General features: G+C 33.2%; 15 protein-coding genes across 20 annotated transcripts; 8 read left to right on the forward strand and 7 right to left on the reverse strand.

The window, feature by feature from the left end:
• Nucleotides 1-772: 772 nt before the first annotated feature.
• Nucleotides 773-4,178, reverse strand: LOC133034670 (fructose-1,6-bisphosphatase, chloroplastic). The gene is made up of 3 exons (XM_061109961.1): nt 3,614-4,178; nt 2,467-2,863; nt 773-1,408 (listed from the first exon to the last, which is right to left on the reverse strand). Exons 1-3 carry the CDS (start codon nt 4,043-4,045, stop codon nt 1,008-1,010), a joined length of 1,230 nt encoding a protein of 409 aa, XP_060965944.1. The 5' UTR covers nt 4,046-4,178; the 3' UTR covers nt 773-1,007.
• A 3,997-nt stretch (nt 4,179-8,175) lies between these two features.
• On the forward strand, nt 8,176-10,379 carry LOC133034671 (N-alpha-acetyltransferase MAK3). Its single transcript, XM_061109962.1, has 4 exons — nt 8,176-8,472; nt 8,553-8,673; nt 8,984-9,039; nt 9,945-10,379. Exons 1-4 carry the CDS (start codon nt 8,227-8,229, stop codon nt 10,182-10,184), a joined length of 663 nt encoding a protein of 220 aa, XP_060965945.1. The 5' UTR covers nt 8,176-8,226; the 3' UTR covers nt 10,185-10,379.
• Nucleotides 10,380-14,647: 4,268 nt separating this feature from the next.
• Nucleotides 14,648-16,974, forward strand: LOC115718629 (nicotinamidase 1). The gene is made up of 5 exons (XM_030647443.2): nt 14,648-14,986; nt 15,213-15,396; nt 15,499-15,632; nt 16,235-16,423; nt 16,677-16,974. Exons 1-5 carry the CDS (start codon nt 14,843-14,845, stop codon nt 16,770-16,772), a joined length of 747 nt encoding a protein of 248 aa, XP_030503303.2. The 5' UTR covers nt 14,648-14,842; the 3' UTR covers nt 16,773-16,974.
• A 208-nt stretch (nt 16,975-17,182) lies between these two features.
• Nucleotides 17,183-23,643, reverse strand: LOC115718628 (protein EXECUTER 1, chloroplastic). The gene is made up of 12 exons (XM_030647442.2): nt 23,053-23,643; nt 22,689-22,805; nt 22,535-22,600; nt 21,919-22,025; nt 20,890-20,971; nt 19,251-19,970; nt 18,975-19,098; nt 18,726-18,895; nt 18,412-18,486; nt 18,233-18,325; nt 17,964-18,109; nt 17,183-17,631 (listed from the first exon to the last, which is right to left on the reverse strand). The coding sequence occupies exons 1-11, from the start codon at nt 23,488-23,490 to the stop codon at nt 18,017-18,019; spliced, it is 2,085 nt and encodes a 694-aa protein (XP_030503302.2). The 5' UTR covers nt 23,491-23,643; the 3' UTR covers nt 17,183-17,631; nt 17,964-18,016.
• A 5,807-nt stretch (nt 23,644-29,450) lies between these two features.
• Nucleotides 29,451-33,699, forward strand: LOC115720568 (beta-ureidopropionase). The gene is made up of 6 exons (XM_030649708.2): nt 29,451-29,779; nt 30,774-30,881; nt 31,430-31,618; nt 31,721-31,948; nt 32,039-32,263; nt 33,134-33,699. Exons 1-6 carry the CDS (start codon nt 29,642-29,644, stop codon nt 33,497-33,499), a joined length of 1,254 nt encoding a protein of 417 aa, XP_030505568.2. The 5' UTR covers nt 29,451-29,641; the 3' UTR covers nt 33,500-33,699.
• A 20,851-nt stretch (nt 33,700-54,550) lies between these two features.
• LOC115720951 (uncharacterized) lies at nt 54,551-57,952 on the forward strand. Of its 2 annotated transcripts, none has more exons than XM_061109963.1 (7): nt 54,551-54,898; nt 55,009-55,104; nt 55,768-55,808; nt 55,903-56,020; nt 56,275-56,355; nt 56,488-56,647; nt 57,788-57,952. In XM_061109963.1, exons 1-6 carry the CDS (start codon nt 54,695-54,697, stop codon nt 56,542-56,544), a joined length of 597 nt encoding a protein of 198 aa, XP_060965946.1. In that variant the 5' UTR covers nt 54,551-54,694; the 3' UTR covers nt 56,545-56,647; nt 57,788-57,952. The 2 variants fall into 2 exon arrangements, with proteins under 2 accessions (XP_060965946.1, XP_060965947.1); XM_061109964.1 differs by having other exon boundaries at nt 56,488-56,636; nt 57,776-57,952.
• On the reverse strand, nt 56,684-57,730 carry LOC133034079 (uncharacterized). The gene has a single exon (XM_061109096.1). It carries the CDS (start codon nt 57,728-57,730, stop codon nt 56,684-56,686), a length of 1,047 nt encoding a protein of 348 aa, XP_060965079.1.
• Nucleotides 57,953-61,409: 3,457 nt separating the features above from the next.
• Nucleotides 61,410-62,300, forward strand: LOC133033910 (uncharacterized). Its single transcript, XM_061108976.1, has 2 exons — nt 61,410-61,583; nt 61,671-62,300. Exons 1-2 carry the CDS (start codon nt 61,566-61,568, stop codon nt 62,124-62,126), a joined length of 474 nt encoding a protein of 157 aa, XP_060964959.1. The 5' UTR covers nt 61,410-61,565; the 3' UTR covers nt 62,127-62,300.
• A 1,060-nt stretch (nt 62,301-63,360) lies between these two features.
• LOC115719783 (uncharacterized) lies at nt 63,361-65,776 on the reverse strand. Of its 3 annotated transcripts, XM_061109967.1 has the most exons (6): nt 65,398-65,776; nt 65,208-65,300; nt 64,892-65,080; nt 64,117-64,786; nt 63,659-64,018; nt 63,361-63,565 (listed from the first exon to the last, which is right to left on the reverse strand). In XM_061109967.1, the coding sequence occupies exons 1-4, from the start codon at nt 65,773-65,775 to the stop codon at nt 64,442-64,444; spliced, it is 1,005 nt and encodes a 334-aa protein (XP_060965950.1). In that variant the 5' UTR covers nt 65,776; the 3' UTR covers nt 63,361-63,565; nt 63,659-64,018; nt 64,117-64,441. The 3 variants fall into 3 exon arrangements, with proteins under 3 accessions (XP_060965950.1, XP_060965951.1, XP_060965949.1); XM_061109968.1 differs by having other exon boundaries at nt 63,659-64,786; nt 64,892-64,969; XM_061109966.1 differs by having other exon boundaries at nt 63,659-64,786.
• An 89-nt stretch (nt 65,777-65,865) lies between these two features.
• On the reverse strand, nt 65,866-68,310 carry LOC133034672 (uncharacterized). Its single transcript, XM_061109965.1, has 2 exons — nt 67,533-68,310; nt 65,866-66,795 (listed from the first exon to the last, which is right to left on the reverse strand). Exons 1-2 carry the CDS (start codon nt 67,827-67,829, stop codon nt 65,866-65,868), a joined length of 1,227 nt encoding a protein of 408 aa, XP_060965948.1. The 5' UTR covers nt 67,830-68,310.
• A 14,758-nt stretch (nt 68,311-83,068) lies between these two features.
• Nucleotides 83,069-88,241, forward strand: LOC115721268 (linoleate 9S-lipoxygenase 6). The gene is made up of 9 exons (XM_030650533.2): nt 83,069-83,361; nt 84,782-85,059; nt 85,223-85,463; nt 85,578-85,943; nt 86,034-86,119; nt 86,254-86,361; nt 86,451-86,755; nt 86,847-87,110; nt 87,271-88,241. The coding sequence occupies exons 1-9, from the start codon at nt 83,136-83,138 to the stop codon at nt 88,022-88,024; spliced, it is 2,628 nt and encodes an 875-aa protein (XP_030506393.2). The 5' UTR covers nt 83,069-83,135; the 3' UTR covers nt 88,025-88,241.
• A 943-nt stretch (nt 88,242-89,184) lies between these two features.
• Nucleotides 89,185-92,708, forward strand: LOC115718639 (uncharacterized protein At4g38062). Its single transcript, XM_030647458.2, has 2 exons — nt 89,185-89,398; nt 89,827-92,708. Exon 2 carries the CDS (start codon nt 89,837-89,839, stop codon nt 92,405-92,407), a length of 2,571 nt encoding a protein of 856 aa, XP_030503318.2. The 5' UTR covers nt 89,185-89,398; nt 89,827-89,836; the 3' UTR covers nt 92,408-92,708.
• Nucleotides 92,709-95,673: 2,965 nt separating this feature from the next.
• On the forward strand, nt 95,674-101,264 carry LOC115719510 (UBP1-associated protein 2A). Of its 3 annotated transcripts, XR_009686068.1 has the most exons (3): nt 95,674-97,397; nt 100,053-100,465; nt 100,695-101,264. XR_009686068.1 is itself a non-coding variant. In XM_061109969.1 (2 exons), exon 1 carries the CDS (start codon nt 95,871-95,873, stop codon nt 97,395-97,397), a length of 1,527 nt encoding a protein of 508 aa, XP_060965952.1. In that variant the 5' UTR covers nt 95,674-95,870; the 3' UTR covers nt 100,053-101,264. The 3 variants fall into 3 exon arrangements, 2 of the variants coding, with proteins under 2 accessions (XP_060965952.1, XP_030504445.2); XM_061109969.1 differs by having other exon boundaries at nt 100,053-101,264; XM_030648585.2 differs by lacking the exons at nt 100,053-100,465; nt 100,695-101,264 and adding an exon at nt 99,636-99,980.
• A 1,839-nt stretch (nt 101,265-103,103) lies between these two features.
• LOC115719511 (uncharacterized) lies at nt 103,104-104,874 on the reverse strand. The gene is made up of 4 exons (XM_030648588.2): nt 104,702-104,874; nt 103,894-104,065; nt 103,531-103,647; nt 103,104-103,435 (listed from the first exon to the last, which is right to left on the reverse strand). Exons 1-4 carry the CDS (start codon nt 104,812-104,814, stop codon nt 103,259-103,261), a joined length of 579 nt encoding a protein of 192 aa, XP_030504448.1. The 5' UTR covers nt 104,815-104,874; the 3' UTR covers nt 103,104-103,258.
• Nucleotides 104,875-106,074: 1,200 nt separating this feature from the next.
• On the reverse strand, nt 106,075-117,403 carry LOC115719195 (probable ubiquitin-like-specific protease 2A). Its single transcript, XM_030648141.2, has 17 exons — nt 117,068-117,403; nt 115,635-115,694; nt 115,242-115,501; nt 114,967-115,057; nt 114,807-114,856; nt 113,581-113,778; nt 113,438-113,513; nt 112,791-112,899; nt 112,356-112,430; nt 111,675-111,806; nt 110,377-110,577; nt 110,223-110,278; nt 110,047-110,140; nt 109,779-109,869; nt 108,210-108,329; nt 107,407-107,763; nt 106,075-107,060 (listed from the first exon to the last, which is right to left on the reverse strand). Exons 1-17 carry the CDS (start codon nt 117,279-117,281, stop codon nt 106,401-106,403), a joined length of 2,844 nt encoding a protein of 947 aa, XP_030504001.2. The 5' UTR covers nt 117,282-117,403; the 3' UTR covers nt 106,075-106,400.
• Nucleotides 117,404-119,159: the final 1,756 nt, after the last annotated feature.

Raw genomic sequence — 119,159 nt, forward strand, 5'->3', positions numbered from 1 at the left:
GCCCCAACCATCTCCTCCTCGTCCAACCACCCACGCCGAAAGCCAACCCACGCCCATCCATACCCATCTCAACCGAACCATCATCGGCGATCCACCACGCACGCATGCCGGTCGAACACCACCGGAGATCAAAGGCAAACCCAGTCCGATGGATCTGGGTTGAAGGCGGTGGTGAATCTGTGATTTTTGGGTTGAAAATTGTATTTTCTGGGCAGGTCCGATGCAGGTCCGATGCAGGCCCGATGCATCATGATGAAAAAATTGAATCTGGGTTGAAGACAAAGGCCCGATATAGGGCCCGATGGGGCCCGATGGGCCCGATGGTCAGCCCGATGGCCAGCCCGATGGTCAGTCAATTTTTTTGGAAAAAGAGGAAGAGAGAGGGACGGTTGGGAAAAATGGGAGGGGTTTTTTGGGGTTTAGGAAAAAGTTATCCCATTTTACAAATTATACATATTATTAGTTTAAAAAACCAATTTATGAGTTTATTAAGCATGAAAATTCAAATTTCCCTTTTAGAAAATACAGAGTTCATTTTCATTTAACAAAACAAATAGTCCAATTAGTAGCTTTTATAAAACACAGGATCCAAAATAGTATTTACCCTTAAAAAAAAGACTATTTTTTTATTTTAGTACCAGCATATGTTATTTTATTTTTATACAATTTTAAGTTTTATTTATAATTTAAAATCAACTTATCTAATTTTTAAATGTGTAGGTATTTTAATTTGAGTAGTTTTAGTGTAGCTTAGGTAGTTTAGCATTTAAAATGTAACAAATCATAAAGTTTTTGAATAGTTTAGCCAAAGAATTTAACACATACCATTAATTACATAACAAGGCATCCTCTCATGCCTAACCTCTTCTCATCAAATCTTAACTACATACATTGAAATAGAAGATTCATATATATTATACAAAAAATTTAAACAATTATGTTACAATGACATGTTATGTTAGCAAGTAAAACCTCAGTGTGATTTTACTTATATTATAAATTTATGATTAAACTTCATAACCAGGATTCACTCTCTGCTGCACATCTCCATAACTCTCCAACTCTTCTATGTCTTCTGGGCTCCCCAAAAAGAGAGGCAGCCTCTGGTGTAGCTTCACCGGCTGAATCGAGAGGATCCGATGCTTACCATCGGATCCTCTGCCTCCAGCTTGCTCCACAAGGAAGCTAAGAGGGTTTGCTTCGTATACTAATCGAAGATGGTCTCTCGGGTTCATTGCAATTCCACCGTATAAGAGTGTCCTATGTAGATCGGCCACTAAAGAACAGATGTAACGAGCCGAGTACTTCTTAGGGTACTTGCCTTTCCCTTGCCTTACAGTGTCTATGTATTTTCTTAATCCTTCAGGCCAGTCAAAGTATCGAGCATCGTTTACCGAATATATTTGGCCTGAAGAGTAGAAGATTTGTCATGTCTAGCATTCTTATTGATAATCTTCTCACAAAATGAAAAGGAAATATTTTGGCAATCAAATAGCCTTATTTTTACTTGTTTGGAATCCAGGATTATGATAATGATAGTTTTAACTACTTCTTTTGATAATATACAAGATATTATCATACTGAGCAACTTAAATGCCTAGATGAGTCCTAATATATCAAAATGATCCCTGAAATTTACAAATTCTTAATTTTTATTCAAGTTTTATTTGTACAATAAATAAAGTTTCACATCTTTTGAAATTATAACTTTCAACTTCTTCTATCGTCTATATCACATCATATCGTCTATATCACATCATATCGCTACTGATAGAATTAAGTATCGATCAACTCTCAAAAAAATTAATTTAATAATTATTATTAAATATCGGTAGTCATTTACAAGGCATCACCTCATAGTGATGTGGTGCTACGTGTTATGTGCCTAACAACAATGTTCTTTGATAATGTACAAAATATTATCATACCGAACTAGAAGCAACTTAAATGCCCAGAAGAATCCTAATATATCAAATGATACCTAGAATTTGGATCTTCTTAATTTTTATTCAAGTTTTTTCTGTACAAGAACTAAAGTTTCACATCTTTAAGGTCTCCAACATCTTATCTTACAGATGATTCATGAGAGAAAATGTTTGAACAACACACTGTAATTGTGTTAGTATTAGTAGTTACTTACACCAAGACTTAGACATTCTAAATGAACCACAACCCATCAAGTACTAAATGATAATTTCGATAAGTAGAACAGTTTTACAGCAAAGTTTTATTAGAATAAATAACAGCAATTTTAACTTTTTATTACTCAAGTCATTTGGAGCAGATTGCAAATAATCATACAGTCACTGACTTAATAGGTTTTATTACTCAATGGATATAATTGTTTCTTCCCTTTAGATTTATCATTTGGTTGAAATAACTGCATAAAACTTCTCAAAAAATTCATACACATAATTCAGCACACAATGTTTGTTTAGATAAGTAGAAAAAGAATAAAAGGGTTACCTCGAGGAGGAATTTTAATGCTAGGATGTGTAAGAATGAAATCTCCAGTTGAATGATCCAGTGTGAATGCATGAGTTCCTGAACCGAAACTGGTGCAGAATATTGTGGCAGACGAATAGAGAACATAGCCAGAAGCCACTAGTCTACTTCCACTTTGAAGAGAATTCAGCATAGCCTTTTCCTCCCTGGGAATATGATCCAGTTCCACAAGGCGTTTATAGATCCCAAAGATGGTTCCAGTGGGAATGGAGGCGTCGATGTTTCGAGAACCATCTAGAGGATCCGTTACCACCACAAATGGTCCATCATCACTTATCCAAATGGGAGCATCATCTTCTTCAGAAGCCATGACCGCGACTTTCCCAGATTTTCTAAGCGATGACAGAATGATTTCATTCTGTGAACAAAGAGAATCAAGTAAGGAAAACCAATCTAAGATGTTCAAGATGGAATAAAAAAGTGTCACTACGCATCACAGCTCAGACTAAATATTATTCTGTTTACATGTATATTAGGCATTTGGTTAGGTAGTGAGTTAGTTGAGGTTAGTTATCTGTATTGGTTTAGTAAATCCTCTAAAGATCAACTACTTTAACTAACTCGGCCACAACAGAAAGTTAGTTAAAGACTGTTATTTGTAAAGACTTGATTTAGACAGAAAATGAGAGCTAGTGAGAGAGAGTGAAGTTCTTTGATAAGAACTTTGGTGTGTACTTGGGGTTTGGGGAAGTGAATTGAGATTGTTCCTCCTATGAGTGAGTTATGTGAGATTCGAGTGTTCTGTGCCATTGGCGATCGCACAAGTTCTGATTGTTCATAGTGAATTTCGAGATGATGATGCTCAGTTGGAATATGGCCAGGGATTGAATTGATCCTAAGGACTGGAACAGGAAAAAATTCTTGCGTTGTTCTTTTGTAAATTTCGGTTCTTAATTTCTTGCTGATTCAAATTAGTTTAAACTTTATTACTTTTGTTTTTGATTTATTTGTTAGATGAATCAGTTTCAAGTAGAATTACCACTTCGATCAAAATAGTATACTTACAATTTCAAAAAAACCCAAATCGATAACAATTGAAGGTCCCGAGTTGTTTGAGCCAATTTTGCAAGAGAAAATCTATAATCTATTTCATTAAATTCAAACTCACCGAAACGATATCGAGCGGCTTCGGCGCGTCTCTGTCGGAGCCACCGGCTGGAGCCGCCGGCGTGTTGAGGGTGGCGGCGAGACTAGAATTGAAAGGAGAAGCGACAAGAGCTGCAATTCTCTTACAAGCGTATTGGATATGGTGAATTAGTAGAACCAGATCATCTCCAGCATCGATTCCTCCCTTGCCCACATACTCAATCAGAGTAGAAACCCCATTTTCAGAGGCAGAAGAAGATACCGCTTTTGGTGGTAATGGAAGTGAAAGAGAGGACATTAGTGTTGTTGTTGTTGGGGTATAAGGTGGTAATGTTGGTCGCAGTGAAAAGAGGTTCTTTGGTTGGAAAATTCGAGGTTTGAGATGGAAAAACAGAGATGGGGATGAAGATGATGATGATGATGATGTTAGCTTTGTGTGGGTGTGCATATGCATAATGTATAGAAGGTGACCACTGACCAGAGTAGTGTGATAAAGTTAGTGTTTTTTTTTTCTCTTTTGCTAAAGAAGTGATAAAGTTTTATTGTTGATTCCAGTTTTGGATAAGAGCATGTATTAGCAAAACATAAAAGAATGTTATATTATTGGTGATAAAGAGCATTTTTAATGGTAAAAATTGAAAGGATGAGATAGAGTTATTAGTTGGTAAAATATTGAGATGTTATATTATTAGAGAGAAATGATACAATTTTAAAAATTTAGATGAATATTATAATAAGGTATATATTAAATAATAATGTATTAGATGATAATTATAATATTTTTGAAGAGTGATATATGATTGGAGTGTTTATAGAAGTAAGGGTGTCAAAAATGTGCATGATGTCATAGCTATAAACAAAGGAAGGGCCTTTTTCAACGAGCTGGGTGTGCTACTTGAGGATGTCATAGCTTTATTGTCTAAACTCCCGAGAGCAGTTTTGTCCCATGTGGCTCGGGATGCGAATTCTGTAGCACATGGTTTGGCAAAACATGCTCTTCGGTTAGACAATGAGCTATCTCGTTCGAGGAGATGCCGCCGCCGATTGTGGATTGCTGCTTTGTTAATCGTGTGTGATTTGGATCACCGCGTCAAAAAAAAAAATGTGCATGATGTGTAAATTTTTAGTATTCTTAGAGAATACTACTATTGGAAATGCTCTAAATAGGTGTTATCGTAGAAAATTGTGTTCGTTTCACTACATGACATTAATGCTATCTTTTTTTAAAAAAAAATAAAAGTAAATAATTAGTGCCATAATATTTATAATTAAAATAAATTATATATTAAATAATAATATGTGAGATTATAATTATAGCATTTTTGAAATATGTTATATCATTAGAGTGTTTTTAGAATTAAGTGTGTTAAAAATAATGTAGAAAAGAGATAAAATAAAATATTATACTTTTAGATGATATAGAGATTTTTAGTACCTTTAAAAAATGTTACTATTGGAGATGCTCTAAGAAGATTAAAAACATTGTTACTAGGCATATGAGTTGTAAGCATCTTTATATATAGGCTAATTGTGATTTTTTTCCATAAACTTTGACGTGTACCAAATCATGTTTTCTGAACTTTTAAGGTCATTAAAAATTTCACTATTGAGATTGATTTAAGAATTTTTATTCAATTTTAGTATGAAAAGTCTAGCAAAGATGAAAGTTCAAAAAACATAATTTAGTACATGTCAAAGTTCGAGGAACATGATTTGGAGATATCAAAATCTGGGGAGCATGATTTAGTATATGGACAATTACAGAACTAGTAAAATTAAATAAAATTGGACAAAAGTCTTTAAATTCAAGAATCTCAATAGTTCATAAGGAATTTTTAACAGCTAGAAAAGTTCAGGGAGCATAATTTGGTACATGTTAAAGTTTAAGGCAAAAATGTTAATTAGCCTTATATATTTTAGTTATTGTTACTTGCATTGTACGTATACTTAGTTATATTTTTAGTTTTTATTTTTGTTATGTGTATGTTAAAGTTCAGAGGCAAGGATGGAGTTTTCTGATGCTCTGTGCGGAGAAGCAATAGCGTACTATTTGGCTTTAGAAGTAGCTAAAGAGAAAGGTTGAAACTTTATTATTATAGAGAGTGATTCAAGGGTAATTATCGATTAGTTCAATGGAATGGATTCCCATTAGAAGACTGGAACTACTTTACTTTTTGTAATAGATCTCTCGGTACTTTGTTAGTTGTAAATTTTCTTTTGTTAGTAAAATTTGTAATTTTGTTGTCCATAATGTAGCAATGTGGGCATTTACTTACGATCGGTGTGGTTGCTTGTTTATTTCCTCCATTCCGAACTACATGTAATGACTATGAAGTTTAATTTCATACATGCACTTTTATTTCAAAAAAAGAATGCCCATAAAGTCATAACATCTCTCTATAAACCATCGACTTAGGGAGCGGATAGGTGGATTTGGACGAAAGAGAGTAATGGTCGATTCTCTTATAAATCTGCTTATTTAATCCAAGTGTGTGAAAGAATGCTGCATATTGACGTGGCTCCTGCTCTCTGGAACAAGATGTGGAATAGTAAAATTTTGGAGCGCCACAAAATGATGTGGTGGAGCATTCTTTCAAAGGCTATCCCAATTCGAGCTATTCTGGCCAAGCGGTTTCACATTGAGGATGTAACATGCCCTTTATGTGGGAGTAGTGAGGAAACACTAGAACACTTATTTCTTTCATGCAATTGGGCTTCTCACCTTTGGAGAGCTTCCCCGTGGGGATTAATTCCTAATTCTGACTCTGGATATCGCCTCTGGGACTGGGTAAAATTCATCTGGGGGCTTGACAAAATGGGTATTAATACAGATGAAGTTTTTCTCTATGCTTCAATTGTGGTTGACACCATCTGGAGGACGAGGAACGACAAGGTACATAATAAACGATTGTCCAATATGTCTCAGTGTGTTGACTATATTTACAACTCTTATGCAGATTACAGAGCTTCACTATTACCAGCTTTTTCCCCGTCTGATGTGGCTGTCTGGAATCCTCCCTCTCTTGGTTGGATTAAGCTTAATTGTGATGTTAAAGTCAGTCTGAATAGCATGTGTGTAGCTGTCGTGGCAAGGAACCATCTGGGAGTGGTGGGTAGAATTCAGACTAATAGATTGGACTTCTCTGATGCTCTATGTGGTGAGGCGGTTGCTTGTTGCTTGGCTTTGGAAGTGGCAAAAGAGGAAGGCTGGAAATATATCATTATAGAGAGCGATTCTAAAGTAGTCATCAATTCGATTAACGGGTTAGATGTCTGTTGGGGAATTGAAAACTACTCTAATTTTTATGTTAAACTCTCTCGACTATTTGATGGATCTAATTTTTATGTTAAACTCTCTCGACTATTTGATGGATGTAATTTTTTTTTTTGTTAGTAGATGTTGTAACTTTATGGCTCATAATGTGGCCAAAGGGGCGTTCATGAACTACCGGTTTGGTAGGTTGAGTGAATCGTCTATCCCGAACAATATTCTGTGTAACGACCGTGAGGTCTAATTTCCTATTTATAAACGTTTTCTTTCAAATAAAAAAAAAAGGTCTTGTGTTAGTCAATTTTCTTATAATTCTCGTGAGGAATAAAAATTCGAAATAGAAGTAACTCTATTACTATAAATTACTTGTATTTCTCTATTTATTACTTAAATTTATTTTTCTTCTTATCAATCTAACGAACGAATATTAGTTAAACCTTTACATCAACAACAACAACAACAACAACAATAATAATAAAAATTAGGGTAAATACCATTTGGACCCTGTGTTTTGTAAAAGTTACCGATTGGACCCTGTGTTTTGTTAAATGACAAAATGGACTATGTATTTTCCAAAATTGTAAAAATAGGACCCTGAGCTTAATTTTTGACAGCATTTTTTTTTTTTAATATAATCAACTTGAAAACAATTCCTAATACGAACAGATACAGAAAATGTTAACAATTTTATCATAACACTTTTAGATAGGATTATAATTAAATTTTATTTTGACAAAAAATCAATTTAGGATCCTATTTATACCATTTTAGAAAATACAAGGTCCATTTCGTCATTTAATAAAACAGAAGGTCCAATTAATAACTTTTACAAAACACATCGTCTAAAATAGTATTTACCTTAAAAATTATTAGATTAAATTGTAAAGATACTTAAACAAACAATTAAACAAAGAGGTTGCTAGGAACAATTGTTGTTGGGATAAATACTATTTTGGACCCTCTGTTTTACAAAAGTTACCAATTGGACCCTGTGTTTTGTTTAATGACAAAATGGACCCTGTATTTTCTAAAATAGTACAAATAGGACCCTGAATTGATTTTTTGTCAAAATAAAGTTTAATTATAATCCGATCTAAAAGTGCTATATGACAAAACTGTTTACATTTTTTGTATCTGTTCGTATTAAGCATTGTCTTCAAGTTGGTTGTATTAAAAAAAAAGTTATTAAATATTAAGCTCAGGGTCCTATTTTTACTATTTTAGAAAATACAGGGTCCATTTTGTCATTTAACAAAACACAGAGTTCAATCTGTAACTTTTGCAAAACACAAGGTCCAAAATGGTATTTACCCTTGTTGTTGCCTATAATCATTTCTTTTTCCCAAAATTATAGTGAAGAGTGAATGTCCACAAGTAACATCTTAACAGAGTTTTTCAATATGGAGGAGACCAATAAGAACACAGTAGAAAACCAAGAAGAGGAAGAAGAAAATCTCAAATTCCAGGCATCAGAGATCGACTACGTCAGTTATGGAGGAGAGCATCACTTACCCCTCATCATGGGACTCGTCGATTCTGAACTCAGCGAGCCCTACTCCATTTTCACCTATCGATACTTCGTCTATCTCTGGCCCCAGCTCTCTTTCTTGGTAATCTTTTATTCTTGGTAATCTTCGTCTATTGATTGAATGTGTGTTAATGGGTTTTCTTTATCTTCTTTTTCTTAAAGGCGTTTCATAGAGGAAAATGTGTGGGAACAGTGGTTTGCAAGATGGGGGAGCATCGAAATACGTTTAGAGGATACATTGCCATGCTTGTTGTCATCAAACCCTATAGAGGAAGAGGAATAGGTAAATTAATAACCCAATTTTTAAGTTAATTTGAACAAACCAAGATTGGATTTTTATGGTTTTGAGCTAATTCTAAAAAGTGGGGTACTTTTTTTGGGGGTGGTTTGTTTTTGTCATATGAAGATTTGTTGCAATGCTGATTCTAACCTTCAAGGATGATTGTACTATATGATGAACACATTTAGATGTTTTTACCTAAGTTGATATGTACTGAATACTGATGTGATCAAAGTTGTTCTTACAGGTTGGGAAATTTATGAGTTCTTAATCTTATATTTTTGTATATCTTTTTTTTTTTTATGAATGTCAGCTACAGAACTTGTTACCAGATCCATTCAAGTGATGATGGAATCAGGTTGTGAAGAGGTATGTCAGCCCTGACTTTACATGACATGGTTGATGATCTTTACAGTTTTACTTCACTTTTGCTCTTACCATCTTTTTTCTGCCTACATTCTTCTTAAACAAACCGAAATTGATTCGGTGCTGTTGTGATTTTCTCAATTTCATCTCTATTGTGCCCTCTCTAAATTAATCCTCCTTTCTATTGTCCATAGAGAGATTTAGTCATTAAGTTTTTCTTGCTTATGAAAGTTGTACCTATTCAATTGGACTCACCTTAAGTTTGTTGTAAATTTTAATGGTTCCCCTTACAGTGTTATCTTGGGATGGAGCCCTTTTAATATTTGTGCTTAGACTTTAAATATACAAAATTTTGTGATCTAGTTATTGATGAAGGCCATTATAGAGAGAAACAATCTGAATAATTCATAGTCATAGATAATCTGCCAAAGAATTAACCTCATAAGGCTTGATTTTATGTTGGTAAGTAACAAGTCCTAAATTGTTTAGGAAACTAATTATTTGAGGAATTTACAAGACACTAAACCTCTAGTTCCTAAAAATTGAGTCGAACCTAATAATACTCATCATAATTAAATCCTTATTATCTCTATCTTTAAGTTATGTATCATGACTGTTTATATCAGTGATTATTTGGATTTGGGAGTAAGTTGATTCCTGGATATCAAGTTCTTAGTGATGAAATCCAATCAAAACAATTGTACTGATAGTTTTGTTCTGCTTTAATGCTTTGTTAAATAGATACTTCCTTGCCTGAGGATATCTATGCCATTCTAATTCCCTTTTCCTTCTATACCCAATATACTTTATATATGTGTGGTAAATTTATAATCACCAATCAGTTTGAATCATCCGTTTTATTTTTATTCTTGGGGTTCATGTTTGTTATGTTTTCTTTCCGGAAAAAGGTGACATTAGAAGCAGAAGTCACGAATAAAGGAGCGCTGGCATTATACGGTGGGCTTGGTTTCGTAAGGGCAAAGCGGCTCTTCCGCTATTACTTGAACGGAGTTGATGCTTTCCGTCTGAAGTTGTTGTTCCCTAGTCCTCTGTTACATCCCTCCCTTTCAATGATGGCAGAAAGAGATGACAGCCATTGGCACAATAATGATCACATTCCGATCGAAGAATGTTCTGAAGTTCATTGAAACAAGTCACTGTCACAACTCGGTACTGGTACTGGTGCTGCATACAAGAGACCAACTGATGAGGTAAATTATAATATGTTGTTGTAATTAACAACGTTTCTTGTTGAGCTGAACAGTTTTTTGAAAAGCTTTAACATAAGTGCTACCATTTTTTTTGTATCTCTGAAGAGCTTTTAGTATAACAACTTTCAGAAATCACTTTCTTCCCATGAATAACCCTTTGTCAGTTATCAGCATCTGAGCATCATAAAAGGGGCATGAGACTTGTTTTGATGAATTAAATACATTTTATAACATTTCTCTTTTTCTCGTCTCACCATCTAAGCCATGAGACACAAACCAGAGTGGAAAAGATAATGAAAAAAAGAGTGTTGTAAGCCATGGATGGATCGAATTTACTAACTCTTGGTGGACTCTTTAGATGTTCAGATTCTTAGACTTTAGTATAGGTCAAACCAGTAGCAATCGAACATGCTCTATTGTTAAATTTATGTGAAGTTATTGACATTATTGATGGACCAAGTGGCTGTATATTGGGTATATGACACCCAAACCGCAAAAATTGAAGAACTTTAAAATATTTAGAAAAATCAAACTAAAAACACACTATATTAACTACATTAGATGTTCTAAATTATTTCATTTTGAAGCTAGTTTCCTTGAGCCAAAGAACCTCTAGAGCTCTTCTGTTTCTATGCTTTTAAAGATGAAAATGTTGATGAAAGCTACAAAGAAATTTCAGAAAAGCTTTCTCTTCAAGTGAGATAAATGTTGTTTAGAGGCAATAGGTAATGTAAAGTAGTTACATATGTAAAATTATAGCTAAGAGTAAAATAAAAAGTCAAAAAATACAATCAGATGAGCTAAAATAGTTTAAAAGTTTACCTTATGAATAGTGTTTAGTTAAATGTAGCTAAAAAAATTATTGGTTTTAGTGTTTAGCTATAATTTATTATTATTTTTATAATATATTTTGTTTATTTGCCAGTGTAAAATTAAATAAATATTATGTAATATATAATATTTTATTATTTTGTGTATTATAAATATATTTAAATGGTGTAAAGAAAAATATAAAGAAATTAATGTATGATGTAATGTAAATGTCACAACAACTTTTTTAAAATAGAAAGCTTTAAAAAATTTAAAGAACCATACTAAAAATATACTATAATAGATGGTCTAAATTCTTTCATTATAAAGTTTTTTTAAAATAAATTATTCATTAAGCTAGCTATAAAATAAAAATAATTAATTAAAAAATGAGAAAAAAAAACATAAAATATGTTAGCTTACCACTATTCATTAAGCTAGTTATATGTAGAGAATTTTTTAAAAAAGTTTGAGAAGCATCTGACCAGGGCCAGGAAAATTTATAATAGATTTGGAAAAATAGGCATTTATATCACACAAAACTATTTTTTTTATAAGGGTTCATATATATAAATGTTTTGGGTCCTAATCTGAGTTTGGATGGATTCTAAGTACGGGCCTAGTCTATTTTAGCCCAAGGCTGGACCTGCAGATAAGTCATAAATCTCTAAAAGTTTATGTTTGATGCAGATAAGTCTCCAACTTTTAAAATTGGCGGTAATAGTCTCCCAAGGTCTCGTTTCTCGTAAATCTGTTTGTCATCTTTCTAATTGATCCGTTAAATACTAAATATTATTTATTTTTTTCTTTTTTTCTTCTTTTAAATATTCGGTCACACTTTGATCCCCACCCCAACCACATCTCGATCGTCCAACATTCCCAGCCGACCCCAGCCACCCTAGCCACACCCACCCTAGCCCTGATGTTCCAATCGACCACCAAAAACCCACCTATTTTAAAAATAATTTTTTTAAAATAAAATAAAAATCTAAAATGGAAAACCCTAATTTTTACTTGTCGACGCTCTCTCTGCCTTCTCACATACGACGCCAGCTTAACATCTCCGATAACGGTGGTCCAAGCAGACTAAAATTCATAATCCTCGAGTCCAAAAACCCAAAAATCAGTTCTCCCTCCTATCCCCAATCTCTCTCTCTCTCTCTCTCTCTCTCTCTCTCTCTCTCTCTCTCTCTCTCTCTCTCTCTCTCTCTCTCGTCAAAAAACCACAACTAGCCCCGACGCCAACCATTCTCAATCCTCCAAGCTCAAAATGAGCCCTAGAAAACTCAAAACCTAAACCTCGACCTTCTACCCTCGAGCCCATTGGTTGTCTGTCTTTCTTCTTCTCTTCTTCTTGGTTGTGCACGACGGTCCCAGCTCCGGTCACCGTAGGTCAAAATGGAGGCCACTGATGACCTCTCCAAGTCCCGAGATCTCATGGTGGTGCTTCAGTGGAGGTGTCATGGTTGGGTGAAGAAGACGAACAAGAAAAAGAAAAGATAAAATAAAATAAAATAATTTTTTCAATTTTTTATTTTATTTTGAATTTTTATAATTAAAATTATAAATTTGGCCAATAAAAAAAAAAGGAGAATTACCCCATATACTGTCTTTTGAATTTTTTTTTTTTTTTTCAAATTTACGATTTGAGTTTCTAAAGTGGTTGTCGCGCTAGTTGCAATAGGAGTTTCTATACAATTTTTTGTTGCAATTTAGATTACAACGCTAGTTGCAATAGGGGTTCCTATGTAGAATTCCGAAAAAATATAAAAAAAAAAAATTGTTTCGAAGTGTAAAAACAAAAAAAATCCTATAAAAAAAAAATTAACATGTGATATTTTATTAATTTTTAACAAATCAATTAAAAAAAAGATTATTAAACTTACAGAGAAAACGTGACTTTAGGAAGTATTATCATTAATTTTTAAAGTTAAAGATTTACTTGCATTAAATATAAATTTTTTAGGACTTTTGCTGTAAATTCTTCTATTATTTATTATTATTTTTTATTTTTATTTTTTTTTAATCTTAATTAATAAATGGCTAATTAGGATTTTTGCCCCCTGAACTTTGACATATACTAAATTATGCTCCCTGAACTTTAAAGGTCGTTAAAAATGCCTCCTGAACTATTGAGATTGTTGGATTTAAGGACTTTTTTTCTAATTATAGTAAAAAAGTCTAACATGGATGAAAGTTCAAATGGTATAATTTAGTACATGTCAAAGTTCGATGGGCATGATTTGGTAGATATCAAAGTTTGGGAGTATGATTTAGTACATAAATGATCTTTGAAATAGTAAAATTGAATGAAATTTGACAAAAGTCCTTAAATCCAACAATTTCAATAGTTCATGGGTCATTTTTAACGATCTTAAAAGTTCAGGGGTATGATTTGGTACATGTCAAAGTTCAGGGTAAAAATTATAATTAATCTTAATAAATTATATGTAAAGATATAATATTTAAATGATTTAAAGAAATTAATGTAATAATCTAATGTAAATGTGTGAGGTTAAATAAAAAAAAAAAAATTAATAAGATAAATTAGGGAATATAGTGTAGATATGGTCACGGGAGTGCTCTTACTATAAGACTCCACTCCATTATTTTAATATATAAAATCAATGAGTTCAAGATGAGTCCAAATTTGCATGCACGACGTCGTATTCAATGTCATCTTTTTTGACTTTGAAATCTTATCACAAACATTTCAAAATATATTGATATTGTATTTGTTTGTCATCATCCTAAAACTTATAGATTTAAATATTTTGTTAGAGGAGTAATTATTTTTTTCATATGTTTAGTAAATCTTATCTTTTAGTTTTATAAATTATTTAATTTTTTAAAAAAATTACTAATAATCTTAAATATTTACAACATATAAAAAACAAAAAAAAAATGATTTTTTTTTTAAATGTTGAACGAGATACAGTGTAATGAAACTTTTACAAAATGTACCGAAACACTCTTTTAAAAGAGTGTACTACAAATTTTTCAATACTTATTTTCTAACTAACTTTTTCAATTAAAATAATTGTAATTTATGTTTTTAATAATATTTTTATAGTACTTTTTAAAATTATATATTTAATATTTTGGACTCCAATAATTTGATTAGATATGATCAAATTCGGTTTGGTTATAAGGATACAAAAATATAACTTAAAAATATTATTTTGCACTTTATATTTATAAAAAATACTAATTAGTTCTTTTAATTTTATTAACTGATAAATTAAATTCTGTATTTTTAAAATAATACAAAATAATACTCTAGTTCAATTTTTAATGATCTTTCTTTTAATATAACTTTAACTTAATTTTTAGCACGAACAAATATAAAAAAAAATATATATCCAATTTAGTTATGCTTACAACATCATCCGTGTAAATTTTTGAAAATTTTCGAATAGTTTACAGTGCCAAAAATACATTTGAAGTTTTTTGAACGCACGTGATAAATTGGAATATCAAGAACTCTGTTTTCGGTACTGTAGGAATTTTTCAAAAATTTACAGGGATGATACTGTAACTATAACGAATATCGCTATAAAAAAAATTGAAAAAAAATATTTCAACATGTGATTTCAGACGTAGAGATTGATTAAAAAATTATAATAGGAAGTTGTAATTAGCATTTCTGTTCTGTTGTCATATATCCCATTATAAAAATTCTAAATAAATAAGTGATTACTCATCATCCTCAAAAGTCACAACCACAAACCTTTTGTCATCATTTTGAAACTTGTCCAAAGTGAGTGAGTAATAGGTGGAGAAAAATGGTGCTTCAAACTACTATTGATCTTCTAAAGAGTGAGATTCCTCTTCACCAAGAAACTATTAATTTATCTGAAGATTCTGTCACTGGCCTTGTTCTTGTTGATATAATCAATGGATTTTGCACTGTTGGTGCTGGAAATCTGGTAAATCTCAAACACATCTCTTTTCATTTATTTCCTAAGTTTATATTAAAACATGCTTTTCCCATATATATTTTAGCTTTTTTTTCTCAATAATAATTAGTGTTATAAATGAATAGATCTATGAACAATTGAAAGAGTGCTCAAAAGGGTTTAAGAATTGTTTATTTATTTATTTTAATTATTAGAATTTAGCAATTTTGGGAATATTTTCTTGGTACTTTTTCAGGCACCAAGAGAGCCCAATACACAAATATGTGAGATGATAAATGAGTCAACAAGAGTAGCAAGACTTTTCTGTGAGAAAAAATTGCCAATTATGGTATTCTTGGATTCTCACCATCCAAACAAACCTGAAGACCCTTATCCACCTCACTGTATTGTTGGGACAGATGAATCAAATTTGGTACCTGGTGTGTATATACAATAATTAATTATATATATAAATAGATATTTTTTAATTTTTTTAAAAAAATAATATATTGATATTGTTTGGTATTATGTTTTTTTTGTAGCTTTGAGATGGTTAGAGGAAGAGGAAAATGTAACAATTAGAAGAAAGGATTGTTTTGATGGATATTTTGGTTCAATGGAGGCTGATGGGTCTAATGTTTTTGTGGATTGGGTGAAGCAAAATCATATCAAAACTGTGAGTATAAACACTACTAATTAAACTTGTGCTTTTAATACTAAATAATAATCTATATACATATAGCAACTTTTCTTGTGGTGAAGCTAATACATATAAAAATGTGAAATACTAAAATTTGCAAAATAACTTTCAACAGTGTAAATTTATAATCGTTTTACGACTATAATGATTTACCATAGTCAAATCAATGTTAAAACAGTTTGTTGTTTGTTGTATAGCATCTAATTTTTTATACTCGTGCAAAGGCTATTTTAAATTCTGATTTGGACACTGCAAATTATTCGGAATTTATCCAAAACTTGCATAGTGTTTGTTGACTACAATAATTAATGTCATAAACATTTTTTTTTTGGAATGAAAGATGATATTTATTCAAACACTTTCATCAAGTACAATAGACTTCAAAGCATCAAGCTCAGTAAAAGAACAATCTGACAAGAAATAAGACCCTCTAGCCATATAATGAGCAGTCTTGTTTGCAGACCGTTTAATAAAAATCCATACTGTAAAGTTAATTTTTTATGAGCACCATAATAAAAATCCCAATATATTTGTATATACAAATATATATGTTTGATTGTGGTATGGTGGGGGTGCAGTTAGTAGTTGGTGGAGTGTGCACAGATATATGTGTGCTAGACTTTGTTTGCTCAACAATATCAGCAAGGAACCGTGGTTTTCTTGGCCCTCTTCTTCAGGATGTGGTTGTTTATTCTACTGCTTGTGCTACCTTTCATATTCCTCCTCGTGTCACTACAAACACTAAACAGGTTTTACCTCATCCACAGGTAATAATAATAAAGCTAAATAGTGTTATAAATACCTAAAGTTTTAATTTTATACTAATTGCAAATACAAAATTTTGAGTTTATGCTGTAATTCTCCCTAATAATAATGTCTTGTTTTGGAGATGGTACAATTATCTATTTTATGACAATTGAACCCTCAAATTTATATACAACATATATGAAATTACATTGGTGTAGGTCCACTAGTGAGTTACAATGATTATTTTGGTCATTGAATGATTTTGGGTTGCAGGAGTTTATGCATCATGTAGGATTGTACATGGCCAAAGAAAGAGGAGCCAAGATAGCTAATGAATTGTCCTTCGTTGCAGCTGGAAAGGCAATATGAATAATGAACAAGTAGTTTATTACGATATGTAGTAGTATTTGCATGGCTATATAAATAACACCCAAACATGCTGAGAGTGAGTGGAAAGTACAACAATGGGATTGGTTAGTTTGAAACATTGAGTGATAATACTATCTAGTTTGTAATATTATAATAAACCAATATATTTATTTAGAAATAAAATCAGTGTTTGTTAAAAAAATACCTAATATAGTAAATCAGCCAATATATCCAGTTTACATATGATGTATCAACTCATTAAAATTTTGCAAATTTCACATGTAAAAGAAGAAAAGGTCGACTATTGCTGTAATTACACAATATAATACCACAATTTCATGATTGTTTTTTCATTATTAGAGAACTAAAGATCAACAAATTTAACAAATAGAAAGATACAAAGGCCATATAATATTTTAAGAACCCATATTATAGAAAGGCTATTTATTTACAGAGATAAGACTATCCAGTTCTCCTCCGGTAATTCACAAATTCCGTTCTTACCAATCGGAACAATGGAAGTGCTAAGAAGTTACAACCTATGAAAATAGGCTACTGCAAGTAAAATTTCAACTTCAAAAAGAAAAGAAAGTGGTGGTAATACATGAAAAAGTTGCATACATACATGTGTGTGATTAAAAAGGTAAATTGTAAAAGCCAAGTATGATTTGTGCATTCCAAAGCTTCCATTGGTTACTTACTACTACAACTCTCCTTGTTGTTGAGTCAACCAAGTGTGCCGCACCAGTCAGCTGAGCAAGCAAAGCAGAATTTCATTATACATAGCTCTACATTTCCAGATTTCTCCACTCCTTTAAATCGGGGAAATTGTGTTCTGGAAATAAACACATTTTATGTACTGCAAAACAAGAGAGGCACGGATTAGAAGACGCTTCGTTCAATTCTTTTCTGTCGATCACGGATAATAACCAACAGTAATAAAGAAAATTAAAAAAGATGTTTGTTTTCTTGTAGTTTCAGTTGTAAAAGTTCTCAGCTCCACACACTACCTCCATTATCCATATATACAAGTAATAGACTATAATCTTAAAATTATATCCATCAAGCACCTTTTCAAACTGAAAACAATTTCATGGCTGAGTTTTTGAAAAGTAGATGCATTGGCTCTCCACTCCAGTAAAGAGTAATATATCTTTCTTACTTTAGATATTTCAAAGAGAATGAACTTACCCTACTTTATTGAACCAAAACAATGACTTTGAATGTTATGTACAATGAGAAATCTACTCTTGAAGCCTCAGCCGATTAAAGAACACCAAGAAATGATACTCGGGGGCCCAATACACGAACCCTACAACAGGCCCACCTTTTATGTACTGCAAAGTTTGAAAAGGTGAAAAAATATAAATTTAAGTAGAATTTCAGAAATAAAATAAAATAAGATTAAAATAGTGCCTTAATAAATAAAAAATGGGACATGGTGGAAGTGTAGTGCAAACCTTTCCATCAAGAATAACAAGTTCACCATCAACCCATCGAGGATTACGAAATCCTGGTGCAGCAAGTCTTCCTTGTCCTTTGTATCGAGCAATCTAATTTGCCAAAAAAAAAGTCATAAAAGGAAATATATCTATAAATATAATTACAAATAAAGAAGAAGAAGAAGCTATTTTCATACCACTCCGAACTCTTCTGGAATAATCCCTTTATGAGGAAGTTGGTATCTTGTACCAATTTTTGCACGGAAGGCAACCTGCCACACCAATCAGTAATAAACAGTCCAGTTTTGTTATATTTATAAAAACTGATCAACACATAAAACAACAGCAAACCCAACAGCAGTATATATATATATATACAGTATTTACAAATTCAAAATGGATACAAAGAGATATCTCATTAAACTGAAACACTCAGTTGGGAAGACAAAGTCAATTATACCCCTTACTGGTCATCCACAATTAAATTGAATAAAATTTTTAAGGAAGTTACCTGACCGGCTGGTACATAAGGATCCCCAGTTATTTTTAAAGCTTCTACGTATTCATAGAACTCAAGATTTGAAGGCTCTGATTTCCCACTATCATCTTTCCATTGACCAAATTTTCGTTGCAGGTGAATAACTTCAGAGGTGTACAGCCCATGCGCACCAATGTAGAGTCCTGATAAACAATATATCAAGTTAGAGGGTCTGAGAAACAATATATGGAATATGGTTAGAAAGTTATCACTGAATGATACCATTTAGAGGATCTGAAGAATTTGGTAACTTAATGCGGTTGAAAGTTGTCGATTCCGACAGTGGTTGACGGTTTTGAGCTTGAGTCAGAGTGAGACTTATCAGCTCACCAACATCTTTGAGCACCTGATTAATATATATTTTTTTCCAGGAAAATAAAAAGTACACATAAGAAATTTTTATAAATTTTACTTAGTAAATAGATGCTAATTCCCAAATGAAAAATAGAAACTCACTCTACGAAAAGCATTCAAAGCGTGACTAGATGCTTAACATACCTTCAGTGGTATTTTCTCTTTACCAATAAACTTAGTTAGATCAAACATAACATTATCAATGTTAAGTCGACCTTTAAGTTTAGATTTTTTCTGCAACAGAGCCTGTTCCTTGTCATAAGAATCCTGATTGGTGTCTTTCTCTATAGAGAAAGAAAATGATGACCTTCCATTTTTCTCTAGCTTAGCAGGAACCCGTAGCATTTCTCTAGTAGACATGCCACTTGACATTTTTTGCATAAGACCGCCAACGACAACCTTAAATGCAATTTCACTCCGCTCTTCACTTTCAGTAATTCCAGGACTTGCCTCCAATTCAATCACATCTTTCTCTTCATCACTCTCACTCTGAAAGTCATCCTCTGCTTCTAAACTTTCCATATCATCATCCTTCTCTTCATCATCTTCTTCTATTATCTGTTCGATAACTTTAGAGATAAGATCCTTATCAACCTTCCCAGGTGCTGTGACTTTCAAAACCTTCACCTTGACACCAGGAATCATATCTTTCAAAATATCTTGAAAACCAGAAAATCCCTGGGCTGAATCAGAAAGATCATCCCTATCATTGTCGTCTTCATCTTCAACATCTTCATTAACAGAAACAAGCAGATCACTTTTGCCATCAGCTGAATCTAATGGATCCATGTTACTGATAGAATCTGATACTTTCGAAGAAAGTGAAATATCTTTATAAGAACCTCCTCGCTTTAGATACACAGCCTGAAAATCATGACATTGCCCTAAGATGATATAAACCATACTGTCATGAAAAATAAATTCTGAAATACATAGATATGGGGGAAAAACATACATACAAATCAAACATAAAGAAAGATGCCAATGAGCAAACATAGACCAATTTCTTAATGGATTCAAATATGCTGTCAAGTAATTGACTTAATTAGTGTATGAATGGTCATAATTAGTGTCATAACCAATTACAATCAGACATCTCATTAACAAATTTATTTTAATCCTATTTCCACACAAAGCTAACACCATCTCCAATGAAAGTACCAAATTTGAACAAAAAGTGACTAAATGTTATATTTGGCACAAAATTTAGTATTATGCTGCACAAATACTAAATGGAATTTTACTTAGAAGTATAAGTTAAAAGTCACTAATTTAATAAATGCACAATAAATTTTATTTTAACTAAATATGTGAAGTATATTATTAGAACTAATAAAGTGCCAAAAAAGTGATGCATTGCTATATTTTAACACATTTTAAAAGATATACCACTTCAGTGAGCAAAATTAGGCAACAATAAATTTCAAAGTAAATAAAAAGGTACAATTTAATGGTGTGCCAAGTACGGACATATTATATTTTGTGTCAAATTTGGCATGTGTCAGATTTGCACACTTTACAATACCATTGGAGTTATCGAATTAATTTGAAAGGCTCCCCTCCACCACAACAATTCCTCCAACCTCTCTCCCAATTTTCCTTTCCTACTCCTTTTAAAAACACTTTTAATTTCAGCTCATAACATTCTTAGGACCAGTCCATTCATTTGGCAATATATAGATATTTTCAACAATTTCTTTGTGGAATATAATAGCATAATATTATCAACTACAAGTTACATTCACACATTGAAGGAGACATTGACTAAGCTACCAAAAGATACCTGCTGTCTGTATTCGCCCCTCCTATTCACTGTTAAAAAAATTTCGAACAGGGGATTACCAGCTGCAGCGGTAGCAAGTTGCCTGCAAAAGAAAAGGAAGAGCAATGAAAGGTTAAAAACAAACTGATCTGCAGCACGCAGAAGGCCAAGATGCTAAGATCCACTAAAAAGTAATTACTAATTAGTATGTAAAAGAATAACTTAAAATGACAATAAAGCATTGCAGCATACACTTTTTCATATTTCCTCATGGATGCCTAGGAAGAGTTCCAAAATATAAAAAGCCAGAGACTTGGATCCAACAAGTTCCAGTAACTAATAGTAGTAGTATCCGTATTTTTCTGATATCCCTAAATATCAAACTAATGTGAATTTCCTATTAAAAATTGTAGTGAGATTGTCATTCACTTCAATACAGCAGCTGTTTCTTTATCTCACACATAATTCACAATATAAATCATATAGACACTTAGAAAACGATCCTAATGGCTACGTAGCAGCAATTCACAACAACTAAGAATAAATAATGACCTTAATGATATCTACTCACATAGATCACAATTCATAGGGCATATTTGCCTAGGATATATGGGTTTGCTAGGTAATTCATACTTAAATAGAAGACGATTAAGGATAATGTAAAAGATACTCCGTACACTATCTTAAATAGGATATTAAGGATAATGAATTGGGCAAATAATCCCGATTGATACGGCATAATTGCCCAGGTTATGTGGGTTTGCTAAGTAATTCATACCTAAATAGAAGAAGATTAAAGGATAACATAAAAGATACTCCTTACAGCGTATAAATCTTCCAGCAACATTTGTTTTTTCAGCTTACCATAAGCATATTTGTTCAAATTCACATAAACTCACTTGACTCTAATGGAAAATAATGATTTGGAAAAACAGGAGGAAAACATAGGCTAAAAGTCGATGGTTCTCACAAAGCTAAACAGCAAATACCACTATATTTAAATAGATAGTGCCAACCTGAAGTCCTTAATTATCAAGCAAAAGAACGTACCGAGGACTATAACTTCTTGCCACATATCTCCCATGCTCTGCAGTTATTCGAATGATTAGACCATGAGGATCATTGGTGTCTTTCGACATGCCAGCCCACCATCCAACCTGAAAGCCACAAGCCAGTATCATAAAACAGAGCAAATCAAAAGTGATAAAAGGACATATTATATCACAAACCAGATATTTAGACATATTAGACAGATTCAGGGACAGACATTACATTAAAAGTACTAGTACCAATTAAATGACTATTAGAATAATTTTTCAGCATAAAAATTCAACTGACATCCATAAAAAGTGGGATAGCTGTCTGAAGATTTTTTATTTTTTTTCAAAATAAAATATCTGTGACAAGAACTAAGCTCCACCAACTAAGAAATAATCAAATAGCATAAAAAAATATTGGCTTAAAATGATGTTTTTCATCTAAGAAAACCATATTAATAATAAATCAGTGTACCCATAATGAAAACACAGCATGAATTTTAGAGGGCAGTGATACATTAAAAATAAAAACGAACACAAGAACATTCCCATAAAATTATACAAATGATAAGCTTTTACTTCAAGATGATAATTATTTCTCTTCTAATAAACTATTTTGACCGACTCACCAATCCAGCACCAGCATTATCTCTTACAAAGGCCGCATCCCCGTACTGTTCTTCCTCTATAGCTCTCTGAGATAGCCATGGTTGTAGTTATTAGCCAAAATTAATATATCCTTTATAGAAACAACAAATTGAAAATGAAAGTGAAAACTCCTACATTCAGCTTATACATCACTCTGCCAACAACGTCGTTTGTTGCTGCTGCTGCAATTGCCACCTTGAGCCTCGCAGCACCTTCAAAATCTTCCATATGTATTGCTTGACCCAATTGAGACTGTTGAAACAGATACATAAAAATCATCATTTCCATAAACACATAAATTTATATATATATATATATGAACGAGCTAATGACAAAGGGTAAGGATAAATTATCGCGCATGCATAAATGACCTACAAAGAATCGTACAACACCCAAATTCATGTTTAGTTACTTTATGTTACGATCAAGTTACGTAATTGTATATTTACTAATTTCGATGAATATTCATATGTACGAATAAGAGAAAAAAAGCAAAAACCTTCAAGACGGAGACCAATCGTTCTTGCTCGTCGACCTCCCCAAAATGCTGACGCCACCGATCCCAATCCCACTCCGGTACTTGAGATTGATTCCGTGAACCATCAGAGTCAAAAACACCGGAAGAACCATCATCAGCTGAATTCGAATTAAAATAGGAATCGAATCGCTTAAGTGCGGTTCTGATGACATCAGCGAGAGCCGAATCCCATCTCCACTGCGAGTCAGAAGAAGAAGAAGACGAAGATGACGATGAGGAGGAGCTGTTACATCGGCAGAAGGCGGAATCAGGAACCCTAGAGAGAGAGTGGGAATGAGAATGAGAGGAAAATGGAGAAGAGTAGTAGTAGGAGGAGGAGGAAGGTTTTCTGAGAGGAGATGAGAAAATGGGGTTAGGGAAGGTGAGGTTATGATGAGTGGGAGCAGCCATGGAAGCCATGGATTGTGATTTCAGAGCTCGAGAGAGAGAGTGGATTTGAGGTGTTGGAGTTGTGTGGTGTGATGATGATGAGTCAGGTAAGAGAGAGAGAAAAAGAGAAAGAGAGAGAGATAAGGATTATGTTATACAATGCACGCACACTCAGGCTCATCAATGAAACCAAAACTCTGCGTTTTGATTCAAACAATTTTTGTGTCCAATTTCAATTACTGCAATTTTTATTTTTATTTTTTGAAAAATAAAGTGTTTATAAAATAGAAAGAGTTAGACCTCTCAGTCATTACAAAAGATAAAATTAGGTATAGAGAAGGACTCTACCATACTTGAAATATTTAAGTAAAAACCCACTTAGCTACATTATGGGCCGCAAAATTACAACATTTAGGAATAAACGAGAAATTACAACATATTAGAGAGTTGATTACAAATATTAATATAATTATCAATGCTCCAACTTGAATAGGTTCTTTTCAGCGCTTTGATAACCTTTTCTGAATCACTCTCAATCAAGACAAAACGGTGCTTCATCGAAACAGTCGAATCCAATGCTAAACGACACGTCGTAGCTTCGCCGATCAATAGATACGAGAAGATGAGCATGTTAGCTGCTACCCACAAAACTGTCCCCATGTGATCCCTAGCCAAAGCCGCCACGCACATGGACTCGCTACAAACCTTAACATCACAGTTTATTTTGATATAATATTTTGGAGGAGGGGACCAAGCGGGAGACACCACAGCCAATGCCGACGCAAAAAAGCAGGATGCATAATCTTAACATAAAGAGATAGAATTAATACCAAGTTTAATGTTACTCGGGGATGAGTTGTGAACCTTTTCGTTACGGGTCTTCCAAATTGTGTCCACTACTATTGTGGCATAAAGGAACAGTTTATTAAAGTCCACCCCTTTCGACTTCAAGTTCCAAATAAAAGTTACCCAATCCCAAACCCAGGCTCCTGAGTCACGAAACGGAAAGAGTCCTCAAGGGGAAGAACGCTAAAGATGGTATGCAAAGTTGCAATAGAGAAAAAGGTGCTCCATTGATACCTCATCAACCCCACAAAGAAGGCATAACACCTCTTCAATTCTAATTCTCTGAGCCAGTAGGGCGCGGACTAGTAGAGCATCAAACAAAATGCCCCACCAAAAGACCTTATGCCTCTCTAAAATGTTTGAGTTCTAGAGTTTGTTCCACAAGGCAGGAGCAACCAACACAGGTCGAGGCTCTTTCTAAAGCTTGTACTAGGTATGTAGACTTCTTTGTGAATAACATTCAGCTCTTTCATCCACACCCACCTGTCCCTCCCTAAACCATTGGGATATCCTCCTTTGATGATGTTACTAATTATTTTCAAATCAAACAGGGCCTGGAGTTTAGTAATGTCCCAAACCCCGTTCTACAGGAGTAACTCTACCACTTTCATCACCCCTTCATGTCTGGGGGTAATAGGCTTCAGATAGAAATTCTTTCCATGTAAAACCCAAGGATCAGTCCAGATATTAGTATTCTTCCCATCAACAATAAACTAACAAGCACATTTCTTCAGGATATCCTTAAATTTCACCATATTCTTCCAAAACCAAGAGTCTGAACTTCTATAAGAACCTTCCAAGAACGGTTTTCCTTTAAGATACTTAGCTCTTGACAGTTTACAACAGAACGATTGTTCATCATCGAGGAGGGCCCATTCCCACTTGGTCAGCAAAGCCTGATTCATTTATAGGGTTTTACGGAACCTAAGGCCACCCCTGGACTTTGGGAGGCATAAGCGGTCCCATGCCTTCAAGTAGATACCACGGTTTTATTGCTCGCAACCCCACCAGAACTCTCTGATCATACCATCAATTTTAAAGACAAGTTTCTTTGAAAGCTTGGTAGTTTGCATAGTGTAGACTAGCATAGCAAGCCCAACTGATTTGATTAATGCTGCACGATCGGCCTTTGAGAGAGTTTTCAATTTCCAACCATGAAGCTTCAAGATAAGGTTCTCAAGAATGAAATTAAAATCCGCATCCTTTTGCTTAGATCTAAATAACGGGAGCCCCAGGTAATTTATGTTGGAAGTGGTCATGTTAAGCCCAAGCTCCTGCATGAGACCACTTTTCATACCCTCACTAGTGTTATTACTGAAAAAAAAAAAGTTTTAAGCTTATTAACACGTTGCCCAGACCAGTCCAAAATTTCTCAAGGCAAAAGCCTTTGTCCTCTGCAATAGTCGCCCTTCCCACAAGGATACAGTCATCTGCAAAGAAAAGGTGAGAGAGCCTAGGACCATCTCTACTCATCTTGGTACCTCGAATAGAACCAGCATCGATGGCCTTCTCTAGAATATGAGAGAGGATGGCAGCGGCCCAAATAAAGAGATACAACGATAGTGGATCACCCTGTCTCAACCCACACACGGGAACTAAGTTGCTCACCTTTCCACCATTGAGGTGAATATTAAACAAAGTAGTAGAGATACATTGGCGAATCCAATTACAAAACTTAGCAGGGACCTTAAAACTGCTGAGAACATGGTCAATGAATTGTCAGCTGAATATATCATAAGCTTTCACCAGGTCAATCTTAATAGCAAACAAGCCCTCTTTACCTTTTTTGAGCTTAAAAGAGTGGATGATTTCTTGGACCAGCACATTATTATCATTGATACTCCGCCCCCGTAACAAAAGCCGCCTGAGTTGGACAAATCAATCTGGGGAGCACCGACCTAATTCTATTTGCAATGATTTTAAAAATAACCTTGTAAATTGTATTACAGAGCAAAATAAGTCTGAATTGAGATATTTTCTTTTGATTTGCCACCTTAAGAATGAGAGCTATATTCGTCTCATTAACGCCCTTATGCATAAGACCAGATTGGAAAAAGTCCACAACTAAAAAATTTGTCTCAACACTCTAGCCCCATGATTAATTAAGGTAATATTTTTATTTTAAAGAGTATGGCGCATCAAGTCCCTAAATAATTAAGGGCAAGCTATAAAAAATGAAAACATGAAATATTTAACCATTCTACTCTAAATAATTAGGGACAAGCCATAAAAATAAACACAAAAGCCTTGAAATGTAGCAATACCTACAAACTGTGGCGCATCAAGTCCTCACAAAGTATAATGTTTTCCATAAAACATGAAATAGAAAGTTTTGTGAAAAAACTTTCAATAACCAAGTTAGTGATAAAACAATACTCTTTAGTAAAAAAAACAAATCAACATTCATAAATAAAGAGTTTAAATGAATTACAAAAGCAAAAGGTTTATGAAAAAGAAATACACATATCATGAATTCACAATAGGAAGGCAAAAAAATTGACTTTTAACAAAAATTGTAAAAATTAAAAGGTGCATTTAAATACTTATAAATGGTATCAATATAATTACCCATTAATTACTCTTAAATATATAGGTATAAAATAATTACGAAATTACTTTTCCTTAAAATATTAATATAAGGTATAAAAATAATAATCCCATCAATCAAGAAAAAACCTTTAGTCTTCACCAAAACAAAAAACCTAAATTAATCATAAAAACAAATTAAAAAAAAACGACCAAAACTAAAATTGCACCATTAAAAAGGAAATAAATATCATAATAAAAATAATCAAAAAAACAAAATAAATAATCATAACAAAATCTTAAAAGATACGAAAAATTCAAAACAGTTCACCGCAAAAACGTGCTAGAAATAAAATTATAAAAGTAGTGAAAAGATCTCCATCGACAAAAAACGTGAATCTCAGCAAACCGAAAAAAATTGTAATGGAGGGAAGGAAGTCGTTGCCGATAAAGAAAAAAGTATTTTAAGATAAAAATAAAAATTAGAAAATTGTTCATAATTTACAATTACTGAACATCATAACGCAAGACTCAAATCAATAAAACATTCAAAAATATCCATACATAAAACCAAAAACGACCAGAGAAAATATTCAAACCCACCCTCAGAATAAAAACAAGAGTATAAAATCATATAAACCAAAAAATATACATATAATTGTTGAGAATATTTTACAGGATCTAGATTTACCAACAAGTATGTTGAATAAATATCCTAAATATGAATATCTCTAAAACAATGAAATTAAACACATAAGAGTTTAGAAAATATTACATTAGTTGCAGTGAAATATAATGACTCTTTCTCCTTAGATCTCTAACTCTTATTTATTTATATCGCAGAGTATTATCAAGATCTGAGCTTGAATCTCTTTCTCTCCTTCGAGTTTGGTTACCACCGTTTTACTCACTATGATTGAGTATTTAACTTGTTATGTGTGGGCATGACACTCTTTCACTAAGGGTTCGAATATGATGAAGAACAATAAAGTAGGTGAAATCATTATGGAATGAACTCTCTCATCTACTAGTTGTCTGACAGAGAAAATTAGATTTGATTTGGTTGAAGACAATAGTTAAATTGTCAAAAATGGATGAGATGAGAGCATCATGTTCCTTTTATAGTGTTTCAACTAGGGCTTAGAGTTGAATTATATGGCTTAAAAAATAATAAAATATTGGGCAAAAATAACAAGAGTGGTCAGCCACTAATAGGACCAATCTCTAGTTACAATTTTGCCATTTTATTTCAACTACTTATTCTTCTTTTAATAATACCATATTTTCCAATTCAATCCTATAAATGCCAAAACTATTTATTTAATAATTATAATTAATTATCAAATAAAATTGTCATTTATATTATTTATTAATTAGACCATACAAAGTATCTTAATTAACAAATAGACCCAAAAATCTCTTTTCTTCACAATCAAGCCCTTGCTTAGTGAAAATTCTTAAATAAGACATAGTCTAATTTTAGAATTATAATTGATTAATCAAAATCAATTGACTGAGTCTGCAAGCAGTATTATCTCAACTAGTGAGGGGGCCATGGGCCTATATAATCGAGCTTTCGATAAGTAGATATAGAATTTACCAAGTAAATTTCCTAACTTATTAATTCCGCCTTGCGCCACTATAGATTTGGAATTGAATAGTACTCTCAATTATATAAAACGCTCTATATGTACCACGATATAGATACATTATGATTATCCATTGTTACAATCCTAATAGTCAAAGATCCTCTATATATGATCTACACTGAATAAGGACAAATTTACCGTTATACTTTTCAATGTATTTTATCCTTAAAACACGTAACTATCTATAAACGATATTTCAGTAAACTAATATAATTACTGAAATTAGATCTCAATCATTTATCTCTATTCAGCCAAGCTCGAAGGAAATCATCGTTTCACTTCTAAATACTTATAGAAGCTATATATTTCATATCTATGATAAGCACTCCCACTCAATTGAACTATAGATACCATTTGTTAGCTTCCACAAACAACTTGAAGAACATAAATAATACAATTAAGCTGAACCTAACCATATCAAGATTAAGATCCATAGACCTAAGATCGACCAGTGATATTGACTTAGAAAGACGTAACAGTAAGTTTATGATATCTTATCTAAGATAAATATCGGTCCCTTCCAATGTATACTCCATACATATGATACTGGTAAACTTTGCCAATGTCCTAGAAATGACATAACACTTATCCAAGGTGTAAGTATACATTATCGCCGATTATCATGTCAGTCTAAATCCAATGAACTAACAAATCATGAAAATTAAACTTTTGAACATATAATAATATTCCACTGTGCTAAAGACACTATAATCATGAACAAATATATATATAAGTTATAGATTTAATAGAATTTATACATTAAATATAATCATGAAATAAATTATAAGTACCCAAAATTTTATGTTAGTTTCCAATGTTTATAAAACTGTTATTTTCATCTAGTTTCGTAAGTATGGATTCTGTTTTAAATTTATTAAAAAAACATTTTATAAATAACTTATATTAGATATTGTTTTACAAATATTGGTACTTATACCATTAAAAATAAACTTACATTAAAAATAAACTGAGACAAAAAAAATTTTGGTACTTATCACACGATTTAAGTATTAAGATAAAAATTTAACTAAATACAATATCGTCATTATCATCAACCTCGGTCGTCTCTCTCTCTGAATCGATTCATCAATCAATCATCATCATCATACACCAACTCCTCATCCAGTGGTTTCAGCAAGAGAGAAAAAGAGCAACCAAAAATGGAAAAAATATCAAAGGAAGACACTGAAACTGTAAATGGAGAAATTCAACAACCAACCTCCATTGACGGATCAATTTGTGGCTACGACTCACTTCACCATCTCCTTGCTGCCAATCTCAAACCCCATCTATTTCAGGTATCTCTCCCATTTTCCATTTTATCTATTTTTTTTGTAATTTCAATTTCGGATCCTCAATTAATGTGCTCGATTCGATTTATTCTTTTGACATTAGTCAACGAGGCGTAATTCTTCCTCAACTTTTCACTGTAGCAAATTTATATTTATAGAGAGGGAGAAAAGTATGGCGATTTATATTTTGAGTTTCCTGTGCATGGATGATTAAAGTGACACTGACAGTAATCTATATCTCATTATAATCTGCATATTTTCTCTACTTGTAATAATTAATATCTTTGAAATTTCCACTGAATTGGATGTGTTTGTTTTAGCCTAGGTTGTTAATTAACAAAATGAGTTTCAGCTTTTGCATACTTCTGAGGGCAATCTCTTTGATTTAGACATAATTATTGTGAATGGTAGCATCTAAGATGTAAATTAGTGATTTAAAGAGCTCACCTAGCAAAGAATGTACTGGAAATAACACAACATTTGTTATTTTTGTTATTTTATTAGTATATTTAGCTTTTAACCTTAAATGATTGACTAGTTATATTCTTTTTTGATTGTTTTACATCATAAAATTAATGATAAAGTTATTACTTTTTATATTAGTAAAAATATTAAATTTTGCATTAAGTTTTGTAATTGTGTATGGGACCACAATTATAAAAGTTGATGTAAATATATCACAAAGTCATTTTTTTGTGTCAAATATAGCACAATCGGGGATGGTCTAGCTATCTTTTTATTGAGTTGATTGGTTCTGTAGTTTGCAAATGATTTAATAGAGGTTTATTAGCTTATGTTGAGTTTTACAACAATAGTTGCAGCTTATAAACTTTACTCATCAATATAAATACACACATGTAATGATGACTGTCATTTTAAAGCAAAATGTGTGCTTAATTTAGTCCCCCATTCCATTCGAAAACACTTCTGCAAGTAACAGTTATTTTTCGATGTCTTCGTGGTAGTGAAGGTTGTTTATTCATGTAATGTACTTTTGCAGGAAGTTAGCCGATTGCTTTTGGGACTCAACTGTGCCAAGGCACTTGAAACTGCTGTGCTTCCAGAATCTGCCAAAGCTCTCTCTTCAGAACATAATTTTGATCTCCAGGTGTGCATCTCATTCTTATGAGTTATGGCAATCCAGTTACACCTTTTGTTTAAGTGGTACTAGTGCCTTATTTTGGTGTTTTTGAGGGGAGTTTATAAGGTTTGATTGTATTGCATAATGTAGTTCCATCTGGGTTTGAAACATAATAGTGATTTGAAAGTAATTTTGACTTTTTTCTGGGAAACCTTTACAGCTTTATATTGGGAAAGGTGTTAATGAAAGTTGATACTAGATTAACTCTGCAGTGAGTGTTTGTGTTTCTCAAATTTTTCTTTGCCAGCAATAAAATTGAAGTGTATTTGGATATCATCTACAATTATGTTTTTTTTTTGGATCATCCCTTCTAAAAGTATGTTTCTAGATTCAAGAACAATTATTGGGACCCTTTGGTTGAAGCAGATGATATTTTTAAAGGTTACTGAAAACTATTTTGACTTTGTTCTTTGGTCATTGTAAATTTATTCAAAGATTTTTATTTCTTTTCTATTGACAATTTTTAATTACCATGCCGGTACTGATATTCTGTGATTATCTGTAATTTCTTTCAGGCTTTCTGCTTCCATGCTGATAAAGAGTTAATAAGAGAACCTCGAGTAGTTAGGGTTGGTCTTATTCAAAACTCTATAGTTCTTCCGACTACTGCCTCATTTTTAGACCAAAAGAGAGCCATCTTTCAAAAGTTAAAGTTGATAATCGATGCTGCTGGTGCTTCTGGAGTAAACATATTATGCTTACAAGTAGGTCATACCATCATTTGACTTTGTAGTGAAAAAAATATTTTTTTTGATATTCTATATTATTCTAGAAAAAGTACATGAACTCCTATTAGCTTAATTCAGGAGGCTTGGATGATGCCCTTTGCCTTTTGTACACGGGAGAAGAGATGGTGTGAGTTTGCCGAACCTATTGATGGGGAATCAACCCAATTTCTTCAAGTTCTTGCCAGAAAATACAACATGGTTATTGTGAGTCCTATTCTTGAGAGAGATATTAATCATGGAGAGACTATTTGGAATACAGCTGTCATAATTGGCAATCATGGCAACATAATTGGCAAGCATAGGAAGGTAAACATAGTGAAGTTCATCTACGTTTGACTACTTTTAGGATTTTGCATTCTTTCATAGTTTAATCAATATCAAAATACCGTTGAACAGAACCACATACCAAGAGTTGGAGACTTCAATGAGAGCACATATTACATGGAAGGATCTACTGGACATCCTGTGTTTGAAACTGCTTATGGGAAGATTGCTGTAAATATATGCTATGGGAGGCACCATCCTTTGAATTGGTTATCTTTTGGCTTGAATGGTGCAGAGATTGTCTTCAATCCTTCAGCTACTGTTGGTGAACTAAGTGAACCGATGTGGCCCATTGAGGTTAATTTCCTTAACTAAATTTCTCTTTGTGTGGTATTTTCCCCTTATAAAACCAGGACCCAAAATTGTGGACGACAATGAGAACGGTTCTGTTCAAGAGTGATCGACTGGGAGACCTCCCAGTCGAACTGCCAGGGCCAAAAATTGGGAGGTCTCCCTTTGAGTCCAACTTTCAGTCTTAAACTAAATTTTATAGAAGTTGCAGGTGGCATATTGTGCCATTTGGAGAATTTCTGGATGTGGCTTCAATACTGATAGTGGCATTTTGTTAACTCAAGGGTCTGATTGTGTGATCTTTTGCTTTCTTTGTGATTTATTTTTAGTTCTTAGGTCATGGTAGGTGCTGAATTTTGCTGCCTATCTTTTTTCCTTTTTCTTTAGGTTTTGATAGCTTCTTCAATTGTTTTCCTTTCAAGTTTTCTCCATTTCCTAATAATCAAGCATTGTCAAATGTCTAGTACTATCACATTGGAGGACTACAAACCTTACAACTGTTATTTCTCAAACACTTCAAACCATTCATCAAGTCCAGATTAATTTCTTCTTAATATTTACTATAAAAATCTGAATGATTTTCTTTCATAATTTTGATGAGATAAAAACTGCAAATGAAATCATCTCATGCCTTATAATTCACATATCTACATTTGGACATGCATGTGTGTGGTTATCAATGAACCATATTAGTTATTTCCCAACACTAGAGTTGGACAGCTTTGATGTTGTCAAATTCACTGATTTTCTCTATGAGAAATTATTTTTTGTATTTCAATGTATATACTATGTTCAGTAGTTATCTATATCCCACTCTAGTTTTCCTTATTTATGTAACTTCACTATAGATTAATATGATATTTGATGATGTTATAGGCTCGTAATGCTGCAATAGCAAACAGTTACTTTGTTGGGTCAATCAACCGTGTTGGGACTGAAACATTCCCCAATCCGTTCACTTCGGGTGATGGGAAGCCACAACATGCTGACTTCGGGCACTTCTATGGTTCCAGTTATTTCTCAGCTCCAGATGCTTCATGCAGTCCATCTCTTTCACGCTGTAGAGACGGGTTATTAATCTCGGACATGGACCTGAACCTTTGCAGGCAACTGAAGGACAAGTGGGGATTTCGAATGACAGCTAGGTATGAGTTGTATGAAGAGATGCTCGATCATTATTTGAGCCCAGACTTTGAACCCCAGGTCATTTCTGATCCCTTGTTGCATAGAAACTCTTCATAAGCTGTTTATGAGATGCAACTGAAAATAAGATTATATGGACCGAATTCCCGATTAAGAAAATAAGCATGGTCCTTGTGTTTATATTTGTTTTAATGTTTTGATATTTGAAAAAGAAAAGAGAAAACAATCATAAACAAAATTGAACCAGCTTGGTTTGAAATTAAAAAATAACATGTATGAAAGTTGAATCCCTTCTTTTATCCTTGGGTAGCATTTTCATGATTCTTATACTTCTTGTTCTTTTCTTTGTAGTGTTTAATGGTTGTGACCATATTCATCATGAACATGTCTTTCATAGAAAAAATAATGGTTTTTGTTAATTACTATATGGTCATTGCACAAATTAATAGTTTTTTTGACAAAAATATTCTTATTAAATGCTTTTGTTAAAGACTGTAAAATAAAATAGTAGTGAAATAGTGATTTAATAAAGAGAATAGGTTAATTAGTATTTTTGCCCCCTAAACTTTAATGGGTAAATACCATTTTGGACCTTGTATTTTGTAAAAGTTACAGATTAGACCCTATGTTTTGTTAAATGACAAAATGAACCCTGTATTTTCTAAAATAGTAAAAATAGGACCCTGAGCTTAATTTTTGATAGCTTTTTTTTTAATACAACCAACTTGAAGACAATGCTTAATACGAACAGATACAAAAAATGTAAACAATTTTATCATATAGCACTTTTAGATCGGATTATAATTAAATTTTATTTTGATAAAAAATCAATTTAGGGTCCTATTTGTACTATTTTAGAAAATACAGGGTCTATTTTGTCATTTAACAAAACACATGGTCCAATTGGTAACTTTTGTAAAACAGAGGGTCCAAAATAGTATTTACCCAACTTTAATATGTACTAAATTATGCCCCTTAAACTTTTTTGGCCGTTAAAATTTTTTCCTGAACTATTGAGATTGTTAGATTTAAAGACTTTTGTCTAATTTCATTCAATTTTACTATTTCAGTGATTGTTTATGTATTAAACTATGATCTCCAAATTTTAATATCTACTAAATCATGTCCATCGAACTTTAACATGTACTAAATCATGCTCCTTGGTAAAATTGCATAAACTGTTATTTTTGGTAAAAATTTTATGTTTTTACATTCAATTTTCTTTTTAAAATTTTTTATGATATTCTATAAAAATACAAGAAAATTACATTAAAGTAACAAAAAAATAACAACAAAACAATATCAGAACAACGTAAAAAAATAATATGCAAATAACAAAAAATTAATAACAAAGTAACATGAGTACACCATAAAAAAAAAATTATACCAAAAGACTATTTTTTGTAAATAAAATTTTAAAAACTGTAAAAATATTTAAAATTTCGTACAATTATATTTTTATAATTTTTTTTATTATTATTTCTGTGTATTTATAAAATTATCTCTCTAATAAAGTTATAATGTTTATGTTGAACGATAAAAAAAAAAAGAGAGGAATAAATAAATTTATTATTATTTCATTATTGGTTTTCTAAAATAATAATAATAGAAAAAATATATCAGTCAAATAGAGAGAAAATAGGATCTCAACTCCCCACTCCCCTATTTTTACTCATCCTTTACGTTACAGGATAAAAAAAAAAATAATAATTTTATTGGAAAAAATAGGATCTATAAATAGGAGAAGTTGAGAACAGAAAAAGGATCGACACTTTGAAAAAAAGTGAGAAAGAGAGAAAAGAAACCCAGAGAAAAAAATATAAACGATACTTTTTTGGCAACAATCAAGAAAGCTTCAAGGGTAAGTATTCATGGAATGAACTCATTCCTATTTCTTTTTTTCTTTTGATGTTTATCTTGCTCCTCTCCTGTTTTCTTTATTTCTTTCTTCATTTATGGAATGCCCTCATTCCATAAATGAAATTGGATGCCCTCATCCATGGAATGCCCTCATTCCACAAAAAATTGGATGCTCTCATCCATGGAATACTCTTATTCCACTAAATTTAAATTTATGGAATGCCCTCATTCCATTAAATTTATGGATGCCCTCATCCATGGAATGCCCTCATTCCACAAAAAATTGGATGCTCTCATCCATGGAATACTCTTATTCCACTAAATTTAAATTTATGGAATGCCCTCATTCCATTAAATTTATGGATGCCCTCATCTATGGAATGCCCTCATTCCACAAAAAAAATGAATGCCCTCATTCACAGATTTATTATCAAAATTATTTTTTTTTTTTTAAAAAAAAAAATAATATAATAAATACACTGATTACATTCATACCTCACCGTCGCCACAAGTTGTCTTGAAAAAAAGGGTTGGCGATTAACCCCGTTGATTCAAAATCGCCCAAGCAAAAAAAGGCTTGATATATCTGCTATGAAAAAAATATTAATTCATGATGTGCAAAGTGGTCCAAAGAGATAAATTATCTTTCCGAAAAGGTCAAAACGCATATATATATATATATGTATGTGTAGATGCCTACCAAATTTAATTGATGAGAATACGAATAGATATATATATATATATATATTCAAATATATATATTGGACTGTTTGCATATATACCAACGTGTCAAATTGAGGGTTTAAAATATTGTATGATATGTATATCTATGCGCACTACCCACCTCGTGTAAATGCCTTTAACCAAAGGATATGTGAGATGCATACAGTGAGATATAGTGACCAATGAACTTTGACTATTCTGACTAATATGATAAATATATGTGCTTCGATATATGTATTTCATGCATGTACACAAACCTTACTTCTTGTTGGAGTGTTTTGTGGAAAATTGACGATTAGTAAGGAGTTGTATTTATAAACGTGAGCATCTTAGTATGCTATATATAAAAAAAAGAAAAAAACAAACAGAGATATTATATAAATTATATAATTCAACTAGTGATTGGATTATAAAGATAAATATCCTGGAAACTATCTGAATAATTTAAATTAAATTTTAGATAGTATGTAATAAAAGATAAATTATTATTCCTTCAGTCAAATTATCTTTTTATTTCTAAAATAATAAAAAGATTGCAAAACTGAATTTCATCACAAAAAAAGTGGTAAAATTCTAAAGTTTATAAAAGATAATAAAAAGATTTCCAAACTCAAATTTATCACCAAAAAGCGGTAAATTTCTAAATCCATAAAAAATGGCATGAAATTCCAAATGAGCTCACTAAAATTAATCTTGGAATATTAAAGAGGTCATCCACCTCACCAAAATTTAAAGAGGTCTTAACCTCACAAAAATTTCAAAAATGGTAATTTTACCTAAAAATTAAAAAAAGTGCACTAAAATTCAAAGCCATACAAATTAAATGGCATTCCAAAAGAGAGGTCATTCACCTCATAAAAAATTAAAATTCGGAACTACGTTTGACTTGATTCCCATAAAAGGATACGTAGGCAACTTAGTTGCTAAGACTAAGTGCAGTCGCCAATACCGCAAAATGGTATGAAAAAAAAATACAAATCTTAAAATTCCATAAAAGGTCATACACCTAAGAATTTTTCCAAATTTTCAAAAAAATAGCAAAGGATTCCTGAAAATGGTCATCTACCGGAATCCTTATATCCAAATTTTAAAATACCGCATTCTGAACTACAAGTGGCTTGATCCTTCACAAAGAAGGTATGTAGGCAGCTCGGTTAATTAAATCGACTGAGTTCAGCCGCAATTCCAAATTTACCCAAAATTTCCCAAATTTATTTTAATTATTTAATGTCATTGTAATTGGAATCAAAGGGTATTTCCTTTAAATAAAAGGATTGTAATTAAGAGATTATTCTTATAATCTTGGATGGGTCGAACTTAAATTAATAAACTCTTATGCTATAAATTCAGCATAGGTGAAATTGTGTTTTGCATTTATTTTAATATTTTAAATAAAAAATTTTTGCTTAACATAATTTTTGGCACGCTCGGTGGGACAAAAATTCTCCTTTTCATCTCCAAATATGATGACTATTATTCAACTTTGACTTTATGGTGCTAATCATGTTTACTGTTTTTAGGAAAAAATGGCACCACAAGTCACGGTTTACTTCCACAAGTTACCAACAACCTCTTCTGCCCAAGGAGGGAAAAAGAGCCGCTTTTTGGCAGCATTCTCTATTGATCGAGCACCCATTTCATGCAGGGTGCCCGAACCAATAAAGAATGTGAAGACACCTACACCAGCTAAAAAGGCTGGCAGAGGGAAAGGTGTGAAAAACATCACTAAGACTGCACAGGCCTTAAGAGGCAAGGCAGCAAAGGGCTTTAAAAAGAGGCAAGCCCGGGCAGTGAAAAGGTCTGCAGCAAAGGTTGCCAAGACCGAAGGGAGGCCAACGAAGACTGGCTCCCCCGTAATGATCCAGGAATGGGAGCGTATCTTGATTGGATCTGTTCCTATTTTCTTGCCCACTACCGTCTCAGTGATGGTTACCTCTGCGGAGGAAACTGAGGCAACACCGACTTCTCAACCTCGGAGAGGTAGGAAGGCGACAAAAGGGAGGAGGGGGACAAACACTTCACCTTCACCAAACCCTCTTGAAATGAGGGAATTAGTAGGAGGCACCCCGATTAGGCCTCCGATCGTAATCTCTGTCAACCGCCAAGGTCAACAGGGGGCATCTGCTTCTGCTGAGATCAATGAACGCCCTTTATTAGATGAAGGGTGTAGGACGCCTTTCTCCTTCCCAAAGAAGGCTAGAAGCGATAGTGTAAGGGTTCCCAAAGCAAGCCCTAACGCATTCCGAAGAGAACATGGTGACTGGATGTTTCTCCAGGGCTACCGACCAACAAGGGTCACCTCAACTGCTAAGCTTACCTCCTACACGGGCCCTGTAACTCGATCGAAAGCTCGTGCCATGCAGGAATCAGTGAATCCCTCTTTTCAAAAAGTTCAGGAAGAAGGGTGTACATCTGGACACTCTTTAGAAGACACTCCCCATATTGAACACAGTGAGGGGGTGTCTGCTGATCTCATTACTCAGTTCGAAGCACTAACCATTGGCAATGATAAAAATATGCCGGTGTTAGTAACTGGGACAATCAGTAATGAAGAGAAGATTCAGGAACTGCAAAGGTTATTGGCTGAGAGGGACGAAGAAGTAGCCCGACTCTCGACGATTATCTCATCAAGTTAATATGAGACAAAAGGAGAGTGAGATTGGGCAACAATCCTCGTCCTCGCGTCGCCGCCCGTAGTGCAACACACAACCGCCACCACAAGGTGTGCAACCACCACTAGCTGGTGCCCAACCTCAGCAGGACCTAAAGGCTCTTATTATGGAGGGTATTCGGGAATATCAGGCTGCAACAATGCCTATTCTTGGATATCATAAGCCATACCCGGCTTACTATGATCAAATTCCATTTCCACCAAACTATATCAGACAAAAGTTTGAAAAGTTTGATGGAATTAATGGTTCTCCTCATGAGCATTTGGCCTATTTCACCTCTGCATGTGGTGAATCTGCCCAATCAGATGCACTATTGATCCGGCAATTTGTGCAATCTCTAAAAGAGGCAGCATTCACCTGGTATACTCAGTTACCTGCAGGATCGATAACTACTTGGGATGACATGCAAAAAGCTTTCCTGGCACAATTCGTGAGCTCAAAGAAAACCATAAGTCTCCATGACCTGGTGGAAACAAAGCAACGAATTAGTGAAAGCGCTAATGAGTTCATAACCAGGTGGAGAAACCTCAATCTCCAATGTCCAGAAAGGATATCAGAACAAGCGGCGGTTTCAATGTGCGCCAAAAACCTCAACCCTGAGGTGGCAACTTTTGTGGGTACAGCAGAACCCAAAACTTTCAATGAGCTCGTCTCGAAGGCTTGCAACGTTGAAATACAAATTTCTCGACAAAGGGGTGGCAAACCCTCACCGAGATTCGAAACTAAAAAGCCATTCAAGAAGGGAGAATCAATGGCAACTTTTGTCAATACCGGCAACAAAGATAAAGGGAAGGCACGGGAGCCGCAAAAGAAATTAACTCTCAAAGAAAGGAAAGAAGTTAAGTATTCATTCGATGATGATGATGTCGATCAAATTTTCGATGAGTTGTTAAAAGCTAAGGCAATACGACTCCCCGAGCCGAAACGACCCAACGAGGTTGGTATGACAAATGATCCAAATTATTGTCGGTACCACCAAATTGTGAGTCACCCGTTGTCGGATTGCTACATCCTCAAAAACATTATCGAAGGCATGATCAAGAGAAAAGAGATTGAGATTGACTCTTCTCTTGGGAAAGCGACAACAAATACAACTTCCCTCACGGAGAATGACCAAATACCAAATGATCCCACACAAAGGGACATAATTTCTGTGGCATTTGAAGTCGACAAGGAAGTTACAATAGTCCAAGCCCACTCAGACATGCCAAGGCCAGGAAACCCAAATATTCCTACATTATATGAGCTCATGACAGAGCCTAATTTAGAAATTTGGGAGGACTGGTACGATAGTGAAGAGGATTTAGAAAGTACATGGCAAACACGTACTCGGAAAAAACCGGCAAAAATTCCATCTCGGAAGCCATCTGGAAGCTCCGGAGTCAAATTTCGGAGTAGGCCAGATATAAAGGATCAAAAGAGTAAGAAAAGGATCGGCAAGCAAAAGGCCGTTTCCAAAAGAAATGAACTCGAACAACCAAAACGAAATCTAGTAACTCTGGAGGAGTTTTTACCAAAAGAGTTACGGGGCAAGGCGGTAGTTGTAATGACGGTGTCAGATTGCTGCATGACTTTAACAAAAGAAGATCCTGAATCTACCTCACCTGAAAGTGAAAACGAGGTAGATGAAATTACCTTGCAAGATATGCGGCGGAAAATTTTTGCAAAGAAAGAAAAAGAGGCGAAAGAGCTTGAAAAAGCTAAACAAGACCTTCAAAAGCCTTCATCTTCGGCCAACCAAGAATCCACCAATGACAATCGAAGATGTAAAAACACTGGTGAAGATGAGATGACGCGAGCAAAATATGACATATTGGCTCATCTAAAACGCATCCCTGCTCTTTTAAGCGTTTACGATGCACTGCAAATGTCTCCTGAGCATAGAAATGCACTTGTTGTCGCATTGACAAGTCCTGAATTTTATACGGAGAAAATAGAGCCAATGAAACCTATATCACTTGAGACGCATACCTCTTGTATGGCATGCATAACTTTCGATGATAAAGATCGTCAGTTGGGAGCTGCCTTACATAATCGACCTCTGTACGTGACGGGTATGGTTGCTGATAATCGCGTGAGCCGCATCATGTTGGATTGTGGATCGGCTGTGAATGTACTCCCCTTAAAAACCTTGAGAGATGTCGGGTTACACCCACGTCAATTGTCTCCATCATCATTGACTATTCAAGGTTTTAACCAAGCTGGAGAAAAAGTAAGGGGAAGTATCACACTAAAAATTGAAATAGGCGAGTTAAATTCTGAAGCCTTATTTCATGTCATCGATTCAGATACATCCTACAATGTATTGTTAGGGCGACCATGGCTTCATGAATATGGAGTCATTCCTTCAACACTCCACCAATGCTTTAAGTTTTGCAAGGAAGGCAAAGTCAAAAGTGTCAAGGCAGACCCGAATCCCTTTTACGGGGAACAAGTGAATTATGCCGATGCAAAATTTTACAAGCCAGCTAATGTTACCATCTTAAAAGGGAAACCTGAGGAGAGCAAACATCACGAAAACTCAGTCGTACAAAACCCTCCACAAATTAAGCGACTATCCCTTGTGAAATCTCCCAGTCGAAAGAGGAGAACTTGAAGGTATCTAACCAAAAACGAACCTTTAAGTATATCCACTAAAAGTCAACGAGGAGTAGGGCAAAAAGCGTTGACACCGATCGAAGATTCGATGACGGCCACGATGACAAGCTTTACTTTACCACTAAGGAAAATCGATCAGTCACTACCCAAGGGTAAAATGCAAATTTCAGTTTCCTTTGGTAAAGATAGCAAGAAAAATAAAAGAGTCATTACTCTCAATAAAGCGTCCTCCACTTCTGTAACTCCGAAAACCTTCAAAACAACGAAGAAAAATGTTCATTTTAAGAAGCAAAAAGGAGTCACAATCCATCAAAATAGTGATTGTTTAAAAGCTTCTTTTGAACCAGATGAGTTAACAGAGGAGGAACAAAAAATGTTTCACAGCGACGATGTTCCTACACCTTCCCCGCGGGTCTCAGTATTTGATAGACTTGAACCAAACACATCCACCCCACGAGTGTCAGCATTCGAAAGGCTTGTTTTCCCAAGTGCTCCACAGTCAAAGGGAACTAAAAAGCAAAAACAGTGGATGCCAAAACAGAAGAAATCTTTGAGAATTACTATTCGGGGGCATGAAACACAAGAAGATGGAGAAAATTTTGCTCAAGTCAATTACCTCTCTTTCGAAGAAAGCTTGACCGTAGAAGATGAAGGCTCAAGCTCAAACCCTTCGGAAGATTTTATAGACATCTTTCAACCAGCACCTCAGGAATTCGAAGATGGAGGACAAGCAACTGTGGATGACTTAGTAGAGATCAATCTCGGGACCGAGGATGATCCAAAGCCCGTGTTTGTCAGTGCTTTATTATCTGAAGAAGAGTTACCACAGTACATACAAGTCCTTCGCGAGAACAAAGATGTATTTGCTTGGTTATACCGTGACATGCCGGGGTTGAACCGAAAGGTTGCTGTGCACAGGTTGGCAGTATCACAAGACGCTACCCCTGTTAAACAATCTCAAAGAAGGATTCGACCAGAATTACTTCCCAAAGTCGAGGCAGAAATTGACAAGTTAAGAGACTGCCGGTTTATTCGGGAAGTTCAGTATCCTACTTGGCTTGCAAACATCGTCATTGTGATGAAGAAAAATGGGCAACTCCGCATATGCGTGGATTACCGAGATCTTAATCGGGCTTGCCCAAAAGATGAATTCCCACTCCCCATCACTGAGTTATTGATAGACGCTACCACTGGTTTTGATGCCTTATCATTCATGGATGGATTTTCTGGGTACAACCAAATCAAAATGGCACACGAGGACGAAGAGCTCACTGCTTTTCGGACACCAAAAGGCATATTTTGCTATACAGTTATGCCATTTGGCCTCAAGAATGCAATGGCAACCTACCAAAGAGCAATGACCACAATTTTTGAAGACATGATGCACAATACCGTCGAATGTTATGTCGACGATCTAGTGGTTAAAACAAAAGAAAGGACAAATCATCTTGATGATTTAAAACGAGTCTTTGATAGGCTCAGGCAACACAATCTCAAGATGAATCCTTTAAAATGTGCATTTGGGGTAACATCGGGAAAGTTCCTCGGGTTTATCGTCAGACATCGAGGAATTGAAATCGACCCTGCAAAGATCAAAGCAATTTTGGAAATGCCTCCCCCGCGTAATTTACGTCAACTACGTGGACTACAGGGAAAACTTGCGTATATTCGAAGATTCATCTCAAACCTGTCTGGTAGATGTCAACCCTTTTCGCGGTTGATGCAGAAAAATGTCCCATTTATTTGGGATGAGGCATGCCAAAATGCTTTTGAAAGCATTAAGAAGTACCTGTTGCACCCACCAGTGTTGAGAGCTCCAATCTTAGGAAAGCCATTGATATTATATATCACTTCACTCGACCGCTCCTTGGGAGCCATGTTGGCACAAAACAATGAGGAGGGAAAAGAAGTTGCTCTTTACTACCTAAGTAGAACTTTAGTAGGGGCAGAACAGAACTACCCTCCAATTGAGAAAGTGTGTTTGGCTTTAATCTTTGCTGTCACAAAACTACGACACTATTTGCTCTCACACCCTGTGACTTTAGTGTCAAAAGCTGACCCTCTAAGATATATCCTATCCAAGCCCGTGTTGTCTCGACGACTTGCCAAATGGTCCATGATACTATCAGAATTTGAAATCAACTTTGTCCCCCAAAAAGCAATAAAAGGACAAGCTTTGGCTGATTTTCTGGCAGCACACCCAATTCCAGATGATATGGAGTTGCGAGAGGATTTTCCAGATGAAGAAGTCTTCGCAATTGATACTTCATCGTGGCAATTATATTTTGATGGGGCGACGAAGTAGTGGGGCAGGTGCGGGAATTGTCCTTGTGACACCGTCAGGAGGCCTGATACCTTACTCTTTCCATATTCTAGCTATATGCACAAATAATGTAGCAGAATATGAAGCATTAGTTATCGGCCTCGAAGTTGCACTCGAAATGAAAATACAATCATTAGAGGTATTTGGCGATTCTCTTTTGGTTATTAAACAAATGAGTGGTGAATTTGCCGTCAAGCATGAAAATTTAGTCCCTTATCACGAAAAGGCTAAATATCTGCTTGGCCAATTTCAAGATATAACTCTAAATCACATCCCCAGATCAAAAAATGGTAAAGCTGATGCATTGGCTAATTTAGCTGCATCACTAACACTTCCTGAAGAAAGGGATATTCAAATTACCATAGGGGAACGCCATGTATTATCCCAATCTACGGAAAGAGTTGAAGAAGAAAATACAGCCAACTTGATAACTTTCCTGGATAGTGCAAATGAAAATGACTGGCGTCAGCCAATCAAAGACTACATCCAAAAAGGAGTCTTGCCAGAAGACTTGAAGAAAAGAGTGGATGTAAGAAGAAGAGCGCCTCGATTTGTGGTCTTTAATGACACATTGTACAAGCGTTCATTCGATGGAATATTATTGAGATGTCTCTCGATAGAAGAAGCGGCACATGCACTTCAAGAGACTCATGCCGGTACATGTGGCGCCCATCAAGCTGGCCCAAAATTGTCAGCTCAATTAAAGCGGTTGGGTTACTATTGGCCTACTATGGTTCAAGATGCAATTAATTTTGCTAAATGTTGTAAGTCATGCCAATTACATGGAGATTTCATCCATCAACCCCCTCAACCACTCCATCCTTCTATACTGTCATGGCCTTTCGAAACTTGGGGAATGGACGTCATTGGTCCTTTTACGCCACCCTCTTCCAAAGCCCATAAGTATATTTTGGCCATCACAGATTACTTCTCTAAATGGGCCGAAGCCGTACCACTAAAAGAAGTACGGGCGGAAGATGTCGCTGATTTTATAAGGACCCACGTAATTTATCGATACGGTGTTCCTTCAAAAATTATCTCCGACAATGCCCTTTATTTCAAGTGTAAGGCAATGGTCAAATTGATGAACAAGTACAAATTCAAGCATAGTTTCTCGGCTAGTTACAACCCGTCTTCAAATGGTCAAGCAGAAGCATTTAACAAAGTGTTATGCAAGATCATGAAGAAAACCGCAACAAAGAATAAGAGGGATTGGCATGAACGCCTCCTAGAAGCTTTGTGGGCTTATAGAACCACTGTGAGGACTGCGACTGGTTGTACACCTTATAACTTGGTGTTTGGGTACCGAGGCGGTTGTTACCTTTGGAGGTACAAATACCTTCATTAAGAATTGCTACTCAACTAACAAACCCAGATGAAAATGTGCAAGTCCGTCTAGCCGAGCTTGAAGCATTAGATGAAAAGCGGCTTGCTATTCAACAAAAGCTCGAAATTTACCAAGCCCAGGTAGCGGGGGCATTCAACAAGAAAGTTAAATTTAGATCTTTTTCGGTTGGAGATCTAGTGCTTACTGTGAAACGACCAATTGTCATAACTAGAAAGATGAAAGGCAAATTTGAGGCAAAATGGGAAGGACCTTATGTTGTTACTAAGGTCTTCCTAAGAGGGGCATATGAACTTTCAAATTCAGAAGGCCGACGCATTTATCCGTGTATTAATGGGAAGTTCATCAAAAAGTTCTACACTTAAACAAAAAGGTATTTACCCATGGTGTAGACAGCGCACGTAAAAAAAAAAAAAAGCGAGTGTGCAATGAACTACGTAAGGCTTGATCCCACTTCGGGTACGTAGGCAATCTAGTTTATAACTAGGCCCAGCCACACAAAATAAAAAAATTATCTCCTCAAAAAAAAAAAAAAAAAAAAAATTGTAAAGAACTACGAACGGCTTGATCCCTTAAAAGGGTACGTAGGCAATCTGAACAAAAATTGGATGCAGCCACAAAATAAAAAAAAATATTCTTTATTCCTCCCAACAAAGGAGTCAAAATTCTAAAAGGTCTAAATGACAAAATACTATTAGTCCTCAAGGCTAATAAACAAAAAAAGGGCTAACAAAGACTAAAACTAAAACTAAAGCTAAAAAATTTTAGAAGCAAAGTTGTAAGATCTTCAGTCCATCTGGAGAAATAAAGTCAAAGCGCCGAGTCTCCTCTGGATCTCTTCTTCTTGAATCTTGAGTGTTGCTTTCGCTCTCTCAGCTTCATGGAATTTTTCCACATTAGCTTGGTTCTTTGACTGATCTATCTCCTCAGCGAGATGTCGTTTCTCCTTCAAGGAATCATTGAGACTAGAAAGATCTACTTCAAATGATGCTTTTTCAGCTTCGAACCCAGCTCGCCGCTGTTGTATGGCTAGTTCTGCCGCAATAATCTCTGCTTCCTTTGCTTTAAAATCTTCAAAATCCTTTGTCTTGTTAGTAACAGATATGGACAAATGATCTATAGCTGCCAAATTATCCTTATCACGACGAAGAAGATCTATGATAAGAGATTCATCAAGACTAAGGGCATTCTCAACAACTTGAGCAGAAGCGAGAAACTTTTCTTGAGTTTTGAGCAAGTCATTAACATTATCAGTGAACCATGCAACTTCTGCTAAGCCACATTTATAATGCCCGCAAAGGGTACTCAACACGTCGAGTTGCATACTCACGTCAGCACGATGTTTTGAAATGTCTGATGTGGTCAGAGGAGAAGATGACAAATGAAGAATGTCTTTCATGCATTCAATCACAAACTTCTTGGTATGTTCATTCAAGTCTGAGTTGGTGATTGCTGAAGCTGACACTGTCAACACCGGGTTTGGTCGAGGAATAAGCAAATCTGAAGGAACAAGTGATGATGGAGTACCGTCTTTGCCGAGACAATCGGTTACGGTGGAATGGTTGGCTCTGTGAGCAATGCCTCATTTTCGTCAAATCCTTTGTTAACATAATCATCGGACCCATCAAAGTCGATAAGTTGTTCATCCCGTAGAGCTAGAAGCTCCGAAACAAGTATCAGATGGTGGCATTTCTGAACTCTGAGTTAGTGGGAAGAAGACATCTTCAATACGACTAGACTCGTCATGCTTCGCACGTTTCTTTTGTTTGAAATGTGGGACTAAGGAATGGACATTTTCTGATCCAATGTCCGACTCAGTATCAGCATAGTTGGCGCCAGTAAATTCATTATGTTGGGGAGGACATCTCTCAAAAACTTCTTCAGGGTTGGAGTAAAGTAAGCGAATGTCTTTGATCACATAATTTGACTCCTCTTCTTTGAATGGTTGCTTGGACAATGTTGAATGAATGGCCTTCACAGATCTCCCCAAGTATGGAATGCAACTCCTCACCCACCAACGACAGTACCACCACGTGCATTGACCCATACGGAGAGTCCTAGGAATGTGAAAGTGGATGCCAGTATTTCTCCTTAATATTAAAACCCAAGCTTTAGCGATTTCGCTTATTCCACACTGCCTCCTCCTAGGAATACTCAGACAAAACTTATCTGAGGGCACACCTTGATCGAAACCAAACTGGCGAGCAAATCTGTTAGGATAATAAGGTTCTAAATATGCGTCGTTACCCACTCTTACGGGTAGCAAAGAAGAACGCATAGAAATCAGTAACTCAAATTTCTCATCAGATAAATCTTCATTATCCAAAAAGTCTAGATCTTTCTCCATGGGAAATGAATATGGCCGATGCATAACATAATCCTCTCCCCTTAAAATATGTCTAGCCCCATTCATGCTTCGACGTTCAGCAGGGATCCCGCCATACTTACTTAAATGAGGAAGATCCATAAGATCCCAACCACTATAGAGATGGCGGAAATGCTCGGCTAACCAACCTATCACATAATGCATAGGTAAGAAGGCTTGACCTCGCCCCTGGCCATGTATGGCTGAATCATACAAAGCTCGATAAATGTATCCCAAAACAGAGGGTGCAAGTGAAACTTTGTGTCCGTGGGCCATCATTGAAGCCATATAAAAAGTTTCAGGTCTAATGTTGGAGCCCTCAGTAGGAAAAACAAAACGACTTAGCCATAAAGACAGAAAGGCTGCAAGACTACCCTCTTTTGAAATGTTCAATGGAATAGAGTGAAGATTAACTTTTGATTTACCTTTCCTTTGGTCGTCTTCTCCAATGGCCTCACAAGTCGAGTTTTGTCTCACACCTTGAAACATCTTTTTCCCTCTATAGAAAAATTCTATCCACTGCTCCCAAGATACATTTATATCATCTGATTTGGCATAAACTTTGAAACTCTTCAAATAATTATAAATTTGAGTGTGGAACCTTAAAAGCTCTGCAGTAGTAGAATGATATGGAGTGCCACCAACCAACTTTTTGTTAAGAGGTATGAACTCTTCATAAGGAATTCCTAAAATAGGTAACCCTCCAATAACCTTCAAATCATACAGAGATATTCCCATCTCACCGCTGCTATGATGAAATGTGTTAGACAGAGGACCCCAGAGTTCAGAAAAAGCTCGCCATACAGATCTCTCATAGTTGAATGGATATCTTGATATATAAACAGCTCCATAAATTCCAGCATGATTCAAAGTATCTCGATTTGTGCGCAAAATAAGGTCTGTCCATTCAATAAGATATGTCGCAAATACAGCATGTCCATGAAAGAAAAAATTGTTATTGGCCTTTTTCTCTGCTAAAACGCGATGAAGGCTTGGATAAAAGTCCACAGTGACTTGGTAATCCATATCAGCATCCTGTTTATTGTCAATATCCCCAAGAACTTTAGCTTGGAAATTGGGACCGAAGCCTCGAGTGTGCTGGACAACATTATCATCAAGCGAAGAATTATATTGTAAGTCACCCGAGATTACATCTTCAATCTTACACAAAGAAACAGGATCTTGATGATCATTGGAGGCTTTTACTTCATTCAATGAAATGGAGCGTCGATAAGATGGTCCAATCTCTATTTCTCTTCCTAAATTGTTCGGAGCTCTTTGAGAGCCAAGTCCCCTAAAATTAGACATACTGCACAAAAAAAGTAGGTCAGACAAAATAAAATACAAAATTCTCAAGCAAGATGTGTGTACATAAATGACACGTACTTGCTTGAGGGGGCATCTGTTGAACGATAAAAAAAAAAAGAGAGGAATAAATAAATTTATTATTATTTCATTATTGGTTTTCTAAAATAATAATAATAGAAAAAATATATCAGTCAAATAGAGAGAAAATAGGATCTCAACTCCCCACTCCCCTATTTTTACTCATCCTTTACGTTACAGGATAAAAAAAAAAATAATAATTTTATTGGAAAAAATAGGATCTATAAATAGGAGAAGTTGAGAACAGAAAAAGGATCGACACTTTGAAAAAAAGTGAGAAAGAGAGAAAAGAAACCCAGAGAAAAAAATATAAACGATACTTTTTTGGCAACAATCAAGAAAGCTTCAAGGGTAAGTATTCATGGAATGAACTCATTCCTATTTCTTTTTTCTTTTGATGTTTATCTTGCTCCTCTCCTGTTCTTTTTTTAATTTTTTTTCTTCATTTATGGAATGCCCTCATTCCATAAATGAAATTGGATGCCCTCATCCATGGAATGCCCTCATTCCACAAAAAATTGGATGCTCTCATCCATGGAATACTCTTATTCCACTAAATTTAAATTTATGGAATGCCCTCATTCCATTAAATTTATGGATGCCCTCATCCATGGAATGCCCTCATTCCACAAAAAATTGGATGCTCTCATCCATGGAATACTCTTATTCCACTAAATTTAAATTTATGGAATGCCCTCATTCCATTAAATTTATGGATGCCCTCATCTATGGAATGCCCTCATTCCACAAAAAAAATGAATGCCCTCATTCACAGATTTATTATCAAAATTATTTTTTTTTAAAAAAAAATAATATAATAAATACACTGATTACATTCATACCTCACTGCTGCCACAAGTTGCTGAAAAAAAGGGTTGGCGATTAACCCCGTTGATTCAAAATCGCCCAAGCAAAAAAAGGCTTGATATATCTGCTATGAAAAAAATATTAATTCATGATGTGCAAAGTGGTCCAAAGAGATAAATTATCTTTCCGAAAAGGTCAAAACGCATATATATAGATTTATATATATAGATGCCTACCAAATTTAATTGATGAGAATACGAATAGATATATATATATATATATATTCAAATATATATATTGGACTGTTTGCATATATACCAACGTGTCAAATTGAGGGTTTAAAATATTGTATGATATGTATATCTATGCGCACTACCCACCTCGTGTAAATGCCTTTAACCAAAGGATATGTGAGATGCATACAGTGAGATATAGTGACCAATGAACTTTGACTATTCTGACTAATATGATAAATATATGTGCTTCGATATATGTATTTCATGCATGTACACAAACCTTACTTCTTGTTGGAGTGTTTTGTGGAAAATTGACGATTAGTAAGGAGTTGTATTTATAAACGTGAGCATCTTAGTATGCTATATATAAAAAAAAGAAAAAAAAAACAAACAGAGATATTATATAAATTATATAATTCAACTAGTGATTGGATTATAAAGATAAATATCCTGGAAACTATCTGAATAATTTAAATTAAATTTTAGATAGTATGTAATAAAAGATAAATTATTATTCCTTCAGTCAAATTATCTTTTTATTTCTAAAATAATAAAAAGATTGCAAAACTGAATTTCATCACAAAAAAAGTGGTAAAATTCTAAAGTTTATAAAAGATAATAAAAAGATTTCCAAACTCAAATTTATCACCAAAAAGCGGTAAATTTCTAAATCCATAAAAAATGGCATGAAATTCCAAATGAGCTCACTAAAATTAATCTTGGAATATTAAAGAGGTCATCCACCTCACCAAAATTTAAAGAGGTCTTAACCTCACAAAAATTTCAAAAATGGTAATTTTACCTAAAAATTAAAAAAAGTGCACTAAAATTCAAAGCCATACAAATTAAATGGCATTCCAAAAGAGAGGTCATTCACCTCATAAAAAATTAAAATTCGGAACTACGTTTGACTTGATTCCCATAAAAGGATACGTAGGCAACTTAGTTGCTAAGACTAAGTGCAGTCGCCAATACCGCAAAATGGTATGAAAAAAAAATACAAATCTTAAAATTCCATAAAAGGTCATACACCTAAGAATTTTTCCAAATTTTCAAAAAAATAGCAAAGGATTCCTGAAAATGGTCATCTACCGGAATCCTTATATCCAAATTTTAAAATACCGCATTCTGAACTACAAGTGGCTTGATCCTTCACAAAGAAGGTATGTAGGCAGCTCGGTTAATTAAATAGACTGAGTTCAACTGCAATTCCAAATTTACCCAAAATTTCCCAAATTTATTTTAATTATTTAATGTCATTGTAATTGGAATCAAAGGGTATTTCCTTTAAATAAAAGGATTGTAATTAAGAGATTATTCTTATAATCTTGGATGGGTCGAACTTAAATTAATAAACTCTTATGCTATAAATTCAGCATAGGTGAAATTGTGTTTTGCATTTATTTTAATATTTTAAATGTGAAATTTTTGCTTAACAGTTTATTCATATCATTTTTTCTTCACTTTTAATAATGCCATACAAAGTTTTAAAATCAAATCAAACAATGGAATTATAATGGCTTATGGTGGTAATTGTGTAGTGCTGAAAATGAGTTGAAATTCCAATTAAAAGTAACTTAGATATTTTTTTTTATTGGTGCAGAGATATTGTTAGGTTTCACAAGAAAGAGATAATTCCTTACACACTACTCTCCTTATCTTTCTTTTAACTTTAAATTATTCTTAGTTTTAGAATTTAAGCAAATAACATTCTTATTTAATACTTTAAGGTACCCAACACCATACCAATATGACACTCTATAATTAGTTAGCAGTTTTATATATTATTTATTAAATTAAAATATCTGAGACCCGATATTAAAATACATCAATAACAATGTATCATACTAAACCCCTTAGGATTCCTCTTAAGCAAAAGAGGCATCTTTGTTCTTATCTTTCTCATAATGTACAAACACCAATAATTCATTTTTCTAAATATAGATAATCCCCATTTTAAAGAAGAAAGTGACAAGAGTGAGTAGGGACATAAACAAAGCATTCCCATCTCTCTTACCATTCATTTATCTTTTCCTTTTCCCCACTTCATTTTTGTTTAAATTGGGTAGGGACTTCAACGGCTAACTAATAAAAGAGACCACAATGCATTCTGTCCCTTCTCCACTTATACCATAGATGAGACATTAATTTTTAAAGGGGAACAGAATTAATGTTTTATAACTTAAATAAAAATAAAATAATAAAAATTTAGAGCTTTATTGGTTTGTGATCAGAAAATTGTATTTCTTACAATATTATTTTTCAAAACGTGTTTGATTGTTGATTAAAATGCTCAGATATAAAGTTGGCAATGTTATTCATATAGCTAACGGACATGACCCATGAGTTTCAGGTCACAACGAGTTTAGGCCACTGACTTATATAGGACCTCCATCAATGCATGTTTTTAATTTTATCACTGACAGTAGAGAATGGGATGTTTCTATGTTGAATTAATATTTCAAGCCTATTGATATTGATCGAATCATGTTGATTCCTCTGAGTTTCTTTGCAACCCATGACCGACTCATATGGCATTACACTACAGCTGGTGTATGCACGGTGAAAGCTGGTTTTGACATAGTTGGAGGAACAACTAGATTCTTCCACTTTTGATCCTCAACGCGATTGGTGGAAGTATTTTTGGAATTTGAATTTGCCTCCAAAGAATAGAATTTTTACTTGGAAAGTTGTTCAACATGTCCTACCTGTGGCTGCTTCTCTTTATAAGAAAAGAATTATTGATTCGGCAACTTGTTCGTTGTGCACATCAGCTTGGGAATCGATTGTGCATACACTATTTGGCTGTAAACATGCTAAATCCAAAATTTCTATTAACTATGGATAAGCACAACGTATGTTTAATGTTGATTACTTGTTGCACCTTTTTCTCTCTTCATAATTAAGCTAATTTGGAATTATTCATTTGTATTATGTGGACTATCTGGAGTGATTGAAATAGAGTTTTCCATGGTGCAGTGAGTAGGCAAGTTCCTCAATCGCTGCTTATGCAAGAACATATCTTAATAATTTCCTAAAGGCTAAGAAACCTACATCAACTATAACAACCTCCACACTCAAAAATGACATGCCAAAAGAAAGTGTCCCTTAGAAGCCACCAAACCTAAATGGCTTGAAGTTAAACTTTGATGCAAAAAAGCTTGGTGTAGGTGCATTCATACGAGATCATGAATCATGATGGCAAGGTTATCGCAGTCCTTTCAAAAGTTGTACAAGGATGTTTTAGATTAGATAAGATGGGGGCTAAGGCCCCTTTTTCATAGCTTTAATTGGGTCGCGCAGCTACAACTTTCGATAACACATAAACTAATGCTTCGCGAGTCTCCAATGCTTTAAATGCTTCATCTTCAGATTTATCATGTTTTACAGATTTAATTTATGATGTACGTTATCTCTTATCATTTTTCTTTAGAGTTATTGTTTCTCCCTCTAAGAGAAATGCTAATCAAGATACTCTAGCAAGACTATGAACAACCATCTTGCATATCGTTTAAAAAATAACAAGAAAATATTGTTTAAAAGTGCAAGAAATTCGCAACATTCTTCTATAATAACCCTAAAAGAAGAAATCACAGGTAATAAATTTCGAATAGCATGTACTGCTATCCAGCAATCTGACTCCAACTCCACTTTCTGCTATGGTTGAGTTTTAATTCAGCTTAGCTCTTCCTTAATACCAATTGCTTCAGCCAAATTCGGAGCGCCAATACTAGCAAAATTACACAACCTAGCCATCACTAATTCCCCTGAGCGATTATGCCATAATCAAACGCAGTTCGATCACAGAAAATGGCAGCATCAACAGTTACCTTGATTGCATTCTCTAGCGACTTAATCCAAAATTTAACTCTATCACCAACTAAAAAAAATTGACCGACTTCCATTATACAAGACAACTCGTATATGAGATAAGAACACCATCCGCCATAACATACTTTTGCTTTCAAACCAAATCATTTCAAGACTTATATATTTTAATTTAACAATTTAAATCAAAACAAAAAATCAATAATGTTTCAAAATAATTTCAGAAAAAAAATAAGGCTAATTATGATTTTTGCCCTTCGAATTTTGATATATACCAAATCATGTTCCGTGAACTTTGAAGACCGTTTAAAATTCTCTCTAAACTATTGAGATTGTTGAAATTAATGACTTTTTTTTTTTAATTTTAGTAAAAAAAGTTTAACATGAATAAAAGTTTAAGGAACATGATTTTGTAGATTTCAAAGTTTAAGGAGCATAATATAGTACATGTACAATGACCAAATTAGTAAATTGAATGAAATGAAGAAAAGTCTTTAAATTCAACAATCTCAATAGTTGAAGAGAATTTCTAACGGCCTAAAAAATTTAAAGACATCAAAGTTTAGAACGCAAAAATCTAAATTAGCAAAAAAATAAAATAATAATGTTAGGAAATAAACCAAGGTGGCGTTTGGTTGGAGGTAATGAAATGAAATGGAATGGAAAGAAAACAATTTTCATTCCATTCCTTTGTTTGGTTGCATTTTAAAGTATTGGAATGACATTCCAATAGAATGTTCTTTCCACTATTTTGGTGGAATGACTATTCTATTTTAAAAAGAAATGAATGATCATTCCAATGTAACAAGAAAAAAAAAATTAATTATTTTTTTATCAATTTTTTTATGCATTTTAAATTTTATTCCATTCCATTCCTATTTCTATTCTTATATTTTCATTCCTCCCAAGTTCCATTTAAAAAAGTTAAGACACGTTACGTTGCCCACCATCTTATCATTCCCAACAACCATTCAACTCATGCCACGTCACTACGGAACACCTTGGAAGGAAAGCGTGATTCCATTGGAAAGAAATATTCATAACAAACAACAAAACAAAGCCATTAAACCAAACTATTCAATTCTGGGTTTTACTCTGCTTCACTTAGTTAGGGCGGTCGCGGGAAAATTTGTTATTTTCTCGGGAAAATTATGTCCAACACCACCACCACCACCGCAGCACCCGAAGATGAACCTTCCGTTCCTAGATTGTCTTCCAACACCGTATTAAGAAGGAGGCCCGATCCTTTCTTGCTCGTCTGGAGGTTCTTTAGCGTAATCACCGCTCTCGTTGCCATTCTCTGCATTGTCGTCAATGTTCTCTCCGCCATCAGATCTTTCAAGAACGGATCTGATGTACTCTCTCTTTCTCTATGTAACACAACTTATATCATGTGTTTTGTGTATCTGTATGTTCAGTTGTTGATATTTCTGATTGTTGCTTTTTGTGATGAGGTGAATCACAGATTTTCGATGGAATATTTCGGTGTTACGCTGTTTTGATTGCTGCTTTGGTTGTTGTAGCTGAGACGGAATGGGGATTTATCTTGAAGTTTTGGCAGGTTCGTCGTGGAAATGTTTCTGATTAGAAATTTTTAAATTTCTTTCTTTAGATTTTGTTTTTGGTAGTACTTGTGAAGATCTTGATTTTTCATATTCAGAAATTTGAAGTTTGCTATTTAGTTAAACTTCTAACTTCCATAAATGAAAGAAAATAAAGTTTGCATAAGAAATGAATTTCATTATTGAGTAAATAAAGTTGATACATTGATCTCTCTATATTCTAATAAGAAACTATCTTAGCTAATTAAAGCGTAAGACATGCTCATTACACAAAACAAACTAAATTAATTTTCTCAACACATGTGGTGTGATTTACTGGATTGAAGGAATAACGGTATGAGAATCACAAAACATGAGGAATCCAATCTGGAAGAATGAAAGCTCATTAGAAAACATTAGTCAGGGTTAAGTAAATTGGTGTTATTTTCCTAAATAATTAGGGTTTTAGGATCATTTATAAAAAATAAAAGATGAAAGGAATGACGGAAATCGTCGCCAATGGAAAAGGTAAAAATGTTTCCAAGCAAACTGTTTGAGCTTTCATATGATTGTGGAGGTCTTGCTAACTCCAAGCCAAACTGATGTAAATCTTTTAATTAGCAGCTTTCAATAATCTCAGACCTCAATCCATCTAATTCCAATATTAAATTACCCTTTTGCAGGTCTTGGAGTATTGGGTTGGTAGGGGGATGCTGCAGATCTTGTAAGTCTTTTAAGAAATCTATGCTGTGTTTATTGATTGAAGATGATGATAGAATTTGATTTGACTCTATAAACTATTTGATTTTTCCTTTCAGTGTTGCAGTGATGACAAGGGCTTTTCCTGACTATTCTAGTGAGAAAAGGAACCTTATTTTCCTTCAGAACTTAGCAAGCTACATGCTTCTTGCTTGTGGTGTAGTTTATGTTATTTCGGTAAGCAAAACTGAAATGCATCCTATTCCTATCTATTCATTAAGCCAATAAAGATGTATATATAAATACATGATTGTTTTTGTATGGTTGACATCTAATCGAAATGGGCTTTTTCCTATGTTGGATTACAATGTGTTGACAAAACTTGCTCTACCCAAACTGTCAATGTTTATAGTGCAAGAATCTGATTAAAAATTTGTTACTTTGCAAATTTGGGCAAATATCTTGATTTTGTTTTCTTCTTATATATTAAGGGAATCCTATGCCTTGGCTTCCTCAAACGTGCTCGTCAGAAGAAAGAAATTACAAGGGAGCAGGCAGTAAGAGATCTAGAGGTAAGCACTCATGTTGAGAGTACAATGTGTAGTTTTGTCAAAACAATGTGTTCTTCACTTATCATGCTCGCTTGAATTGAAGCTTTTTCTTTAAGTTTTGTACTGACCTGTAAGTGTTTTTCAAAACTTAAGGAATTGGAGAGACGGAGGGAGGAACTTGAAGAATTGCTTATCGAGGAAAGAGGTTGAGAGACTACATAATTTGTAAGAGATGCTAAAACAAAATCTGTATTGTTTTGTTAAGGTTGGGTAGAATAAATGAGGCCAAGATTTGTTAATTTTCATGAACTTAGTTTTTTTTTTTTTTGAAAGGTAAAATCAATCTTTATTAACCTTCAAAATCCGTCACCAAAACTGGTAACAACTCAGTTGGAATATTTTCCATACTGAACATACAATCAGGATATAATAAAGACGCCCTAGCAAACTCATGAGCGACTCTATTAGCTGACCGCTTAACAAAGCAAAAATAAACATCATTTAGATTAGCCAACATGGCTTTACATTCCTGAATCACACACCCGAACTGAGAAGACAGAGTAGTCGAGTTTCTTAGCGCTTGAACCACCAACAAACAGTCCGTCTCAACCCAAGCTGAAGTATAATCTTGATCTTTGAGCCAACTCAAAGCTTCCCGAAAGCTCAATGCTTCAGCGGTGGTAGGAGCGATGTTTCCATTATGTAACTTGGTGCGACCTTCGATGAGCAAACCGTTGTTGTCACGCACCACCATGGCACTACCAAACCGGTTTTGTCTTTCAAAAATAGCTGCATCCACATTGATCTTGATACTATTTCCTTGAGGTTTAATCCAACGCTCCATCCCATCACAGTCTTGTAGATTAGACCATAATGACTCAATTTGAGTTTTTTGAGCGAATTTCCATTGATCAAGATAGCCTTTCGCAGAGACAATTATAGTTGAAATAATAAACGGTTTCCCTTGCCAAACAACATCATTTCTCGCACCCCAAATTGCCCAACAAAGGGCAGCAGCCAATGCTTGTTTTTCTGCTGTCAAGGGCGTGAAAACAAGCCTACACCAGTCCATAAAAACACTCCCTGCTGCAACAACCGTGGTGCCGATGCCTACTCTTTCCCACGCCAATTTGACCACTCTACAGGTAAGGAGAATGTGTGATATTGTTTCATCCATCTCCTCGCACAAAGGGCAGCGAGTATTGACTGGAACTCGCTTGGATGCAAGCTGAGAGAGCGTCGGGAGGCAGTTGGAACCAGCCCTCCACATCAGATTTTTGATCTTTGGAGGCAACTTCAAGGACCATAAAGCTTTCCAAAAGTCGGAAGCTTCACTCTCTGAACCCGTGCCCTTCAAGTTTTGTTGCAGAACATATGCACTCTTGACAGAGTACATTCCATTGACTTCCTTAGACCAACAAAGCACATCCGACTGCTGGTGTCATGAACTTAGTTATTGAGTGAGTAATCTGTTCTGTTTGTTCCAGCATCGCCTTGTGGATGAGCCTGTTTTTCTGTAAATAATTTGTACAGTGAATGTGAAATTTCGTAGCCAAAAAAGAAAAAAAAGGAATTGAATTTGAATAGCAGAGCTCATAAGTGATGAAATTCTTACTTATTGGATAACATTGTATATAGGGATGACAATATAACACATTTTAAGTTTTAACACATACCTATGGCCATGTTTTTTTTATATAAATAAAACAGATACATATGGTTAAATTATTTGAAAGGGAAAAGTTACTGAGTTGGAGAATAACTGATATGCATATGTTCGGATATGATGTATGTAGGGTTGGATATCTGATTCAATCTAATATTTTTTTCTTATTTGATTTAATTTAATTAGTAATTGTATATAGAAAATCATTATTCGATTTGTTCCGAATAAATCTCAAAATCTAATCCGATCTAATCTAATTTGAAGAAAATTTCATAAAACATAATTGATATTGAAAACAATTTAAAGAAAAAGGAAGGAGCTATTAGATGTTTTCCTAGGGATTTAAGACTAGACACATGTTTGAAAAATTATAATAAGGCAAGCACGCTATTTGTTTAGTTTTAGATGGAGTTAAATTATTTTTTAGGAAAAGTAATTAGCTTAATGTATTGGTAAATAAAGTCTAAAAAATATAATTAAACTATTTTTTTAATATTTTTTATAATATATAAATAATGTTTTAGTATATATTAATTGTAATTAAATTGAATTGATTTTTAATTGAATTTTGAGATCAACATCCAATAATCGTTGCAATCTAAATAGACATTTAACTTTTGAAATCTAATCTAGTTCAATTATAATTGGATATTCATTTTTTTTTTTGTAATTAGATTGGATTTTGTTGATTTGGTTCAATTGAATCAGATTAGATCCTATCTAGCCCTAAATGCCTGTACATGTGTTGTCCCGTCTAACTTGAAACGACACATATTTTTATGGGAAATTTTTATATATATACATTATATACATTAATATTACAGAAAAAACGTTGGTCGAAAACAATCCATGTGTATGCCGTGACACGTCATCAAGCTTACCGTGATTAGCTTCAATAATTTTGGAACCACCGGCGATGAAGGAGACGCGCCCACAATTCCAAATTTCTCGGCCATCTCTGCGCGTGGTTTTACTGTTTAAAACAGAAAGCTATAAATACCGTAGGAATAATACACGAAAACGAAAAACAGAAACCAAACCAACCTTGAACGAAAAAAACACCATTGACGAAAAAATACAGATCTCGACGAATCTGAAAATTAGAGAATCGATCATCATATCTCTCAAAATTGTTGCTGTATACAACAAACAAATCATCGTCTCTCTAATTCGACCTACAATTCAATCCATCAATAAACCTATGAGCTGATCACAACAAACAAAAAATCGAAAACCAGAAATCGTTGCTTCGAGGAAGAAGAAGAAGTCCGTCAACTACAACATCGAAAACTAAATCTGAATAAGGTACCTATTATACATTACGATACATACTACTGCTTATAACACATTACACCTTCCAATTCCTGAAAACACCTAAAAATCCATCATGTTTGTTAATTCTGTTAAACATGATTATTTGACAATTAATCAGTACTAATCAGATAGTTTACCAGTTGTAATCATAACTGATAGTAAACTAATCAATACTAAGTACTTTAAAAAATACAGTACACTATAAACCTTCGTAATTGTAATCGCTCCAACAATATAGTTCAACATATAGTCATCTAATTAGTAAAACTGCATATAAACCTTACTATAATAAATATAAAATTTAGTTTATGAACATCACACCTATTACATGTTTATTATTTTTGTATATACATAATGTTTACTGTATACAATACTTAACATGATTAAACTAAACAAATCACGCAGGAATATGGATGTTAGAACAGTGATTCTTTTTTACAATGGAACTTGGGTTGACAAAACAACATACGTTGATTATGAAGTCGAAGGTATACTAATTCCAACAGATTGTTCACATTATGAGCTTTCTCACATAGTATACGAAGCTTTGAATTTGGACAGAAACAAATATACGATTGATCTTCAATTTCAAGTAACTGAAGGCATACCACCAATAAGAATCAAAGACAATAGTGGATGCAAGTTTTATGAACAAATACGAAGGAAAAATGATGATGAGACCAAATATCCTATACGTGTTAACATCTCGGCATCCACAACCGACAATGAACACAATGATAGAGTAAACTATACCTACAATGGGGAAACTAGTTTACAAACAAGGCAACTGCTACCAACAAGAACGAGAATATGCAACAAAGATGGCGGATTATGTGATTGAACAAACTCAAATATCGATGGAAGAAAGCTCCGAAGAAAATCAAATAATTTTAAATCCTCGAGTTCTTTGAAATACACATTGGCCAAGTTTTTGCAAACAAGGAAACCCTCCAACAAGCGTAAGCCTTCACTCGATAAGATACAATCAACCTTTCAAGGTAAAAAGATAATCAAAACTAGACTATAAACTAGTACGTATTGATGATAACTGCAACTGGACATTCTTAGCATCAAAACATGGAAAGGCCGACATGTTTATCATAAGAAAAATAGAGCATACTCATACATGTTCATTGGACATCACTTCGGAGACCATCCTCAAGCTACGAAGCAACCTGGTTGGAAAGGTTATAAAAAACAAGTTTGTAAACCCAAAAAGAGATTACACTCCAACAGAAATTGTGGATGACATGGCAGATGATTACAGTGTCTCTATATCTTACCAAAAAGCATGGAGAGCTAGAGAAAAGGCAATTGTGGATGCTCGTCGCTGCCCACAAGAATCATACAGTGAGATACCATCAATTTTATACATGATGCAAATATCAAACCCAGGTAATAAAATACTTCATCAACATAAAGTACTAATATGCTATATAGGAATTTATACTATAAACTAATTGGTTACTTTTGAAAGCAGGGAACAATCACGGACCTAGTAACGAGATGAAGATAGCAAATTCAAATATCTATACTTTGCAGTAGGTGCTTCAATAAAAGGTTGGCAACACTGTACACCAATAATAGTCACGGATGGAACCTTTTTGACAAACCAACATGGAGGCACTTTGTTGATAGCAAGTGCACAAAATGCAAATAGACATATATTCCCACTTGCATTTGCAGTAGTAGATTCGAAAATGACGGCTCTTGGGAATGGTTTCTTCACAAAATAAAGGAAACTTATGGCGAAAGAGAAGGTCAATGCATCGTATCAGATAGACATGAGAGTATACTAAAAGCGATAAAAGAGACCTTTCCGGATATAATGCATGGGGTATGTTGTTACCATTTGATGAAGAATATAAAAATGAAATTCAAAAAGGAGGTGATGAGCTCGAGATTGCATTTAATAGTGCATCTAAAGCTTACAACATAGAAGATTTTGAAAAGAGCATGCAAGACTTGGACAATATAGATGTAAGAATAAGAGATTACTTGGTGAATGAAATTGGTGTCGAAAAGTGGACAAGACTATATGGCATGAACAGGAGATACAAAACAATGACATCAAATATTGCGAATCAGTCAATGCGGCCTTGAAAGCGATAAGAGACCTACCCATCGCAACTCTACTAGAATGCCTACATTCATTGGTGCAAAGATGGTATTGGGAAAACAAGAATAGAGCCCAAAAAACTACAACAACACTGGCAAAAATACCTGAAAAACATTAAAGAAACAAAGAGATATGAGTTTAAAGTACAAGGTAATTATGTATACAGAAAAATAAAAATTGCTTACAAACATATTTACTCTGTTGTAAACTTAATAATCGTTTACTTGATTAATACAGGTTGAAACAGCAAACCTTCTGGTATACCAAGTACACGACAACAACAGATCTCACATAGTAAACTTGGAGAATAAAACATGCAGCTGCCAACGATTTGAATATGATGAAATGCCTTGCTCTCATGCAATGGCTGTACTAAGCAAAAGGAACCTGTCTTGCTACAAATATTGCTCATACTACTACACGAAAGAAGCTTTTATGGCAACATATGAAGACAGTATACTCCCATTAGGTGAGGCAACATCATGGAATATACCAGATTTAATAAGAAATATTGTAGTCCTCCCACCTAAACATAAGAGAGCTGCCGGAAGACCAAAGAAACAACGATACAAAAATGGACTTGAAGCAAAAGCACAAGTGGTATGCGGTCAATGTCACCAGAGAGGACACAACAAAAGATCATGTAAAAATGACCCAGTACTAAAACCACCAAGAAAAAGAAAAAGATCATAAGATCCTGAGGTAAAATGAATAAATGTTGGTAACCATCAAACATGGTTACTAAATAGACAGTATACAAAAACAATTTACAATGATAATTGTTAGTTGATAAAGCTTTTCAATGTATTAATACAAACTTTTAATAAAATGATTACAATTCGCTTAGATTCAAGTAAGTTTTTTTTTTTCCTCCTCTATATATGAACAGTTACCAAATATATGAACAGTTAGTAACTGTAATTTATTTACAACCATTTTAAAGGTTAATAAACCATCACATTGGTTTATATCACTTAGAATGGTATACAGAAATGTTATTGGTTTATAAGATCAAACAAAATTAAACAAAAATCACATAAAAAAAGCCAGAACACTAAAACTAATTTCTAAATCCAAAAAATTAACATATTGTCTCACAGAAATACATAACATAAAAACTGCAAACATACTGTGCCAGTAAACTAAAAGGTTACTTCAAAATTAAAATAGGCAAGAGTCTCCTAAAATATTACTTGTTCCAAAACGAGTTTCTTAAACAAACACGAAACATAAACCTAAAAACAAAACAACATGACATAAAAATACACATAAAGTTCAAAAAAATGTAAACTAGGTTTCCAACATGTTGTTCTATTACATAAAACTATGGCATCCTTCCTGGATGCTCCGAAGTAGACTCGTACCCACCCAACTCCTTCTTCTTTGCATGAACAAACAGATCAACACACAACTTCTTACGAGTGAATGCAATGTCCAACTTCTTAGGAATCTTATCAATCAATCCATGCATGAAGAAATGAGCATACTTTATGATAAAAACACCACAATCACTACATCACAAAAATAAACCCATAGCAATTGTCAGATAACAAAAAATAAACAATAACATAGAATCATAAATATAAAAAAAAAAACAAAGATAGTTACCTATCCTCTTGTTGTGGTAAATTATCAACCACGACAATATCAAACGCATCAGTATCTTTTTTACCTTGCTAGTGCTTACTACTCCTGTCAATATCTTTTCTCCCCTCATAGAAATTAACATGTGACAGTAAGATAGGAATTATTACAGCAAATGCACGAACAAAACTCTCTGAGTTGTTCTTGTACCTCCCAAACCTCATAGAATTCAACACTTTTAAGCATCTCATCTTAATGTCAAGAATACACAATATCCAATGAGCAAGAACAATCACGTTAACAGGCATTAGTACGAAATCAAGCTCTCAAATTTGTGGTTTATTGCATAACATATAAAAACCCGCTATGTATGCAGCTGCCTTAGAATCCTTCTTAACCGAATCAACATTTTCACCACTTGCAACAAACTCATTATATAATTCAAAAATTTGAGAAGCAAAGAAGCAATCAGTAGTATTACCAGAAATTTTCACAGACTGGTCATACTTTAACTTCTTTCTCAAATAGTAGAAACAAACATCAATATGCTGCAATAAACATAAAACAATCCAAAGTTATAAACAAATATACAGAAAAAGTATACAATAAACAAAAAAATATATATATAATAACACACTAACCGAGCATGACAAGTTCTTCCCAACAGTAAGCAAATCATAGAACCACATCTTATCATCAATTTGACAAACCACAAAATCCAATGGAACCTTAAGCTTCCTATGACATTCTTTAAACTTCTTCACTTTGTTTTTATCATTAAACCCAATCTTAAACCACTGATCAAAAGATTTAGCTTGCACATCATCAATCACATTGAAAAAGCCAAATCCAAAAGCACATGATCCAGGACGTCCACCTTTTGGTTTACCAATACTACCTGAACCAAATTCTGTGGCATACGGACTGTTGTATACAGAACTAGGTTTCCTCTCTCTATTTCCAACTGTAGGAGTTTCTTCCTCCAATTTTATAGACTTTCCCTAGCATTCAAAACAATTACAAACAAATAAAAAAAAAAAGTAAGTGAAAAGAAAAAAAAAATAAACTACCAAATAACATAAACAAAATAAAAATAAACCTTTTTCAAACTGTCTTCATAGGAAACCAAATGATCATTAACAACGTCCATGGTAGATACAGAAAAGCTTTCTTCAGAACCATGCTTCTTCTCAACACCAACAACATCAGTCTTAAAATATCATGCAAAAAAAAAAACAAAAAATATGTAAACATATTAAACCAAAAATCAATACTCAGAACATAATCAAGAATTAAAAAAAAAAAAGTAAACAAACCTTGTCCAACCCATAGGTAGATAAAACATCAGCATTTGTTGCCTCTAATTTATTTAAAGACTTGTCCTAAAAACAAAAAATAAAAATAATTAAACATGACAAAATGATTCAAAATATAAAATAAACTGAATAAACAAAAAAGTATACAGTAAACAAAAAATGACAAACCTTTTTAATGCTTCCCTCATAGGCATCAATCTTTTCATTTATAATCTCCAAAGCAGACACAGTGATACTATCCTCAGTGCCTTGACTATCAAACAACTTTCCCTTACTACAAACACCTTCAACATCATTTACACTTGCATCTACATCAACTGCTCTGCCCTCAACATTATCTTTATTACTCCCATCTGCAACATCTTTTGCTTCTTCAGTATTCTTTCCCTCAACATTGTCTTTATTTGTCCCATCTGAACCAATAGCTTTAACAGCATCACCACCCCCCAAACCCTGTAAATATACAAAACAAACATAAAAAACATTTGACAGAGACAACAAACAACATAGTAACAAATCATCTAAATAATGAAAAAACTAAAAAATAAATAAACTTGCCTGGTCATCACCACCATCATCTTCATCCTCCTTAGATTTTTTAACAACATCCTTAAATAGGCCATGATCATCAACAACCTGTTCTTCATCATTCAATTTATCAGTATTCTTTTTTTCTTCAGTAAACCAATCAGGTTTACTAGAAATAAAACTCATAATATCAAATGAAGGAGCATCATCATTAAAAACCTACAAAAAAATAAAAAAAAACCCATTAAACAATAAAAACATTAATAACATAAATAAAAAATATTCAAAAAACAAAAAATATTCAATAAACAAAAAACAATATACTAGTTTACAAAACAATAATAACCTGAGTATATTGGATATTCTCATCGAGTCCAACAGTTTCAATTGCATCTTGACTTTTCACATCAAAAACTTCAACATCATTTAAATCATCATTCTTGCAACAAAAAAAAAGAAAAAACCAACAAAATCAAAATAACATATGAAAAAACAAAGAAACATCTAATAAACTAATAAAATAAACATAATCAAACCTTGCCATCGCTCTCATCAGGACTATCATTTCCATCTTTAGAAATTTTTGCATTTTCAATAGCTTCCTTCAACTCATTAAACTTCAATTCCATAAAAAAAACCAAGCCTTCGCTGATCTTTGAGTTAATATACGACTGAAGACTTAACTGCAACTCCTTGAATCTACCCTCCAACACATTATTCAATACTTCAATAGACTCATCAGTCTTCTTTTGCCTAGAAATAAACTCCTTCATCTTACGCATCACACCATCGACATCAAACCCACCAGTAAACTCCTTCTGTACACCAGAAGATCCAACTCTATCAACATTAAACTTTGAGAATGGAACATCATCAAAGTCATCATCTGACTCTTCTCGGCCAATAAACTCCATTCCAGTAAGCACCAATAAACCTTTTATTTCATCTTCAGTAGGCACAATATGTTTTCCTTTCAGCTAGCAAAACAAGAAAAAATAATTAGTTTACAAAATATAATAAAAACAACAAATAAACAATTTACAAAATATAAAAAATACCTTATTTGAAGATAGAACTTTCTTCTCAACTTCACTTGAATTAGGATTTCCAATACTCTTCCATCTACAAAACCTATATGGTTTACCAGAATCATAGGAACAAAACTTTGCCTTCAAGCACAAAGGAATGGTTTCATACAACCAAACCAAAAATGCAAAAGGTAAACCAGGAAGTTTATAAGATCGAGGACCCTTTTCCAAATGTTTCCCTTTAACCTTAGCAAGAGGCTTAGCAACACCTTTTCCCTTCATAACACCCCTCAGACCAATCTTTAAATTGTGCAAAGTTAATTCAAACACTGGTATACCCCATGGAAAACTACCATACTCATCAACCCCAATTATGTTCAAAATCTCAACAGGAACTTTTTTTGAGTAAACACTACTAATCAAACAATTAGTAACAAGGTACAAAACAGCCATCTTCACAGCATACTCATCTGACTTGAAATCACTATACATAAACCTATGCTCAACAGCACTAACAGTCACTGTCTGATCACAAAAATATCGATCAACAAAAGCATTTTCTCTGTGTGTATACTTACTCAAATCGGCATCACCAACACACAGTAAACCAGAAACAACAGCAAACTCAGCTAAACTGAATCTGAAATTCTCATCACCAAACTTAAACCACATTTCTTTTTCATTTTTCTGATATACCTCCCTATGTAAGGCATTATGAACTAATTGAGACTGAAAACCAACAGGATGGCTATCCAAAAAATAACCAAAACAAGTATCACGAAACAACTTACGTTGATCTTTAGTCAACTTGGAATTAATATTTTTGACAACAATGTTATCCTGATTAGGGAATAACATCACTTTTCCCTGAATCTTTTCACCAGGCTTGAAATATAAATCCCATTCCTGTAAAAAAAAATGATATACAAAGAAATCCACACATTAAACTAAAAATAAGCATCAATAAACAACTTCACAGGATACAATAATCATTTAAATTTGTAAACCAATACTTTCCACTGTAAACAAAAAAAAAATACACATCAATACCTAAAAAACTATAATAAACCATAAACATACAAAAATAAACCAGTAAGCTTAAACATAAACCTAAATAAACAAAATCGAAAAAAAATTAACAAATAAACTAAAAAATCAATAACAATAACCTAAAAATAAATAATCAAACCCTATAATAAACAAAAACAGAAAATATATTTGTAAGCCAAAACTTTCCATAGTAAACAAGAAAAATACCCATCAAAAATCTAAAACCCAAAAATAAACCATAACCATACAGAAATAAAACAAAATAAACTTAAACATAACCTAAATAAACAAAATCGAAACAAATTAACAAATAAACCAAAAAAACACATAAACAGTAACCTAAAAACAAATAATCAAACCTATAATCAACAAAATAGATTACAAACATCATGAAAAATAACAAAATAAAAACAACACCCAAAAACCCACAAATAAAAACCGACTACAATATAAACCAAAAAAAATATTACAAACAAACATCAAAAACATTTAAAAACATAAAACAATAAACTATAAAATCTAAAAATAAATTAAACCCCTAAAAATCGTAAACCCAATACAACCAAATAAAAAATTAAAAATCATAAAAATACCTTCAAATCATTACGAACTTCAACCTCCAAGTCTTCACTATCATAATCCTCAGGCAAATCTTCAGCAACTTGCTTCATCTTTTTCACATTTCGAACATCTTCTTTCTTCACTTTATCAACAACTCTTTTTCTCTTTTGCAATGCCGAGCCACGGCTACCATCCGATGATCCACCAGAACCACCAGAACGATCAGAATCATCACGATCTCCATCATCGGAGACATTTTCCATTTTCTTCTTATCAGCAGCTACCTTTACAGAATGCGAAGGAGAAATTGAGGAACGAGTTTTAACCATTTTTTAGGTTTACAGATGATAATAACAAGGCAATAAACGAAAATGATGCACTCAAACTCTCTTGCTAATACAAAAATAAACCACCCCAAGAAGAAGAAACCCTAACCCCTATACTCTGTATAAAACGAAAACAGAGAAAAGAAAAGCTCAAAATGAATATTTATAAAACAAACTTACTTTCCTTTTATACAAACACTTAAAAAACCATAAAAATGGTAAAATAGAATATAAAAATAAAAAAAAATGATTACAATCCTCTAAAACCGTCCATAATTTGAATTACACATGCAAAAAAAGTGGCGCGTGAACAGTTGAACACTGCAACATGGAAGACGTGCAGGACGTGATGTGATGACGTCATCACACATCACACGTCCCATCCAGTTATTTAAAAAAAAAATTGAATTAAATTGAAAACGGTATAAAAAACGGTACATTATCATATATAAATGACAGCACCATATTTTTGTAAAAAGAATGCAATTAAAGTACTGGAGTGTAAATTTTCCTATTTTTATAGTAGAAATTACACAAAGTATGAGTTTGTTTAGTATTTATATTTTTTTATGGTATTTTTAAATAAAACTAATGTGATGTGGTTTTTTAGTTTTGTTTTCAATTGTATGGATATTATTTATGCCATATTTTTGTAAATATCTTATAAAATCCTATATTTTATCTTTTTCATTCATTTTTTTTGTTTATATATTTTTTTAAATTAAATTAAATAAGCTGACAATAGGGGTAGTGGTTTACTTGAGGAAATTGCATTGTATACCCACTTTACTTTATCAATTTTAATTTTTACCTTCATTTCCATATCCTTTGAGATATACCCACTTTATATATGATGTTCCTATTATAGCCCTTAGGTTAATGTAAATCATGTGCTACAAGTGGAGGGTGAGGGTATATTAGGCAACCCACTCACAAAAGTGGGTAGATTTTAATAAAATATAATATGAGAGTATTTTTTATTAATGAATACAAAAAATAGGTATTCCTCAACTTATACCGGTTTACTTTTTGCATGCACAACTACCACCTTGGGCTTGAGTACCTTACCGCCATTTTCATCCCCATTTCAATCAATCGTATTCCATTATTCATTTTTATTTTTCTTTGCTTTTTTTTTTCTTCTCACATTCAGTTTTTGCTTAGGTTTTTTAGGTTTGTTTGTTTCTTCTTCGATTTCGTCTTATTTTTTCCTTGATTTTCTTTTTCGTGTTTGTCAGAGAGCTGATCATTGTGCTTGTGCTTGTGTTCGTCTCTTTGAATTGTTGGAGCAATTTTTCTGGGTTTGAAGCCTCTCTGTTGAAGTTTTTGTATTTATTTATTTTTTTGTGTTTTTTTATTTTTTTTTATTTTAGAGCTTAGAAAGTTTTATTTTCGATTTTTGTATATATATTTGAATGTATGTATTTGTGTGATGATCAGTGTTGATTTTGGTTGTTTTTGTTTTGTGTTTTGTTTCATCTTTTTTTTTAGTTGATCATCTTATTTTATGCTTAAATTTTTTGTTGTGTTTATTGTTTGAGTTTTTTAGATCTTGTTTCTTGCTTATTTTTAACTGATAAGGAAAATTTATAACGCAAGTATACGTCTCGTTTCAAGTAATAATAGTGCAGAAGTACGAGTATTTTAGCCATAGCTCTCTCGATATTGCTCAGAATTGGACGATTTAAGATGTTTCGAAAAATTGAAAGAGAGATATAGAACTTTTATTCAAAAAATAAAAGTGAACGTTTTCCTTAACAGTGAATGAATCATAGTTAAAAAATAGCTTGAAACTTCAGACTTAATTTTCGAACACAGACGAAGCGTGTTGAGCATCCAAAGCTTGAATTTTCCACTCAATATTTCATAAAACCCCCAAAATCCATGATAAATCCACCATATTCATATTTTGATCATGTTTTTTTCTCATTTTAACCCATATGAGTTACTTGACAATTAAAACTTGGAATAAGAAGAAAACAAGCTAAACTCGAACAATAAAACATAAAAAACTACTAAAATATGTTTTAAACTACCCTAATAAACGAGTTTACATTTTGTTGATCAAACTCTCCCAAACTTAACATTTACTCGCCCTCGAGTAGTTACACTCAACACTAACCCCAACACAAAATTAAAACTGACAAAGCACATAAAAATAAAATTAATTACATAAAACAAAATTTGAGCCTCAATCTTTCCAACAAGCTAGATATCACATTTATCAAAATATCTCACTTTTCATCAAATCTAACTTCTCAGCTGAACCATATCATAATTCACTCCAATCTTTTTTAAATATGCCTACGGAACCATAACTAGTAAATAATAAGCATTTGAGATAATTTATACATGCTAAGTCACACTAACAATCCATCAGACCCTTAATTCCATATGCTTGCACCACTTACTATTCTCCACTGATATAAATGATGCATGCTCAAAAATCAAAAGGTCTTTTAGGCTTAAGACGTGGCTTAGGTAAAGGTAGATGATATAGTCATTTAGGCTAAAATTATACCATAAACACAAACCAAACAAATCAACAACTAGAATTAACATTATGTACGTCTTGTCATCCACACTTCCAAAAAATTGAGAAAACAAAAATAATTTGCTATAGTATGTAAACACTACTCCCCCAAACTTATTTATTATTATACTAGTATAAGGGGTATACTTTAATTTTTCTTTTCTCTTCTTTTGTTTTTTAATTTTCACATATTTTTTTTCTTTCTTGGTGTTAGATATTAGATGTATATTAGCTGTAAAAGAATTAGATATTTAGTAGATATTTAGTAGATATTTAGCCTCCTAGCTTTGTATATAAATATGTATTATTCTATGAAATCGATACACAATTCGAATCACTATTTTCTACATGGTATCAGAGCATTGTGATTCAAAATTCGAAATTCGAAATTAGGGTTCTTAAAAAAAAAATAAATAAATAAAAATTAGGGTTTGAGTTTAGGGTTGTTTTTCGGAAACCCTATTTGGAGTGCGAATTTAGTCTCACCGCCCACTCAGCCGTGTTGCCCAACCGCCGATCTACGAAACCCCGAAGTCCTGTCGCCGGATTCCTCGCGCGTGGGGCTCACGCGCCGCCTGTCTTCCCACGCGCCGGCGCGTGTGACGGCGCCTTCGACGGCGTTCTTTTGCCGATTCTCTACTGGGTTCTTCTAAGCCCACTCACATCTGTTCTAGGTTGTAATTCGGTATTTGTTTGTCTTCTTCGTGTTTGGGTGTTCATTCTTTGGTGTTCTTTTGTTCTTTTTCTCTGTCCTTTGTGTTTGCTTTTGAGATTATGGCAGAGATAAGATCAGATTCAAAATCAGTTGTTGTTTCTGATGTTGTTCCCGTGATGTCTAAAATCACGGACCATAAGTTGATTGGTTCGAATTATTTGGAATGGAGTAAGACGATTCGCCTGTATTTGAGGAGTATTGACAAAGATGATCACTTTACTGACGATCCTCCTGAAGAAACAAACGATTCAAGGAAAATATGGCTCCGTGAGGATGCTCGCTTGTTCCTGCAAATTCGAAATTCTATCGATCATGAGGTAATTAGTTTGATTAATCATTGTGAATTGGTTAAAGAACTAATGGATTACTTGGAGTTTTTGTATTCTGGCAAAGACAACATATCTCGCATATATGATGTTTGCAAAGCTTTTTATCGCGCGGAGAAACAAGATAAGTATCTTATGAATTATTTTATGGCTTTCAAGAAAACGTATGAAGAACTTAATGTGCTATTACCCTTTAGTCCTGATATAAAAATTCAACAGCGCCAACGAGAACAGATGGCTATTATGAGTTTTCTTGCAGGACTCTCATCTGAATTTGACTCTGCAAAGTCACAAGTTCTCTCTGGTTCTGATGTCTCCTCTTTACAAGATGTGTTTACTCGTGTTCTTTGCACAGAGACTACCTCTTCAACTTCTCTTAATAGCGCCTTGGTGAGTCGTAATAATTCTGCACCGGAAAGAAACTCTACTCCAAGTGGATTTAAAGGAGGTAATTCACAAGGACCTGATAACCGCACACCAAATTCTTGGAGCATCATGTGCAATTATTGTAAGAAACCAGGCCACACCAAGTTTGAGTGTAGGAAGTTACAGTTTAAGAATCAACAACAACACTCTGCCAATATTGCAAGCACTAGTGATGCATCTGACAAATCTGTCCTTATTTATGCTGATGAATTTGCCAAGTTCTCAAGGTATCAGGAAACACTTAAGTCTTCATCTTCTTCTGTCACTGCGATTGCTGATTCAGGTAACTCTAATGCATGCCTTCTTTCCAAATCCTCAAAATGGGTCATTGAATCTGGTGCCACAGATCATATGACAGGTAATTCCCGTCTCTTTTCCACTTTTCAGTCTCACAATCCCACTTCTGTTGTCACCTTAGCTGATGGATCAACAACTTCTGTTCTTGGATCTGGCACTATTGTTCCTACACCTATGCTATCTTTGTCATCAGTCTTACATTTACCTGATTTGTCCTTTAATTTGCTTTCTGTTAGTCAACTCACTCGTAATTTAAATTGTTGCATCTCATTCTTTCCTGATCATTGTTTGTTTCAGGATTTTATGACGAAGAAGATTATTGGTAAAGGACACGAATCTGGTGGCTTGTATGTTCTTGACCCACTTCCGCCAACCTCTATTGCTTGTTCGAGTGTTGCTTCCACTTTTGAGGCTCATTGTCGTTTAGGTCATCCTGTTAGGTTTTATGCCCTAAATAAAACTCTTTACAATCTGATTAGTTATCAATATAAGAAATTAGAAGTGATTGATGTTTGCATGAATTTTACATGCTAGTGGTTTAATATGTTTAATATGTTTATTACATTCATACACACAAAATCAGTTAAATCCAGATCATATGTTTATTCACAATTACAGTATCGTCAACACAGTGGAATGTGATTGTGATCATATGAATCAAAAGTTTTGGTCCCTTTTTCATCAGTGTTATTGGATTTACACTAATGTGATAATCAGCGATGATGTGTACATACACTTGGAGTAAGTGTTATGTTCTTTCCAGGACATTAGTAAAGTATACTAGTTTCGAATGTATGGAGTATACATTGGACTGGACCGATATTGCAACTAAGTTAAGATATTACAAACTTACCGTTATACATATCTTTCCAAGTCAATATCAGTAGTTGATCTTAAGATTGAAAAGAATCTAAATCCTAATATGCTTGGGCTCAACTCAGGAGTGCTATTCATGTTCTTAGATTTATTAGTTAAGCCTACTTTCGGGTCAGGGTGATACGTATATTTCGAGAACATGGTAGTATGATTGAGTGGGAGTGCTGAACATAAATATGGAATCTATAGCTTCTACTGGTGTATAGAAGTCAAGTGATGATTCCCTTCGAGCTTAGCAAATAGAAGTAAATGGATGAGCTCTTGTTTAACTGACTAATCATTAGATCACTAAACACCATTTACAGGTAGCTAAGTGTTTTAAGGGGCAAAATACATTGAGGGGTGAGAACGGTAAAGAAATCCCATCTCGATGTAAATCATCTATATAGAGGATCTTTAAATCACAATAAGATTATAACAATGGTTAAATGAGATAATATATTGGTATCGTGAAACATACAATATGTTCTATATAAGTCTGAGAGTGCAATTCTAAGTTCTAAGAGTGGATTCAACGAAGAATTAATAAGTAGGAATTTACTTGGTAAATTTGGTTCACTTATTGGAAGCTCAGCATATAGATCCATGGTCCCCATTCTAGTTGAGAACATTCTGCTTGTAAGACTCATTAATTGATTCGTGATTGATCAATTATAATTCTAAAGTTAGACTATGTCTAATTTTATGAATTTTCACTAAGCAGGGGTGAAATTGTAAGGAAAAGAGTTTTCTGGGTTTATTTATTTATTAATGGACTTTATATGTCTAATTAATAATTAAATTAAATGACAATATTATTTAATAATCTATTTTAGTTATTAAATAATTAGTTTTGGCATTTAAAATGTTAGAATTGGAAAATTGGCATTTTTGAGAAAATAGAGATAAAATTTGATAAAATTGCAAAATTAAGTGAGGCCCATTAACACACCATGGCCGGCCACTTAATGATGATTTTTCAAATTATTATTTTCATTATTTTAATGCCAAATAATTCTAAACCTAAACCTAGTAGTTGCCTATAAATAGAAAGTGATGGCTCATTCACAACACATGCTTTAATTAGCCTTTCTGACAGAAATTTCTCTCTTCAGAAAACTGAGCCTTCCTCACTCTCTACCTTGGCCAAAATCTCTCTCTCTCTTTTCCCTTCATCTTTTTCGTGACCCTAGTGAAAGAGTAAGTGCCCACACACAGCAAGCAGTAACTCAATCATAGATTGGAAGACTGTGAAGGATCAAAGCTTGAAGAAGAAGGAGATTCGGGCTCAGATCTTGATTATACTCTGCTACAGAAAGGAATCAAGGGTTAGAGATCTGAGTGGAAGGAGACATTTATTCCGCTGCATCAATGTAAGGTTTTCTTAACTTTATATGTGTTTATTTATCGTTTTAGAAAGTTCATATTTAGGATGTTAATAAACATACTTTTGAGTAGATCTAAGATCCTGGTAAAATAATTCCCAACACATCCATCCCTTCATTTGCTCAAGAAACTGTGTCCTCAATATAGTAGTTTATCTTCATTAGATTGTGAGTCATGTCAGTTTGCCAAACATCATCGTGTTAGTTTGAGTCCTCGTGTCAATAAACGTGCGAGTGTTCCTTTTGAGTTAGTTCATTCTGATGTTTGGGGTCCTTCTCCTATTTTGTCTCAACCTGGATTCAGGTATTTTGTTACTTTTGTGGATGATTATTCTCGTATAACTTGGTTATATTTAATGAAAAATTGTTCTGTCACATCCTATGCGCCTGATACATGTTCTGGCTGGTCTCTTGTTCCTTCACCTGCCTCGGTCGTCACCCCCACAATGTCTACACCTCCACCACCTCCACCACCTCTCTACCACCTCCACCACTCCCTCGGCCTCCTATAGTGTACACCAGGCGTCCCCCTCCTCCACCTCCTGTTTCATGTCCTGCACCTGCATCTTCGTCATCAGATCCGGAAATCTCAGATGATCTTCCCATTGCACTACGTAAAGGTAAACGCCAATGTACTTTTCCTATTACTTCTTTTGTGTCTTATAATCATCTCTCCTCTTCTTCTTGCTCTTTTATTGCTTCTCTTGATTCTATCACTATTCCTAAAACTGTTCGAGAAGCGATGTCTCATCCTGGTTGGCTTGCTGCAATGATAGAAGAGATGAATGCTTTGGTTGCGAATGGTACTTGGGTCTTGGTTGATTTACCTTCCGGAAAACAGGCCATCGGGTGTAAATGGGTGTTCACGGTTAAATTCAATCCAGACGGCACAGTTGCTCGCTTAAAGGCCCGTCTTGTTGCCAAGGGTTATGCTCAAACCTATGGAGTGGACTATTGTGATACTTTTTCTCCTGTTGCTAAACTCACATCTGTTCGACTGTTCATTTCCATGGCAGCTACTCATCATTGGCCTTTGCATCAACTTGATATTAAAAATGCTTTTCTTCATGGAGATCTTGAGGAAGAAGTATATATGGAGAAACCTACTGGGTTTGTTGCTCAGGGGGAGTTAGGGCGAGTTTGTCATCTTCGTAAATCTTTATATGGATTGAAACAAAGCCCTCGTGCTTGGTTTGGTAAATTTAGTCAGGCTGTTGAGAAGTTTGGTTTGTTGAAAAGTAAGTCAGATCATTCTGTGTTTTATAAAAGATCAACTGTTGGTATCATTTTATTAGTGGTGTATGTTGATGGCATCGTTATTACTGGAAATGATACTGAAGGCATCTCATCCCTTAAGTCTTTCATTCACACCCAATTTAACACGAAAGATTTAGGGGAGCTCAAGTATTTCTTGGGGATTGAAGTTACTCGGAGTAAACAAGGTATTTTTCTATCTCAAAGAAAATATGTACTTGATTTGCTAACTGAGACAGGAAAATTGGGAGCGAAACCTTGTAATGCTCCAATGAATCCAGCTGTGCATCTTGCACGTGATGGGAAACCATTTGAAGATCTTGAGAAATATCGCAGGTTAGTTGGAAAGTTGAATTATTTAACTGTGACTTGTCCAAATATTGCATTCCCGGTTAGTGTTATCAGTCAGTTCATGTCTTCTCCAACAATTCATCATTGGGCAGCATTAAAGCAAATTTTATGTTACTTGAAAGGAGCACCAGGACGAGGTATAGTTTACAAGGATCATGGACATACCCAGATTGAGTGTTTTTCTGATGCAGATTGGGCAGGCTCCAAGGTAGATAGACGATCCACTTCAGGATATTGTGTATTTGTTGGGGGCAATCTGGTCTCTTGGAAGAGTAAGAAACAAAATGTTGTATCTAGATCCAATGCTGAATCAGAATATAGAGCTATGGCCCAGTCTGTGTGTGAGGTAATATGGATTTATCAGCTTTTGACTGAATTCGGGTTCAAGACTTCTATTCCAGCAAAATTATGGTGTACGATAATCAAGCTGCTTTTCATATTGCCTCAAATCCCGTATTCCACGAGCGAACTAAGCACATTGAGATTGATTGTCATTTTGTTCGTGAGAAAATTCAACAAGGACTGATCTCCAAAGGATATGTGAAGACCGGAGAACAACTAGGAGATATTTTTACAAAGGCTTTGAATGGGGTGCGGGTTGATTATCTTTGTAACAAGCTGGGCATGATTAACATCTATGCTTCAGCTTGAGGGGGAGTGTTAGATATTAGATGTATATTAGCTGTAAAAGAATTAGATATTTGGTAGATATTTAGTAGATATTTAGTCTCCTAGCTTTGTATATAAATATGTATTATTCTATGAAATCGATACACAATTCGAATCACTATTTTCTACACTTGGTATAGAATACTGAAAGATAGTGGGTTGGAAATCAAAATTCTGAACTTTCATCCTGGAGCTCCCGAAATCAACCTAGGCGCAGGGCTAGAGACCCCTCCTAAGTCGACTGTTATGATTCAGGTCTACTCAACTTCGTGATGTCATCTTTCTCACCACGTGTCAAACATTGATGTTCACGTCACCAGGAAAAATTTCTAGGTTAACAAAATAGTATAGAGAGAAATATAGAGAATGATGTTATGTAAATGTGTGAAGTAAAATAATAAAAAAAGATAAATACCATTTTGGACTCTGTGTTTTACAAAAGTTACTAATTGGACCATCTGTTTTGTTAAATGATAAAATGGACTCTATATTTTTCAAAATGGTAAAAATAGGACTCAGAGCTCAACTTTTAACAATTTTATTTTTTAATATAACCAACTTTAAGATAATTTCTAACATGAACAGATATAAAAAATATAATCAGCTTTGTCATAATATCTCTAAATTAGATTATCATTAAGTTTTATTTTGACAAAAAATCAGTTTATGATCTTATTTGTACAATTTTAGAAAATACAAGTTCATTTTGTCATTTAACAAAATAGAGGGTCCGATTGATAATTTTTGCAAAATATAAGTTCTAAAATGATATTTATCCTACTAAAAATTAAAAAAAATATCAATAAAATATTTTGAAAAATAGAATAGAGAATAATGCAATAAATAATAATATTGTCTTTTTGTCATTTGATTTTGGCTTGGTAGACCTAATTGACCCGTTCCCAACACTTTTTAACATTACTAATAATATCTTGGAAAAGATTACAATGAGTGGATGTGGATGTGTGCATTATTATTTAATCTTAGAGCATTGCTATTAGGCACCAGTGGTGCCTAGCACCTTTGCGACATGTCGCGTTGCGATTGGCTAGCGATACTCCCTAAAAACTATTATATTAAATTATATGGGACCCGATACTTAGTTGTACCAATAGTGATATTGACACATAAGAAGGTGCTAGACACCACTGGTGTCCTTTAGCATTTCTCTTAATCTTAATAAAGAGTAAAATATGTATTTATAGATTTGTAAATGTTCCCATGCCACGACTTTACAATAATAATGCCACGAAATAAACGTTTAATTAATTAATTTTTAAATAATTATTTTCGAGAAATATAGGTGAGAAGGAAATACATAATTAAATATAAATTATGTGACATATGTATATTAATCAATTAATAATGTTTTTATTTAATAGAAAATTATCAAGTGTGTTGGCCACAAACGTGCTTACACATTTTTGTTACATGATATAATATTGCATGTGTATATATGGCATACTATATATATATATGTATATATATTATGAAAGATCTGTCAATTATTATTTGGTCATTTTCAATAATTTTGAGTTTTATTTTGTTAATTTATATATGATGGAGCTAATAATAATGGTGAAGGAAGTTTAATTATTACGTGAAAACATATTCGATAGTACGAATCACACCCTGTATTTTTATTAATTATAATAGAAAATCATCGTTTTATTTAAGGTGATATAGTTATATTATATTTATAATATTTAAATAAATGCAATAATTAGAAAAATAATGTGTAGAAAAAGAAAATAGAAGAAAACATCGACCATGTATTAGAATTAGAAAGGACGTTGAAACAATAAAGAAAAACAACAATAATATATAGTTTATAAATATATTTCAAGAGAAATTTATCTCGAATTATCAAATTTTTTCAAATTTTGCTTTAATTTTGTATTTTATTTTTAATCTTCAATATATATATATATATATGAAATTTTTAATAGTTTTGTGTTATTGTAATTATTACTCACTTTTCTCTCCATCTAGGATATGGGACATTGTGTAAGTAGTGTTGTAAATATGAGCATGATTTTTTGACACGCTACGAAATCAATACGAGCATAAGCAAACACAAAAAAATACGGGTTTGGATAAAACATGACACGATACTGTAAATTGACACGACACGACACGAAAAATATGTGCTTAAGCACAATATGACACGGGAAGCATGAAATGCATGAATAGACCAACCCAAAAAACACTATACACGACAAACCCAAAAAATATGACATGAAATATTAATTAAAAAAACTTGATAATTGAGAAATTTGAATTTATATGCATATATTTAGTATATATTAAATTTTTGAACATAAGCTTACTAAAATTAAAAAAATAGGCACACTTTATATTCACACTCATAATACCCTTCTCTCTTCTCTTCTCTTTTAACTTCACCATCTATACTCTCCATTCTCATTTATACTAATGGTGGTCCAATGAGGGTCCAATGCTACCTTTATTTTTATTTATTTTTTATATATATATTTTTGTACATAAAAAAAAAATAGCATCAGGCCACTATCGAACCACCGTCGGACCATATTCTACATTTATAGATGTTAAGCTCCATTTATTAAGCTTGTCAGGAAGGCATCGGACCACCATCAGACTACCATCGGACCATATCATCGAGCCACCATCGGACTTTCGTCTTCAATCTTTACTCATTTTAACAATAGGAAGGCATTGAACCACCATCAGACCACCATCGTGCCTGGTAAAAAAACCAATTTTTTGCCTAAAACTCAAATCTGACCATTTTCGACCCTAAATCTAAGATCTACTCACATATAACAAACATTAATCATACAATTTATTCCTTTGAAAATATTATCGATGGTGAAGTCGTGGCTGATGGAAAAGTCGTTGGGTCTGTAGGTCGCTGGGTCCACGGTGGTCATTGGGTCCGTGAGTCGTTGGGTCTGTGGTCATGGTGGTCGTGGAGAGAAGGGACTAAGGTTGTGAGTGGTGGGTTGTGGGTCAAATTCTTGGGTGAGTTTAGAGAGCGAGAAAGATAGGGGAGGAAGAGAGAGGGTTAGATATTTGAAATGGGAGGGCTAGAATTGGATTTTATAATTAAAATGTTAACATATTCTACCAATATAGGTTAACTTAGGTGTAGAAAAATAATTTTAATTTAATAAATGCATAAAAAATTAAATTTTCCATATAATCTAATAATAATTATAATAATTATATATATGTATTTGCAATTATAAATAAATTAAAATAATAATAAAACTTAAATGTAACATTCAATATTATAATTTAATAACTTAAAAATGTAAAACTAAAAAATTATAAAATATATATAGTAGTTTAGTAATTAACTTATATTAATTGTAAAAAAATATGAAAAAAATATAACACGAATTAAAATTTGAATATAAAAAATGGACTGATCTTTGAAAATATTAGTACGACATAATACAATTTATATTTAAAAAAAAATAGAAAGATATAAGTCGGACCAACACAACATACATAAATTTAAAACAGTAAGTTGTAACTATAGTACCAAAACTAAACATTACATAAGTTGGTGTATTGTTATATTAATGTATAAAGTTTAAATATTTTAATTTAATAAGTAATTTCCTAAAAGATGTAAATAGTATATTATATTTAATAACATATTTAACATAAATTTTATAATTATACGCAATAATTATAAGAAATTTTTACATGAAAAATCAATTTTACACAATTTATTACAAAATTACTCACACACGCCTATGACTACATTTTTACTTACAAAGTTACTTTTATTACACAAATACCACTTAGTCATCATTCCATCCATCATCAATCAAATCCTACTCTCTTCCCTCTCTTTTTTCATTTTCTATCAATCAATCCATCATTTCACTCTCTTTTTTTTTCTTTTCTTTTTATTTTTAATTTTATTTCGAGTTTTTAATTTTTAATTTTTAATTTTATTTCAGTTTTTAATTTTTAAATTTTAATTTTATTTCAGTTTTTAATTTTTTATTTTTAATTTTATTTTCAGTTTTTAATTTTTAATTTTTTTTTTCCATAACAATTCTTCTTTTGTTTTTATTTTTAATTTTTAATTGTAAAGCTAGTTTCTTATATATTGTTACTTAGGTCTAGGATTGACTTCTATCAATCAATCCATCATTTCACTCTCTTTTTTTCTTTTTTTCTTTTTATTTTTTAATTTTATTTCGAGTTTTTAATTTTTAATTTTTAATTTTATTTCGAGTTTTTAATTTTAAATTTTTTTACATAACAATTCTTCTTTTCTTTTTATTTTTAATTTTTAATTGTAAAGCTAGTTTCTTATATATTCTTACGAAGAAACGGACCTTGATAACATATGGAGCGACTGTGTAGAGAATAAAGCCAGAAAGAGTATAGAAATCATTGTGCTTCTTATGTATGTTTGCTCAACAAATAATGCAGAGATTTCATTGTCAACGTTTCTGGAAAAAAAGCTAATGTTGGTGCTGATGTTCGAACCGAGGTTTGTTTTCGGTTTCTTTTTGGTTTTCTCCCATATTTGAAATTTTACACCTTCTATATGTATTTTTTTAATAATTTTTTTATCTAGTTGTTTCCTGTCCATTTTTATATCATCAATGGGTAACAATGAGATTTATCATGGATGTTGATGTTCAAAGAGTTTTTCCTGTATTTTAGTTTGTATACAGTTGTTTTGTAGTTTTATTATAGTTTTGCTACTTGCATATGTTATTTCACTATAAAATTAATATGCAACTATTTGCACAAAACTTACTATGTATAACTACTATTTTTTAGTCCCCATCAAATTAAATTCTTGCATAATATATAAACTATCATAAAACGATAATGCAACTATAAGGCAACTATTTGCACTTGCATACAGTTATTTTGTAGTTTTATTATAGTTTTGCTACTGACATATGTTATTTCACTATAAAATTAATATGCAACTATTTGCACAAAACTTACTATGTATAACTACTATTTCTTAGTCCCCATCAAATTAAATTCTTGCATAATATATAAACTATCATAAAACGATAATGCAACTATAAGACAACCAAAACAAAAAATAAATCAAAATGTAACTGTATATAACGTAGATGTATTATTCATGAGGTTTTTTTAAAAATTTTCACATCATACATTGTTTTGAATTTGGTGGGAGGTCCAGATCTACATTTCATGAATCTGGATTTCGATATTAGGGGGAGTTGTTTTGATCGAATAAAACAGAAAACAAATGTGTAATTTCAGTTTCTTCACAGTTTTTCTGATTTTTTTTTTCGTCATTTTCAGTTTAGATCATTGCAGGTATTTTTTTCCAGTTGTTTTTGCCAGAATTAATAGTTGTATTTTTCTCGTTTTGGTTTCATTTTGGTTGTTTTGCGGTTTTGAAACGAGCGCGTATTTTCATCTTCATGGTTCGCTCTGTACAGCTGAAGGCTTAGTGCATGTGGTATTTTTGTAAATATTTGTATGTGGACTGTATAAATGTTTAATGGGCCGGCCCAAAGTATTTTTGTAATTTTTTTTCCTTTTTTGTATTTTTTTGTTTTTTTCCCTAATTATAAAGTTTATATAAAAACAAATCATCCAATAATTTTATTTAATATTGTTAAAAATATTTGAAAAAAAAACAATTTATTTTTATTACTATATACACAAAGATTAAAAATCTAAATTTACATTTAATACTAACACTAAAAATAATAAGAAGATAATAAAAAAGACTCCTCTTCAAAATATATATATATATAAATTAAAGTAAAAATAAATAATTAATTCAAATATACATATGATATGATGCTTTATGTTAAAAATGACAATTTTTTCACATGTATAAATACCATCTTAAAAATACACCACCATATATTAAAAATATTCAAATGGCCATATTGATAATACTCAATATTATCTTACCCAACACATAAATATAATATTTGGTAAGAAGATTGGTTTGTGATTTCTCAAGTCTCAAAGTTTAATTTATTAATGTATTTATTTATTTATTTTTAAGAGAAATTTTTATTAATTTATATGAGAGGATATCTCAAAGTACATTTTTGAGAGATCTCTCAAATATTTGATCCACATTCCCATAATATATTGTGTTTGCTGTCATTTTAGCCTTGGCACACCTCAATTGACCCTTCCCAATACATTTTAATTAATTAACAATATATATACCACCAAGCTTTAATTTATAACAAACTCAAAAAAACTGAATATATATAATTGATCATGTGGATGTGTGCATTTTATTACAATTTAAATAAATCTAAACAAATATATATATATATATTTTGTTTCTCAAATTAATACATATATATTTCAATTTGCAAAGGTATCTTCCACGTCTTGATCTGATCCCATAATATATCATCTACTACTACTATAAATACAACCCCATATCTCTTTCATTTTTCATCATCACTACTACATTAATTAATCCCTATATATATATAAAAATTATTAATTAATTAAAGAGAGCTAAATATGTTGTTAGGGAAAGGAATAGGGGTTGTGGACTCATTCACAGGTGGTCTGATTGGTGGTAATAATAAAGGAAAAAAGATAAAAGGGTCAGTGGTTTTGGTGAAGAAGAATGTGTTGGAGTTTAACCCATTAGCATCTTCTGTTAACACAGGCACTGCCATTTTTGATCGTTTTGCTGAATTTTTGGGCAGTGGTGTTTCTCTCCAGCTCGTTAGTGGTCACACTTGTATGTACAATAATACATATACACTTACATTCTATATATGTATATATGTATATATAGTTATGGTGTTAAAAATAATATTTTAACAGTCAGTTAATTACATATGTTTATGCAAGTCAGTTAACTATTTAGAATACTATTTTTGAGGTAGTAAACAATATCAAATTTTTTTAAAAAAATAGTAGGATATATGATATAATTATAATATATATAATTATATATATAAAAAAATTAGATTACAAAATTTATTCATATATATATAAAAAATATGGTATATTGTTATTGATTTATTTTAATATTAGTTTTTATATTTAAATTTAATAAATAATAGAAAAAGTTGTAAATATAAGGTGACAACTACCAAATAGCTTCTATGTATGAATGAGTATTGTTATAGGATATTTAAAGTGTCTAATCTTATAATTAGAGATATTTTATAAAATTTATTAAACTAAAAACAAGTGAGATTCGATGATAATGAGTTATACTAATAACATTTTATAAGGGTGCTAGGCATTGTGACTACCTTTTATTATTAGGTATCAGTGAATAGGAATGTCCATCTCTTTTTATAGGTGTTGCTTTACGATTAGTTAGTGATATTCTTTAAAAGTTATATTTTAAAGTTGTATAAGACTCGATATTTAATTATACTAATAGCGATATGGTATTGAGGAGAATACTAGACACCAATAGTACATTTTAATATTTTTATTTTTTTTTAAAAAAACATTACTATTAGACATTATTAGTTGCAATATGTTAATAGTATTTATAAAAATTATTATATTAAATTATACGAGATTTAATAATTATTTAATTGCACTGCTTTTATTATTTTTCACGTAATTATTACAGTAAAACCTCTATTTAAGAATAACCTCTAATTTGTTATAAAAAAATCAAATCTCAATTTCAGCCAGTTATAAATAAAAATAACATGTAATTAGTTATACATTTTTTTAACTTCCGTATTAATAAAGTTTACCTCTATATAAGAATAATTATATCGTAATAAAATATATACATATATTTAAAATTAATAATTTTATTCTAAATTATACTACATACATAAATATTATATTTACTTTAAAATAATTCTATTATAATATAGTATTAATGATTATTTATTATTATTATTGTTACATTCATCTTCTTTGGTATTTTAATTTTTTTGTTAGTGTAACTCTATTTAATTATAATCTCTAAATTAGAATATAATTTAGTTAATTCTAAATGTATTTTTAGATAAAGATTCTTCTGTATTAGCAAATAATTACAGGCGATGTAATCACGTACTGACAATATTAATTTTGTATTTAAATAATATATAAATAAATAATGTATAATTAAATGGGAGAGTAATTAATTAATTAATAATTATTATTACTTAATTAATTGATTATTGTTACTATACTTGCAGCTGGTAAGTTGAGTAAAGAAGCTCACTTAGAGAATTGGATTACTTCATTGCCTGCTTTAACACCAGGAGATTCTGTCTTCAAAGTCACTTTCGATTGGGATGAATCCATTGGAGTCCCTGAAGCTATTATCTTCAAAAACAATCATCTTGATGAGTTCTTCCTCAAGACAATTACTCTTGATGATGTTCCTGCTCAAGGTGTTGTTCGTTTCATCTGCAACTCGTGGGTTTACACAGCTAACAAATACAATTACAATCGTGTTTTCTTCAGAAACAAGGTAACAATTAGATTAATATACTTGCTTGATTGATTGATTGATTGATTGATTTTGATAATGTCCTCCATGTGTTTGAATAAAGTTCACAACCAGAAAAAAGACAATTATATGATTTAGTAGTAATCAAGGAGAAAGTAAAGTTGATTGGGGTTTATTTTTGCAGTCATATATTCCAAGTGCAACACCAGCACCATTGCTTAAGTACAGAAAGGAGGAGCTTGAGAACTTGAGAGGAAATGGATTAGGACAGAGAAAGGAGTGGGACAGAGTCTATGACTATGATTTGTACAATGATTTGGGTGAACCTGATAAAGGTAGAAACTTTTCTCGTAAAACCCTTGGAGGGAATAGTGAATTCCCTTACCCTCGAAGAGGAAGAACTGGTAGACCAACCACCAAATCAGGTTAGGCATTTGTTTAAGTTTTTTTTTTAAGAATTTGAAATGCAGAGATTTGGGATTTTGATTCTTCTTCTAAACATGTTTTTTTGTTTGTTTGAAATGTATTATATTTAACAGATTCTAGAACTGAAAGCAGATTGAAACAAGTGAATCTTATGAATCCTCTGGATCCTGTTGAATCTTTAGACATATATGTTCCACGAGATGAACGTTTTGGTCACTTGAAGATGTCAGACTTTCTTGCTTATGGAATCAAGTCTTTGACTCAAGCCATCATACCTGCACTAAAACATTATTTTGATCAAACTCGAAATGAGTTTGATAATTTCCAAGAAGTACTTGATTTGTATGAAGGAGGGTTGAAGCTACCAAAATCAGTACTTGATAATATCAGGAAAAATGTTCCTTTTGATCTGCTAAAGGAAATGTTTCGAACTGATGGTGAACAGTTCCTTAAATTCCCTTTGCCTCATGTGATCAAAGGTATATATATAGTCAATCATGCTCTTAAATATACTACAATAATCTTGTTATACACTTTTAATAATTTTCGGTTTGAATGATTTGGTATAGAGGACAAATCTGCATGGAGGACTGATGAAGAATTTGGAAGAGAAATGGTTGCTGGCGTTCACCCTGTCCTTATCCGTCGCCTCGAAGTAATTTCATTGTTTCATGCTAGAATTTCTCTTGTTAAACAATTAATAATTATCAACTAAAAATTCAAAAGCTATTGTAAGTAAGAAAGATTTAGTTTCATCATTGGTCCTAATTTGGTCTGTGTTGACTACAGGAGTTTCCACCAACCAGCAAGCTAGACCCTGAATTGTATGGTGATCATACTAGCACAATTACTGAAGACCACATTAAGAACAGCTTGGAAGGGCTTGGTGTATTTGAGGTATTGTTCCTAGCAAGATTTTTCATATATAATAGCTTCAAATCAAATGTACCACAACTAATACAATTAATCATATGATTGAATAATAGGCACTCTTTCAAAACAAGTTATTTATATTGGATCACCATGATTCGTACATACCATACTTGAGGAGGATAAACTCAACTTCTTCAAAAGCTTATGCAACTCGAACTCTCGTGTTCTTGACAAGTGAAGGCACATTAAAACCTGTTGCCATAGAATTAAGCTTACCACATCCAAATGGTGATGAATTCGGTGTTGTTAGCAAAGTGTATACTCCAGCTGAGGAAGGTGTTGAAGGTACCATTTGGCAATTGGCTAAAGCTTATGCTGCTGTAACTGATTCTGGCTACCATCAACTCATTAGTCACTGGTATGAAACTATCAAAGAAATTTGATCACATCATAAGTTTGATTTGAGATGAAATATTTTCTTTAGGGTCTGAATTTTGGTTGGTCTGCAGGTTGAATACACACGCCGTGATTGAGCCTTTTGTGATAGCAACAAACAGGCAACTAAGTGCACTGCATCCAATTTACAAACTCTTGCAACCCCATTACCGTGATACTATGAATATAAATGCACTTGCTAGGCAGAGTCTTGTCAGTGTCGATGGCGTTATAGAGTCCACATTTTTACCAGGAAAGTATGCTATGGAATTGTCAGCAGTGGTTTATAAGGACTGGGTTTTCACTGATCAAGCTCTCCCTGCAGATCTTCTTAAAAGGCAAGTCTATTTGGCATAGATGATAACTAAAATCATATTTTTATGAATTATTATAATCATCTAAAGAAATGCATATCCAGTGATAAAATCAGTGTTGTATTTAAGTCTAATTTTTAAGATTTTCTTTTGTTAACATTGTATTCTATGGCTCTCTATTCAGAGGAATTGCAGAAAAGGATGTGAATGCTCCACATGGGCTTCGCCTTTTAATAGAGGACTATCCATATGCTGTTGACGGGCTAGAGATCTGGTCTGCAATTAAAGCATGGGTTAAGGAATATTGCTCTCACTACTACAATAGTGATGCTAGTGTTCAAAGAGACACAGAACTTCAGGCATGGTGGAAGGAAGTTAGGGAAGTGGGTCATGGTGATAAGAAAGACGAGACTTGGTGGCCAAAAATGAAAACTCGTGAGGAACTAGTTGAGTCATGCACAATACTCATATGGATTTCTTCTGCTCTTCATGCAGCTGTCAACTTTGGACAATACTCTTTCACAGGGTACCTTCCAAATCGTCCCACATTAAGTCGACGGTTCATGCCAGAAGAGGGTACTCCAGAATATGAGCAACTTAAGTCTGACCCTGAAAAAGGTTTCTTGTTGACAATTACTTCAGAATTCCAGAGCCTTGTTGGAATTGCCCTCGTTGAGGTTTTGTCTAGGCATGCTTCAGACGAGGTCTATCTCGGTCAAAGAGAAAATCCTGATTGGACATTAGATGCTGGTCCCTTGCAAGCTTTTGACAAATTTGGAAGAAAACTTGTTCAAATTGAAGATGCAATTGTGAGGAGGAACAATGATTTGAACATGAAGAACCGAGCTGGGCCAGTCAAGTTTCCATACGGTTTGCTCATTCCTACGAGTGATCAAGGCCTCACTGGTAGGGGAATTCCTAACAGCATCTCAATCTAAAGCTCATCTCCTTGTGTTGTTGTTGTTGTTGCTAGTGCTTTTATTGTTCACTAGTCTATTTATCTTCTTTGTTAGTTGTTTGTAACTAAGTGGTGGTGTCATTAAGAAAGGCCATATGGGCTATTGCAGTACTAATTTACTTGCACTGAATATGATGCTAGCTTAATCATGTATTATCATACCTCAATTAAATAAAGTTTATATCAAAGCTTTCTGCTAGATTTTGAAATTCTCTTCTTAAGGAATTGAGTGTTGAGTTATCATATGTGTATCATCATGAACTATTAAACAGCATTGAAAAATCTTAATGAAATTTAATGGTAGTTCCTTCCTTCAACTCCTTGCTTTTATAAGGGATTTTACTACATAAAAAAGTATAAAATTGGCTCATTTCTTACTAAAATATTACCATTCTTTTTTACAGATTTGTTGATGTAAACTTCTTTTTTTTAGTTTAATTTAAAAAATAAATGAATTTAAAATAAATTCTTTTATTTGTCAAGAATTAGTAGAAAATTATAATTTTAAATTAATATTTTTATAGAATAAATAAATAAAGCACAATTTGATAATGATCAAAAGTTCAAGACTTAAAACTAATTGGGGTATGATTATAAAACTACAGAAAATTCTATGGTTCTTCTCTTTAAAAGAAAACATCATTGCACTCTTTATCTATTTTAATATTAAGGAAAAAAATTTAGTCTATTTTTTATGGTCGTGTATATTGTAGTTATTTAAGACATTTGGTAAAATTTTAAGAAATTTTAAAAAATTTAATACATCGAAAGCAAGATTCAAGCTTACACACATTGACTATTTTATTTTATACGCTTGGAAAATAGACTATTTGAACATTGTTTTCCATATTGTAAATTATTTCGAATTTCTCAGAATGTTATATAATATTTTAAATAACTATAACGTGCCAAAACAAATAATGTGGTTAATTTAGGTTTTTTTTTCTTTTGCGAATTACACAATTTACTATTTTTTTAATTTGTTTTTCAAATTTACGATTTGGGTTTGTAAAGTAGTTGTAGCGCTGGTTGCAGTAGAAGTTTCCATACGATTTTTTGTTGCAATTTAAGTTGCAATTTAGTTGCAATAGGAGTTTCTACGTAGAATTTCGTAAAAATGTAAAAAAAAACTATTTTGAAGTATAAAAATGAAAAAACTCTTTTTTTTTTAATGAAGAAATTTAAAGGTTTAATTATTCTAAAATTCTAAAATAAATATTAATAAATAAATAAATCAAATTCTACATTCTAAAATAAATTTCTAATCTAAAGTCCTCACCAGATTTCAAACCTTCAAAGTCTCCCGCCTCTCTCTCTCTCCCTCTCTCTTGCTTTCTCTCTCTTGAAGTTACAGGTTTGCTTTCATTTTCCTTCTCTCATAAATTACCAGGTGTTGATGCTTTTAACGTTGATGATCTCATTTCCCTGTTCATGTTCTTGCGTTTTTTCTTTTTCTTTTTTCCCTATTTAATTATTTTATTCAATTTCTTGCATTTTGAAGAATAAAATATAAACAAATTTTGCTTAACAGTAATTTTGGTGAAAATCTTGGTTTAGAAAATTTCCAACCTTTATTTATTTTTCAACAAAAATAATAAAAAATATGATAAATATCAATGAAAAACCCCAGTACAATAAGTCAAATTGTAAAAAAAAAAAATGAAATTTTGGTGGGAAATTGTGTAGTTTCATCTGTTCTTGATGGTCCAACTTTAAAATTTGCTTTTATTATTTGACATGTTTTTTATTATTAATTTTGAATTGGGATTTTCATATGTTTAGAGGAAAAACCATGGAGGATGTTTTTAGTGAATTAGATTCTGTCAAAGATGAGTTAAAGAAACTTAAGGCTGAATGCAAAATTAAGACAGAGCTCTCTGAGTGCTTGAAGAAAGTCCATAATGAGCAATTACTCAAATTTGAAGAAGCTAAAAAGTTGATTGAAAAACAGTCTCAAGAACTGAAGGACAAGTATGAAGAAGTTGCTGAAGCTAGAGAACTTTCTGAGAAGCTTGAATCTTGTTTGCAAGAAAAGGATTTGTCATTAAGGCATTTGGGTTCTCTGAATGAGAAAGCCAAATATGATTTTGAGCAGAAGTTGAGAACTTTAGAAGGGGAAAATAGAGATTTGGTATCTTGTTTAGATGAAATGACTGCGAGAAACAAAGAATTCGAGAAGGATGTGTATGCCAGTAGGAACAAGATTGAGGCCTTTAAAAAGCTTTTGTTGGATAAGGAGAAGAAGTGTATTGAAGCTCAGCAAATGGCTAAAGAGTGTAACGAATCGAGAGACAGAGATGAGATGCTAGTTAAACTGGCGGATGAAAATGAGTGTGTTCGGGATCAGTTGAAGTGGAAGAAGGAGAAACTTAATCATCTTGAAGAAGCTCATAAAAGAGTTCGACATGAGTTTGAGATGAGCAAAGAGAATTGGAAGAGGGAAGAAATGGCATTGATTGAAGAAATTTCGAAGTTGCAGACAAAGTTTAATTGCCAAACTATAATGTTGGAATGTCTACAAACACGTTTGGAGATGTGCAACCATGCTTTAGCTCGAGAAGAAAGCAAGAGGAAATCCCTGGAGGTTCGGGTTTCTGATTATGAATTGCGTTTTGAGAATGCCTTTGTCCAGGTTCAAGAAGAAAATTTAGAGATACAAAGAATGACTGCCCAAAGAAATGAAGAGATTGCAATGTTAAGAACCACACTGGCAGCAAAGGAGACATTTGCGAAGGAAGTGGAATTTAAAACTGTGCACCTTGAGCGAGAGAATGAGGAACTGACAGAATCACTAAAAGAACTTCAGGAGGCTCAAATCAGAAATGCTGGGAACACTACTTTTGCAAAAATGCATAACAAGCTTAGACACTTGGAACAGGTACACGCCATCTGTTCTGAAAAATTGAAAGCAAAAGAGGTTGAATGGCTTTCCGAGATGGAAAAGATTAAAGGAAATGTGATTAGTTGTAAATCTGAATTGAAGTATAAGGATGAACAAATAAAGAAGCTTCAGATGGAGCTGGAAAGTTGTTGTTCTACAACTCAGTTGTTAAATGAAGAGATTCAAATAATATTAGCATTTTTCAAATCAGAAATTTCAGAGGCATACTCCAAAATATATGATATGAAAGATGAAATGAAGCTGTTTAACAAAGAGAAGGCTCAGTTGGATATGAGTTGCAGTGCTCTAGAGGATGTTCATCCTAAATTTGAGGAAGAACAGAAGAATGTAGAAGGCTTAGCAGAGAGAGTGGATTCACTGGAACATATTGAACAACCACCATTTCTTAAAGATGAAGAGCTTGAAAGACATAAAAAGTTTGTTGAGGAATGTTCTGTGTCCCAACTTCACTTGAAAAATCACTGTATTCAGATGGAAAGTTGTCTCAACAATGATCCACAAAATCTTTGTGAGGCACTGACAATGGAAAATGCTCAGCCAAATGCAGACATTGATGAAGTAACTCAGTCAGACGCTTTTGGAGAAGAAGAAGAAGAAGTCTATAGACAAATGATGAATTGCCTTCTTGTACAAGATGAAATGACAGACATGTATAAGAGAGAGAGCGAGAGGCTCACCCGAATATTCCAAGAGAAAGACATGAAACTTAAAGATCTCCAACAGCAGGTTGAATTACTGGAAACCAAATTAGCAGCAGAAGCAGAAAAAATGGCAGCCTGCTTACAAGATAACCAGAATCAAGCCCAAGTTGCAAAAGAAGAAAGTATTGGCAGAGAAAATCTGCTAAAGCAAGAGTTCAGAAGAGAATTAGAAGCTGCAACCGTTGCACGGTTAGATGCAGAGAGAGTGCTTTTCAAGGTTACCAATGAGAAAGACGATGCCATAAAAAATCTCAAGTTATTGGAAGCATCACTGGAACAAGACTTCACAAATTTAGCTGCATCCTTTTTTTCAGATGTTGTAGAAAATCAGGTAAAGATTGATGTGCTTATTGAGGCATTAGAGAAGGGGAATGTCACAGATATTAGTACTGAAGACAAGGACAAAGAAAGTTTGATGGATAAACAGAGGAGTTTGGAGCAGTTATGCAAGCAGCTTGAATTTGATAAAGAAGTTCTCCTTCAAGACATCACGAAGTTATCAACTGAAAAGGAAACCTTAATGGTTTATGCTCAAAAAATTTGTGACAGTGTTGGTCAGCTTTCCAGTGAGGATGTAGAAATGATGAAGGTCTTGGGGAACATGTTGCCAATGTCAAATGAAGAGATTCCAACAGAAATGTATTCGATTGTGCCTGATGAAAGTTGCGAAATTACCGGAGAGAATGCTACAACAAAGAAACTTGAATCAAGTAGCAATGAAAGATCACCACTGAAGGAGGTCAACCAGAGACAAATATAAGAAAGAAGAATGAATCCTAAGCAACCTTGTAGTATGTTGGACAGTTATACCTGCTAGTGTTTTGAAAAAGATGTGTTATAATTTCACCTTTATGGATTCTTTATATTCTCATATAATAATGGATATTCCTCAAGGTTCTGAGTACACCTTTTGGGTTGGTCTATTTGCATCAACAAACTCTGAGACTGAGCTGCTTGCTTGGCTATATGGAAGATTCATTATTTTGTAAATCCCTGTTGTATTCATTGTTTATTAAATATATGTAATTATACTGGATTCAAACTTCAATTATTGTAATTTAGAACAAGAAGCCCCAACTCTATAACAAAATCTAAACCAAATATTGCAGAAATTTTTGAGGAAATAACCTAAAAATTTAATAATGAATATAGAAAATACATTGCAGTATCAACTATCAGCTAATACATAGGAAAGAGAATGTAGAATTGAGTAGTTTGAGGGATTGTTTGGTACGCCGTAGTACGCCGTATTGTATTGTATTGTGTTGGGTTGTGTTGTATTGTATTGTATTAGTATTATTTAATACAATACTATGTTTGGTATTGACTTGTATTAATAAATTGTCTAAAGTTAAAATTTATTTTCAATACACTCGACCCCAACACCAACTATGGGTCCGGGTTCGCGTCTGAGTCCCGGGTCTGGGGTTCGGGTCCGGGTCTGGGTCCTGAGTCTGGGTCTGGGTCTGAGTCCGAGTTCGGGGTTAGGGTCTGGGTCCCGAGTCCAGGTCCCGGGTTTGAGTTTGGGTCTAGGTCCGGGGTCTGCGTTCGGGCCCTCGTCTACGTTCGGGTGCGGGTCCGCGTCTCGGGTCAGGGTCCTGGGTTTGGGTTCGGGGTCTAGGTCCAGGGTCCGGGTCTGGGGTCTGGAGTTCAAGGTCCGAGTCCAGGTCCGGGTCCCAGGTCCCAGGTCCGGGTCGGAAATTGGTGTTGACCTCGAATCTTTTACAAATATTATAATACAAACTAATATAGACCATTTGTTATGTATTAAATAATACAACATACATTGTATTAAAAAATTTGGTTGTAATAATTAATACAATATATTGTTTTATCCAAACATAGTCTTATTTATTATTTAATATAATACGACTCTTATACAGCATACCAAACGAGCCTGAATAGTTTATAAATTACATTAATCATTGTAACATGTTGAAGACTAGTATTCAAAAAAAAATATCTTCAGAAATCAGTAAAACAATCATTAATCATAAGTGATATGTTTTATGAATCCAACTAGAAAAAAATTCCTGCATAATGAGTATAATTGATTTGATCATTTCATGATTGTGTTGAATGATTGGTAACATGGATGATTTTCACCTCATATAACAGGCCTAGCAAACCATCCATCCAAGCAAGAAAAGTTTAAATGATTTGATCATTTCATGTTACCAATCAACAGAATCAATGCTCTATCCATTCCATTCTACATTACCTTATTAATTATATAAAGATAAAAACACCTTTCTACAAATTCAAAATTTGTAGGCTACTAGAAACTAAGTATGGCAAATTAATGAATGAAGGCATATCATTAACAATGTGATAGAAGGAAGCAAACTTAATACATATGTACACATACAAAAACAGACATAAATACACAATAACATTCTTATTATCAGAGCTTTGACCCAGCCGGAAGTGTGGTCGACGAGGACATCAGACCCAGTAAGGGAGGTTGATTGTAACAGTCAATAGTTCCAGGATCCGTAAGGGAAAATACCGGTTAAGCTGTGCAATTCTACATTGCCTGAGTAAAATCAAGTGTGATAATTCTAAGACTATGTAGGTATAGGACTACACACTTAAGATAGCTTAAATGGATTGATTGGTACTATCTATATCAACAAGGTGCATCTTGTTTTTCAGTAGCCCATTACGAAAGAGCTCCACGGTTAAACATGCTTAACTTGGGATAATTTTAGGATGGATAATTTTCTGAGAAGTTAACTCGCTACATACTCACATAATTATGAAGCTTATCCATGTGTCCTAAACTTCTGAATCTGATATTAATACATTAAAATTAAAAAAAATAGAAAAGCACAAGAATAAGCTCATATTCCATTTAACAAATATTGTATTCCCTAGAGCACTAATGACAAAATGTCTTATTTGTAAAAAGTTATGCAATACATAATTCATAAAAGGTCACTATACCATTGTAAAACTTCAAGGACACCAGATTTTTTTAATAAAGAAAATAATGTTTATAGAACACACACTAAAATTGAATTTGTCAAGAAACGTCTTAGTTGTGTCTGCAGCGGGTGACAGAGAAACAATCACGAGATTAATTAGGAATGCACACGGGACGAGAAACTGCTAGGAGTGCTCCCCTATCCTTATCTCCATTAAGAATTTTAATCCCCATTGGGGATGAGGCGGGAAATCCCCTAATGAGAGCGGGGATGGGGCGTGAAATCTCCTAAAACAAATAAAATTTATAATATACAAAAATATAAACTACATAAAAATTAAAATATTATGCATTGATTATTATTTAATAAACTAATTATCATCCAATATACAACTTAAAGTTCATAAAAAAATACTAATATACTAAAAAAAAGTAAACATAAATTATAAATTATAAAATATTACTAAAAATATAAAATAAAATACTAAATAGGTCCTCATTAGAACGCGAAGTGTGATCCCCGTCAGAACGGGGAGTGTGATCCTATCCCCACCCCATTTTCCTTTTAGACGGGGAATTCTCACCCCATTAAAGGCGGGTCCCCGTAAGACCCCATTCCCGTGAAAAAATGTGCATCTCTAAGATCAACATCCTTTTCTTTAAATGCTTGCAATATACCTCTAGCATCAAAAATTTAGATTCAAATTGTAACATGTTTCTAAAATTTACACAAACATGTTTTCTCATTCCTCACAATTGTGTAATTGTGTAGGTATATGAAATTTCGTCCCGGGTCAAACTACAAGGCCAAAACTTAAAATGCACATATGAAATTCCTTTTAGCACTTTCATAACCTTTTTCGAATTACTCTCAATCAAGATAAAATAGTGTTTTATCGAAATAACTGATTCTAACACTAACCGACCGACACGCCGTAGTTTCGCCAATTAGTAAATCCGAAAAATTAAACATGTTAACTGCTACTCACAAAACATTTCCATATAATTACTAGCTAACGCCACCACGCACATGGACTCGCTAATCACTAATGTCATTGTCTATAAAAACATGCCAAACACAACAATTAGCATAAACTCATAGAAACTTAGAAAGGTCGTTTGACTTTGTAAAACACTTATTATTTATTTTATTTTTTTTAACCAAAAAAAATTATATATATATATCAAAAGAAATTTAGTCCAATTATATGTTACTAGAAATAACGGGTATCTATTGATTCCTCTCTGGGAAAAAACAAAAGAAGAAAAAAAAACAACCCTAACCTGAAGGACCGCCATGGCCAAGAAGCGAAAGCTCCGACCTTCAGAGCCGGAAACCTCCAAAGCACCTGAGCCCCAACCGCCTCCATCTACGGACCCTCCTCATGGGGAACCGCAGCTCCAACCCGAAGAAGAAGACCCAACCCAATGCGTTCCAATCCAAGAGGAAGAAGAACCCCAACAAATGGTTGTAGACGAGTCGAAGGAGGACCAAGAAGAACAACAGGAAGAAGAGGAAGAAGTAGATGAAGAATTACAAGAACAGGTGGTAGAGGAGGAGGAAGAGGAGGATAGGGAACACGATGAGGGCCAGAATGAAACCCTAAACGGTGACGTTTCGGCGGAAGGAGTCGGAAATGAAGGAGCTGAAAATGAAGCTAATGGAGGAGGAAATGAAATAGGGTTAGATGATGATGAGCCTTTGGAGAAGCTTCTTGAACCTTTTTCGAAGGAGCAACTCCATTCTCTCGTCAAGCAAGCTGCTGATAAGTACCCGGACTTCATCGAGTGTGTTCGAGATCTCGCCGATGCCGACCCGGCCCACCGCAAGATCTTTGTCCATGGCCTTGGTTGGGACACCACTGCGGAAACCCTAATTTCGGAGTTTAGCAAGTACGGTGAGATCGAAGATTGCAAAGCTGTGACCGACAGAGTCTCTGGAAAATCAAAGGGTTATGCTTTTATCCTCTTCAAGCGTCGGATTGGTGCCAAGAGGGCCCTTAAGGAACCCCAGAAGAAGATTGGGAGCCGGACCACTTCTTGTCAGCTCGCCTCGGCAGGACCTGTCCCTGCCCCACCTCCCGTTGTCTCGTCCGTGTCTGAGTACACTCAGAGGAAAATCTTCGTTAGCAATGTTTCTGCCGATGTTGATCCCCAAAAACTGCTTGAATACTTCAAACAGTTTGGGGATGTTGAGGAAGGGCCATTGGGGCTTGATAGGCATACTGGGAAACCAAAGGGATTTGCACTTTTCGTTTACAGGTCGGTAGAGAGTGCCAGAAGGGCTCTCGAGGAGCCTCACAAGAACTTCGAGGGACTTACTTTACATTGCCAGAAGGCCATAGACGGTCCCAAACAGAGCGGCAAGCCATTTCATCAACATCAGCATCAGCATCAACATCATCAGACTCAGCATCAACATCAGCATCACCCCCATCATCAACAATACTACCCCAGGAAAGAGAAGAATAAGTATTCAACAGGTGGGACGGGACCAGGCCATTTGATGGCTCCTTCGGCACCTGCACCTGCAGTTGGTTTCAACCCGGGAGTGGCAGGCCAACAAGCACTGAACCCAGCTCTTGGACAAGCCTTATCCGCATTGCTTGCAACCCAGGGAGGTGGTTTAGGTATTGGAAATTTGCTTGGAGGTATTGGCGGACCGCCTGTTAATCAGCCTGGGCCACCTGGGGGGTACGCAAATCAGGCAGCTGGAGGCTATGGGAACCAACAAGTAATGCAGGGTGGGTACCAGAATCCACAAATGGGGCAGGGCAGTGGTAGGCCTCATCCTGGCCCTGGGGCACCTTACATGGGTCATTAGGTGAGTGTTTGATTTATTTTGTACCAATTACAAAATGTTTTAATCATTTATTAGTTATTTTGCTTTGTTTAGGTTTCAGAACTAAATTATATTATATGGAAGTCTCTACATTTGGTTTAGGTTTCAGTTTCAGAACTGTTAATCTGCTTGACTTTTAATTGTTTGTTCCTCATGCTTTATGGTTTACTATAGGGAACATTGAGATTTTCACCATTGGTAGTGAAATAAAGTATTTGAGTTAACAAATATTATTGTTGAAATCCAATATCATTTTTGTTAAATTCAGTCAATTTGTCTTTTTTAAGTGCGACTATAAGCCAACTTTTTTAAGTACAATTTTACTAATATTTTAATTTGGTCAATGTGAAAGCAGTGTTAATTTTTCATTTAACCTTTTCCTCCCTTTCTTACTTTTAAACGATAACTCATTAAGAAAGTGGTTTTTCTTTTTCTAAAAGGTAACGTGAGATTTTTCATTTCATTGGCGAGGGTAAAATATATGGTTGATATAGATGAGCCGGCAATGTTCAAGTTTTCTGTTCCTATTAATATTCTTTATTAATTCATTACGTGGGTGTTTGAATGCTTTACTTTTATTTTGAAAATTGAAAATTTACATGTGGTTCTGCTCTAAAATTTATACTAAATCTTCTACTTGTCTATCAATTGCACTCTAGTAATCTGGCAAAACTCTTGTATCAGAATTTGGACTTTTTGGATACGTCCTGTCAATATTTTTGTTTAAGAAGATCTTCTAAGTTCCATCTTGTAAAAGTGGGAAGAACCTTTATCTAGATTCATGTTAATATGTCTATTTACAATAATTTCAATTATTATTGTTGTTTGCGTGCATATGTTGTTAAGATATTTGTATTAACCTTTTGTAATAAAGTAAGTAGGCTATTCTTCATTTGAAAGTATTTTAGACTATTTTTGTTTTTGGAAATGTATAATAGGTTATTGTAAGAAATACCCAGTAATTTTATGTTTAATATTGTTTTGAAAGGTTTCCTCTGTAGTTGAAGTGATTTGGTTCAGTAAACTTCAGGATTTTTACCTGTATTTAGTATTTAGCAATAGAACATTAGCTTGATGTTAATTTTTAGATCAAATTTATCGATGAGAGAAACTATACTTTGTTGGTAGCAGATGCGAATGACATTTTCTCTCATTTGGTTGATTTTGTTGGTTTATTTGTTGTCAGTTGTAATTGTTTGTGGAGCATTTCTACCTACTTGTTTAGGGAATCTAAGTAATTTTAGCGGTAAAGGTTGTCTGTTCCAATAAGGACCCTTTCTTGTCATATTCTTTAGATGTTACTGATAATTTTGATTGCAGTTTGCAATCTTTTCTACATCATCAATGTTTATATAATGGGAGATAAAATTGGCCAATATGTGTATGTCTAAGATTGACAAATGTCAATGTCTCTTCCTAGCAGAGAATCCTTAGAAACTTTTAGTTTTGTGGGGGTAGATGTAGTAAGGACAGCAAGAGGCCCATCTTTCAGTTCAAGCCATCTGTTAAATTTAGTCACTTTAGTTTGATGTGTCATAAAGAGATAAGTTGGAAATATAATTTATAGTAATCTCTTATTACTTGCTGGAGATTACATGAGGGCATCTATGTTTTGAGTACTTTGCTGCCTAATAGATGCACATGCATTTAGATTTTCATAGTCTTCTTGTTCTATTAACAGTACTATTTTTACTTTCACTATTGATTTGCTAGTGCAGAGTAAGTCTCATCCATAGCAGGTGCTTGTATATCTGTATCTGGAGAACTTGCTCCTGTCAATATTTGTGTGTTGTTTATATGTATTTTAACATCTAGATCTTCAAAGTTTGTCTTACTAATACATTTTACTCTTCCGTAAGGAATTTGCTCGACAACATTTTTGTTCCTTTTTTTTTTTTCTTGTTTCGAAAGTGAAATGAAGGGTGATGAGTCTAAATTTTTTTAAGAGGATCTTTATCATTCATATCATGTAGCCTTAAGTTGCTTTGACATATGGAAGAAGGGTTAAATGTCTTTTCATTAAAGAATAAAGATGCTCTTATTTGTATAAAAACAATACTTTTTCCAGTTGAGTAAGCTTAATAATATTTCTTTTTTCCCATTAATGAAAGTATGGATTATCAGCTTGAATTACAATCTTTTATTCTTTTACTCTGCTTCCCACTGTAACTATTTTGTTTTTGAAATTAGTCTTTTTATGCTTACGTATTCGTTGTGCAGATCTCTCATTAATGCATCAATCATTTAGTTTTGGACTGTGGTGATACTTCTGAAGTTCTAGGCACTCTTGCAAACGACGTCTTTAAATTTGTACTCATAAGTGACTATTTACCTACTCAAAATATCAGATTCTCAAACTTGTACTCTTTTTTATTAGTACTATTTCCCCCAGCAGATATTTTCAAAACATTGTAGTGACTTAATAATTTTTGGCTTCATTTTCTTCTTTTTTGAAAAAGTGTTGGGGAACAACTATAATTTTAAGCGTGAGAACTGTCTTCAATGGTTTTAAATATGTTACTCTCAAGTAATATTTGAATGACCAAGTACCTGTTTTCTGTTTTACTTCTCGATATTCTTATTAACATATTGTCATACTCTGTTTATCCATCAAACTTTCTTTGTCCTTGTCTTCAGTACCGATATTTGTGACATTCCCCTTCTCTAATGCCTCCATAAGCACATCAATCTTTACCTGATTTTCTACAACATCTGAAAAAAAGGATGCAGCTAGATTTGTGAAGTCTTGCTCCAGTGAAGCTACCAATAACTTGAGGTTTTTTATGGCATCGTCTTTCTCATTGGTAACCTTGAAAAGCACTCTCTCTGCATCTAACCGTGCAACGGTTGCAGCTTCTAGTTCTCTTCTGAACTCTTGCTTTAACAGATTTTCTCTGCCAATACTTTCTTCTTTTGCAACTTGGGCTTGATTCTCGTTATCTTGTAGGCAGGCTGCCATTTTTTCTGCTTCTGCTGCTAATTTGGTTTCCAGTAATTCAACCTGCTGTTGGAGATCTTTAAGTTTCATGTCTTTCTCTTGGAATATTCGGGTAAGCCTCTCGCTCTCTCTCTCTCTCTCTCTCTCTCTTTCTTAAACATGTCTGTCATTTCATCTTGTACAAGAAGGCAATTCATCATTTGTCTATAGACTTCTTCTTCTTCTCCAAAAGTGTCTGAGTTACTTCATCAATGTCTGCATTTGGCTGAGCATTTTTCATTGTTAGTGCCTCACAAAGATTTTGTGGGTCATTGTTGAGACAACTTTCCATCTGAATACAGTGATGTTGGGACACAGAACATTCCTCAACAAACTTTTTATGTCTTTCAAGCCCTTAATCTTTGAGAAATGATGAAAGTCTTGAGGAACATGTTGCCAGTGTCAAAAGAAGAGTATCCAACAGAAATGTATTCGATTGTGGCTGATGAAAGTTGCGATAGTACCGGAGAGAATGCTACTATCACTTCTTCTTCAGCTACAACAAAGAAACTTGAATCAAGTAGCAATGAAAGATCACCACTGAAGGAGAGACAGATATAAGAAAGAAGAATGAATCCTATCCTAAGCAACCTTAGTATGTTGGACAGTTATACCTGCTAGTGTTTTGAAAAAGATGTGTCATAATTTCACCTTTATGGATTCTTTATATTCTTATATAATCATGGATACTCCTCAAGGTTCTGAGTACACCTTTTGGGTTGGTCTATTTGCATCAACAAACTCTGAGACTGAGCAGCTTGCTTGGCTAAATGGAAGATTCATTATTTTGTAAATCTCTGTTGTATTCATTGTGCATTAAATGTATGTACAACATTCCCTTATAAAGCATTTTCTTTTGGTCATGCTACTAATAACTAGTGCTTTAAATACGAACTAGGTATTTTGACATGACACGAAACTGGTACGAGCACTATTAGGCATGAAAAAATACGGGTTTGGGCATGACACAGCACGATCTTACAAATAGACACGACACGAAAAATATATCTATAAGTACGATATGGCACGAGAAGCACGAAAGGTATGACATGTAAGCATAAATAGATTAGTTAGAAAAGTAAACACGAATAGATTACTTTGTAAAGCATGACACACGACAAGCTTGAAAAGTATGGCATGGTATATTAAAAAACTTTGGTGGCGTTTGGTAACACTTTTTTAATCAGTTTTCTGGTTTTAAAATTGAAAAAGTGAATATTTTTTAAAATCATGTTCTATACAATTGTTTTCACTTTTAAAATTTTTAATTAGAAATCAAAATTTTAAAAGTAAAAAAAATCACTTTCAATTTTTTTTTAATCAGCTTTTTTTCTTAATCAATATTTTGGACTTTGACCAGACCTCGACCCAAATCCCCTCCCCACAGCCATGGTGCTGAACCTACTTTCTGACTCGAATCCGACCCCGAACCTAGATCCAACTTAAAAAAAAATCAAAAAATAAAGGGAAACTTACAAAAATACTGGAATTTGGGTTAACTTTTACAAAAATACTGTCACACGGAATTTTTTTCAAAAATACTGTGTTTTTATAAAACACCAGTAAAACACAAAGCAGTATAACTCAAAACAACAGTAGAACACTAGTAAAACACCAGTAGAACACCAGTGAAAACTTAACACAGTATACTGTAGTATAAAACTTATAAAAAAACACAGTAAAAAAGTAAAAAATACCGCCTGGCAGTATTTTTGTAAAAAAATAGCAAAAGTTAGTATACCATGTCAATTTCCCAAAATAAAAATGAAAATGAACTTTACAGAACACACTTTTGTTTTCTGTTTTTGAAATTGAAAAATAAAAGTGATTACAGAACTCATTTTTGTTTTTCAAAAATAAATTTTTAAAAACAAAAATTTTACTTTCATTTTGTGATTAAAAAATTAAAAAACAAAAGTGTTACCAAACGGCACTTTAATAATTTAATAATAATTATAATAATAATAAGATATGAATTTATCAATTCCAAATAAGTTAAAATAATAATAAAAATTAAATATAATATTAAATATTTTAGTTCTATAATTAAATTATTAAAACGTAAACAATTAAGATTATATATTAATTTATTTATAGGGCATGGTATAAAATTTGATTATTTATAAGTAAATATTTAAATTTTAATGTTAATAATATTTTTATATAATTATCTGTAAAATATTGTTCAAAAGTTATATAAATATAACTAAAATTTTGAAATATACATAATTTAGTAATTGTAAAAAAAAAATGAAAAAATAATGCTATAATTTAAGTCCGGATATGAAAATAAAATAGCTTGTTTAAGAAATACGAGGCAGCACGAACAAACACGATACGAATATACCGGGCCGTGTCGGGTCTACCTTTGAAAATGTTGGCACGACACGATCCATATTTTTTTATGGCACGACCTATTTTTTAAAAAACACAAATAAATACGGGCCGAACCAACACGCACAAACTTACAATACTACTAACAACTATTGTAATTTACTGGCTTCAACTATTGTAGTTCAGTCTTATGTTCTTTGGTCTTAATCAAACATTGTATTACATACATATATTTTAAACAAGAAGCCCCAATAATGTGAGAGATTAGAAAAGAGTATGTGATCTGTCAAAAGTGCAAGTGAACAGAATAGTTCAACTATAGCAGATTTTTTTTGGGGAAATAACCTAAAAATTTAATAATGAATATAGAAAAAAGATTGCAGTATCAACAAACAATTAATAGTAGAATTTAGAATTGACTAGTTTGAATGTTTTATAAATTACATCAATAATTGTAACATGTTGAAGATTAGTATTCAAGAAAGCATATCTTGAGAAATCAGTACAACAATCATTAAATCATCATCTTAATTCATTTCTTCTCATTTTTATCAGATGAACTTGAATTTCCAGAGAATTTTTTGATCCATCTCTGCTTGTTCTTCTCAGAAGTATTCACATTTTCACAAAACTCAGTGAGACCCTGCCTTAGTGCTCCAAGATTGACCCCATTACCAACCAAAATGCTTGTCACCCCCATTTTAGAAACCTGTAATTAATCAGCATTACGAAATAATTAAAAGGTTTGAATCTACTTCACCCAATATGTGATGCCTAATCTCAAACATTTTGATTCAGTCTTACTTCTTTGATGTTCCTATCTTCATCATCAAAGAAAAGCATTGAGCTGTAGGGGACTCCAGTTCTTGAATGAATTTTCTTAAAGTGATCTGTTTTATGAGTCCAACTAGAAAAAATTTCCTGCATAATGAAGATAATAGTTCTCAATGTATATCATTTCATCAAATTGTGATGGATGATTTCACCTCAAATAATTCAGGCCTGGCAAACCATTCATGTTGACATTATAAATATGGAACCAAAAAGTTATGCTATACATAATTGATAAAAGGTCACTATACCATTGTAAAACTCCAAGGACACCGAATTTCTCTAACAAAGAAAATAATATTTATAGAACACACACACACAAAAACCATGTCTCACCTTAGCTACAAACATGTTTGTAATATTGAGTTTGTCAAGAAACGTCTTAGCTGTGTCTGCAGCAGGTGACCGAGAAGCAATTGCGAGATCGACACCCTTTTCCTTGAATGCTTGCAATATGCCTCTAGCATCCTTATACAGAGATGGCATTTCGCGCTTAGAGCGACATTCACTACAAAAGTGTATAGATTCAAATCTGTAACATGTTTCTAAAATTTACACAAACATGAAATTTTGTCCCGGGCCAAACATATGAAATTTCTTATAAAGGAAAATGATGAATTGGGCAATAGAGAAACAATACAATACAATATCATAATCACTAAGGACTCGTTTGGAACGTAGTATTAAATCGTATTGTATTATATTATATAATTGAATTGTATTTTATGCCATTTTTGTATGTAAAACTATATATGGTACCTAAATATATAATATTTTAGGATAATAGTATTATATAAAAATATGATATATAATACAATTCTGAAATACAATTACTTCATATAAAAGCATGTCAACACAACAATTAGCATAAACTCCCAATGTTATTTCTGAAATTCTCGTTTTAGACTACAGTTTTTTTCTTTTTTTTTTTTCGTTTTGTATTTATACAAGCATAACAATCAAAGCTCTAAAATTTTAATTTACTTTTTGACTTTTCAAATGAAAATGATTATTTTAAGACACAAGATTCAAGAAAGAAAGAAAGAAATCACTTTGCTCGAATGTATTTGTTAAAAATCAAATAAGGAATTAAGAAAAGAAAAGTTAAAAAAAGAGAAAGAAGAGATGGGTATAGAAGTTGTACCAGTAAAAAGGCCAGAGAGTGTAATCGAGATCGAAGACGACCAGTCTAGGAAGAACATGAAACACTCCCATTATCTGGAGAGCTTCTGTCTTCACCCTCGCCTCCTCAACCATTTCTTTCTCTCTCTCTCTCTCTCTCTCTCTCTCTCTCTCTCTCTCTCTCTCTCTCTCTCTATATATATATATATATATATTTATCTATAAATAAATTAAAACTAAATAGTGAATTTAATCAAAATTATCTCTTCCAATTTATAGTTAACATCCTTACATAAATAAATAAATAAAAAATAATTAAAGTGACATTTCGGTACACTTCTTATTTTTTTTCGATATTAAAAGAAAAGTAACTTATTTTATTTTTTATGATAATGTAAGTTGAAGTTATTTAGGACCAATTGTAAATTTTTAAGAAAATTCGAATAAGGACTCAAATGCCGAATACAAATTTCAAATATTTTGTTACACGCATGACTTTTCTTTAGTATATGTGTGGTAAGTAAGTATTTTAATTTTTTTTCTCCGAAAAATTTATAATGTCACTTTAGGAGGCGTTTGGTTGAGAGAAATAAAAATATAGGAAAAAGAATAAGAATAGAATCAAATTTAAAATTTATAAAAAAATTGATAAAAAAAATATTAATTTTTTTATCTTGCATTGAAATGATTATTCTTTCTATTTTATTGGTCCAAAAAAAAAACATTCATTTCACTAAAATAATAAAAAAGTCATTCTATTAGAATCACATACAGTATACTAATACTTTAAAATGCAACCAATTAAAAAAATAAAATAAAAATAATTTTCTTTCCATTCTATTCCGTTTCATTACCTCCAACCAAACGCCACCTTATTCAAAAGCCACATAAGTGCCCTTGCATTCATATCATTTTAGTTCTAAAATTTGAATTGGCCAAGTTTTTTTTTTTTTTGAAATATCAATTTCATTAAATTTAGCATTCTGAGTACAAAATAACACTAAGTTCATCAAGAACATTGTGCTCGAAAATGCTATGATCAAAGAGTAGTATCAAGAATTCCTAACAACAAAATATGTAGCTCAATTTATTGATCATCTAACAAAATATAAACTAACATTATTCATGAAAGAAAGTGAAATACGACAATCATGAATAATTAAACCAAAGCGAAACTCATCACTTAATTGAATTGGCCAAGTTAAAGATAAAGGAAATAATGGCAACTTGTGATATAGACTATAGAGACCATTAAGGTCCGTTTGGTACACTTTCTGTTTGAATCGTATTATGTCATACATTTATTTAGTGCTCTACCAAACCTTTTGTTTGAATTGTATTATAACATTTTTTTAATATAATTTAATATAATACGGCAACCCAAAGTTCTTATTTACATTTAGCATGAACCATTGTATTAACCAAAGGAAAATTAATCAAAACATGGGTAGAAACATAATAATGTGTACTAGAAAATGCTTCTTTTGAGCCAAGAAACTATGATATGATTAGCTTCTACCTATACCAATAAGGAGACTGTTTTTAAACTAACTATGATGATATTCCTACACTTGATTTCAAACATTTTTTAGCAATTCATTTAGACTAACTTATACTTTCTATCTACCTCCCTACATTACTAGATTAGCACTAGAAATACTATTCAAACCAGATATACAAAAAGCCAATAATCCTATTCACAAGACCCTTATATTTGCAAATCATTTTGAGACACTTCCAGTGGCTCGTCTTCCACCTATGCGAGCCTCGTGTCTTTGCTTCTTTGTAGTTGGCAATTCGTCTGAATCTGACACTGCATTGCCACTGCTTGAAGGAGGATTGGTACTTTTCCGAATGATGTTTCTTTTCCGAATGATGTTCTCAGTTGGCCTACCCCTTTCGTCGATATCATTTTCTACATCGATACAAGGGATATAGCTGATATCATAACTATTCTCTTCAGAATCTGGTACAACACAAGCTTCGTTTTCTATGCAGATAGTGGGAGTAGAACCGATCTCATTACTACCCTCTTCGGAAGAATTTGCAACAATAACAGTAAGTTCTTTACCTGAGGATGAAGAACACTCTTCCTTAACTGGTTCAGCCAAATGGTCAGGTCTCTCCATATCCTGCAGTGAGATTGGAATAACTACATCTAATCCTATCTCTTGCAACGTTGGAAAACCACTAGATGTTCCACATATTGGATCCCCCTCGTTAACTTCCCTACAGTTTATAGGGAGTTCATTGTTCCCAAACGTCTCTAAGTCTTCGATATGGAACCTTGAGAAAAGATCAGATGTAGATTCCCCGACTTGGTGATATTCTTCCTTATCTAATGGCGACCTGGTTTCTTGACCTCCAGCTTCTTCAGTTTCCTATTTACAGGCAAACACAAAGGTCACAAATTTCAATTTCATTTTAAAGGAATCATAATAATCAGGAAGTCTTTTTCTTTTTAACGAGTTCCCCTTTCTGTACTAACACTAAAAATATTCGAGGAGCGGAAAATGATATGCAAATTCCAAGCAAAGACATAAACTTTAAATAAATATCGAGAGCAAACCACATGCCTGACTGTTTGAACTACCTCTATTGATTTAATTAGAAAATCATAAGGAAGGAATAATGTAGAGAGGTAATGTGTATTTAGATAACTTTATAATCAAATAAGCATGGACCTTTGCTTGTTGCCAAATAGAAATTAACCAAAAGATAAATTACCTCGATCGGTGACAAGATACTTCTATCATAAGGAACAGATAGCTGTAGATTTGCATGAGTCGACGGCCAGGCAATATCATCTGAGTTTCTATAGCACTGGTCACCTCTTAAGAGTGAAGTTTCTGACAAAGAAATTCCACAATCATCAGGATTGGAAATGGATGCAATGCCTATCTTTTCAAGAAAGATCACTCCAACTTCTTGGTTATCTGTTTCATTGGGTACTACGGAAGGGCATTCTTTAATGCTATCGGCCAGATGTGTTTTATGAGAATGATCATGGATCTCATAAATTAGCTTCTTCAATACATATCTTTTCAGAGAAGCCTCTTCAGGTAGGAACCAATTTCTAGTTAACTGGAAAAATGTTAAGGTATTCTTAGTATGCTACTTTACAATGACAGCAAATCGATATGATTAAGAAAACAATAAAAAACCAATGGTTGGTGAGAGATATCTCTTAAAAGTATTAATACCATAATGTACTAACTCTTGTTATGCTTACTCTACCAATGCAATCATAGCACATACAGTTAATGTATAATAGGTTATGCGGGAATCAGTTCCGACATTTCAAAACCAGAAAACTAGAAGAGCAAAATGCATGGCACCATTGAAGTTAGAAAGAATGGGTAAGCATGTGGCTGTTTCTTACTTGATGCAGTGGTGCATCAAAACCAACAAGACCTCAAAACAAAAACAACAGGAGTCATCTTATCTTATATGTGCAAAAAAGAAGATGGTGATGATAATAATCACCACATATAATTCTTAAAAAGTTTAAATAAAATGAGAATACTTACAAATTTGGAATACTTGGAGATGTCAAAGGGGCTGAACTCAAGAGGAGCTTCCTCCAGAAAAAGCTCCACATAATGTAGCAAGAAAATACCACAGTCAAATAGATTTTGCTGTTGTGGCAGCTGAATCAAAATTAAAATAAAACAAATAAAGTCAATAAATGATGCTGTCTTAAAGAAATAGATTAAAAAAAAAACTGAATATGACTAAAAGTACACTTATAACTAGCCATTGATATGCACATTTCATAACAACTCTTACATATCGCTTTAAATAAGAATTTGCATAAATTAAAAAGAAAATATACAGAAAAGCTTAGTGAGACATGATTTCGTATAATAGTCTTATTAATATAGGATTTCCTTGTCTGGCTACAATGGAAACTACAATGCAACCAGAGAAAGAACAAACCAATTCAAAGGAATGACTACGATTAAATGATTACGATAAACTTGTAGATGAAAACAAAGTAGGACTTCCTAGATGTCCCCTCAAAAGATAATTTCCTAACTGTATTGAGATACCGTCTTGTATGCCAAACAAGTTCTTTTGAATCCATGCTAAATGTGTTAGCTCAACACCACAGGTTCTAAAATGCCTAAGGTTCAAGTGTGGCCTCTTAAGAGGTCAAGATTTCCATTCTAAAACTAAGGGAGGGAGTTGTTGCATATTTCAGAGGTAATCAGACTGCAGGATAGGTAATCAGATTGAAACTTCAGGATAATCCCCAAAGAAGCCTATTCTTCATAATTGTTTAGTTGGCTAGTTCTTTTGGCAGGATTGAAAACTCAAGATAATTTCCAAAGAAGAAAGCCTCCTTAGTTATTTTATCTGGGGTGATGTGTTAAGCATATAAATGAAAAATGAGGCTTCCAATGACCTAATATTACATTGTCATTTCACAGCTTTTTGGACCAGATTGGTGTGAGAAACTGTGAAATGTTGTCATCTCAGGACAGCCTACAATTATGAATTACTTTAAAAGAGGAGACCCTTTGAAATGATTTCTCAAGGGTGGTGCTTTTGCAAAAGAGTGGGGAGAACACTAATCGAATCAACTAATCCTAAATTGTAATTCTCTTCAAAATTATGCCGCAGAATTCTCAAGGAGTTCGGTAATCTTAGGTGTAGACCCCACTATTCCCGTAAATTGTTAGACCTATGATATTATAGGTAATAAAGCTAAGAAGCTTTGTGGAAGAATGATCTGGAGGCAGCATGGTCAATATGGCTGTAAAAGAATAAGAGAATTGACTTTGAAGAAAGGCCTTGGGACAAAATTACACACTGGGTAACCATTTGGCTTTTCTAGGTAAAAGAGCTTCAAGGGATTCAATTCTCTAATTAATTTTATGAAATTGCTTTCTCTTTCTATAATTATTTTATGTTTTCAGTTGGTATTTTTATCCACTATTGCTTGCATTATCTCACTATATTAAGTTGAGGTTTTGTACAATAAAATAATAGGGTTAAAAGAAAAGCTTCCATAGGAGAATAGAAAAGATTCAAAGTTTAATTGGCTTTTTTCCTTTGAAACTACAATTCTTGCACAGAAAAAGCAAAGGGAATACCTCCAATGGAACAAATCTCAATTTTAAGAATTTTGAAGAAACATCTTCCGCTGCACCACCGTGCCTCTCTTTCCATTCTTCACATAGGTAACTACATTTTCGTGAGATAGACGTGAAAAAACAAAATTTAGTCAAAATCAGTGTCAGTTGTGCAAGAGTCATCAGTTATATCTACGAGCATAAGAGAAAATAAATCTCATTTTTTATTCTCAAACTAATGATAGAAAATCTACTAATGTCACAAGGTGAAGATCTATTAGCCACCTACCTTTGGATGAGATTCTTCAGGCCTTTGTGACTTTCCTTAATAGAATCCATGTGCAATATGCATGGTACCTTGGATGTGGCTTCAGATTCTTCACCTACAAATCACAAGACATAAAAAGTCCCAAAGAAAACCTTTATGAAGACAAACTAGAAAAAAACAACCATATATATTCTCACCTTTGAGATTATGCACTTCACCAGGATGACAGATGACAAGCACACTCCAATGAAGACTACAATCAGAATGCATTAATAACTCTCATCAGAGAACAATATCATAACAGCTATCCTCTAGAGATGCAAGCAACAAAATTCCAGAATAATTTCTGACCTATAATTTACCGGAATGAATATGAAGTCTTTTTCAAATAGATTGACTTTCCTCGTCCATTTACGAACACGTTGAAATGCTGCCTTGCCTTCATAAGCACTCGATGGATCTTTGTCTAAATCAGCAAGTTTCCGAAAGAAAAAGCTATTGAAAAAATGGAAACGGTGCCTTTTATCTGATTGAATCTTGTTCGCCAGATACCTGAGAGAAACTTATAGTCAGCTTGCTTATCTGAAACTATTGAATCATAAAAGAACAAAGTCAACCACATATTTATAGCCTCATTCAAATGGTCCTTATAGCAGAGAAACTCCTTAGTTCAAGCCTTGCAAGCATAATTGTCTATCGCAATTTTCTAGGTTCGCCTTTTTAATTGCCTAACATTACCAGATCTCTAATAAAATTATTCAATGAATAAGGATGTTCAATCCATGTCAACATATGAGTATGCATGTGAAGACAAGCAAATTTTTAATTTAAAATAAAAATAAGTAATCTATGCTCAAATCTCTGCAATTGCAATTTGCAACTGCACTTTCTAATTTCTCCAAATTTGAAAGTTGAGCCCGTCTACTATTTCCGATACTTGTATCAAAAATACTCAAGCATCAGTCTTGTTCAGTCAAGAATATCTTAGGCCATGCCTGTGAAATGAACTTCAATTTGTAAAGTCAAAAAATGCACAGCACTTGCACTCTCCAAATTGTTGAAAAAATATCTCGCTGCAATTACTTAGCTTAAGAATTCTTTTGCATTAATCACATTTAAAATAGAAAAATAGAAACATAATAATTGTTACAGTTTATTTCATGTGTGTCGCATTTAAGCTAAATCAAAATTTCCATCGACATGGATAAAGAGAAACTTTTAGATCTTTACAATCAGCGTGAAAACATGTCTATATGAACCAATGCATGAAATACCAAACAAGCACCCTCCCTCCGTACACTTTTTATTATTTTTACTATTTTCAAACTTGGGTGCAGTAAGGTTCAATTGCATTAAATAAGTTCTTATCAAATCAGAAATGTGACTTATTTGCTTTAAGATCGTGCATGAATTGAGCTAGCATTTGGAAAATCCAAGCAAACATATAAATATTAAAATATTAACTTATTCAATTAGAATATGTAGAAGGAAAGTAGTAAAAAACAGAGACAGCTAAAGGGAAAAAACCATTTATCAATCAAAGAAAGTTTTTCCTATAAATTAATATTGTTTCCGGTTAGGGGTTAAAAATGAAAAGTAGGCACCTGATATTTGACATAATGAAGAGCGTTGAATTGTTCAAAACTTACTTAATATAAAAGTCGATTATAGTATCATTGATAAATGTCTCCGGCTCTAGAAGCTCCATGTCTCTCTTACTAATAATAACTGCATCAGGATCTCCTTCAGGATAGATAACATCTTCAAAACGCTCATCATAACTGGAAAACAAAAAGCACCATGGCGGACTAAGTTACATAACTTATGGCAGTTAGTGATAGACATCCTATGGTCAACATAGGCAATCTTAGTGGGTTGAGTATTTAGGGAAATAAAAGATGTTTATGAAAAGTCTGAATCATAATTATTATAGAATCATCATAGAATCCGATTTATTAGGAAATTCTATGTAGATAAATTAGGAGTGCAAGGGTTTGGGCATGTTCAATCTTATTTGTACCGAGCATAAGCTCTAGGAGAGAAACAACATCTCTCCAATTACCTGGATGTGTTTGTGTTTCTTTGCTGCAATAAAATGTCTTATTTTCGTGACTCTGGTATACCAGTTAGTAAACAGAAGAGTAGGTTCAACCGAAGTGTTAAAGGATGGCACAATCAGAAGCTATATTTTTCTTGAGGAGAGGGACATGAAACTAACAAATAGTATCAAAGGTTTATAGCACTTTCAGAATCTATGTCATAGTCATAGATATTTGGGTGAACCAGTGAACCTTCAACATCAAATAATAAGAGCTTTTATCTCGTCTTACCTAGATATGGAACTCGTAGGAGAGAGCATGCTACTGTGCCCAAACAAATGTTTTCCACCACTTGGTATGTTATCACTGCGAAAGAAAAAATGATAAGTATACAGCATGCTTCACATTCACATACGAAATCTTTTTATAAACAAAGGGGAAAAAAGTGTTTTTGAAAGTAAATGAGAAAAGGAAAAGAAAGTGTCCCCTGCAAATAGTGAAAACATAAAATTTAAGCCCTTTTTGGTCACCAAAATAGAAATAAAAGGTGAATTTCTAACAAATTACAAGAAAATAATCAGATTGTCATTGATAATACAGCTCCAAATGAATTCATACATGATCAGTTCTACCATTAAAATGTTAAAATAGTTATCCATCAACACAAAAGTAAATAGAGAAGGGGAAAAAATTGATAAGTATTTCATGAGTCAATAGAAAACGCACTCAAAATCAATATTCCATTTATTGTTGTATCCCACACCTAATGATTTGATTGCTTCGAGTGTCTCGGCCCAATCAGGGTCATAAACTGAAAACCGCAATGACTCAAAACCTGCAAGTGTATGACAGATAGTTACTGCTACAACAAATTGACAAAAACAAAATTACTACATGAGAGATCAATTTGCTAAAAGACATTTCCTGACAGCAAAATAAAGATGGTTCTACTTCTTGGAACATTAACAAAGACAACAAATATAATTTACTCTCGATGATTTTTCTTTTTTGATCCATCTTCATTTCCACAAGTAAATGATCCACATATACTCTTGGAATTTGGAATATTAAATAAATGAAGAAACACTTGACTAAAAAACATAAAGTTCTAACCACACAATACACGGGAAAAGTTTTTATCCATCCAATACATAGTTTTACTTTTTAATATGCAATGCTGATCATATTCCAATGTACTTATACATTCCTCTCTGATATGTTATACTCAATCATCAACAAAAGAACCAAAGTTAGGAATGAAATTTTGAAGAAAAATGTTAAAAATACAATAATCTGAAAATAACATAGACACAATTTAAACTATAAGAGCTAAGGAAAAATTTCCACTACTGCAGCTCCACAATTTCACTAACCTGAAGTTTTACTAGCATTTCCTTTGATTTTTGAAGTATTTAACTTAACATGAAGGACAACAAGGGCAGTTTCGACCTGCATCCAGAAAACATTTAGATTTCTAAAGTAAAAGTAATGAATAGGAAGAGAAAATGTAACCCACCGATTCAGACCAATCTGATTCAATATTAATAATATCGTCAGTAGCCCACTGAAAGGAGAATGTTTTGGGAGTCCCAGTTAAAGGGGAACCTTCTAGTTTGATGCAGTGGCATGAAAATGTTAAGCAAGATTTCATATATTGTATGTCTCGATATAAAAAAAATTCAGGGAAGATTTTAACAGTTTTGTCTTTGTCATCCTGCAAGATATAATAAATAAAATGTCGGTTAAGAACTACCATCATCAGTATAAAGTAAAGAAACACTTAGTATCCAACCAACTCCTAGAAGCTTTTTATGAGCTTTAAACAAACAAAAAACAAATCGATGCTAAATCTCAAACTCCCAGAAATCCTAACATCGGGTGACTCTTTGTATTTTCAAGAGTAAGGAGTTTTGTACTATATGTTGCTATGGCTTGCAGTATTTTTACTATTTTATACCCTTTGTAGGACTTTACACAGATGACTTAGAACATCCTTTGTACTATATTATTTTGTTCACTTCTTATAACACCTCCTAAAACTCTACTTGCTCACTAGCTTTAAACTCCAACACTCAACTTTAATTTTTATTGATACCGAAAAGCTACCAATTACAACATCAGCAAGTCTCACTCAATTTTGTCTCAGTATAAATATGAGGATACATGAGTTGCATAATTGCATTGAGGCATGTATCTGAAATCAAGCTCAAAATACAATGTAATGGCTAATTGTTGAGTAAAGCCAATCTCGTAATAATTCAAAGATCAATGATAATTTATCATAAGAAAAAAGTACAACAATCTTAAAGGTAACTAGATCATCAACTTTGCCACTTAAGACTACTTCAAGTAGTTGTGTAGATGAATGTATATGTCTGAGTGGTTCAGGTTTAAGTCCACGTACATATATTGTAGTACAAAAGAAAAACAAGAACAACCACTTTGTTTAAAAAAAAAAAAAAGAAGGCCCCAGGGATTTATTGTTGTACTTATCAATGACTTAGATTCTTTTTTCATAAAAAAAAAACTTCATTAATAACTAAAAACATTACAAAAGAAGATGAGGTACTCACATCCAAGAAAAAAAAATGAGTCATTAATTCAACAAAGAACAATAAAAAAAAAGAAGCATATATTACTCAATTCGTTTTCAATTAACTATGTTTCACATGCTTATCAATATGACTTCGATTTTTTCATAAATTAAGTAGTAGAAAACATAAACAACTGAAGAGGGCTTACAAGTTTATGTCCACCACAATCTGCCTGTACTTGTTGTTTCTCCGGGGAAACTGAAATTATGGAGAGTTTTTAGTAAAAAAAGAAATAACTGTATGCCAAAACTAAAATTATACAATCTCAGACACATTAGTTATATTTAGCATGAGAAGAATAGACAAACTTTGATTCTCTTCATAGCAAAAGGGTGAAGTTGACAAAGAGCTCATTTCAGTACTGAGGGTTTCAAATGATATTCTACCAGATCGCTTGGTCTGCAATAAAAAATATTGTTACTATATCACAGATGACTAAATGAGGAATCGTGAACTTCAATTGAAACTTATTCAAAAATTAAATGTCTGAATCAAGTTAAAATTCCTCCAAAATTTATATGATTATAATTTATACTGGAAAGATATATAAAATTAAAACAAGAAACAAGGTTACACGATTTACTTCATGGGATGAAGAGCTAGATATCAAATAGGCATCCACCCCAGAGTTCTCCACTTTGACAGTACTATCTCCGAGTCGAGTATTGTTCGGAGATACAGCAGAATATGTGTACTGGAAACCACCATTAGGATCGCGATTTACTTTATGAGATGAAGAGCTAGATATCAAATAGGCATCCACCCCAGAGTTCTCCACTTTGACAGGACTATCTCCAAGTCGAGTATTGTTTGGAGATACAGCAGAATATGAGTAGTGGAAACCTACACAATAAGGATGAGCGTCTTAACATTCCGTTGCTACCTGCCTCAGGAATCTTGTCCCTGGAGTAATTATATAAACAGGAATATTGGAAAGCTAACTGAAAAGTGAGGTTTGAGCAATAAGAAACTCTACCTTCACCATCAACATCAATAGCTTCAGCATCCTGGTGTACATTCTCAGTGCCACGTGCAACTGCAGATGAAACTTGCAGAAACTTAGAAATATTCAACAATCACATATAAATTTTTAAACGAGAAGTAACTCAACAAGGCAATCTGATATTAAGCAAAATGATAAATTTTACTAACTCACACTGCTATTATAAGAATATATGATTTAACAACAAAAGTGTTAGGTTTGGTTCCATGACATATTTCTTACACAGAATAAATAAATATAAGAGTAGGCTTCCACTCAGGATAAGTTGACCAGGGATGGTAATAAACATTTCTGCATGCATTTTCAAAATAAGAACCCTATCCCAAGCAGATTATTCAATAAATAAAATCCCAAACCACAAATCCAATACATCACATTTCATGAAAAAGAATATACATACTAAATTCCTACAGATGCAATCAAGTTTAAGCTAATCGTCCCATCTCTAAACCATCATGGCAGGAAATGAAGCTTATGGTGCACACAGCCAACTCAATAGAGATCATCCCAAATTGTTATAGAAGCTAAATATAAACATCTCTTTACTTAAAAGTTTCCAAACCCAATGAAAAAAAAAAGTATTTAAGCAAGCTGGAATTGAGAATTTGCAACATTTAAATAAAAATTGGCTCTCCACTTGTTTAATACTCTTTAAAAAAAAACAAAACACCAGTGGAAACTTATTCCCCATTCAATCTCATCCATTTCAACCAATCTGGTTTGTCTCATCAATCTTGTTAACTTATGTAACATTCAAATGATAAATACGTATATGAATAAACAGAAATAAAGTTTCTTCCAAATTCAAATGAAATGATAAACAACAACAATCTAAAGAATATTTTCTCATCAAAATGAGAAAGTGAAAAAGAAATCAGCAACAACTACCATTAATACTAATAATATACATCATGAAAACTTGATATGAAGCCATCCACCCTTTTGATATTTTAACACAATCAAACATAACATGTCAAAAAAAAGACATCAGACAGATTAAGAAATAACCTGATGAGCAACTAATCAATCATAGATTCATAGCAAGATAAATAAATGGAAAGAGCAACCTTCCAGTCCGATTAACCTTCCTTATTTCTAAATTAAGTCACCCAGTAAGCCCCTTTCTCTACCATGATTCCAGTTCTTCGATATATAACATGAAGCAGTAAACTTTCAAATATTTATAATTTTTTAAAACCAGTAATGCTTTGAAGTTTAAAATCCCATCCCATGCACAGAAATATCAAATAGCTTCACATTAAAATAAGAAGAGAATAAAAGCCCATTACCAATTTACCACCAACCAACAATGAAAGAGAGAGAATCTCTCTCGTACCCAAAAACAAACACTTTTTTTTTTAAAAAAAAAAAATGATCTAAAAAAAGGGATTGAATTAAGGACTTACAGATTTCGAGAACGTGGTATTTGTTTATGGGGGACTGATCGGGAATATTATTAGCCTTGTTCTTGTTTCCATGGATTCCGAGTTTCCGAGGAGGGAACTTTTTGGGAACCTGCTCGATGTTCATATCGTTGTCGTCAAACTCGAACACGCCGAACTTTTTCTCCGCTGCCGTCTTCGTCGTCGTGTTCTTCTTCTTCTTCTTCCTCTCATTCATGGTCGTGGATTGAGTGAGTGAAGAGAGTTTGGAATCCGAGTCAGAGTCGGTCCTTAGTCCTTACCCTACCCAAGAAAAAAAGCCATTAATGGAAACACAATTCAAATTAAATCTAAATTTATATGATTTTTTTTTGGTAATAATATAATATTGGAAAGGAGAGAAAGGAACGGGTCTACTCTTTGGATCCGGTCACATTGACCATATTCATTTTGGTGGTCTTCTTTTTTTTTTTTTTTTTTTTTTTTTTTTTTTTGGCTAATTAGAATTTTTGACTATAAATTTTGACATGTACAAAATTATGCCCCTAAATTTTTAAGGTCATTAAAAATGTCCCTTGAACTATTGAGATTGTTAGATTTAAGGACTTTTGTCTAATTTCAGTAAAAAAATTATAACATAGATAAAAGTTCAAAGGGTATGATTTAGAACATGTCAAAGTTCGAGGGGCATGATTTGATAGATATCAAAGTCTGATGAGCATATTTCAGTACATAAACAATCACTGAAATAGTAAAATTGAATGAAATTAGACAAAAGTCCTTAAATCTAACAATCTCAATAGTTCAAGGGAAATTTTTAACGACAAAAAAAGTTCAGGGGGCATGATTTGGTACATGTTAAAGTTTAGGAGGCAAAAGTCCTAATTAGCCTTTTTCCTTTGTATAATACTTGGGAATTTCAATTAAAATTATTTTTCTAAATCTAAATTAACTAATATAGAATATGCTAACATTTTATAAAACTCAATTTTACATCTCTCATTTCAAATACCTGATCCTTTCTCTTCTTTTCTCCTCTCTCGCTCTCTAAACTCACCCAAGGGCTCGACCCACAACCCACCACCTACAATCTCGGTCCCTTCTCTCCATGACCACCGCGACCACAGACCCAACGACCCACAGACCCAATGACCACTGCGGTCCCAACGACTTTTCCATCAACCATGGCTTCTCCATGAGCAATGTTGTCAAAGGAATAAATTGTATGATTAATCTCTGTTATCTGTGAGTTGATGTTAGAATTAGGGTCAAAAACAACTGGATTTGAGTTTTGGTCAGAAAACTAGTTTTTTTGCTAAGCCTAATGGTGGCTCGATGCCTTCCTGTTGTTAAAATGAGCAAAGGTTGAAGATGAAGGTCTGATGGTGGCCCGATGCTACCTATAAATATATGATATGGTCCGATGGTGGTCCGATACCTTCCTGCCGACTTAATGAATGGAGCTTAACATCTATAAATATAGAATATGGTTCGATGGTGGTCCAATGGTGGCCTGATGCTACCATTTTATGTACAAAAACATAAAAAAAAAAAAAAAAAAAAAATGGGTAGCATTGGGCTACCATTAGACCACCATCGGACCTCCATCGAACCACCATCGGTATGGATGGAAATAGAGAGTATAGATGATAAAGTTAGAAGAGAAGAGAACATAAGACAGAAGGGTATTATGGGTATTAATATAAAGTGTGCCTATTTTTTTTAATTATAATAAGCTTGTGTTCAAAAAATTTAATGTGCACCAAATGTATACATATAAATTCAAATTTCCCTAATACTTTTGGAAAATTTTATACTTCATTCTCTATATCTTTCAGGGTAATTTGCGGCTGTTATAAAATAATATAATATAATATAAAGTAGATGAGAAGAAAGAAGAAGAAGATGTAGAGAGAAAGAGAAAGTGAAGGAGAATTTCTGAGTTGTTTATTCCAATGGGGTGAACCCCTATTTATACAAATACAAGAGTGAGATATTAAGAAACTAAGAAAAAGGGAAACTAAGAAAAGAGTAATGTTAATTACAATTAATGGTAATAAATAAAAGATTTGGACATCCACATAATTAATAATATTTATAACACTCCCCCTTGGAT

Source organism: Cannabis sativa, chromosome 2, assembly GCF_029168945.1.
Source record: "Cannabis sativa cultivar Pink pepper isolate KNU-18-1 chromosome 2, ASM2916894v1, whole genome shotgun sequence".
In the NCBI taxonomy this organism is placed as follows: Eukaryota; Viridiplantae; Streptophyta; class Magnoliopsida; order Rosales; family Cannabaceae; genus Cannabis; species Cannabis sativa.

Excerpts from the sequence above, each read along its gene's own strand:
- LOC133034670 (XM_061109961.1), bottom strand. The coding sequence starts at position 4,045 with ATGCATATGCACACCCACACAAAGCTAACATCATCATCATCATCATCT. Across the intron at positions 2,864-3,613 it reads AGCCGCTCGATATCGTTTCG|AATGAAATCATTCTGTCATC; the intron begins GTGAGTTTGAAT and ends CTTTGTTCACAG. Across the intron at positions 1,409-2,466 it reads CATTAAAATTCCTCCTCGAG|GCCAAATATATTCGGTAAAC; the intron begins GTAACCCTTTTA and ends TCTACTCTTCAG.
- LOC133034671 (XM_061109962.1), top strand. The coding sequence starts at position 8,227 with ATGTCCACAAGTAACATCTTAACAGAGTTTTTCAATATGGAGGAGACC. Across the intron at positions 8,674-8,983 it reads CTATAGAGGAAGAGGAATAG|CTACAGAACTTGTTACCAGA; the intron begins GTAAATTAATAA and ends TATGAATGTCAG. Across the intron at positions 9,040-9,944 it reads TGGAATCAGGTTGTGAAGAG|GTGACATTAGAAGCAGAAGT; the intron begins GTATGTCAGCCC and ends TTCCGGAAAAAG.
- LOC115718629 (XM_030647443.2), top strand. The coding sequence starts at position 14,843 with ATGGTGCTTCAAACTACTATTGATCTTCTAAAGAGTGAGATTCCTCTT. Across the intron at positions 15,397-15,498 it reads TGAATCAAATTTGGTACCTG|CTTTGAGATGGTTAGAGGAA; the intron begins GTGTGTATATAC and ends TTTTTTTTGTAG. Across the intron at positions 15,633-16,234 it reads AGCAAAATCATATCAAAACT|TTAGTAGTTGGTGGAGTGTG; the intron begins GTGAGTATAAAC and ends GTGGGGGTGCAG.
- LOC115718628 (XM_030647442.2), bottom strand. The coding sequence starts at position 23,490 with ATGGCTTCCATGGCTGCTCCCACTCATCATAACCTCACCTTCCCTAAC. Across the intron at positions 18,326-18,411 it reads TTCCAGAAGAGTTCGGAGTG|ATTGCTCGATACAAAGGACA; the intron begins GTATGAAAATAG and ends TTGGCAAATTAG. Across the intron at positions 18,110-18,232 it reads TTGTTATTCTTGATGGAAAG|TACATAAAAGGTGGGCCTGT; the intron begins GTTTGCACTACA and ends CAAACTTTGCAG.
- LOC115720568 (XM_030649708.2), top strand. The coding sequence starts at position 29,642 with ATGGAAAAAATATCAAAGGAAGACACTGAAACTGTAAATGGAGAAATT. Across the intron at positions 29,780-30,773 it reads TCAAACCCCATCTATTTCAG|GAAGTTAGCCGATTGCTTTT; the intron begins GTATCTCTCCCA and ends GTACTTTTGCAG. Across the intron at positions 31,619-31,720 it reads TAAACATATTATGCTTACAA|GAGGCTTGGATGATGCCCTT; the intron begins GTAGGTCATACC and ends AGCTTAATTCAG.
- LOC115720951 (XM_061109963.1), top strand. The coding sequence starts at position 54,695 with ATGTCCAACACCACCACCACCACCGCAGCACCCGAAGATGAACCTTCC. Across the intron at positions 54,899-55,008 it reads CTTTCAAGAACGGATCTGAT|ATTTTCGATGGAATATTTCG; the intron begins GTACTCTCTCTT and ends GGTGAATCACAG. Across the intron at positions 55,105-55,767 it reads TTATCTTGAAGTTTTGGCAG|GTCTTGGAGTATTGGGTTGG; the intron begins GTTCGTCGTGGA and ends ACCCTTTTGCAG.
- LOC133034079 (XM_061109096.1), bottom strand. The coding sequence starts at position 57,730 with ATGTACTCTGTCAAGAGTGCATATGTTCTGCAACAAAACTTGAAGGGC.
- LOC115719783 (XM_061109967.1), bottom strand. The coding sequence starts at position 65,775 with ATGGAGTTTATTGGCCGAGAAGAGTCAGATGATGACTTTGATGATGTT. Across the intron at positions 65,301-65,397 it reads CTGATGAGAGCGATGGCAAG|AATGATGATTTAAATGATGT; the intron begins GTTTGATTATGT and ends TTTTGTTGCAAG. Across the intron at positions 64,787-64,891 it reads ATGATGGTGGTGATGACCAG|GGTTTGGGGGGTGGTGATGC; the intron begins GCAAGTTTATTT and ends GTATATTTACAG.
- LOC133034672 (XM_061109965.1), bottom strand. The coding sequence starts at position 67,829 with ATGGTTAAAACTCGTTCCTCAATTTCTCCTTCGCATTCTGTAAAGGTA. Across the intron at positions 66,796-67,532 it reads AAGTTCGTAATGATTTGAAG|GAATGGGATTTATATTTCAA; the intron begins GTATTTTTATGA and ends TTTTTTTTACAG.
- LOC115721268 (XM_030650533.2), top strand. The coding sequence starts at position 83,136 with ATGTTGTTAGGGAAAGGAATAGGGGTTGTGGACTCATTCACAGGTGGT. Across the intron at positions 85,060-85,222 it reads GTGTTTTCTTCAGAAACAAG|TCATATATTCCAAGTGCAAC; the intron begins GTAACAATTAGA and ends TTATTTTTGCAG. Across the intron at positions 85,464-85,577 it reads TAGACCAACCACCAAATCAG|ATTCTAGAACTGAAAGCAGA; the intron begins GTTAGGCATTTG and ends TATATTTAACAG.
- LOC115718639 (XM_030647458.2), top strand. The coding sequence starts at position 89,837 with ATGGAGGATGTTTTTAGTGAATTAGATTCTGTCAAAGATGAGTTAAAG.
- LOC115719510 (XM_061109969.1), top strand. The coding sequence starts at position 95,871 with ATGGCCAAGAAGCGAAAGCTCCGACCTTCAGAGCCGGAAACCTCCAAA.
- LOC115719511 (XM_030648588.2), bottom strand. The coding sequence starts at position 104,814 with ATGGTTGAGGAGGCGAGGGTGAAGACAGAAGCTCTCCAGATAATGGGA. Across the intron at positions 104,066-104,701 it reads ACTCTCTGGCCTTTTTACTG|TGAATGTCGCTCTAAGCGCG; the intron begins GTACAACTTCTA and ends ACACTTTTGTAG. Across the intron at positions 103,648-103,893 it reads CAAACATGTTTGTAGCTAAG|GAAATTTTTTCTAGTTGGAC; the intron begins GTGAGACATGGT and ends TTCATTATGCAG.
- LOC115719195 (XM_030648141.2), bottom strand. The coding sequence starts at position 117,281 with ATGAATGAGAGGAAGAAGAAGAAGAAGAACACGACGACGAAGACGGCA. Across the intron at positions 112,431-112,790 it reads AAATGGAATATTGATTTTGA|TGATAACATACCAAGTGGTG; the intron begins GTGCGTTTTCTA and ends TTTCTTTCGCAG. Across the intron at positions 107,061-107,406 it reads GTATCTTGTCACCGATCGAG|GAAACTGAAGAAGCTGGAGG; the intron begins GTAATTTATCTT and ends GCCTGTAAATAG.